Source organism: Vulpes lagopus, chromosome 2 (assembly GCF_018345385.1).
Source record: "Vulpes lagopus strain Blue_001 chromosome 2, ASM1834538v1, whole genome shotgun sequence".
NCBI lineage: Eukaryota > Metazoa > Chordata > Mammalia > Carnivora > Canidae > Vulpes > Vulpes lagopus.
The window spans coordinates 137,470,205-137,592,100 of record NC_054825.1 but is presented as its reverse complement, the minus strand read 5'-3'; the positions used below and the strand labels follow the sequence as shown (position 1 = coordinate 137,592,100).

The following is a 121,896-nucleotide window of genomic DNA, read 5'->3' as shown; positions in this document are numbered from 1 at the left end:
ATGTGAAAAGGTTCAGGGCATATTTCTTATCCCCAGAAAGGTTGCTACATAAATCAAAGCAAGGCTTCAATGTAGAATTTATTTCAATAGAGGGTTAGAACTGGCTTTTATAATGGAGAGAGAGGCAGTGTGTGAAAAGGGGGTTGTGATCTGGATCATTAGTAGAGCATCACTGTTTCTTGATTCTACATTCAAGACTCTATCCCCAGGGCACCCGGGTGGCTCATTCAGTTAAGTGTCTGCCTTTGGCTTAGGTCATGATCCCAGGGTGCTGGTTCAAGCCCCTCCCTCTCCCTCTGCTCCTCTTGCCAACTGAGTGTTCTCTCTGTCAAATAAATAAAATCTTAAAAATTTTTTTCAATTAAAAAAAAAGACTCTCTTAATCCTCACTTTACCTTTTGGCTCAGGACCTAGCTGAAAAGCAAAACAAAATAGACAAAAATCTCAAAATCCCCTCAAACCCTCTTCATTAATATAACCTCTGTTTTATCAGACATCATCAGCCCGTTGTGTTTTTAGTTGAAGTAAAAATTAATAATATGCTTTGTATTCCAGGGGATTTCTTATGTCCTGCTTTCTCCAGACAATTCTCATGTCCATCTTGGCCCTGGGCTTCTGGCAGATTGCCCTGGGTCTTCCTATAACACTCTTCCACTGCCATCCTCTGGAGCTGTAGATTGTCCCTGGTGACCAGAAATGCTCTATGCTCATCCCCAGTGCTATTAATCTTGCAGGTTTTAAGAGTAAAGAGAAGGCACGTTATGCTGCAGTAACAAACAGCCTCCAAATCACAATGGCTAACACAAAGATTTATTTCTCATTACACTTCATGTTTATGACAAACCAGTACAGCTTTGCTCATATTGCTTTTTACCCTGGAACACCGACTGATAGAACAGCCTCCATCCGGAACACTGCCAGTCTCATTGCTGAGAAAAAGGAGAAATGGCAAACCACACACTGGGTCTGAAAGTCTGGAAATGACCCATGCCACTTCTGCTGACACTTCATTGGCCAAAGGAAATCTCATGCACTGGCCTGACATCAGTGCTGTAGGGAAGTATGATTCTCCTCTAGGGGCATGTATTAAGAAAACTCATTCAGTTTACCATATACATTGTTGCTTTGAGGATTATGTGCCGATTAGGACCTACCTGCTACTCATCAGGATGTATGTACCATTGCAAAGGGACAATAAGCTTCTGGGTCATTGGCTAGGAACAGTTTCTAGCTGGCATATGGACCTGCCTCGTTTCTCCCTAAGCCAGGTTTCTTCTCCTCTTCCTCCTATTCATCGTGGGTTCCCAGCCATAGGGACCAGTCTTAGGTCAGGATTGATAAGCAAGGAAAAAAGCATGGGATGCCTCCTTTTCCTCTTTTATTAACAGCTGGGTCACAGGCCTTCCCTGAGCTTCCTTTTTGGCCTATATAGCTTCTTCCTGAAAGAATGTTTTTGTTTTATTTTGTTATTATTATATTTTTTTCACCCTGGCCAACCATTTCATAACACATGCCAGCAGGTTCAATTTTTCTTGTTTTTCTTTCTGAAGTCATTTTTTTTTCTTTAGCAGTTTTTAAAGCCCCAGTTCATTCTAGGTTTTGGCCTGCTTGGCACTATTGTCACAAGTTTCCGTCATTCTTTTTGATGTATTTCTCTGTAACTCAAATTTCTACTCAAAGCTATGAGTACAAATGAGATCACATTTACAGTAATAGCTCAAATTTTCCTGATTCATCTTGCCCCCTTGCTCATGTAAGACCTCCTGACCTCACCAAAGGTCTTTCCAGTCATTTCTGGGTGTGCCAGGAGTGAGGGCAGAGGTCAGGAGTCACATTCTTCTGTCTAGGCCCCCACCCTGAAGATATCCACTGTTGGTGCACCCAACTTGACACTTGGGTTATTTAGGACTCTGGTTGCAAGTCATAGAAACCAGCCTGAGCTAACCTAATCAGAATGGAGAGTCTACGATAAGAATACCAGGTCATCTCTCAGAATATATGGGATATAGCTGGATCTCAAGAAAGTTCTATTAGACTAGAAAAAGGAAGCCCTTAACAATTTTCCCCATCTCTTTCACCTGCTTGTTTCTGGGTGTCTGCTCTATCAGCTTGCCTTTGCAGGCTGGTCCTGTCTGCCCTGTGAGCCCATATTAGAGAGATCCTCAGGTTCTTCCCAAATCTCATATCCAGTCTCTGCTAAGAGAATGCCCATATATGGGAATTCCCTTGGGTTTGATCAGGAGTCCAGGTCTAGACTTTATAAAAATGAGAGTTGCTTAGCACCAAAACATTAGGGGAGGGGAGGAGTCTGAGGTTCACTCAATGATTTGACAAAGTCAGGTAGGAATGGGGTGGGGAGGGTGGTGAGGGGAGAAAGATTTTTCTTTAGTTTGCCAGATCTTCCATATCAAAGTACCAAAGACTGGGTGGCTTAAACAATAGAAATTTATTTTCTCATAGTTCTGCAGGCCAGAAGTCCAATAACGGGGGGTCAGCAAGTCTGGTTTCTTCTGAGGTCTTTCTCCTTGGCTTGCAAATGATCTCCTCCTTCTTGCTGTGTCCTCACATGGTCTTTCCTCCATGCCTGCATGTCCCTGATGTCTCTCTTTGTGTCCTAATATCCTCTTCTTTATAAGGACACGAATTGGATTATATTAGGGCTCATCTAATGATCTCATTTTAATTTAATTACCTCTAAAAGCCCCATCTCAAAATACAGTTCACATTCTGAGATACAAAGGCTTCAATATATAAATTTTAAGGGAACACAGCTCTGAACAAAGATCAACATCTTTTGTCTAACAACTGACCCCAAACTTCAATGGTGTAAAACAAAAAGAAAATGTTTTAAGTGAGCTCTATGCCCAGTGTAGGGCTTGAACTCACGACTCCAAGATCAAGAGTCACATGCTCTACTGACTGAGCCAGCCAGGAGCCCTGTAAAGCAAAATTTCTTACTAAATTCATAGATTATATAGATCAGAAATTCAGAAAAGGCATAGTAGGGATGGCTCTTCTCTGTTTCATGATGTCTGGGCCCTCAGCTAGGGGTAACACAAATGGCTGGGTGCTGATAAACAGTTGAGCAAGGGGATTCACTTCTGCTACAATGGCTGAAATATATACTCAGATGGTACTGTCAACTACAACCACTACATGTGGCCTCTCCATGTGACTTGGGCTTCCTGGTCAGACAGCAGCCTCAGGGATGATGGACTTCTTAAATGTCCACTCAGAGCTCCAAGAATGAGTGTTCCAGTGATAAAAGAACACAGTGTCACTTCTGCTGTACAATATTGATTGAAGCAGTCTATACAAGCACAGATAAAACAAGTGCCAAAGAATTTGTGGCCATGTTAATAAAACTGCCACAACAGGCATGTCCAAACTTTACTACATCACTGTCTTATGTATCCTCTCTGAAAGACTAACTTAATTTTCTCCCCAGACTGTTGATTTTTTATGTCCTCCAACGTTTGTTAAGCCTTTAAAATTTTTTTAAGTTTATGTGTTTTTTTTTGTTTTTAGTAATCTCTACACCCAATTGTGAGGCTCGAACTCATGGCCCTGAGATCAAGAGTCACATGCTCTTCCAACTGAGCCAGCCAGATGCTTTTTATCTGACTAATTCCTCTCTGCACTGATGTGTCAGTAGCCACACTTGAGTCATTTTCTCATCGTGAATCTTCAGTTTGCAATACTTCAAGTCTCTTTCAGCATCATCCTCTCTTACATTTTGCTTGTGGATACTTAAGTCTTTCACACTCTGGTGAGAAAGTCACACTTACAGTATCCTTTTCCCAAGCCAATTTGTTCAGTTGTCAAATTTTATTTTTATTGAGGTAAAATGGACATGTAACATTCTATTAGTTTCAGGTGTACAACATAATGAATATATATACCACATTTCTTTATCCATTCATCTGCAAATGGACACTTTCATTGCTCTCATGTCTTGGCTATTGTAAGTAATGCTGCAGTGAACATGGGGGTGCAGATACCTTCTCAGGTTAGTGTTTTTGTTTTCTTCAGATAAATACCCAAAGGTATTTATGGAGGTGCTGGGTCATATGGTAGTCTTATTTTTAATTTTTTGAAGCTCCTCCATAGTGGCTACACCAGTTAAATTTCTACCAATAGTGTATGAGGCTTCCCTCTTCTCCACATCATCCCCAATGTTTGTTATGTCTTGTGCTTTGATTTTAGCTATTCTGAGAGGCATGAGGTGACATCTCATTGTGGTTTTGATTTTCACTTCTCTGATGATTAGTGGTGCTGAGCACCTTTCATGTACCTTTTGTCCATCTGTATATCTTCTTTGGTAAAATGTTTATTCAGATCCTCTGACAATTTTTAAATCAGATTGATTTTTAAATTTATTTTAACTTATTTTGCTATTAAGTTGTATGAGTTCCTTATACATTTTGGATATCAACCCTTTTTCTGATATATGACTTGCAAAAATTTGCACCCATTTGATAAGCTGCCTTTATATTTTGTTGGTTTCCTCTGCTGTGCACAAGCTTTTTAGTTTGAGGTAGTCCCTACTTGTTTATTTTTGCTTTTGTTGCCTTTGTTTGTGGTACCAAATCTAAAAACTCATAAGCAGGACCAATGTTAAGGAGCTTATTACCTGTTTTATTCTAGGAGTTATATGGTTTTGAGGCTTATTTTCAAGTCTTTAATCCATTTTAAGTTAAATTTTTTTAAAGATTATTTATTTATTTATTCATAGAGACACAGACACAGAGAGAGAGGCAGAGACACAGGCAGAGGGAGAAGCAGGCTCCATGCAGAGAGCCTGACGTGGGACTCAATCCAGGGTCTCCAGGATCATGCCCTAGGCTGCAGACGGCGCTAAACCGTTGCGCCACCGGGGCTGCCCTATTTTGAGTTAATTTTTGTATATAACTTAATATAATGGTCCAGTTTTATTCTTTGACAGGTGGTTGTCCAGTTTTCCCAATACTACTTATTGAAGAGACAGTCCTTTCCATATTCTTGGCTCCTTGGTCATAAACTAATTGATCATACATGCATAGATATATTTCTGGGCTCTCTATTCTGTTCTATTGATCTGTGTGTCTGTTTTTATGGAAATACCACACTGTTTTCATTACTATGACTTTGTAACATAATTTGAAATCAGGAAAAATGATGTTTCCAGTTTATTCTTCTTTCTCAAGATTGCTTTGTCTATCTGGGGTTCTAAACAAATTTTAGGATTATTTCTTCTATTTCTGTGAAAAACTGCCATTGGAGTTCTTACAGGGAATGCATTGAATTTGTAGATTGTTCTGGGTAGTATGAACATTTTAACAATATTAATTCTTCCAATTCATTTGCATACAATATCTTCATATTTATTTATGTCTCCAATTACTTTTTTTTTAAAGATTTTATTTATTTATTCATGAGAGACATGACTCTGTAGAGAGAGGCAGAAACATAGGCAGAGGAAGAAGCAGGCTCCCTGCGGGGACCCTTGATCCCTGGACCCTGAGATCATGCCCTGAGCCAAAGGCAGATGCTCAACCACTGAGCCACCCAGGTGCCCCTGTCTCCAATTTCTTTCACCAATGTTTTATGGTTTTCAGTATACAGGTCTTTACCTCCTTGATTATATTTATTCCTAAGTATTTTATTTTTATTGATGCAGTTGTATATGGAATTGCTTTCTCAATTTCTCTTTCTGATAATTCACTATCAATGTATAGAAATGCAATAGATTTTTTAATACTTTGATTTTTGTATTCTAAAACCACTAAATTTGTTTATGAGTTCTAACAATTTTTGGTAAAGTCTTTAGGATTTTTATGTCATATGCAAACAGTGACAGTTTTATTTCATCCTTTCCAATTTGGATGACTTTTATTTCTTTTTCTGCCTAACTGCTCTGGTTAGGACTTCTAATACTATATTGACTAAAAGTGCCAAGAGTAGACATCACTGTCTTGTTCCTTAGTCATTTTTTATTGGATATTAGATCTTGGGAATTTCATAGTATTTGGGGATGAATATTGTATGCCTTAAAAAAAGTGTTAAATATTTTCTGAACAGTAGGTAACTTATTGGAAGGTTAGTTTGATCCTTTTAAGGTTATCGAAACGTCTTTTTAGGGTGAGTCTAGAGAAGCTTTTTTCTGGAGCTAATATAGTCCCATTTCTAAGGTATTGCCCTCATGGAGTCTCTACCAAACGTCCTTTGTATTCAGTGAAGTGTCTCTAGTTTGGATGGAAAAAAACTCTAATAATTAATGTGTGGGTATAGGGACATTTCATCTTACAGCTCCCCAGTAATTGTTCCTTCCTTGGAAGCTGCTCTTTTCCAGCTTCATGGGGTCTCATCCTATATATTTACATATTGGTATTTTGTCAAAACATGAGGGAGTTTCATGCAAATTTCTGAAGTTCTTTCTCCATGTAGCTTTATCCTCTCTGGTACTCTGTCCTATAAATTCTAATTGCCTGAATTCTAATCTCTGTCTCCTTAATCCCAGAAGATTGTCAGACTCTTTCTGTGTCATAGTCTAAGAATTATCCTAAGAGAGAAAACCTAGGCAATGGGGAGGGGGCTCATCTCTATTATTTTTCTTTTCTCAGGGATAAAGTCAACTGTTGCCTTATATCTAATATCTAAAAATAGGTGTTTCCCATATTTTGTCCAGTTTTTTAGTTGTTTATGGTGGAAGGGTAATTCTAGATTCTTTCTCCTGGCTGAAAAAAAAAAGGCAGCATATTTTAATAACTAATCAAAATGCTCAAGCTAAGGAGCTTAGCAACTTCAATTGTGTACTAATCTATGTCCAAGCTTCCTGGAATTCAGAGATTATAAGGGCAATAACTTCTGTGCTTGTTCTTTAAGAATCTAAATTCACGACTAGTTGTGTACATCACTAAGTACATTTAAGAACTTTCTTCTGTATCAGAAACATTCCCAATTGAAAGGAAATAATTTTATTTATAGAATCCCCTTCTCCCTGGCCATTTAATCATCTTCCTTTCTGTGTTTCCTTAAAAGTGTTTTCTTATAGTCTGGAGCATATTTATGATTATTTTGTAGCTTTCCCTTCCTCCATTCTGACACTCTCAATTCTGATGAAACTCAGAATTCTACCATTTCCACATAATTGTAATTTCTCCCTTGTTTTTATGATTTGGTCCAAGTTTACTTGGTCATTACTGCTTCCAACACCTACTTCTAAGGAAAGTGATTATAAGGGCACCAGTTACCAGTGCTCTGTTCTCAGAAGATTGAAACTTTGCACAGACATCTTTCTGTTCAGGAAAAGTTCCCATCCTTATTATATCTTGTCTCCAAGACAATCTTGTAATCTACACAAGGAAAGCATTTCTGAGGCATCTTGTCAAACATATTCTCTTATAACATTCACCTTATCTATTCTTCTCGTTGTTTAACTTCAGCCAAATTGGCCTCTGAATCCATTTTACTGATGGGGAGGATATATAGAATTGGTGTTAGTATAGAATATAGCTCTTTCTAGATAACAATGTCTCATAGTTAAATGATGATTATCTGTTATATTTCCCAGGTCTCTTACCCTCTATTATTTTGCATAGCAAAGGTAGGGCAGCAAGACACAGGCAACATTGTCAACAGCCATCAAACTCCCAAGTTAGGAAGAAGGAGTCTCCGGTTGAAGGGAAGATGGTTTAGTAACGTAAACAGAAAAGTGGAGGGCAGCCCCAGTGGCTCAGCGGTTTAGCGCTGCTTTCAGCCTGGGGTGTGATCCTAGAGACCCAGGATCGAGTCCTGCGTTGGGTTCCCTGCATGGAGCCTGCTTCTCCCTCTGCCTGTGTCTCTGCATCTGTCTGTCTGTCTCTCTGTGCCTCTCATGAATAAATAGATAAATTTTTTTTAAAAAGTGGAGGAGTGGAAGCAGCCACATCTATTTTGGGTTTTTTGGTGGTTTGGTAAATAGAAATAGGGCCTGTGACTTTTTTTTTACTGATTAGAATTTCATGATGTTTAATGATTTTTGAAAACTACAATATATTTTCCATGACCATAATTTACTATCATACACATATTGGCTCCTCTGGGATTTATAGAAATGGAATGTGTACACCCAAATTAAAAAAAAAAAAAAGCTGGCTCTGTGTGTCTTAAATATCAAATGTGAAAGGACCAGATACACAAAAAGCAGTCCAAACAAGAAACAAAAGTAATACAGAGGTTTTTTTTTTAAGATTTTATTTATTTATTCATGAGATACACACACACACACACGCAGAGAGAGAGAGAGAGAGAGAGAGGCAGAGACACAGGCAGAGGGAGAAGCAGGCTCCACACAGGGAGCATGGGATTCAATCCCGGAACTCCAGGATCATGCCCTAGGCCGAAGGCAGCCTAAACTGCTGAGCCACCTGGGCTGCCCAATACAGAGCTTTTTTTAAAGCACCTAAATCCAACAGCATTTATACCCCTCACCAGATATAACGGACAAGATAAAAGATCAATTTTTTCCTAATGCTAAATGAAGTTCATTTTCTCCTTCTTCAAAGATTATGAACATTATTTCCATAAAACCGTAAGATAAATGTGAAATGATTGATTCTGTCTACATTCAAATGTTTTAGTAGCATTTCTCAGAACCATCATGCATATATCATACACACAGAGATACACATATGCTTGGGTGGGGGAGACAGAGAGAGAGAGGCTAATTAGAGACAAGAAAATTGTATACTTGAAATAAGAGTGAATTATGTGACTATCATGCTAGTGTTAAAAAGTAGTGATATATTATCCTGGAAAAATGCTTTAAAAAATAATATATAAAAGACAGGGTACATGAGTGGGTGACTCAGTTGGTTGAGCATCTGACTTTTGAATTCAGCTCAGGTCATGACCTTAGGGTTATGAGATATAGCCTCGTATTGGGCTCTTTGCGGAGCATAGAGCCTACTTAAGATTCTCTCTCTCTATCCCTCGCTGCCCTCCCCTTCTCCTCTCTCTTTCTCTCTCTCCTTACAAAAATAAATAAATAAAGCAATACATAAAAGAATAGCATATTAAATTGTATTCTTCAATATGGCCAACTATGTAAACTAAAAGCATGTAGAATATTAGATGTGATTCTGTTTAAACATTATAGACTGAATGCACATATTTCTCTGTTGCCTCCTGAAACCACAGTTAAATGATGGCAAAATAATTGCTAAAAAGAACTAACAAAGAGAATACACCCAAAAGGTCAAAGAAAATGCCATTAGAGATACTAGTGGATAAGAGATATCATTTAAGTTTTAGATCCCTAATAGTAGATATACAAGCGTTAACTTACTGGAAAACCAGAGAAAGCTGAAGAAGTAAGGCATAAACAAAAAAGGAAGCTAATTCATGCCTCCATACCCCTGAAAGGCTCAGGAATTGGTGAAATTGATTATATTTGGAGGCAGAGATACAAAACTGCTTGAACATCTATTTTAAAAGCATTTAGATCATACAGGTCTTCTTGCTGTCCTCACACAATCAGATACAATCCCAGAAAAAATACTGAAGATTTATTGACCTGAGAATTAAACCAAGGAACTCAAGATTTTCAGATACATTGTTAGATGGGGAGTAGCAGAAAAAGAGGGATATTGGGGCAGCCCAGGTGGCTCAGCGGTTTAGCACCGTCTTCAGCCCAAACTGTGATCCTGGAGACCCGGGATCACGTTGGGCTCCATGCATAGGGCCTGCTTCTCCCTCTGCCTGTGTCTCTGCCTCATTCTCTGTGTCTCTCATGAGTTAAAAAAAAAAAGTCTTTGAAAAAGAGGGATATTAACTGAGTGAACCCATTTCTCCCACTCACCTCCAAGGATACAACCTATCAGAATTGTATACTTTGTATACTTTTTTATACTGAAGATTGGATTTCCCTCTGTTCTGGCTTTTAAAAAAAGACCCACATATATTGACAATCGGGTATTTCTTCACAAAATAGTCAGATTGTTTTCTAGGAAAGTCACTTGCACAAAGAGCTTCCAATCAGTTTTCAAGGCCTTCACTCAACATGTTTAGAAAAATCAAGGATCACCAGGCATTTAGAGACAACCTCTAAGCATAGAGACCAGAACAGATAGGAATAAGAGGAAACCCCAGGGAAAAATAGTAAATACCAAGATCAAAAGGATTAACATCTCAGAGATTTGGGAGAATTATTATATCCAAAAGAGGATCAGATTGCTGTTACATAAAAATCAATGGAGTAGTTGGATAATAAAGTGGAGATATCTTTTAGAAATTAGAACAAAGAGTCAGTGAGATGGAAAATTGGATAGAAAAGAGAAGAAAATGAGAGGATCAAACAGATGATTCTACATTGTACTAACAGACATTCTAGAAAGAGAGAACAGAGAAATTAAAGAAAAATTATTGAAGAAATATATGAGAAACATTTTCAGAAATAAAGAATGAAAATTTAGGGTAGAAGGGGATATTGAGTGTGAAGCTTAATGGTTAAAATATATGTTCCATACCAGTAAAGAACATCACAAAGTTTTAATCACATGGGATAGAGTTACAATTCTAAAAGCTTTCAGAGAGAGAAAAACAGGTCTACATAAAAAATGGTAATTAGAAAATAACAAAACATGCCTTTAAAATTCTTAAAATCCTTACCAAATTGGATGCCTTCTTTTTAAATATTTTATTTATTTATTTGAGAGAGAGATCATGTGCATGCGTGAACTGGCAGGAGAGGGAGAGAGAATCTGAGTGCAGAGTCCACTGCAGGGCTTGGTCCAGGAGATCATGACCTAAGCAGAAACCAAGAGTCAGCATCTTAACCCACTTAGTCACCCAGGCGCCCCAGGATGTCTTTTATTTCTTTCTGTTGTGTGACTGCTGTGGCTAAGACTTCCAGTATTATGTTGAATATAAACATTTTACACACACACACACACACACACACACACATATATATATATAGTATATAACATAAATATAATAAATATAAAGTATGCAATATATATCACTCTTTTTTGAACCACCAAAACAACATAAATATGAAAAGAAACTATTTATAATAAGCCAAACACACTCCTCTTGCACCTATCTTGATCTCTGCTAAAACTTTCAAAGACATTCTCATCTTTCAAAATACCATTAAAATTAAGTAAATGTAAGAGGAAAATAAATAACACCTAATTGCTTTGAAATCATCATATTTACCTCTACTATCTGTTATCAATGCAGAAACTCATGGTTTGCGTCATATTCTGTGTATACCTGTGTAATCCAGCCATTGTGTTCCCCTTCGAAGGAGCATTGCTTGGTATGGGATTGGTGCAAGGTGAAAGGGCTCAGGAGGGAAGGTTGGCAAAAATGGTCTGATTCCTTGAGATTTCCATTTCCTCATCTGTAAAATAAACCCAATAAGTCCTCCCTTAAAGGAGTGATCTTAAAAGAAATGATCTATTTAAATCATCTGCCAAACTGCCTGACTTACATACAGTAAGCAAGTAGCAGATATTTTTCCTTCCTCCATGACATTTTCATATTTTTAAAAGCACCTGCCACAGTGCTTTGTATGTGATAGATAGTGAGAAGCTATCTGTGGTATAAAAATGTCATACTTTCAAAGTAAGTTATTAACCTGATTGCTAGCTTTCTTTTCTTCAGGCTAAGAAATATTAGATTGTTATGAAGGTTTTTGTAAAGGACTTAATAATTTTGAATGTTCTTCTCTGGACTTCCTCTAAATCCTCCACTGTGGCAGATAATCCTGGGTGCCTCACCCACAGCCATGCACCCATAATGCCTCTTAGTGGAAAGAGACTCCTTCCTTTCCACTATAGGCTGAAGAAACCAGATATTTAGTTTCCTAGCATCCCTTGCTGCCAGAGAAGGGGTAAGTAAGTGAGCCAATTGGATCAATGGGACCTAACAGGAATGTGCTGAGAAAACTTCTGAAAAGATTTTCTTCTTTAACAAAACAGAAACACTCTCCTTCCTGCTTTTGTTACTGGAGAGCATGATGTTTGGAACTACACCAGCCATATTGTGACCATGAGAAGAGGTTAAAAGAATCACAAAGAAGCTGAACCTAGTGCTACCTACAAATTCTAGCTATAAGGTAAAATAAACCTCTACTATTTAAGCTCCTTTTAGTCAGATGTTCTATTTCTTGAAGCCTTAAGTGCCATTTAGATACATCTACAATAAGTTTAAGTTGTATAGCCTTGCCATGAACCCAGCATTTTAACAACCAATGCTGGTAAGTAGACACATTAATAGTTGATTTTCTGTTTTCTTTTTATTTACTGGCTAATTAAGAAATTTTCTCTTTAGCTAAGGTGAATCAGCATATCAACCACTCTCTGCATTGAGTTGGTGGTGGTTGCCTTCAAACGTGAGACAGCTTTATTTGCCTGGTTTTATTTATTTTTAGTTTTTAGTTTTAGTTTTTAAGATTTTATTTATTTTTTATGAGAGACACAAAGAGAGAGGCAGAGACATAGGCAAAGGGACAAGCAGGCTCCCTGTGGGGAGCCTGATACGGGACTCGATCCCAGGACCGCGGGATCACGACCTGAGCCAAAGGCAGATGCTCAACCACTGAGCCACCCAGGTGCCCCTATTTGCCTGGTTTTAAACCTAAAATTTATTACTGTTAAAAAATTAAAAAGTCATGCAATTCAGAAAGGTAGAAAAAAAAGTAAAAACCGCTCTTAGTTCCACATCTTAGAGAAAACCATAGTTGCCATTTTGCTGTTTACTTCTAGACTCTTTTTTTTATGTATCCACTTTACTTATTTTATAACTGAATCAGACTACTCCAGAGAGCAAATTGGTTATGACAGGTGGAAGTCAGAAACCTGAAGTCCTTCTAATGACACAGCCAGAGGAGCAGAGGCTTGTTAGCATACTTGGAAGCCCTAACCTGTGATCTGTCATGGCATTTATCCAACTTGCTTTGGAGAGGTAATCTGGCTTTTACTAGATGGACTGTTTTTTTTCTTTCCCACCTCTAACTAAATCTATTCTCAGCAGATGTTCACCAGGGGTGGAAGTTTCCACAGAACAAGACATTGATTCAGTGTATTAACAGTTTGGAGTCAGCTGGGAAAGCAAACCTACTTTCTGATACACACAGAGCCATACTGGTAAACCAGAGTGGCAAGTGAGAATGGCTGCATTAGGGGGAAATAGCCTCAAACTGTAGGGAAAGAACAGAGAGACTAAGGATGCCTGAGAGGCATCCTCAAGAGATGTTAAAGGGGCCATGGCCTAGGACAAATGGCCTTTAGCTACTTGGCCCAAATCTATAAGCTGCTTATCCATCATCTCAAGTGGTTGTATTTCCAAATGATATACTGATGACTGTGATATTTTTAAGACTCTTTTAATTAAATTTTGTTTGAAAACACACATATTAGTGTTTGTGGTATTGGGTAATGACAGTGGGGACAGGGAGGGAATAGGGAGGGAGTGAGGAAAAGTTAGAGGAAGCCCCCTACCACCACCACCGGCCTTCATATGGTCCAGGAAGGATTTGCTGTGGACGAAGGGGATTGAAGGAGCCTAGCAGGGCTGTCTTCTTCCCTATCCACCTGCATGGTCATCTCTTTGATGTTGGCTGCTAAGTACTTTGAGTCTAAATACTCCCAAACTAACTCAAGCCTTGGCTGGGAGTAACTGACAGCTCTCAGACTTGGACCTCCAGAATAGTGGCTTATTTATTTCCTAGTGCTGCTGTAACAAAGTACCAAAAACTGGTGGCTTACAGAGTGGCATGATATATTTAAAGTGCGGAAAGGGAAAAATCTGCAGCCAAGAATACTCTATCCACCAAAGCTGTCATTCAGAACAGAAGGGGAGACCAAGAGTTTCTCCAACAAACAAAAGCTAAAAGGGTTCAGTTTAGTTTACAACTAAACCAGTTCTACAAGAAATGTAAAAGAGGACTCTGAGTGGAAAGGAAAGACCATAAGTAAGAGTATAAAAAGTAGGAAACACAAAAGCAGTAAAAAGAAGTAGAACTATAAAAATCAGTCAAAGGATTCACAAAATAAAAGTATGTAAAATATCATACCATATACCATAAAGTGTATGGGGAAGAGGCATAAAGAATGAGTTCAAAATTAGGTGATCATTGACTTAGTATTGACTGCTGCATACCAAAGATGTTATATACAAACCTAATGGTAACCACAAATCAAAACCTAGTAATAGATATGTAATGAAAAAGAGAAAGAAATCCAAATATATCGTTAAGGAATGGCAGCAAACCATAAAAGAGAGCAAGAGAAGAAAGCATCAGAGAAACACTACAAAAAAAAAAAAAACAACACAAAACAAGTAACAAAATGGCAATAAATACATATTTATCAATAATTACTTCGAATGTAAATGGACTAAAAACTCCAGTCAAGAGATGCAGGGTGACGGAATGGATCAAAAAACAAGACCCATTTATATGCTGCCTACAAGACACTCATTTCAGACCTAAAGGCATCTGCAGAGTCAAAGCAAAGCGATAAGAAAACACTTATCATGCAAATGGGTGTCAAAAGAAAGCCAGGGTAGCAATACTGGTATCACACAAAATAGACTTTAAAACAAAGACTATAACAAGAGACAAAGAAGGACAATGTATAATGGTAAGGCAGATAACCTAACTAGAATATATAACAATTATGAATAACTATGCACCCAACAGGAGAGCATCCAAATACACAAAACCATTAATAACAAGCATAAAGTAACTAATTGATAGTAATACAATAATAGTTGGGGACATTAACCCTACCCCTTACATCACTAGATCATCCAAACAGAAAATCAACAAGGAAACGGGAGCTTTGAAGGGTACACTGGACTGGATGGATTTAACAGATATATTTAGAACATTTCATCTTAAAATGGCACAATACACAGAACATTCTCCAGAATAGATTACATATTAGGCCACAAAACAAGTCTCAACAAATTCGAAAGGATCAAAGTCATACTGTGCATCTTCTCTGACCATAATGCTATGAAATTAGAAATCAGCCACAAGTAAAAATCTGGAAAGAGCACAAATACATAGAGGTTATTTATTTATTTTAAAGATTTTATTTATTTATTCATAGACACAGAGAGAGAGGCAGAGACACAGGCAGAGGAAGAAGCAGGCTCCATGCAGGGAGCCCGATGTGAGACTCGATCCCAGGTCCCCAGGATCACACCCCAGGCTGCAGGCGGCACCTAACTGCTGCGCCACCGGAGCTGCCCTACATAGAGGTTAAATAAAATGTTACTAAACAATGAATGGGTCATCAAGAAATAAAAAATTGTATGGAGATGAATGAAAACGAAAACACAACAGTCCAAAATCTTTAGAATACAGCAAAAGCATCTACGTTCCGAGAGATATTTACAGAAATACAGGCCTATCTCAAAAAGCAACAAAAATCTCAAATAAATAATTTAATCATATGCCTAAAGGAGCTAGAAAAAGAAGAGCAAAAACTCAAAACTTAAAGCCAGCAGTAAGAGAGAAACAAAAAAATTAGAGCAGAAATAAATGATATAGAAACTTAAAAAAAAAAACCCACAATAAAACAGATCAACAAAACCAGGAGCTGTTTCTCTGGAAAAATCAACAAAATTGATAACCTCTAGCCAGATTCATTCAAAGAGGAGAGAGAGAGAGAGAGAGGAAGGACACAAACAAAATCACAAATGAAAGAGAAGTAACAACCAGTAACACAGAAATACAAACAATTGTAATAGAATATTAAGAAAAATTGTATGCCAAAAAATTGGACAACCTAGAGGAAGTGGATAAATTCCTAGAAACATATAACCTACCAAAACTGAAGCAAGAAGTAATTGAATGGACCAATTACTAGCAGTGATACTGAATTAGTAATCAAAAAATTCCCAACAAATAAACATCCAGTACCAGACAGCTTCATAAGCAAATTCTATCAAACATTTAAAGAAGACTTCATACTTACTCTTCTTTAACTATTCCAAAAAAAATAGAAGAAAAAGGAAATGTTCCAAGTTCATTCTGTGAGGCAAGCAGTACCCCGATACCAAAACAGATAGGCAATCACAAACAAAGAGAACTATAGGGCAATATCTCTCATGAATAAAGATGCAAGAATCCTCAACAAAATACCAATGAATCAAATCCAACAATATATTAAAAAATCATTCACCATGACCAAGTAGGACTTACTTCTAGGATGCAAGGGTGGGTCAATATTTGTAAATCAATCACTGTGAGATGTTACATCAACAAGAGAAAGGATAAAAAACATATGATCATTTCAACTCATGCAGAATAAGCATTTGACAAAGTACAACATCCATTCATGATAAAAGCCCTCAACAAAGTAGGTTTGGAAGATGTAATAAATACATTTATGAAAAACTTACACCTAACATCATACTCAATGAGGAAAAACAAAGAGCTTTATCCTAAGATCAGGAAAAAAACAGGGATGTCCACTCTCATCATTACATTCAACATAGCACTGGAAATCCTAGCCATGATCAGACAACAAAAAGAAATAAAAGCCATCAAAAATTGGTAAGGAAAAGTAAAACTCTCACTATTTGTAGATGACAAGATACTATATATAGAAAGCCTAAAAGACTCCATCAAAAAACTTCTAGAACTGATAGACGAATTCAGTAAAGATATAGGATACAAAATCAATGCACAGAAATCTATTTCCTTTCTATACATTAATAATGAAGCACCAGCAAGAGAAACTAAGAAAACCATCCCATTTACAATTGCACCAAAAACAGTAAAATGCCTAGGAATAAACTTTTTTTTTTTTTAAGATTTTATTTATTTATTTTTGAAAGACACAGAGAGGCAGAGACACAGGCAGAGGGAGAAGCAGGGAGCCTGATGCAGGACTGGATCCCAGGACTCCAGGATCACCACCTGAGCCAAAGGCAGACGATCAAACACTGAGCCACCCAGGCATCCCTCCTAGGAATAAACCTAATCAAAGAGGTGAAAGACCTGTAGTCTGAAAACTATAAAATACTGATGAACGAAATTGAAGATAACAGAAACAAATGAAAAGATAATCCTGCTCGTGGATTAGAACAAATACTGTTAAAATATCCACACTACCCAAAGCAATCTACAAATTTAATGCAATTCCTATCAAAACACCAACAGCATTTTTCACAGAACTAGAACAAACAGTCCTTAAATTTGCATGTAATTACAAAAGACCCTGGATAGCCAAAGCAATCTTGATAAAGCAAAACAGAAACTAGAGGTACCAAAATTCGAGACCTCAAGTTATATTACAAAGCTGTAGTAATTGAAACAGTATGGTACTGGCATAAAAATAGACACCTGGATCAATGGAACAGGATAGAAATCCCTGAAATAAACCCACAATTATTATTATTATTATTTTTAAGATTTTATTTATTTATTCATGAGACACAGAGAGAGAGAGGTAGAGACACAGGCAGAGGGAGAAGCAGGCTCCATGCAGGAAGCCCGATGTGGGACTCGATCCCAGGTCTCCAGGATCAGGCCCTGGGCTGAAGGCAGTGCTAAACTGCTGAGCCACCCAGGCTGCCCATAAACTCACAATTATAAGGTCAATTAATCTTCAAAGAGGCAGTAGGAAAAAGAGAGTCTCTGCAAGAAATGGTGCTGGGAAAACTGGACTGCTACATGCAAAAGAATGAAACTGGACCACTTTCTTACACCCTATACAAAAATAAACCCAAAATGGATTAAAGCCCTAAATCAACAACACAAGAGACAAGTGGAGAAAGAGGGACCCTCATACACTGTTGGTGGGAATGTAAACTGGTACAGCCACCGTGTAAGATAGTATGGAGATTCCTCAAAAAGTTAAAAATGGAACTACCCTATTACCCAGCAATTGCACTATTGAGCAATACCCAAGGAATACAAAAACACTAACCCAAAGGGATACATGCATCCTTATATTAATTATCATCATTATTTATAATAGCCAAGATATGGAGCCAGCCCAAGTGTCCATCAGTTGATGAATAAATAAAGAAGATGTGGTGTACATATACAATGTAATATTACTGAGCCATTAAAAGAATAAAACCTTGCTGTTTGCAACAACATGGATGCCAAGTGAAATAAGTCAGAAAAGGCAAATATCATCTGATTTTGCTCATATATGGAATTTTAGATGCAAGACAAAGGAAAAAGAGAGAGGAAGAGAGACAAACCAAGGAACAGACTCTCAACTATAGAAAACAAACTGTTGGGATCTCTGGGTGGCACAGCGGTTTGGCGCCTGCCTTTGGCCCAGGGCGCGATCCTGGAGACCCGGGATCGAATCCCACATCAGGCTCCTGGTGCATGGAGCCTGCTTCTCCCTCTGCCTGTGTCTTTGCCTCTCTCTCTCTCTCTCTGTGACTATCATAAATAAATAAAAATTAAAAAAAAAAAGAAAAAAAGAAAACAAACTGTTGGGTCACCAGAGGGGAGGTCGGTGGAGGGATGGGTGAAACAAGTCATGGGGATTAAGGAATGCACTTATCATGATGAGTACTGAGTAATGTATAGGGTTGCTGAAATACTATACTGTAGATCTGAAACTAGTAACACTATATGTTAAGTATACTGGAATTAAAATTAAAAACTTGATTTAAAAAAAACCTGGTGGTAGGGTGCTGGGATTACTCAGTAGGATAAGTATCTGCCTTTGGCTCAGGTCATGATCCTAGGATCTTGGCATTGAGCCCTGTGTCTGGCTCCCTGCTCAGTGGGGACTTTCCTTCTCCCTCTGCCCCTCCTCCTGCTTGTGCACGTACTCTCTCTCAAATAAATATGCAAAATCTTAAGAAAAAAAAAAAACCCCTGGTATCTTAAAACAACAGAAATAAACTTCACAGTTCTGAAGGCTAGAAATCTGAAATCAAGACATCAGCAGGAACATGTTATCTATTTCAAGGCTCTAGGGAAGAATCCTTCATTGCTTTTATAGCTCTTAGTGTTTGCCAGCATCCTTGGCATTCTTTGGCTTTTGGATGCATCACTCTGATCTTTGCTGCCATTGTTATATGGCTATTTTCTCCCTGCATGTCTTCACAGTCTTGGCTACCATCTTCTTTTAAGGTTTTTTTTTTTTTTTAATTTGAAAAAGAGAGAAAAAAGAGAGAGAGAGAGAGAGAGAGAGAGAGAGAGACCACAAGTAGAGGAGAGGGGCAGAGGGAGAGGGTGAAGCAGACTTCTCACTGAGCAGGGAGCCGGATGCAGGGCTTGATCCCAGGATTCTGGGATCATGACCTGGGCCGAAGGCAGGCACTTAACCCACTGAGCCATCCAGGCACCCCTCACTGCCATCTTCTTAAAAGGACACCAGTTGTATTGGACTAGGGTCCCACCCTATTCTGGAATGACTTCATCTTAACTAATTACATTTGCAAAACCCTGTTTCCAAATAGGATCACATTCTAAGGTACTGGAGAAGAAGACCTCAATATATCTTTTTTTTTTTTTTTTTTTTTTTTTTGCAGGGGGCGGGGAGCATCATCATGCAACCTATACAAATGGCAAGAAAGAGATGATATTTACACATTTTTGAGATCCTTGGTTTTTTTTATGAACTGTATGTTCTGCAAAATTTTCTTAATACACTTGTGATGGGTCCTAGAAATACTGCTATGTTGGGATTTGAATTCTGATTCTGGAAGATTTTCAAAACAGAGTCCTCTGTTATTAATACCAGCACAATGGTCAGCACAAGAGAAGTAGAATTAGAGAATGACAACAAGGAGGAAGAGGATCATCACACACAGAACTGCGGAAGAAACATGGAGCAAGGAAAGAAGTACAGCCAGGAACTGAACTCTAGAGCAGGAGTCACCAGACATAGAAACAGCTACTTTGCCCCTTCTCCTCATTGGACATGAGATCATTCATTTCTGCTTCTCATTGCGCCTGATTTTCCTCTTCTCTTTCTCTACATTCCATTTATCTGTTCCATTTGCTCAAAGCTTCCCTTTCATCACATCACATTTACCTTGTTTCCCAACCTTATTTCCTGGGAAAGAGAATCTAATTAGATTGGAGTTAAACATATGGGACTGCTCCTTTTGTATGGCTTTGGTTGGCAGTGAGAATGAAGATGATGAATGTTCTAGAGAGATCTTGAAAGGTAATTACTATAGAACTTTGTAATATATTTGTGTAAGGGTAATGGAGAAGGAGAAGTCAAAGATAATATCCAGATATTGGCTTCTGCAAGTAGGTAGATAATGCATTAGAATAGGCTAGATTTGGGACGCCTGGGTGGCTCAGTGGTTGAGCATCTGCCTTCAGCTCAGGGCGTGATCCTGGAGTTCTGGGATGCAGGGAGCCTTCTTCTCCCTCTGCCTATGTCTTTGCCTCTTTCTTTGGGTCTCTCATGAATATATAAATAAATAAAATCTTAAAAAAAGAATAGGCTAGATTATGCCACTGTAACAAATGACCCCTGCTATGAATTGAATTGTGCCCTTCCAAAATTCCTATGTTGAAGCCCTAACACCCAGTGTGATGGTACTTAAAGAAATAATTAAGGTTAAATAAAGTCAAAAGGCTGGGGTCTTGATCCAACATGACTAATGTCCTTAAAAGAGGAGACACCAGAGAGCTCACTTGTTCTCTCTACCATGTGAGGTCATCTGCAGGCCAGGAAGAGATGACTCACCAGGAATCAAATTAACCAGCACCTTGATCATGGACTTCCCAGACTCCAGAAATGTGAGAAGTAAATTTTTCTTGTTTAAGCCACCCAGTCTTTTGTTATGCTTTTGTTACGGCAGCCTGAGCAGACTAAGACAGGTCCCCCAAGTCTCGGTGGGTTGCAACACTGAAGCTTGCAACAAGATGTGATATAGACTTGGGGATATGAGACACATGGAGTAATAATCCCCCAGATGTGGCACTATGAAGTTGGGTTAACAGTGTCTCCATTTTTTATCCCAAGGTTTTTGGACTAAAAGAGATTAAAAGGTAAAATAGCACTCAGGGAAAAGGCAGAGGATGTGGAGGTATTTGTTACATGAAATGCAGCTTGCTGGGTTCATAGTGTAAAGGTTGGGAAGGTGGAGCTCAGTGGGAAACAGGTCACATAGGATAAAGCATCAAGAAATATGGAGAAGTGTTATAGTAGCCTGTCTAAAGTTCACATTGTTCATAAACACATAAATGGCTCTGACAAGTCCTATAGTTAAGTTTTTTTAAAAAAAGATTTTATATACTTATTCATGAGAGACAGACAGAGGGAGAGAGAGGAGAGAGAGAGAGAGGCAGAGAGAGAAGCAGGCTCCATGCAGGGAGCCCGATGTGGGACTCGATCCCGGGTCTCCAGGATCACTCCCTGGGCCAAAGGCAGGTGCTTAACCACTGAGCCACCCAGGTGTACCACAGTGGAGAGGTTTTTAAAGTCTGTTATTTCAAACTAAATATTACATAGAACACTAGTATACAAAATGGAGAGAAGCTGGGCTGTTCTGGTTTTATCAGGCCCGAGAAGACTAGAACTCCACCTTTGTTAGCTTTCTGCGTAGCCTTTCCCATCTTTGTCCCTGAGAAAGCTTCATGGTAACTTAGGAACTGGAGAAAAATTGGCTAAGAAATTCATAATCTAATCCTTCATTTTCAGATAAGGAGGCCCAGCATACTTACACAGCTAGTGGTACAACTTGGTCTCTAGTAAAGGTCTCTAGCACCACTAGGCAGAGTGTATTTTCAACTGCATTAAGCTGCCTTATATCTTTGTCCCTTTACCACTTGTATATCTCCCTGTGATTACTCTGTTTTTCCTCTGATTCCTAATCTTACAGCATCAGTGAGCATAATGAACTCTATTCTTCTTAAGAATCTCCCTGGGAATAGGCATTACACTGAGAATCATTTAGCCTATTACTAGTGCACTAAATAATAGCATCCTAATGGCATGAACCAGTTAATGTTACCACTCAAGTGTCAAACATCTGATAGAAAGTGACTTGGCCACATGCCAGACTCTGTCTCTAAAATTAATAGCCTTTTTAAAAACTTCCTGAATAATGGTTTATCCCAAGCTCAGAACAAAATCAAAATGATTTTGTGAACAAAAATCTCAGCAGAATCAAGATGTTGAAGATCTGGATACAAATGTTCTTAAAGCTTTCAGGAACATTCACATAAGTATTAAAGAATCACTAAGAACTTTCAAGCTTGTACACATCTCTTTGCTAAGTCCTCATCTACTTATCACTGTGTCCTTGGGGAATGGTATTACTATAAAAGCTAAAACTTGCATATTAGATTTTATAAATAATGGAAAACAAATAAATGGGATGGCAGTGCCAACAGCAGAAAGAACATTGCTCACAGCCTCCTGAAAGCTCCCACGTTGTAATGCAGGAATTACCTTAATAAATGGACCCACTTAATATCTATAAATGTTTCCATTTTATGTGCACTTATAAGGGTTTGCTTGCTTACAAGAGGCAGGATTATTTGGTTTTTATAAAAATGAGATTACACTATGCTTATTATTCTAAGACAGGATTTTTTCATTTAAAAATATTAGAGACTTCAGGGCGCCTGGGTGGCTCAGTTGGTTAAGCATCCAAACTCTTGGTTTCAGCTCAGGTCATGCTCTCGGGGTCGTGGGATTGAGCCACCTTGTCGGGCTCTGTGCTGAACACAGAGTTTACCCGAGATTCTTTCTCTCCCCATCTTCTTCCTCCCCATCTCCTTCCACTCATGTATATTCTCTTTCTCTCTCTCTCTCTCTCTCAAATAAATAAATAAAATTTTTAAAGAATATATTAGAGACTTCTTTCTACATATGTAGAAAGTTACCTCACGCTCTTAAGAACTGCATAATATTTTATAGCACAAATCTACTCCAGTTTATTCAACAATTTCCCTTTTTATAGATAATAAGCCTTTCTTTTTCTGTGATACCATCAGATGTTTACAATCTTACAATCTTTATTGGTATTAGGAAAAATACCTGTTGTTCTAATTGTCATTTCTGTGATTAACAGCAAGGCTGAGCTGATTTTGTCTGGTCCTTGGTCAATTAGAATTTTCTCTTTTCTGAACTGGTTTGCAAATGTTTGTTCATATTTCTATTGCATAGTGTAGTTTTCTTAGTAATGAGTAGGAATAGTTTGTATATTAGAGTTTATTTATTTTTTTTTTATTTTTTTTTTTATTTTTTATTTATGATAGTCACAGAGAGAGAGAGAGAGAGAGAGAGGCAGAGACACAGGCAGAGGGAGAAGCAGGCTCCATGCACCGGGAACCCGACGTGGGACTCGATCCCGGGTCTCCAGGATCACGCCCCGGGCCAAAGGCAGGCGCCAAACCGCAGCGCCACCCAGGGATCCCTGTATATTAGAGTTTAACCAGGCCTATCTTGTCTTTCAAACGTTTATATTTTCCTTCACCATTAAGTAGTTTTAAAGTTTAGTGTTGTCAACTTTTTCAATCTTTTCTTTGATGATTTTTGCTTCTGTGTCCTATTGTTTTTATTTGAATTTCTAATTGGCTTTATTCAGTGATTCATATAACGAGAGTATCCTATCTAGCAATTAGAAAGGAATAGCTATACAAAATCCTGAAATCCCTTTTGATCTGGAGGTTATGAGGTTTTGTCCCTAAAAGTTTTTGTTTTATCACATTTATGTCTTTTATCCATCTCACATTTATATTTGTGGATGGTATGAGGAAGGGATCTGGTATCATTTCTTTCCATGTGCAAAGCCAATTTTCCTATAGACAATCCCTAAGGGATTGTCTTCAAATGCATATTCAAAGCTCAGTTGTTGCAGGTCCATATTACAGCTAACAGGAAGGGAAAAAGGAATAATCAGGGCAAGAGATTTTTCTTTTAACTAAATGAAGCTGATACTACATACACCACTTCTACTCATTCCAAAAGCCAGAACTTAGCCATGAGCCCATATAGCAATAAGGAAAGCTAGTAAACCAGCTTTTAGCTAGATGGCAATGTGCTAAGAAACAAAGTGAGACTGGATTTGGGTCAACAGCCAGCAATTTCCATCAATATACATTTCTCATATCTTCCTGAATAGAAGCAAGTATTTTTAAGGAGAAAAATAGTTTCAACAAAAATAAAAACTCAGAGTTTCTGGCTGGCTCAGTTGGAAGAGCATGTGACTCTTGATCTTGGGGTCATGAGTTTGAGCTCCACATGGGGTGTAGAGATTGCTTAAGTAAATAAAAGTTAAAAAAAAAAATAAACCTCTCGGTTGCTTCCTATGGTCATGTGACTATATGTAGAAATTGATGTGTAAGATTTGTGGGACAGACCCTTCAAATAAGAACAGCTGGCTTGGGATAACTTTTTATGACATCTTTTCTTCTTATTACCTAGAATATAGACTTTATTGCTGACTTTCAAGGAAGCACCTTGGAATATGAGGAATGCTGAGATTGAAAATCAAGCATTTGGGATAGCAAACACAAAGTCAGAGGATATCTTGGTGGTTGATGACTTCACAGAACCACCATATTAGCCCTGGATGACCCATCTCTAAATTACTTTTATGAGAGAGAAAAATAACCTCCTATCTGGTTTAAATGCAGCCAAACCTCTTATTAATTTACTTTCAGTTCTTATTCTTCTTATTCTATTTATCCTACTGCAAGGCACTTTTTGTGTAATGATAACAGAGTGATAAAATTTGATATCCTGTCTTATGCCTCATTTTAAACAGGACTCATCTAAATTTTCCCTATTAAAACTGATGTTTGGAGGCGCCTAGCTGGCTCATTCAGTAGACCATATGACTCTTGATATCGAGGTTGTAAGTTCAAGCTCCACACTGGATGTAAAGATTACTTAAAAATACAATCTTTAAAAAGAAAGAGACTAATGTTTGCTGTGCTATTTTGGCACATACTTTTTGTCCATTAAATGTAAGGAAATCCCCTTCTCTTCTTAATTTGCAAAGATCCCCTTCTCTTCTTAATTTGCAAAGAGTTTTTAACCATGAATTGGTATTGGATTTCAATGAATTTTTTCTTTATATCTTATAAAGATGGTCAAATGGTTCTTCTTTTTTTAATCTGTTAATATGTTGTTTGCCTTAGAAAGATTTTTCTAAAATTTTCTTCAACATGCTAAATGCTGTAATGCCTGTCCCAACCTCTTCCCTGATGTCCAGACTTATTTATCCAACTATATCTTTGAGATTCCTCTTGAATATTTAATAGGTATCTCAGTACTAAAATGCTTGATCCTAATTCTTTTTTTAAGATTGATTGATTGATTTTAGAGAGAGAGCGTGAGAGTGAGGGTAGGGACAGAGGGAGAGAACCTTCAAGCAGACTCCCCGCTGAGTGCAGATCCTGACTCAGTTCTGTATCGTGACTCATGAGGTCATGACATGAGCCAAAACCAAGAGTCAGATGCTCAACCAACTGAGCCACCCAGGCACCCTAAAATGTGCAATACCTAATTCTTAAGTAGAATCCATACATTCTTCTCTCCCCAGTTATTCTCCTACTTGATAAATGGCACCTCCATTTACTTAATTTCTCAGTGTCATATTTGGAATCAACTTTATCCATTCCCCTTCCCTCACATCCTACATCAAATCCATCAGGGCAGGATGCCTGGATGGCTCAGCAGTTAAGCTCTGCTTTCTGCTCAGGACGTGATCCTAGAGTTCAGGGATCAAGTCCCACATGGGGTTCCCTGAGGGGAGCCTGTTTCTCCCTCTGCCTGTTTCTCTGCTGCTCTCTGTCTCTCATGAATAAAAAAAAATCTTTAAACAAACAAACAACAACAACAACAACAAACCCCAAATCCATCAGGGAATCATACTAGCACTGCTTTAAATATATAACTAATTTTTTTCACTCTTCAACCACCTCTATTTCTTCTATACTGGCCCCTGTGGGTGGGTGGCTTAAGTTAAGTTACTTGGGAATTGATTCTGAGATGGAAATTTGCATGCAGAAAATTTACTAGGGAACTCTTTGGGGATAAAAAGAGCAAAGGATAAAAAGAAGTAGAATTTGCAGAGGGACAAGAAGGAGTTGCAACAAAGACCTTGGGCGTTCTGGAACTGGGATGGTCCTTGCCTTGAGCCTGGAGGCAAGAAGTCTAGACTTTAGAACTCAGCATTGATTGTCGTGATTTCATTGGAAGCAAGCTGCCCTTGGGGAGTGGTATTACACTGAACACAGCGGGCATTCTTTGACACATGGCAATTTCTAGAGAGGACCCAACTGAGACTCATCATGTACCAGCATTTTCAGCATCTGGGGGAATAAGTTTCTCAGTCCTAAAGGGGGTGTCTTGGTGGCACACCACAGCATTCACTATGCTGTCTCCCCATCAACTCTTTCAGTCCTACTGCAATAGTTTTTTAATGATCTTCTGATAACCTGGCTCCACCAGATATCAAGATTTATTATAGAATTATAGTAATCTAAAAGAGATTGTGGCACACAAATAGAAGCAAATAAAGCAGAACAGAAAGTCACGAAACAGACTCACAAAAGTATGGTCATATGATTTACGACAAAGAGTAGACTTTTCAAAAAACAGTGAAGAGTCAAAATATATGTGAAAAAAAATCTTGGTCATTATATCATATCATGTAAAAAATTAATTCTAAGTGGGTTGAAGATCTATACATCAAAAGTAAAACTACAGTATTTCTAAAAGAAAATAGAGCTTCATGAGCTTAAGGTTGGGTAAAAATTAGTTTATAAATGAATACACTGATTATTAGACCATACTAAAATTAAGAATGTTCATCCAAGGATACCATTAAAGGGTAAAAATGTAAGATATTTCCTCTACTTACTTTAAGGATTTTCAATTTATCACTAGTCCTCAGCAATTTGACTATCATGTGCCTTGATGTAGTTTACTTCATGCTTATCTTGTATGGGATTCATCAAACTTTTTGGATAGATAGGTTTATTCTGTCACTAAACTTGAAAAATCATTCAACCATTATTTCTTCAAAGTTTTTTTCTGCATGCTCTTTCCTTTGGGACTCTACTTACACGTATCTTAGATTCTTGATATTTTCTCACAGGTCACTGAGACTCTGTTGATTTACTTTTCAGCTTTTTTTCTCTCTGTATGCTTTATTTTGGATAGTGTATATTGCCAAGTCTTCCATTTCACTGATATTTTCATTTGCAGTATCCAATATGCCAGTCAATTAGTAATTTTTTCATTTCTTATTGTTTTTCAGTTCTAGAACTTCTGGGTTTTGGTGGTTTTTTTTTTCTTTTTTAGACCTTCCAGTTTTTAAAAGCAATTTGTTTTCATTCCTCCTGATATTCTGTATTTATCCCCTCATTCTGTTTTCCTTTAAAATCTTCACTGGGTTCTCCAAAGAAGATACACAGATTGCCAACAGACACATGAGAAGATGTTCATCATCACTCACCATCAGGGAAGTGCAATTCATAACTACATTGAGATATCACCATACACTTGTCAGAATGGCTTAAACCAACAATGTAAGAAACAACAGGTATCGGTGAGGATGTGAAGGAAAAGGAACACTGTCGGTGGGTATGCAAACTAGTGCAGCCACTCTGGAAAACAATATGGAAGTTCCTCAAAAAGTTAAAAATAGAACTACCTTACCCAAAGAATACAAAAGCACTAATTCAAAGGGATACATGAACCCCTACATTTATAGCAGCTTTACTTACAATAGCCAAGATATGGAAACAGCCCAAGAGTCCATCAATTGATAAATAGATAAAGAAGATGTCACACACACCACACGCGCGCGCATGCACACACACACACACAACGGAATATTACTCAGCCATAAAAAATGAAATTTTGCCATTTGTAACAACATGGATAAAGCAAGAGAGTATAAGGCAAAGCAAAATATGTCAGTCAGAGAAAAACAAATACCATGTGATTCATTCATATGTGGAATTTAAAAAACAAAAGAAATGAGCAAACAGATCCTTAACCATAGAGATGGTTACCAGAGGGGAGATGGTCAGGAGAATGGGTGAAATCAATGATGGGGATTAAGGTGCACTTCCTGGGATGAGCACTGGGTGTTGAATGGAAGTGTGAATCACTGTATTATAGACCTTAAATTAAAATTACACATATGTTAACTAACTGGAATTTTTAAAAGCCATTTTTAAAAAAGATTTTATTTATTTATTCATGAAAGACACAGAGAGAGGGGCAGAGACACAGGGAGAGAGAGCAGAACCAGGCTCCATGCAAGGAGCCTGATGTGGGACTCAATCCCAGGAATCTAGAATCATGTCCTGAGCCAAAGGCTCAACCTGCTGACCCACTCAGGCATCCCATCTAATGGGAATTTAAATAAAACAAAACAAAAAATCCTTGACCTTGTTTTAAATCTTTGCTGCTCATTCCATCATCTCTATGATTTCTAGATATTTTTCATTGGTTGATATTTGTCCTCATTTTGAGTAAAAATTTTCTTGCCTCCTCACATGTCTAGAGGCTTTTTATGCTAGATATATGCTAATTTCTTTGTATCTGGATTCTGTTGTCTCTTTAATAGAACACTGAGCTTTGTTCTGGAAGGCAGGTAATTTACTTGATGATTAGCTTAATTTCTCCCAGTCTTCCTTAACAAGATTTGTTTGGGAAAGCTAAAGTGGCTTTTTCTCCCCCTAGTGTCAGAGTAGCCATATTTCTAAATTATGGCCTTTCTCAAGTCTCTACTGCATGTTCTGGGTATTCAATAAATTCTTTCTCCTCAGGGTAGCCAGTATTCAAATGTCTCCCACCTCTTCTACCTGAAGATGTTTATCTCACAGCACTCCGGCTGTTCTTTCCTTGGTAGTGGTTCTTTACGGACCTTCTAAAGTCTAATGCAGCTCATGAACAGCTTAGTATCTGGTCAATATTTAAGAGGTCTGCTATGCAGATTTCTGGATCTCTTTCTGCACATAGTTGCCTTCTCCACATTAGCCTTCCAGAAAAATTCCAGCTACCATAAGGTCCCTGGATTCTGATCTCTGTCTCTTCACCTCACAGCAGAGACTGCTGTGCTCTATTTAAGCTGCATGATCATGCAGAAGATGTGTCTATGTAGAAATCCAGTGTTTTTATGGGTTTCACTTGTTTCCATTCTCTTGGGGATCAGTCTGAGATGCCTATTGGACATTCTCTAAAAAGTCATTTATATATGTAATAACGTATATATATATAAAATATAAATATATAAAAATATGCATATTTTATATATATATATAAAATCACAGGAGTAAATGACTTAGATTTGACTGGTTAATCAAGAAATCTCCATCCAATACTTGAATAAAATGAGGGTTCTAATAAGAGTTTTGAAAGAAGGCCAGTGGTTTGTGTACTCAGAAAGATATTTGTTGAGAAAGAGGCCACTATATTTTCTATAGATAATTCCATTTTATTCTCCAAACAAGGTTTTTCCCCTTTTGTTTTCCCTTTCACTATAATGTGTCCTTTAAGGAATTACTTTTGTTTATCCAGCTCAAGATTCGTTGTTTTTCTCTCATCTGAGAATTGATATGTTTCAATTATTGAAAATTAAGCATCATTAAATAAGTAAATACTGCCATTCACCCATCATTCTCTTTAGTCTTTACCTTTGGAAAACTTAGATGTGAGTTAGACATCTCATTCTATCTTTCAGTCTATTACTCTCTTTCATATCTTTATGCTGCATTTTGCAAGATTTCTCAGATCTATCCTCTATTTTACTGTCACAGAGTTGAGTCTTATTTGCTGTTTAACCCATTCAATAAGTTTGTAATGTCCATACAGAAAATTATTTGGCTCTGTTCAAACATACTTGTTCTTGTTCTTTTTTTTTTATAGTATCCTCTTTTTCCCAGTATAATTTATTAGTTGCTTTGATCTGAGCTATAAATAACAAGAGACTAAGGGCGAATCATTTAAACCATGAGAAGCTTATCCCACAACATAGAAAATTCAGAGATAAGGAAGCTCCAGAGCAGTCAAATTCAATGGATCAGGAATATCAAGGACCTAGGGTCTTTCCAACTTTCTTCTCTTTATCTTACGTATTTGGCTTTTGTCCTCAACCTTTTCCTCTTATGATTACAAGATTGCTGCAGCATCTCCAAGGAGCTCATCCTCATATATGCTGTCCTGTGGCAGAAAGGAGGATATCACTTCAAACATACCTTTGGATGATCAAAGAAGACTTTGCCAAAGGCCTAAAGCAATTTTTTCCTCATGTATTATTGACCAGAACTTTGCCACATTGTTTCTACTTTAGAAGGTGTTAGAATTACCATAACTGACTTATACCAATCATGATTTGCCTCCTATGTCTGGGAAGGAACCCATTCTTCTCTGAAATACATGGCAGTTCACAATCTAAACAAAAGTAGCATCCTATTACAAGCAAGAAATTGGATGAAAAAGCTATTTGGCACACCATCGAGAATATGTATCCCTAGGGGCAGCCCCGGTGGCTCAGTGGTTTAGTGCCACCTTCAGCCCAGGGCCTGATTCTGGAGACCCGGGATCGAGTCCCATGTTGGGCTCCCTGCATGGAGCCTGCTTCTCCCTCTGCCTGTGTCTCTTACCCCCCTCTCCCTCCCTGTGTCTCTCATGAACAAATAAAATCTTAAAAAAAAAAAAAAAGAATATGTATCCCTGTTATTTATTCCTTTAGAAAAATCTAACTATGTAAATATTAATAAATAAATATTTACTTTAAAGGATTGTTCAGATTGTTTTACCACTTACATTTTTAGGGTCATAATACTCTTGATTATCTGCTAGCTGTCTCAGAGTTGATCACTTTCTCATATGACTTATAACTATCTTATAATGAGCAAACCTCCATTAGGAATTTTTTCCCTGATGAGAATTTTATAAATACAGTGTTGTAAAATTGGTCTTTAGTTTTATTACTAGTTTGTTTAAATGTTTGCTTCATCTGAGATTCCCAAGAGTTTTGACTAATCTAAGACATGTTTTTAAATTAATATTTCTGTGTGGGGAATGCCACACTAAATGTGTAATATAAATTTTATTCCACCTATGCATAGTCCACATGTGGGACTTTGATGTCTTATGGAAGCCATGTTCAATTTCTATTTTGAGATTCATGCAGTCAAGATCTTTCCCAGCTTCCCAAGGCCAATGAGCCTACTTTTTTTTTTTTCAGTTTTCCTTTTCCAGAAGTGGCAGCTCTTCTAGAGACCTGGTTTTATCCAGAACTTATCCTTCTCAAGGAGAATGTTTTGTTGCACATCTCCACCATTCACAGTACCATTCACATGAGAACTGTCTTTATGGCTGTCATTCACATTGTACTTTGCTCCTCTTAGCTGGTGGGGGCTCACTTTCAAGAGTGTAGCCCTGAGAGAATACGTTTCATCTGAGCAATCCCCTCTGGGGAATGTCCTTTTTTGCTTTGAGCTCTGTTAAGGACTGAATATTTTTTACCCATATTTTGTCCAGCATTTCAATGTGTTTTTGGTTGAGAGTGAAGGATTTGCCAAGTTAGCAAAACATTTCATTTATAAACATTTATTATCTACTTAATGTTTTATTTTTTTCAGATAGTATTTGGGAGAGTGGATGTTTAGAAAAGCTACTAAGTTCTGTCTGCTGATTTTGTATTCTGCAAATCTTGTAGAACAAATATTAGGGCTTTATTTTGCTGTTGTTGATTTTCTTATGTTTTCTCCGTATGCCGTCATACTGCCTGCAAATAGTTTTGTCTCTTACTTTCCAATATATACACCTCTTACCAGTTTTTTTTCCTGTGTTATTGTATTGTCCATAATTTGCTGTGACCAATAGCAGCAGTATTAGCAATCATCTTGTCTAATTTTACTAGAGACAACTCTATTGTCTATTGTCACTTTTTTTTTTTAATCAGGTTGTGGTGGGTGTGGAGATAAACACCCAGATCCACTTTCAAGGGGGTACTTAGTACCACAGCTCTTAGTTCCTTAGCTACAGAGAGCTGCCTCAGCCAGTGATTCATCAAGGCAGGAGTATAAAAGCCCAGCCCTAAAGATCTAAAGCAGGACTCCACTGATGGGTTTTTCTCTCTGCCCAATCCTGCTGTCTCCTCATTTGCACATGGATGGATCCCTATCCTGTACGTTGAACTATGTTATTCTGTCTGTGTCTTTGGCCACATCCTGTTCATAGTTTATGTATTTTTCATAATCACTCATTTCCAATTATTTTGTAATTTTAGCCTTTAAAAATCTCTAACCCAAGATTCACTTGGAAAATTTTAATTCCAGTTTTATGTGTGACTTACACACTACACACACACATGCTACCTCTTAATATTAATTTTTAGATTTTTTTATTATGGTCAAAGAATGTAAACTAATATATTTCCCTAGGATTTATTGATATTTCATTTGTGGTCTAATGTTTAGTCCAATGCTATATTTTTCATAGCTATTAGAAAAAAACATGATTCTCTGTTCATTGAGAACACTGTTAACAATATAGCTGTTAAATCATTCTTATTAATTAGATATCCAGATTTGCAAAGTCTTATATTACTTAAATTTTGACCATTTGATATATCAATTCTGATAGAATTCTGTTACAATGTGACATTATCATCATGCATTTTTCATTTTCTCAGCATTTCTAGAAGGATTTCCTTTATGTATGTCCTATGTCACTTGGGGGCATAAAGATTTATAATTCTTTTATCTCCTTGGAGGATTCCACCTTTTCTCGAAGACTTTTTAAATTCTGGGATGCCTGGGTGGCTCAGCGGTTGAGTGTCTGCCTTTGGCTCAGGGCATGATCCTGGAGTTCCCGGATCTAGTCCCACACTGGGCTCCCTGCATGAGGCCTGCTTCTTCCTCTACTTATGTCTCTCTTTCTGTGTCTCTCATGAATAAATAAAATCTTTTAAAAAAACCTTTTTAAATTCTGATATATTTAACTAAATATTGTCATATGCTTTATTTTTGTAAGCCTTCATGTAATATAATTGCCCTTCCTTTTATTTTAACCCTTCTGTTTTGTTTCATTTTCAAGGGTTTTTTTTAAAGATTTTATTTATTTATTTGAGAGAGAGAGAGAGAGAGAGAGAGCAAGTGAGAGAGAGAGAGAAAGTGCACAAGCAGGGGAAGAGGGAGAGAGAGAGAAGCAGACTCCCCACTGAGCAGGGAGCCTGATGCAGTGCTCAATCCCAGGACCATCCTGAGCTGAAGGCAGACCCTTAACTGACTGAACCACCCAGGTGCTCTAAGAGGTATTTTTAAACTTTCTTGAAAAGCAGTGTCTTTAATAGGATATTTTACTCCTCTTGTGGGTGAAGTGCCTTTTTTTTTTTTTTTAAGATTTTGTTTGTTTATTCATAGAGACACACACAGAGAGAGGCAGAGACAAAGGCAGAGACACAGGCAGAGGGAGAAGCTGGCCCCCTACAGGAAGCCCGACGTGGGACTTGATCCGGAATCTCCAGGATCACACCCCAGGCTGCAGGCGGCACTAAACCGCCGCCACCGGGGCTGCCCGAAATGCTTTTTAGATCTATATAACTTGGCCCGGAAAAGCAAGGAAATTAGAAAAAGATAAGATAGGAATAATTGGCATAATAAGAGTTTGTTTTCTCACAAGAAAGTAGAAAAGTTTTGAGTGGCTCAATTGTTTGTATTTCAAAAGGTTTGAAAGTCAATGTCAATGTGTAGTTTGGACAACTGGCCAGAGACAAAGACATTCTGAAATGAGACCTTGTCTAAGAGTTTTCAGAGAGCAGTCCTCAGAAGGTGTGTACTTCTGGCTGAGGAAGGCAGCCTGAATAGCCTTGAAAATTCTCTCCCTTCTGTTTCAGGCCAGAAACTAGAATGAAAATCAGTGGGTTAAAAAAATGTATGTATGTAGAATGTGGTCAGAACCTGAAGTTAGATAGTAAAATAGTAAATTTTTACTATTTTCTAGTAAAAATAGAAAGGACAAGAAAAGAAGAGGTTTAAATAAAAACAACCCCCAAAATTATTTTAAGGTAACTGCAATAATCTTAGTACATTTTAGGGCTCTGCCCAGGTTACAAAAGCCATACTGCTACTGTTGAATGTGCTCATAAAAAATATTAAAGTTAGCCAGTTTGTTAGAAATGCTTACTCTCCCCTATACTGTTTATATTTGCTGCTCCATGTTCCCTAGGCTCAGATTGACCAAAGGCTGCTAGAGTAACTCATAAAGACGAAGGCCTTGGCCTATTTTGTTTTGTTTTGCTTTTACACTGACAAAAAAAAGGGGGGGGCTGCTGAGTACAGATTCAAATACCTCTGTACGGGTGAGTGCTTTTTTATGTTCATGGGTGCCTGAAGCCTGTTTATTTTGGGAAGCATATTGGTATTCATTTCCACTAGAACACAGCAGAAGGAAGCCAGATCTTTTCATTCCCACAAAAGGGGAGCAATAAATATTTTTTAAAAATATTTAGGAAAGAAGATCAGTGATAAGCAAGGAACATGTCAAAGAATATAGCATATTCTGTTTTAGGAACTTTCGAAGTGCTCAGTGCCTGAGAAACCAGAGAAGCTGCTTTTGTTGTAAGGAAATGGCAATTTGAAAGTAATCTATTTCTAAATCTCAGAGGGTAGCATTGTAAGCCTATCCAAGGGTCTGAGGTCTAAGTACAGAGGAAAGAGGAAATGAAAAGTAGGGAACAAGAAGAACTCAATTAGAAAAGAGATAGCCTATTCCACTGAAGAAACCCTGGACATGGATCCTGTACTAGGCCACATTTTCACGCAGAGTTGTTTGAAATACCAATAGATTCCCAGGTGGAAGATCAGTTGAGTTGAGTCACATAGTAAAATAGATTTGAAAAAATAAGGTATCCCCAATTTGGGGGATATTATAGAGGATTGGCCCATTATTGTATTATTTCTTCCTGTGCTTTTCATTTTATATAGCCATTATTCTAAGGAGAAGAAATTGATGGCTCTAGTATTACTTCATTACTAAGCATTTCTTCAACACTTACCTGCATGGCTATTAAAATAAACTTACCTAGGAAAGACAAAGTTTTCAGCCACAAGGAGCTAGAACTTCAGACAAAAAAAAGCCAATTGAACCTCTAACCAAAAGTAGGACAGACATATGATTCATGGAAGCTCATATGATTTCCAGCTATAAACAATGGCTACCCAGTCTCTGGGACAGAGGAATTATAGTAGTTAATCTCTAAACAGCCTGGGATTGTAGTAGTGAATCTCTGAGACCCAGATACATAGAGAATGATAAACTCCATCCTATACCAGGTGCCAATCTATTTAATTAAACTGACACAGCAATCCCTTTTTGAGTAATCTGTTCTATGAATATAAAAGTACTAAGATTTATGCCCCAAAATGCTATTGTAGCAATGTTTATAGTGGTAACAATACTGGAAACAACCAATGGCCATCATTAAGAATGCTCAAATGAATTTTGGTACTTCCATTCTATGGAATATTATATAGCTATTTAAAAATGAAATTTTAATCTGTAATATACAAGTTGTAAAACCTTGGGCAATGCATGCATAAATTCTCTAAACCTCAGGTCCCTTACCTGTTAAGGGCTGATAAAAATAACTATTTTCTGTCCAGGGTGAGGGTCCTGGGCATCTATCACTGCATTAAAAACCTTCCAAAAATTGAACAAGAGGGTATAACAATTATAAATATCTATGCACCCAACACTGGAGCACCAAAATTCATAAAGCAAATATTGACAGGCACAGAGGGAGAAATTGACAATTGATCGAGTCCCACATCAGGCTCCCTGCATGGGGCCTGCTTCTCCCTCTGCCTGTGTCTCTGCTTCTCTCTGTCTCTCTCTCTCATGAATAAATAAATAAATTCTTTTTTTAAAAAAAGGAAACAGTGTCTTTGAATGATACATTAACTAGATGGGCTTACCAGATAAATATAGGACATTCCATTCAAAAACAATACACATTTTTTTCAAGTTCACATGGACCATCATGCAGGAGAGATGACGTGTGAGGCCACAAAACAAGTCTCAATAAGTTTAAGAAGATTAAAATCATATCATGCATCTTTTCTAGCTACAACAGTACGTAACTAAAAATCACGGACAAGAATAAAACTGAAAAAAAAAACACAAACACACGGAGGCTAAACGACATGCTACTAAATAGTCAATGGGTAAACAAAGAAATCAAACAGGAAATAAAAAAATACATGGAGACCAAAAAACATATGGAGACAAATGAAAACAGAAAGGTCCAAAATCTTTGGGATACAGTAAAAGCAATTTTCAGAGAGCAATTTATAGTGATACAGGACTACCTCAAGAAGCAATAAAAATCTTGAATAAACAATCTATACCTTATACCCAAAGCAACTAGAAAAAGAAGAACAAAGGTCAATGTTGGTAGAAGGAAGTATCTAATAAAGATCAGAGCAGAAATAAATGAAATAGAGACCAAAAAACTCTCCACATAATAGAAAAGATCAATGAAACCAAGAGGTGGTTTTTTTTTGTTTGTTTGTTTGTTTCAAGAGGTGGTTTTTTGAAGAGATAAACAAAACTAACAAATCTTTAGCCAGACTTATCAAGAAAAAAGAGAGGACTCAAATAAATAAAATCAGAAATAAAAGAAGGAAGTAACAACCAACACCAAAGAAATACAAAGAAGTACAAGAGACTACTACAAAAATTGTATGCCACCAAACTGGACAACAAAGAAGAAATGGATAAATTCCTAGAAACATATAGTCTTCCAGAGCTGAATCAAGATGAAATAGAAAATCTGAATAGGGCAGCCCAGGTGGCTCAGCGGTTTAGCGCCACCTTCAGCCCAGGGCGTGATCCTGGAGACCAGGGATTGAATCCCACATCAGGCTCCCTGCATGGAGCCTGCTTCTCCCTCTGCTTGTGTCTCTGCCTCTCTTTCTGTCTCTGTGTCTCTCGTGAATAAAGAAATAAAATCTTAAAAATAAATAAATAAAAAAGAAAATCTGAACAGACCAATTACTGGTAACAAAATTGAATCAGTAATCAAAAAATTCCCAAAAAACAAAAATCCAGGACCAGACAGATTCACAGATGAATTCTACCAAACATTTAAAGAAGAGTTAACATCAATTTTCCTCAAATGATTCGAAAAAACAAAAAAGAAAGGAAAGCTTACAAATACATTCTTTGAGGTCAACATTACTTTCATACCAAAAATCAAAGACATTAAAAAAACAGAACAGAACAAAACAAAGCAAAGCCCTATAAGTTAATATCCCTCATGAACATAGATGCAGAAGTCCTCAACAAAATATTCACAACTCAAATTCAAAAGTACATTAAAAGGATCATTTCAGCACAATCAAATGGGATTTATTACAAGAATGCAAGAATGGCTCAATGCTTGCAAATCAATCAGCGTTGTACACTGAAATTATGAAAGATACATTAACAAAATATTAGCATTAAAAATGAAGCATAAAAATAATATAATAATCTCAATAGATGCAAAAAAAGCATTTGACAGGATTTAACATCCATTCATGATAAAAACTCTCAACAAAGTAGGTTTAAAGGGAACATACCTCAATGTAATAAAGATCTGAAAAATAAAGCTATGAAAAACCCATAGCTAACATCACACTCAAAACTGAAAAACTGAGAGCTTTTCTTCTAAGATCAAGAAGAAGCCAAGGATGTCCACACTCAATACTTTTATTCAATATAGTTATGGAAGTTCTAACCACAGCAATCAGGCAACAAAAAGAAATAAAAGGCACCCAATTGGAAGGAAAGAAGTAAAACTGTCACTATTTGCACCATGTATTTCTATACATAGAATACCCTAAAGATTCCACCAAAATCTATTAGAAATAATAAATTCAGTAAAGTTGCAAGATACAAAACTAACACAGAGAAGTTGGTTACATTTCTATATACTAAAAGTGAAGTAGCAGAAAGAGAAATTATGGGGAAAAAATCCATTTACAATTGCACTGAAAAAAAATGCCCAGAAATAAACTTAACCAAAGAGGTGAAAGACCTGTACCCTGAAAATAATAAAATATTAATGAAAGACATTGAAGACAGTACAAACAAATGGAAAGATATTCTATGCTCATGAATTAGAAAAATTCATACTCTTAAAATGCCATATTACCCAATCTACAAAACCTACAAAATCAGTGCAATCCCTGCCAAAATATCAATAGCATTTTTCACAGAACTAGAACAAATAACGCTAAAATTTATATGGTGCCACAAAAGACCCTAGATAACCACAGTATTCTTGAGAAAGAACAAAGCTGGATGTATTACAATCCCAGGTTTCAAGATCTACTACAAAGCTGTAGTAATCAAAACAGGATGGCACTGGACCCAAAATAGACAACATAGATCAGTGGAACAGAATACAGAACCCTGGAAACGTATACTTAGATGGTCAATTAATCTACAAAAAAAAAAAAAAAGGAGGCAAAAACATATGGTGAGAACACAGTCTTTCTTTTTTTTTCCTTCTTTTTTTAAATTTAAATTCGATTAGCCAACATATAGGACATCATTAGTTTCAGATGTAGAGTTCAATAATTTATCAGTTGCATATAACACCCAGTGTTCATCATATCATGTGCCCTCCTTAATGTCCATCACCCAATCACCCCATCATCTCACCCACCTCCCCTCCAGCAAACCTCAGTTTCTTTCCTATAGTTGAGTCTCTCATGATTTGTATTTCTCTCTGATTTCTTTCCATTTCATTTTTCCTCCCTTCCACTATGATCCTCTTAGCTGTTTCTTATATTCCACATATGACTTATTTTGCTCAGTATAATACCCTCCAGTTCCATTCATGTCAATGTAGATGGTAAATATTCATCCTTTCTGATGGCTGAGTAATATTCCATTATATGTATGTGCATATACGTATGACACACATATATACAAATATGAGTATATGTATATATGTGTGTCATATATATATCACGTCTCCTTTATTCATCTATCAATGGACTTCTCAGCTCTTTTCCCTAGTTTAGCTATTGTGGACATTACTTCTATAAACACTGGGGTGCAGGTGCCTCTCTGAATCACTATGTTTGTATCTTTGGGATAAATACCTAACAGGGCAGTTGCTGGTTTGTAGGGTAGCTTAATTTTTAACTTATTGAGGAACCTCTCTACTGTTTTCCAGAGTGGCTACACCAGCTTGTATTCCCACCAAAAGTGTAAGAGGGGTCCCCTTTCTCTGCATTTTCACCAACATTTGTTGTGCTTGACTTATTAATTTTAGCCACTCTGATTGGTGTGAGGTGGTATCTCAATGTAGTTTTGATTTGTATTTCCCTGAGCCTGAGTAACATTGAGCATTTTTTCATGAGAGCACAGTCTTTCAATAAATGGTGTTGGGAAAACTGGGTAGCTAGCTACATGCCAAAGAATGGAACTGGACCACTTTCTTACACCATACACAAAAATAAACTCAAAATAGATGAAAGCCCTAAATGTGAGATCTGAAACCATTAAATTCCTAGAAGAAAACATAGGGAGTAATCTCTTAGCAACATTTTTCTAGCTATGTCTCTGCAGGGAAGGAAAACAAAAACAAACTATTGGAACTATACCCAGATAAAATGCTTTTGCACAGGAAAGAAAACCATGAACATAATAAAAAGGAAACTTATTGAATGGGAAATGATATTTGCAGATGTTATGTCTGACCAGAGATTTTTTTTTAAAGATTTTATTTATTTATTCATGAGAGACACACACAGAGAGAGAAGCAGAGACATAGGCAGAGAGAGAGAAGCAGGCCCAGAGAGAGATGCAGGGATCCTGATGTGGGACTCGATCTCAGGACTCCAGGAACACACCCTGGGCCGAAGGCAGGCTGTCAATCACTGAGCCACCCAGGCGTCCCTGATAAGGGATTAATATCCAAAATATATAAAGAAATTATACAACTTAACAACAAAAAAACAAATAATCCAATTAAAAATGGGCAAAAGACATGAATAGACATTTTTCTAAAGATAACATGCAGATGGTCAACTGACACATGAAAAGAGGCTCAACATCACTCATCATCAAATAAATGCAAACCAAAACCACCATGTGCTATAACCTCATATCTGTCAGAATGACTAGAATAAAAAAGAAACAAATAACAAGTTTAACAAAGATGTAGAGAGAAAGGAACCCTCATGCAACTGTTGGGAATGTAAACTGGCAAAGTCACTATAGAAACAGTATGGAGGGTCCTCAAAAAAACTTTAAAAAGAAACACCAGGGGCACCTGGGTGGCTCAGTCAGTTAAGCATCTGACTTATACCTGTCACAGCCTATTGGTCAAAGCAGTCACAGAGCCCTCCCAGGTTCAGGGAAGGATTGTGTCAGGATACTTTGGGGGTTCCAGTCTATACAACTCATGGCCAGAGAAACTCCCGAGGCATAGAAATGCAGCTTCTGGCAGTAGGAAGTTGGATGATGTGAACTGAAGAGATAAGGTTGAGGGGCCATGGCGAGGATACCAACAGGGTAATACTCCTACCTAATCTACTCAAGGTTATAAACTCCTTGATTTACAGGAATGTTTGACTGTGGAAACAAATATGTACTCAACGAATGATTATAGAATGAATGAATGAATGAATGAATGAATGAATATAATTAAATTGGCCCTAAATATAAACAGGATGAAAAAACTAGAGCCTGGCATAACAGAGCAGGGATCTGAAAACCATAACCAGTAAGCCAAATTCAGTCTACCATCTGTTTTTTAAAAATAAAGTTTCATTGGAACACAATTGCACCTGTTTGCTTAGGTATTGTCTATGGCTCCCGTCTCACTATAATGGCAGAGTTGAATCACTGTGACAAAATCTTTGGCCCACAAAGCCAAAATATTTACTGTCTGTTTCTTTATAGAAAACATTTGCAGGCCTCTGTCACAGAGAACTGAAATCTAAACAGTCCAAATCCATACTACTTATCAATTCTCCCTTATTTCCTATTCCTTTCTTTTAATATTATTCATCTATCACTACATACCCAAGGCTTAGTTATAACTTAAGGGGAAAGTTGGGATTTAATCCTAAAATCCAGAAAAAAAAATAGCTTGACTTGCACAATTCCTATTTTAACAGATGCAGCTATTTGAATGGAGGCAGGAGGGAAGAGGCAAGATTAGACAAGAGAATCCAAAAAGTAAAATATGCTTGTTATTAAACAATTCGTGGAACTGCCCTTCTTCTGAGATAGGGTCTGACTATGTGATATTTATTCCACATTTGGCTTCCATCTTGCCAAGGAGGCTCCCCTGGGTACCATTGAGGGCGCTCAGTAGCAAACAACAGCAACCAGAAATTCTGGGTAATTTGCTCAGAAGAGACTGAATTAAATTATATGAGCAGCACACTGCATATGCAGGAAGGCTAAAGAACCAGGACTAGAGGCAATATAGCAAGAAATAATCCCGAAAATCTATGAAACTGCTCCCATGAAGGTCACACTGCCTCCGCTGCTAGACAAGAAAATTTTCTCGTGTTATTCCACCACCCCTTCTGGACCTTGGACAGGTTACATAAAGTATCATTACTGCCTCTGGAAACTGTAGAGTGCTACCCAGGATGCCACCATCCTCATAACTGATGATGAACAGTCCCTTATTCATTTTGTTACTAGTTTCTAAGTCTAAGTCTGACACAGGGGCACCTGGCTAGTGGGTTGTAAGTCATAGGCTTGTGTTTCAGCATCAGAGCAGTCAGAGAAAGGGAGAATCTGGCTTTCATAGTTAGAAGTAATTTGTCCACAACCCTAAGGATCCTCAACATTGAAGTTTTCTTGACTTTCTTTAATGTTCCTGTGTCCAAATTTCTGCAGGAGCTTTGAAAGGTGATAGATTTTTTTTTTTACATTCATCTGTAATAATATTTACTTTGGGTGGGCTGCACAAAAGCAATAATCCATGCTTTGATTATGGGCACATGACCTCATTTGGGTGTTAGTGTTGACTTACCTCCCTTGTCAATGGAACACTCACTGGCTGTGTTAAATCTACCATTCCTCAACTCTCAAAGAAACTTCACTATAAAATACAGAACAGGATGTGGGAGAAAGGGAAAACGTTTTTTTCTTTTTAATCATTTTTCATGTATCCGTTAAACTATAGGAGAAAGTATGGACATGTTTTGTCATTGATGGGAAAGAGTCTGGATAGAGGAAGATATACAAGGGATGACAAGGGGTGGAGGAGAGAGGCAGAGTCTTCATGATATTATAACGCTATCACAGCCCAGAAACAAGGAATGTCCAAATCATGACTTGACATTCACTATTCTTCCCTCTAGAATTCCCAACGGAGGGAACCAAAAGTGAAGAATAACGGGCGAAAAGGAAATACATGATTACTTTCTAAATCGTTAGATAAAATAAGCAATGCAAGTTGTTTCATTAAGTCTATGTTTAAACACTGGGCTAAAACCTGCAGATGGAAGTAAGGCATCCTGCTCCCTCACATGTCAGCAACACATTCATTTGTACTTGCAGGGAAAAGGATGGCCTGTGTCCTGGTCCACTTACATATACAACTGCCTGAAATAAGAAGGTAAGCATGGTGTTTTACAATCTGGGCATTACTGAAATTTCAGACGAGATAATCCTTTGTGCATAAAGGGAGTGCTAATCTGTGCACCACTTGTTGTTTAGCAGCATCCCCTGACCTCTATCACTGCCAATAGCACATACACTTCCAGTTATGACAACCAAAAATGTCTCCAGACATTGACAAATGTTCCTGGGAGGCAAGATTCCCCTGGGGTTGGGAATCACTGGAGAAGAGAATGCCTGGCCTGTCTCTGGGAAGCAGATACCGCTTTTTTCAAAGAGAGAAGCAAGAACATGAGCCCTACATGGGTACAGACATTTCAAATGCAGTAGCCCCACCCAGAAGAAAAAAACAAATAAACAAACAAAATATCCAACGAATGTCCAGGGCTCTTACTATGCTGATGAACAACTTTATCCTCCTCAGGGAAACAGTACAGGTGGGCAGAGACAAGAGACGTTCTCACTTTCGTTTTCATATTTGATTTCCTCATCCCCTTGGGATTGCAAACAGAGATTAAGGTCCACTGATGATGGGTCTATCCTCCAGTCATATGGGGTGTAATGGTTAGTTCTGTGTGTCAACTTGACTGGGCTAAGGGTTGTCCAGATAGCTAGTAAAACATTCTTTGAGGGTCATTCTGTGAAGGTGTTTCTGGAAGAAATAAGCATTTGAGTAGACTGAGTGAAAAAGATTGCCCTTACCAATGTGGGTAGGCAACAATTACAATTACAGAGGGCCTGAACAGAACAAAAAGGTGGAGGAAGAGCAAATCTGCTCCCTTGCTTAAGCTGAGACCTCCATCTTCTCCTACCCTGGGACACAGGCTCTTCTGGTTCTCAGGTTTTCAGACCTGGACTGAGATGTGAACCACAGGCTCCCCTGGTTCTCGGGACCTGGGACTGGAATTACACCAACAGCTTTCCTGGGTCTTCAGCTTGGAGAGGACAGACTCTTGTGGGAGGCCTCCATAATTGTTGAACCAATCTTACATATTAAGAGCCTCTCTCTCTCTCTCTCTCTCTCTGTCTCTCTCCATCCATTCATCTATCCTATTGGTTCTGTTTCTTTGGAGAACCCTGACTAATATACAGAAATAGGGGAGGCTTCCTAGGACACTAAACCTAAGAAAGTCCCAGGAAATTCAGGATAAGTTGGTCACTCTATCAGAGCCCAAAAGTATTTTAAAGTAAAGTATTCCAAGTAGACTTGGAAAAGTTCCCCCAATATCAATCACTTCATCATTTTTCCTTAGAACCCTCTTAGAATCTGTTTAGTTCAGCTACTGTCCCCAAAAGCCTCTGAAATGAGTCACAACAGTAAATTAATTTAAACATCACAGATTACTTAAGGCCAGAAATTCACCTTCTATTCTATTTTCCATCCCCTATGTGCGATCATGATGTTCAGACTGACTCACCGGAATTTATACTACAATCCTCAATAAGACAAAGAATAACTTGAATTTGAAAAACATGAATTTTCTCCGATGTAATTTACTAGAGTGAAATGGAAGTCGTAGAACAAAATCCCCCTCCTTCTGGTGAAATTAAAATCTTGCCGTCCTCATTTCTTATTTCGTTTACTTCCAATTGGAGTTTTTTCACTCATACAGAGTAGCAATTCCTTTGTTCACAGCTGTGGCCTGGAACATCTTCCACTGAGATGTGTAAAGTTCTCTCAAGCCCCTTTAAAACTGGGTTAATACAAACTAACTTGTCTCACTGCTCTGGTTTTCTCAAGTTCATAATGATCAGCAGAACATGTAGGAACATCAATAGACCTTATATACACAAAATACAAACTAATACCAAGTAGTGACTGGAGCTTCTCTCCAAGCAAAGTTATTTCTCTAGATCCCAGCATATGGTATAATTCAGACCACATTCCTTTTGGCAGTCAAAGAACATAGCAAAGACTTAATGTTTTCTTAGGAAAGGTGGGTAGACGAAAAATACAGCAAAGAGAAAATCAAAGATGTGTTTCATATTCTTCCTTTTCTGACTATAAGACCAACACCTGGGATGCCTGAGTAGCTCAGTGATTGATTGCCTTTGGCCCAGGACATGATCCTGGGTCCTGGGATCAAGTCCCACATCAGGATCCTGCGGAAAGCCTGCTTCTCCCTCTGTCTGTGTCTCTGCCTCTTTCTCTCTCTGTCTCTCATGAATAAATAAATAAAATCTTAAAAAAATATAGACCAACACTTAATTCATGAGATGATCACATTCCTTTTCGAGTTTTGATGCAAACCTGAGTCCTAAAGGTACAGTGTTTGGGCACAAGTTTTTAAATTTCCTTTTAAGTCCTTAGATTTTAATAATATCATTGAATTTTTTTTCTTTGTTCTATACATCAACCTGACTAGTAACAATTTCCATTTCTTTAAACAGTTGCTTAAAACAAAAATCATCCTCCATGCCAACCCCTACCATGACTGCACCAAAGTTGAACTCACAAGCTTAATTCACATCTATGATTTTAGCTTATGAAATGGACAAGTTGGAATCAGCATGAAGGCATGTGCTGGTAGAGACCATGATTGTAAGGGACCGGGATAATGAATTCCAGGACCTGAGGACAAGCCACATGAATCCAAAGCTGAATTCCACAGTTATTTTCTTTTCATTGCATCCTCTTCAAAATAAAGAGACATTAGATTTGGAACTACCATTCTAGTGCCACCTACCCATGTCAAGCATAAGAAATTAAATCCTAAATTAAATCCTAAATCCCACAATAGTGTTCCCTAGTCCCCAAGATTTAAATGGATTTTGTACTTTAAACTACTGGCCCACAGTCATGGCTAAACAATACAATGAAGGGAAAAACAAGCTCTGGTGACAAAAAATAAAAATAAAAATGAATAAAAAATTACTGTACCTACCAGTACCTAAAACATCTGTATATGAAGCACTGCCTATCTTGAAATGACCATCTTCTGATGCCCCGAAAGTACCTCTTTTCCTAACAATCTAACATTAACTTGACAGTTTCCATTATCATAAGTGCACAGAGACACAGTCTCCCTAAATTGTACTTTGGCCCAAATACTAGTTCTTATATAGATATCCACATGAGTCTGCACTGGATGTCAATATGTACCTGTTTGGTGAAAAAGGTTATATGCTATTTTGATAAAAACCATCCTCCCCCAATTGTTTATCACTCACTATTCCTCCTTTTGAGATTTCACACCAAATATGGTGCAAGAAACAATAACTAAATGGGAAACAAAACAGTTCCTTGTTAATGGCAAAAACCATACACAACCATAAACCTACACCTGTGTATGGCAAGCCTTAAGGTATGCCACCATAGTTCAAAATACTTTGGGATTTCTAGAAAATAAAAAACTGACGGCAAAACCCAACAGAGCTGAACAATTCTCAGTTTCATATGAGAAAAATGAGAATATTGCAAAGAAAACTCTGAAATATACCCAGCTCAGAAGTTGTTTGAGTTAAAAGAAATACTTACTTACAGAAAAATTAAACTCAACAAGCAGAACTAGTCCTCAGAGAAGTAGAGTCAATATAGGAAACAGAAGAATATAGTTGGTAACCTGATAGAGATTTGATAGGATATTGTACCAAAGGCAGGAGGAAGGATGCTGTGAAAAATAAGCATTAAGGAATTTGGGAAATTAAAAACACAACTCCTGGGACACCTGGGTGGCTCAGCAGTTGAGCGTCTGCCTCTGGCTCAGGGCATGATCCCGGGTTCCAGGGATCGAGTCCCACATCAGGCTTCCTGCATGGAGCCTGATTCTCTCTCTGCCTGTGTCTCTGCCTCTCTCTCTCTGTGTCTCTCATGAATAAATAAATAAAATCTTAAAAAAATAAAAATAAAAACACAATTCCTTTTTTTTTTTATTTTTTATTTATTTATGATAGTCACACACACACACAGAGAGGCAGAGACACAGGCAGAGGGAGAAGCAGGCCCCATGTACCGGGAGCCCGATGTGGGATCCAATCCAGGGTCTCCAGGATTGCGCCCTGGGCCAAAGGCAGGCGCTAAACTGCTGCACCACCCAGGGATCCCAAAAACACAATTCCTAAACAGAAAACTAAACTCATTGGAAGGCTAAATAGTAGGATGAACCCTACCAAGGCAGACTTAGTGAGCCGGAATATCAATCACCTTATTCTTGCAGAGAACATATAAAAGAAAAAAAGAAAAGAGTCACAGGGCCTCTAAGGTCTCTGCTGTAGGACAATGAAATGAAGAAAATTGAAGAACAGAAACATCTCCTTGTGTTGAAAAAAAAGCTCGAGCATCCATTTTAGAAGAATCTGGCTAACCAAATAGAAAGCAAGAAAAACAATTGTTAAAAAATGCACAGAAGTCCTAGTAAAATTTCAAGTATAAGATGGATATACTAAATTACCAACTCTAATAAAAAAAAATAAGCAGGAAAGTGTTCTCTACAAGAAATCCCATACATTGGCCTTGTTATCATGGTCAATTCTCACACTTGATGCCAACAGCAGAGAGGATACCTGGGAAGAATCCTTTCAGGTCCCAGATCTGAGAGAAGATGAAGGGAATAGAGAAGTAAAGAAGTATTTAACTACAAAACACTATATACTAATCTATCCCTGTACCCCTTGTCTCTAGGTGTTTCATCAAAGGTGTTGAATATGAAAAGGGCTGACCTTGTATCACTACAGGACAAACGGTAAGGAATTACCTAAGACACTACAAAAGCATATGATAAAAATACAATTGTCTTCATTACATAGGGAGATGTTAAAATGCACATAAACAAATGCATTTCATTACTTGTTTTGAACATGGACTTTCACTGGTACTAACATAAGTTTCCCAGGATCCCCAAGTTTCCTTAACTGTTATGGTAAAACAAGGCTCTGAGGTGCCAATCTGGTTTGTGTCCTGAGAAAAAGAGTTCAGGAATAGCATTACAGCACATTCTCCCATAAAAATAGCGCTGAGAATGTTTATGAATTAGGCCTCCTGGAATAGATAATTTCCATTTCTATTCTTAATGTTTATTCCTGAAATATCAAGGGTAGGGGGCATGCTGGTACATAAACCATGTCTGGGCTTATGCTATTGATTTTGGAACTTTGAATATGAAATGGTTTTGAGAGTCACATTTCCACCTGTGATCCGAAGACATGGAGGATAAGCTAATAAGTACTGTACCTGAATTACAATTCCCAGTATGGTGAAAAGGAGGGGCAACATCAAGGGGATAGAGCACAGAAAGGAAAGCAGTCTCGTGGGAGTGATTCTGAGACTCTTTAATGTACCTTATCATTGATTCCACAATAGAACCAGCAGGAGTCATCCTAGCCTCCCAATGGGAAGCAAATAATTATTCACTGGGCAAGGTAATTCAAATGTAGCTCTTATAGAAAGCAAATTAGCATATGTAAATCATACTATCAGATTTTTTAAAATACCCTGGGAACAAAGGAAATAAAGTGTAGAATAAAAGAATGTAAGCTATAGCAAGGTAAATGTCTTTATTTCCCTCTACTAGTTTTCAGTTCCTGATTCCTAAATTACTTCTAAATCAAAAAACGGAAGTGACAGGCATCATGAATCAAAATAATACAAATTGAAGCCCTGTTCATGTTTGCAACTACATAAGATACATTGTATTACAAAGAGTACCAATAATACTGAAATAAAATTGTCAAAATACTAATATGTTTGGTAATTAATGTGCTACTTTATTAATAAATAACAATATCCAGCAGCTGGTCTGCTAACTACCATAATTTTTTAGTAAATTATATTACAAGATATCTGCAACAACTGTAATAGGATGTGCACAGAAGATTCACCATCCCATCAAAACAAACATGAGATATCACCTTTAGAGTAACTGTTATCAAAAAAGAAAAGAAATAAGAAGTGTTGGCAAGAATGTGAAGAAAAGGAAATCCTTGTGCACTGTTGGTAGTAATGCAAAATGGTGCAGACACTATGGAAAACAGTATGGAGGTTCCTTAAAAAAATCAAAGTAGAACTACCATACAGTCCAGCAATGCCACTTCTAGATACCTATCCAAAGAAAAAACATTAATTTGAAAAGATATATACGCCCCCATATTCACTGCAGCATTATCTACAATAGCCAAAATATGGAAAAAATCTAAGTGTCCACTGATAGATGAATGGATAAAAAAGATATGGAAGATATCTATCTATCTATCTATCTATCTATCTATCTATCTATCTATCTTATATTATATATAATCTATATTATAATAACCTATATTATATATAATCTATCTCCCATAGATTCATATACCTATATCTATAGATATATGAATGGATAAAGAAATGGGATATATATATATACATATATACTAATACCCTTATACCAACAGTCCATTTAACTTATATGTGGAATCTAAAAAACAAGACAAATAAGTAAAACAGAACAGAAAGAGACTCATAGATACAGAGAAAAGTCTGGTGGTTGCCAGAGGGGAGGGGAATGGGGAGTTGGATGAAATAGGAGAAGGGCATTAAAAGGTACAAACTTCCAGTTATAAAATAAATAAATAAAGGGCTCCTGGGCAGCTCAATCAGAAGAGTGCAAGACTCTTGAACTCAAGGTCATGGGTTCAAGCTCCATGACAGGTGTAGAGATTACTAAAAATAAATAAACAAAAATTTTTTTTAACTAAAAAAAGTAAAATAAGATGTATGGATGCAATGTACAGCACAGAGAATATAGTTAATAATATTGTAACAACTTTGGCAACAGAGGATAGCCAGATACACAGGGAATCCTGTGTCCTGCTTCCACAGCTTACTAACTGGAAAAGAATGCTATTTTCCAGGTTCGTTTCCACGGTGATTACATCATAGTCTATATAAACGTTGAATCACTATGTTGTACACCTGAAATAAATATAATATTATATACCAAATACACTTCAATAATAAAAAAAAAAAATCCCCATCCTGAGTCCCCTGACCACATTTCTTCTTCCACCTTCAATATAAAGACTGGCTTTGTCTGCTTCTGATGTGTGAGAAGCACTGAGAAGGCCCCTGACCTTATTAGGCCTTCCATTCAGGGTGTCTAAGGACGGGGACAAGTTGTTGCGATATGGAGCTGTTGAGGGGTACAACCTTGAGACCTCTCATAAAGTAAATCTCAAGACTCTCAATCTTTTTCCCACAGTTCAATGCCAACCTATAGGCTGCCACTGAATGTGAACACCCTTGCAACTTGGGCTAGTGAACACTAGGGGGCTGGTGCCTGGACTTGCACAGTGATTTCACTTGTCACCTTTCTCACCACCCAGAAACCAAACTGGAGTCTCCTATGAAGGCTTGGGAAGGTGTGGAGCCAGTACCCCAGTGTGAAATATTTGCTTGTTGGAGACAGAATTTCGAGTCACCAGGGTATGCCTGTACCACTTCCAGGGCCTTGGGTCTGCCTGTGCCTGGAATCCTTTTCTTTTCTTTTCTTTTCTTTTCTTTTCTTTTCTTTTCTTTTCTTTTCTTTTCTTTTCTTTTCTTTTCTTTAAGATTTATTTATTTATTTGAGAGAGAGAAGAAGGGAGGGACAGAGGAAGAGGGAGATAGAATCCCAAAATGACTCCATGCTGAGCATGGAGCCCAATGTGGGGCTTGATCTCACAACTCCGAGAACATAAACTGAGCCGAAACCAAGAGTCAGAGGCTTAACCAAAGGAGCCACCCAGATACTATTCTAATAATAGAATCTTAATTCTATTATTAGGTCTTCCTCTTGGAGCATTTCTGTCATGTCTCCTTTTCTTCCTCAGGCCTGATTAGCTCTCACTAATCACAGGAATTTAGGCAACGGCAGGAGTTTGTGATGAAATCTAATAATTCCAACATATAATTTTCTCCTATTCAGATTTAATCTTATTTCTTCAAGCTGAGCTCCTCTATTCTTCATCATGAATGGCCAGTTGTAGACATCCCTCCAGCAGGAGCTAGTAATTAGATTTTTCCCTTTCATGCTGATGAACAGTTGTGATAACAACTGATTCCTGGTGGGTTCTACGACCTATTATGCAAAGCCAAACAATTGAGAATATAGAGAGAACACAGAGAGCAAATCCACGGCAGGTGGTTGGAGCCATGGCTCTCAAATTCTGCTGCATGTTGCAATCACCTAAGAATCCTTTGAAAACTGCTGAGTCCAGGACACACCCCATATCAAGTAAATCAGGATATCCTATATATCTTGAGTGTGGTAGTACTTACCACATATATCTTGAGTGTGGTAGTACTTACGTGATGTAGATGTTTGCAAATATATATATATATATATATATATAGAACTGTATACCTAAAAAGTGTGAATTTTATCATATGTCAATTATACTTCAATAAACCTGACTTAAAAAAATCCATGGTTCATCTGAAATTCACATTTAACTAGCCATCATGCATTTTTATTTTCTAAATCTGGCAACCCTATCTGGTATCAGAGTGAAATCAACCACTTTTTTTTTTTTTTATTAAAAAAAGGAACCTTCAGTCATTCATAGGCACACCATCCACAGACATTTCTTGATCAAAATGCTAGAGCTCTTCTGCGAACTAAATACTATACCACCAGTCACTGGACAAGTGAGATTATATCACTTGTATACTAGGGTGTTGGATAGCTCTGGTCCCTGCCTACAGATTTTTACAGTTACTGGAAACAATCATGTGCTTTATACCACTGACTGCCCGATTTTGCAATGTACAGTGGATAGGAGGAAGAAATTTTTGTTTTGATGATTCCAGCCTGGAAATTTCTGACAGTGTTAGTGCCTCTTTGTGAGTTAAAACCAGGAAACCTGGTTGAAAAGTTACTAACGAAGAGGTATTAATGCAATGTTTTCCTTTCTGTTCCAGAAAGGGACCTGCAGACTCTAACCACTCTTTTGGTAAGGGAACATTGCCACCTAGCAACAGAATCAAGGCTCCAGACAAAGAACTGACGCCGGCTACACATTTTCAAGTGCATAGATCTGCAAGTTTGAGTTTTGATTACTTTCCACTTATCATTCAAGGTCTGTAAGCCTCCCACGGAATGCAGGGACAAAAAGTCATTTACCAGTAGAGTCCAGGTTTGTGAAAAGTGGAAAGGATTTCTAAAAAAGGGCAGTAATATAAGAATGGATTCCCTTTCGTATGCACTGGTAAGTATGAGAATAAAACAAACAAAATTAAATAGGCTTTGTTGAAAGAAACTTCTTTCTGCCAAAAGCTATGTGGATAGAATTCATATTTATTTTGCAATTCATAAAATGTCCAGGTTCCTGACTTAAACAAAAGGCTAAATAAAAATTACCAAAATAGAATCTCACATATAAAAACAGCATGTGTTGGAAGCATTAAGCTTGGCTCCCACTTGAGATTCCAGGGCCAATTAAATGCTCCCCCCAAATCTACCTAATCCTGTAGTCTTCAAACTCATCCCACCAAAAATTCAGTCTCATGCCATGAGTGTTTCTAATAGGATAAATCTTGCCATCAGAAAAGAGAAACCAATTAGAATTTCCCAAGCATTTGATGTAGGTTTTTCTCTTTTTTGTAAGGGGGCTGCAGCTAGTGGGAAAAAGAAAACTCTTTTCAACTTGTCAATTTTATAGTTACTCTTGGTTTAGTGCCACCAATTTTAATAAATCTGTTCTTGTGAGTTGTAGCAACACAGACTATATTGCTGTAATAAGTATTTACTGTCCTTTATTTGATCCTGAAGAATTGTGACTTCAAAGTAGTATAGTCTTACAGTTAGGTACAAATTATGGATATGTTCTACAAATTTGTACGACCTCCATCAACAAGATTATTTTACATAGAAAAATTTTTTAAACATTTTAACTTTCAATCAAAACAGTCACCTTTTTCTTATTGAATACTTACAATGGGCCAGACTTTGAGCTACAAGCTTACAATAAAGGAGGTAGGTATCATTATGCCCATTTTGTGGACGTGGACACTAAAGCTTGAAGAGTTTAAGTAATTTGGCTCAGATCACACAACTAGTAAGCATCAGAGCTACACTTAAATGACAATTGTTGGAACTCCAAAGGGTGGGAGAGATGCCTCACAAAGTCAGTAATAAAACCTTTAAATACATGGCTACATTTTACTTAAGACACTCTGAAACAGATTCTATCTATCTATCTATCTATCTATCTATCTATCTATCTATCTATCATCTATCGTCAGCCTGCTTCACCTGTGTCAAGAGAAGGATGATAAACCCAAAACAAACTCACAGCCAGATCCCAAGGCCACATTTTCATTAAAGAGGCTTATTCCAGCACAGAAGATTCAGATGTCTCAAGTAGGGCAGAGGACATTTGGTGGTATTCCAGTAATTTAACACTGTGACAAACTACCCTAACACTTAATGATTAACAAACAAACAAAACAACAACAATAACAACAACAAAAATTTAATGGATTAAAAGACCAACTACATTTATTTTGCTTAGGGATCTGCAATTTTGACTGGGGTCAGTAGAGACAGTTCATCTCAGTATCAGGTAGCACAGTACAAAGGCTGAAATTAGAACCATCTGAAGGCCTTTTCATTTACATAACTGGTGGTTCTGTGATTGGAATTTTAGCTGGGGCTAGCAGCCAGAACACTCAAATGTGGCCTCTTCTTGTGTCTGGGGCTTCCTCACAAAATGGTGGCTGGGTTCCAAAGGTGAATAACCTTAGAGCAAAAGATCCAGACAGAAGTTGGATTGCCTCTTATCACTTATACTTAGAAATCACTTAACCTCACTCTTGTGGGTTGAACTGCGTCTCCTCAAAAGACATGTTCAAGTTGTAACCCCCAGTTCCAGTTAATGTGACATTATTCAAAAACTGGGTCTTGGGCACTTAAGTGGCTCAGTAGGCTAAGCATCTGACTCTGGATCTCAGCTCAGGTCTTGATCTCAGGATCATGAGTTCAAGCTCCACACTGGGCTCCATGTTGGGTGTGGAGCCTACTTTAAAAAAAAAAAAAAGGGTCTTGATGGGGTCATATGACTGCTGTCCTTAAAAGAAGAGGAAATTTTGGAGAGGGACACATGCAAAGAAGATTGCCATGTGACAATGGAAGCAGAAATTGGAATGATGCATCTGCAAGCCAAGGATGGCAAGGTTTTCTGGGAATCACCAGAAGCTAGGAAAAATACTTGGAACAGACTTTCCCTTAGAGTTCTCCAAAAGGAGTCAATCTTGATGATGCCTTGATTTCAGAATTCTATGCTTAGGAAATGTAAGAGAATACATTTCTGTTGTTTAATTCACCCAGATATTTTGGTATGGCAACCCTAAAAAAGGAACACACTAGTGTCTGCTGCATTCCATTCATTGAAACAGCCAGGAAGTCCCATCCAACTTTAAGGGAAAGATAAATAGACTTCCACCTTTGGTAGAGGCTAGCAAAGCTCTGGAAGGGAACATGGAACTTGCCCCAGGCTTCCCAGCGACAGCCAGAGCAACACTTGACCTAAGTGCTGCACGCTTACCTGATCAGGCATTTGTGCCTGTGGCCTGCGTCAGGCTGGGGGTGGGTGGAGAAGAGGGTAGATGAGAGCCAGGGTTGAGTAGGGACGGGACATTCCAATTCCATCCAGTCTGCTTCTTCAGTCTTCTATCTTTTCATTCTTTCCAACTCAAACATCCATCAAGCCTCCCTTCATTCTCTGTTTCATTTTCCCCCAAGTTCCTTCAAGTGTGGCTGTACCAGGAACACTCCCATCACAGATGGACAAGTGATGCCTTTGTCCTACATGAATCACCAAGCCAGGCATCATGGAAAGACTCTGTGCAGAGGGTCTCCTCTCTGAGAAGATACCCAGCAGCAGGGGATCTAGGATTGAGTGCAGGTGGGTTCTCAGACAGCTTACCACTCCGGACACAAGAGGTCCAACTCCTAGGCCTTGCCCCAAGCTTCCCAGCCGCAGCCAGGGCAACACTCACACTACAACACACACCATCCCCCAAAGCTCACCAGATCTGTAGTCACTGGACAGTAGCTACCTTTGCTAGAATGCAGAACAGTGACAAGTTTTCAACGAAATGTTCTTGTCCCTGAGACCCTTCAGTGCTCATGGTTATCACTGTATGGTTATCAAGGGCAGCCAGTCAGGTGAGCTGGACCAGGTCAGGAGGCAATATTCATCATGTTCGCAGCTTGAATCCAGTTCTCATTGGGAGGAGTAAAGTGGCCTGAGTGCTACTTGTAGACAAATATTTCCTGCTCAACTCTGGAATGTCCTTCTTCTTGCAGTTCTGGTGATACTTTCCCTTCTCCTCATCCTCTGGCATCCTCCTGTTGGGGTCCACAAGAGGGGAGATAGGAGACTACCCCTTCACCTCATCTGGGCTACAGTACCCAACTAGAGATAGCTGAGGTTACTGCACACATTTATCCTACCTGTGTCATCACTAGATGCTCAAGACTCACTGAGGTTGAGATAGAGAGAAAACAGATCATTGATAAGCACCTTTTCACAGGGAGAGAGTGGGTATTAGGCAGGAAGTGAACAAAGCCTGGAGATGCATCCCTGACAGCTCTGCACCTAGTGGCTTCTTCTCATTCCCCAGGGGCTGTGATGCCTCTAATTTCCTCCAGATTTTACACTGCTGAAATCTAGCACCATATCGTTACTTTGCTTTGATTTCCTCAGTTCTCCTGCTAATTTTCATGGATCAGCCACAATTAGGATACCCAAACCTTTCCCTTCCACATAGGTCGAAGGCTCTTTGCCTGTTTTCTCCCACAAAATCAGCCATCCTCCAAAGAACTTACCCTTCAAGACACACCTTCTCTCCTCTCCCTTCAGTGTAAGATGATTCTTAGCAAATTTCCACACACATGCTAACATCTCTGGCTTTGGCACTAATGGCCTGATTGTGGCTGTAACAAACCCAAAAGTTCCAGTTCCCCAGATTTCAAGTGTCCTTCAGAGATTAAACATAGCTTAGCTCCAGAAGGAAAATTTCCACATGAGAAGAAATGGCTATAGGAATGGTCCATCACCTGTATTTCCCAAAGATGTCAATGCCCTGAAAGACAAGGGAAGGCTGGGGGTTTTAAATCTGGGGAAGCCACAGAGACATGATATTTAAATAACTGTGCGATCTTTGCTAGATCCAGGACCTGAGGAAAAACAATGCTATAAAGGAATTCTGGGATGCACCTGGGTGGCTCGGTCAGTTAGGCATCCGACTCTTGATTTTGGCTCAGGTCATGAACTCAGGGTTATGGGATCAACATCAGGCTCCACACTGCGCATGGAGACTGCTTATGATTCCCTCTCTCCCTTTGCCCCTCTCTCGTCCCCCCACTCCCTCATGCATGTGTGCTCAATCTCTCTCTCTCTAAAAAGAAAAAAAAAAGGACATTACTGGATAAATTGACAGAATGGTAGTAGATTAAATAAAATTTATATTAATGTTAGATTTCCTAAAGCAGGTAAGTTTAATGTGGGTATGTAAAGAAGTCTATTTTGAAAACACATTCTGAAGGACTCCGGGAAAGGGACCATGATATACACAACTTATTGTCAAATACTCAAGAAAGAGATTAATATAGAGACAGAGTAAAGGGATAATAGAGGAATTCATGAAACTTTTGTAAAGTTTGCGATTATTTCCAAATACAATGTTTCAAAATATTACCCACAAAGTACCAGGTGACTTATAAGAGATGCCAAAAGAAATAAGGAAGAATGAGGGAGCCTAAAAACAAGGGATTGGTTATAGATCTGGGTAGTTAGATCCCCTCCCCTTCCTTAGTTTCTATCCATCACTAAACAACCAAATTAGTTTCCTTCTGCCTCTTCCCCATCCTTGCACTCTGCCTCAAGGAAAGTGGAGCGTTGGTGATCAATCACTGGAGAAGTGGAACTGAACAGCCTTTGAGCTCAGGGATCCAAATAAAGCAGAGTGTGGGGTGAGGTATAGGGACTGCCTGAAAGTGCTTTCAGAATGGAAGCCCCCCTCTTACCACACACCTTAAACACCCCCACAGCTTCAAAACCTTCAGCAGTCAGTTTCAGAAATCAGGGCACGAGATCAGTGCATCTTACCCATGAAAAAATTTAAATTCCAGAGAAAAGCCCTCCAGATACAGATATCTGAGTGTCCAATCCCAAAAAGAAGCTCTCCACACAACTTCTCTGGGGTAAAATATACTTGTGCACAGAGTCTCCATATATTTAAGGTCTTATTTCTAAAGATGGGCAGAAATTCTAAGTTCACCATACACTTAAGAGAAATCTAAAACATTGCAGTGAAACGGCAGGACACCTGCACGACAAATACCCACCATTTGCTTCGATGTGGATGGAACTGGAGGGTATTATGCTGAGTGAAGTAAGTCAATCAGAGAAGGACAAACATTATACGGTCTCATTCATTTGGGGAATATAAAAAATAGTGAAAGAGAACAAAGGGGAAAGGAGAGAAAATGAGTGGGAAATATCAGTGAGGGTGACAGATCATGAGAGACTCCTAACTCTGGGAAACAAACAAGGGGTGGTGGAAAGGGAGGTGGGCGGGGGGATGGGGTGACTGGGTGTCAGGCACTGAGGGGGGCACTTGATGGGATGAGCACCGGGTGTTATGCAATATATTGGCAAATCAAACTCCAATAAAAATATACAAAAAAGAAACCTAAAACATGAAAAATAGAGACTTAAAAAAACAAATAATAGAACTTAGAAGAAAAGGAGATAATAAAGGAAGCTGAAAAAAACTATAAAATGAAACTATACTATTAATACCCTTGGAAGTAACAAAAAATACTGCATATTTGAAACACGACTATAATATCATAAAAATTGAATGCCATAGCACAAAAAAAAACGTATGCTTAGAAGTCAGAAATAAGTTCCAAAAGGAAAATCATTCATAGGTAAAACAGAAAACAATCTTTAAAGAAATGTCCCAAATAAGTGAATTAAAAGACAAAAGATATTGAAAAGATTAGAAACTAGAGGTTTGGCCCAAGAAGATGAATCCAACTGAGTGGTCCTCCAGAAGGGAGAAGAGAGAAAAATTATTTTATGAGCATATCCTATGGTGTAGTCAGAACTGAAGGACTAAGCTTCTCAATATAAAGAGACCACTGAGTATCATGAACAAAAAATGAAAAGATCCACAGTCAGGCAGATTCAGAGGAAATTTCAGAGAACCAGGGATAAAAAGAAAACTACTGGGGTGCCTGCAGGCTCAGATAGTTAACCAATCTGCCTTAGGCTCAGGTCATGATCCCAGGGTCCTGAGATGGAGCCCTGTGTCAGGTGTTTCTCTCTCTCTCTCTCTCAAATAAACAAATAAAATATAGAATAATTTAAAAAAGAAACATCCAATAAAAACAAGTACTCATCAGGGGTTTGTGAAATCTGAAATAGACTTGGATGGTTGTGAAATCTGTAAGTAGACAAAAAATGTACTCTGATGTCCATTTCTATGAATTTAACAAGAAGTTCCCTCCCATCACAAAATACCAAATGCTGGATAAACTGGAGCAAATATATGTTTGAATCTCCTACTCAGCTCAAAAGAAAATAAAGATTGTCTTAAATAAAAAATTTTAAGGTGCTGAAACAAGAATGCTGTGCCAACACAGTAGCCCTAGCTGCCCTGAAGTCTGCCAAACCAGCAACCAAGAGATGTGTGGGGTTTTTGCCCACAGGACTGAGCAAGACCTAGGCCTTACTTACCTCTGTGCTCCAGCCAGGGCTCCCTTCATGAGCAGTCACCCAGGGTCCCATACTTAGAAGAGCCCCTATTTTGGTTTAATATTCTACCTTCATCTGTCTTAAAATTGATTGTATCGTTCTGCTCATGTTCTCTAAGTGAAGTCTATGGGACAATGGAGTATGCATGTAAGAAGAGTAGCCCAAGCAGTGGCATGTCCACTGTCCCTGTTGCCCCATTCATACACAGTCAGGATGTTCCATGTACACAGCATGTAGGTGGACCTGCAGTGGGGGCAGTCCAGCAAGACTTGAAACAGATTACTTGGACATCTGAGTAAGCAGGAGGCTGTGCTTTACATTCTCATCAAGGTCCTTTGGACACAGGGATGGCGATGGAGTTCTGAGAAACATCAACGACCAAGGAACCTATCATAGCCTTCCTTATTCATTTACTTCCCTGTATGAGCGAATCACTTACCCCAGAAATGATGACACAGAAGGAAAGATGGGGCAACCCACAGTTCTTTTTCTTTTCAGTACTTATTCACACAACATGGAGCTGAACGTAAGAATCAGGGGAGAAAGTGTACATGTTGAAAAGTTAAATTAAAACTGCTGAGTTCATTTTGTGCAGCGTTTCCATAGCATAGGTAAGAAAAATACATATGTGTATACAATCTATAAAGGATAAATTGTGTAATTTGGCTATTCTGCACTGAAGTGAAAGCTCTTATTTTGAGCTTAAAACTCACATTGCACAAGATAAAGGTGAATGAAAAAAATTCATGCTAATCATGCAAAATTTTAATTTTTCTTTACTTAGAACAACAGTCAACAGCAAATAAAAAATACCCTGACAAGTTGAGACTTTGGGAAAAAGGAAAAACTTTTATATTTCAGTACTGCTAACACTACTTTTTTCCTGCGTTTCAAACAAAGGACCTCACATTCTCACTTTGCCCTGGGCCCTGTCAGTTATGGAGCTGTGCCTGGACACATTTTATGATTAATTTAAAGCTATAGAGAGTGACAAGTTTGAGGTGAGGAGGTCATCTGCCTCATCCTCTAATAGGCACTACTTGTTTTTATGGTTTCTAATTACACAAGTGACTTAGTTTGAGTCCCTAGAAGCAGACTTGGAGAGGGGGAACTGTTCTAGGACAATCCAAGAGAGCTAGACCTGGAAGGAGGCCAGAAAGTACAATTTCAAGTGAAGTCCCCTGAAGCCAGGGAAGTCATTTAGGGTGAATCACAGGGGAGCTGCACAGAATCAAAATGCATGCCTTCGAGTTGTCCAATCAGGGGCTAGGCTGTGGGATCCAGACTCCTTATGACAGTTGTTTGTTAAAAGCTGGGTGGGGAGAGGAACACGAATGAGCAGCCATGTCTGGCTCCCCACACCACAAGCAAAGCTGTTTTTTGTAGCCTGAAGTCACTATAGCAAGCAACAAAGAGACACAGGTGCTGACTGCTGGAGGGCCAAGCACCTTAGGTGCTGGAAAGCATAAAACATAAATACATTCTAATATAACTATTTGAAATATCAGAAATGTGGCGAACAAAAAGTGCTCCTCCAGAGAGGGGTAACCCTGATAGCAAGGCGACCTGTGTTCTTCAGGTCATTTTCTGTGCTCTAACATTCAGTCCACAAGTATTTACGCTGTGTGTCCACTAGATGCTGCAGATACATAAAACGGACTTGGTCTCTGCTCTCGCATACCTTACATTCTAGTGGGCATGGTACTTGTCTGACTGTCCTGTTTTTCGCCTGTTTCACTGTAGGATGTATCATGGATACCTTGCTACATCAACATACACAAATTTGCTAGATATTTTATTGGCCCCATAAACTTCCATAAAATAGATATGGGTGCAATTCCTTCAACTACTTCCCTGTTGATTAAGCAGTAATTCCTAAAGGAAAAAAAACCTGAGGAGAAAATAAAGCAAATATCTTCTTTGGATCTGTGTGTGGGTATATTCTCTAAGGCTGACCGAGAGAGGATCACTGCTGTAGGATGAAGATGTGTGGGGATAAGTAGAGCAATCTACCTGAAGTTAAACCTAAGAGAATGTTTCAGAAATATTCTTCCTGGGTGAGGAGGAGCAGAGGTCTGGAAGTCAGGCCAACCTGACCACAAAGGCCATAGTAATGTGAGGAAATTGTACAGATGTTGCAATTAGAAACCATTATGAAGGGAGCCTCAGTGGCTCAGTCAGTTAAGCTCTGGTCATGGTCTCAGGGTCGAGGGACTGAGTCCCATGATGGGTTCTGAGCTCAGCAAGGAGTCTGCTTGAGATTCTCTACCTCTGCCCCTAATCATCCACAAGGTCTCTCATCCCCTCTCAAATAAATAAGTAGATACATAAAATCTTTTTTAAGAAGCCATTATGAGTCTTTGGAGGAACTTAAGTCATTTTACAATAGATGTATATTGTATGATTTCCAGTTATTAGGGCTTTTTTTTTAAGATTTTATTTATTTATTCATGAGAGACACAGAGAGACAGAGACATAGGCAGAGGGAGAAGCAGGCTCCCTGCAGGGAGCCCTATGCAGGATTCAATCCCTGGACCCCAGGGATCACACTCTAAACCAAAGGCAAATGCTCAACCACTGAGCCACCCAGGTCCCCTCCAGTTATTAGTCTGCTATGCAATCCTCCGATGCACACTACAAATACAGATGAGGAAAATAAAGACCAAGGTTGCACAACCAGAGTGGTGAAACCTGGATTTAAAATTTAATCTTGACCCAACCCATATTTTTTCCAAACACAATGCTGCCTGCACTTTTGCTAAATTGTTAGCTTCAGGGATCCCTGGGTGGCGCAGCGGTTTGGCGCCTGCCTTTGGCCCAGGGTGCGATCCTGGAGATCCGGGATCGAATCCCACATCGGGCTCTCGGTGCATGGAGCCTGCTTCTCCCTCTGCCTGTGTCTCTGCCTCTCTCTCTATCTCTCTGTGACTATCATAAATAAATAAAAATTTAAAAAAAAATAAAAAAAAATAAATTGTTAGCTTCTAAGTGGCAGAGTATAAATTGGGTTTGCATTTTACTGCCTGGCCCAGGAGAAGGGGAGAGACATGATTAGGGACAATGAAATTGTTTATAAGCAGGATGAGCCTGTAGGTGAGAAAATTAACTCTTTATTTTTAAGTAAATATTAAAGTAGAAATGTAACAGGCAGTCAGAAGAAGGGCACAAATCAGAACACCTGTGTAGGAACACAGCGCCTCAATTCTGATTCCTATCATCATGGAGTTATTTCACCTGTTTCAGAACTTCAAAAATGGTGGTAAGCAACTTCAAAATGAGTTCCAATGATCTCTATATCCTGGTATTGATGTCTTTGTGTAATCTCCTCCCCTTGAGTTTGGGCTGGCACTAGTGACTTACTTTTAACAACAGAATATTGCAAAATGAGGGATGGCACTCCCAATATGAGGGTACAAATGTTCTGCCTTGTTCTCCCTCTTGATCCCTCTAATAGAAGACAGCTGCCATGTCATGAACTGCACTATCAGAGACTCTACAGCAAGGAGTCACAGCCCCCAGCCAGGGAACAGCTGAGGCCCTCAGTCCAGTCATGGACTGGAAGAAGCAATCCTGTCCAGACCCAATAAGCACAGTTGGAAGTGGATCCTCCCTTAGTTCACTTTTCAAACAAGATGACAGCTCCAGCTGACAGCCTAAATTACAGCATTGAGGCAGGGGCACTGGCTAAGCCACACCTGGGTTCCTGAGCCACAGAAACGGAGATAAATTAAATGTATGTTTTAAGCTGTTAAATGCTGTGGTAATTTGTTATGGAGCAACAGATAACTAATATATGGTATGTATTCATTTATGTCTGGCTTCTTTCACTCAACATTAAATTTGTGATTTGACCATATTTTTGCTCAAAGAGTTCATTCACTTTCATTGTATTCTAGTGCATGAAGTTACCGTTTATTCTGCTCTTGATAGGCATTTGGGTTATTTCTAGTTTGGGGCTATATAAATAGTGCTTCCTTGAACATACTTCTGCATGCCTCTTGGAACATATAGATATAAACATATATATACACACACACACGTGCTGAGTGTATGCTTGGTGTACAATTGCTAGGTCCTTAGGCTACACATACCTACACTTTCCATGCTACAGCCAGAACTTTCTAAAGTGCAGATATTGATTTCTCTCCCACCAGCAGTGCATAGGAGTTACAGCCACTCTACATCCTCATCAGCTTAGCGGTATCCCATTGTGGTTTTAATTTTGTTTTCATTTCCCTGGTTAATTAATTTGTTTCAAATTTTTAACTAAGTTACTCTTCTTTTCCCTCATTAGGATGAGTACCTTGTTATGGATTTTTTTTTTTTAGTGATTTTGGATATTTTATTCTGTGAAGTACCTGTTCAAGCTTTGCCTATTTTTCTGTTGGGTTGTCTGTATTTTTCTGGATTCAAGTATTTTTTTGGAACCAAGTTCTCGTCACAGGTAAATATTGAAAAGACCTTCTCTCATTCTTTGCTTTGCCTTTTCACTCTTCAGTGATCATTTTGTTGATCATTTAGATCAATAATCCAACTGGAATTGACTTTTGTATATGGAGTGATATAAGGATCAATATCAATTTCTTTCCATAAATGACACATAAGCATTTACTGAAAAAAATCCTTTGTCCATTGTATTGCCACCTTTGTCATAAATGAAGTGACCTTATCTACCTGGGTAGGGACCAAACCTGCTGTTCTCTTCCATTGCTCTATGTCTATTCTTGTGTCAATACCACATTGTTTTAATTATCATAACTTTAATGAGTCATGTTGTCTGACATATAGTCCTCCAACTTTGTTCTTTTTCATATCTTACTATGAGTGGCCTTAGAATCTTCATATAAATTTTCGATTCAGCTTGTCAATTTACAGACACACATACACACACACAGAAGAGATATTAATTCCTACTGCACTGAATCTGTAGAAAGTTTGGAGATTACTTGAATCATGCAAACAATGACCAATGATTTATCTATTTATTTAAATCTGATTTAATTTATCTCACTAAAGCTTTTTAGTTTTCTGTGTAGAGTTTTCCTCAACTTTTTGTTATATTTATTCCTAGGTGTTTGATTTTTTAAAAACATTTTTGTTATAAAATGTCACAGTCAAGAAACCACAAAAAGCAAATAAATAACCGAATGATATTATAAGACAAATACCCTTGTAATCACTACCGAATTAAAGAAATAGAACTTTGCCTGAAGCCCCTCCTTGGGTTCTGATTCAATTATAATTTCTTTCTTCCAAAAAGTAATCATTTTCCTCATTTTATAATTGACTTATCCTCAAATTTCTTTATAAATTCATCATCCAAGTTTGTATCCCTAGAAAGCATGGTTTAGTTTTGCTGTTTTAAATAACGACTTTTTCTCTTTTACTCTGTAAGTCACCTTTCCATCCTTCTACTGCCCTTCAATTTATCTGCTGAGGAATGCAGGCGTTTCCAAATTGAATTCTGCTAGAGTCCAGCATAAACTCATCGGAGATTGAAAAATTATATTCTAACTTGATCACTTCTTTTCCACTTATTGGCAGAAATAGTTTTATGACGTTCTATCGCCCGATCTACAATTTGGGGGCACACTGATACAGTTCACAATGGAAAGGCAGGATAAAAACTTGGTTATTCTCTCACCCCACCCAATTCTACCTCTACCATTAAAAAAATCAGTTTTTATTATAATGCATTTTTTCCCAATTATCCTCAAAGTTGACTTTTTTTGGTATCCATAGAAACCCATGGATTTAAATGTAGTTGATGGCTTTCAATTCATCGTAATTATTATCCTACTGAAGTTCAAGCTGTTCCATTATCCACAGAAAGCCTCTTAACATTTGGCCCCGGAGTCCTTCTGAAGTGGCCAGTACTTTTTGAAAACTTCCTTGTTATTTGGTATCGCAAAAATTTCCAAGTTCATTTCACACAAATGCACCACAGACTTTAAACTATTTCAAGACCATAATCTGGGCCCTATGGATGTTTTTTGCTACTAGGTTGGTCATCAGTTCTAGGCCTATTCAATAGAGATAGGATACGTGTGTGTGTGTGTGTGTTTGACACATATATATATAACACATTTTTCATATATAATTATATACATAGATAGTATATAGTACATATAAATGTATAGATATAGACACAGCCTTAAATACATAGGTCTGTATAAATATAGTTAAAATGGTGTGCCTAGGTGGTTCAGCTGGTTAAGTGTCTGCCTTCAGCTTAGATCATGATCTCAGGGTCCAGAGATCAACCCCTAAGCCAGGATCCCTGCTCAGTGGAGAGTCCTTCTCTCTCTGCCCCGCCCCCTCTTGTGTACTATGCTGTCTCTCAAATCAATAAAATCTTTAAAAATATATATAGTTAAAATGCCTTATTAATTACAGATAATTCTAATTGAGCACTGCAGTTTTTACTAACCTCCTCTATATTATCTCTGTATTCTACTTCCTCCATCCTGAGAACCCTAGTTCCCTAACTCACAGCAGATGTTATAACTAGAATACTCCAGGGTTGCCTGGGTGGCTCAGTTGGTTAAGTGTCTGACTCTTGATTTAAGGTCATGATCTCAGGGTCCTGAGAGCGAGGCCCACGTTGGGTTCCCATTGAGTGTGGAGTCTGCTTGTCCCTCTCCCTCTGCTCTTCTCCCTACTCACTCTCTCTAGAATAAATAAAATCTTAAAAAAAAAATAATCCTATTTTTTTCGATGATTTCTCATTTGTTCCATTCCATATTACTCACAGAACAGACTTAGAATTGCATTTTCTATATTATTTTTAATATAAACAATGCTTGAAAACAGTTTTAACTTCATTTGGTGTTTGTTCAGTCTTTCTGTCATTTATAGGATTGATACCTATATTGCCAGAGCAAACAACCATTGCATACAGTATTCTTTCCTGTTTAACCCTCATTTACTTCTCATTCTATAAGCAGTAACTACACTTAATGCTCACTAGCAGTACTTACATTGATGGTCTCCAGTCATTTTGGCTGTTGATACTCTTTCTTTAATAGTTTCCTTCAGAAGGGTTCATGGAATCAAGATACCCTGAGTTCTTGCATATAGGTCAACAGTCTGTGCCCTTTATAGTTAAGTTAGTTCTGTTAGGATTAAAATTCCAATTTCCCATTTTAGGTCTAAAATTTCTCTAGAAAACATCTTGTTGAATACCTGTGTGGTTCAGTGGTTGAGCATCTGCCTTCGGCTCTGATCATGATCCCGGGGTCCTGGGATCAAGTCCCACATCAGGCTCCCCACAGGGAGTTTGCTTCTCCCTCTGCCTATGTCTCTGCCTCTCTCTCTGTGTCTCATGAATAAATACACATTGGTGTTGATCTTTCTGACTTACTATTCTCAGGTATGTAATGTACTTGTTCAATATACAGTTTATTTTAGTATTTTTACTATTAATATTATTTCAGAAAAGTTCTTAAATTATACTGTTAGTATTTGTTCTATTTCCTTGCTTTGGTTTTATTCTTTAGGTACATCTCTCATTTGTATATTTAATTTTTTTCCTATGTTCAGTATTTGTCACCTTCTCTTGAATCTTTTTCACCTGCTTTTTATATTTTAAAATTTTAGAATATTCCATTATTTATGGAATATTTTTCATCTATTTTTCATAAGGCATTATCTGTTGTGTTTATTCACTCTTGTATGTCTCCTGATTGGCTTTTTTTTTATTGAGTTCTTTTTTAAATGAATTCTTTCCATTTCAATTTATTCCTGAGATCTGTTTTATGTTTGAATACTAAGCTGACCTTGCATTACCAGAATAAAACCAATTCAGTTGGGATGTATTTTAGTTTTACATACCATGGATACAGTTTGTGCTTTTGTTTACAATCTTTGCAAGCATGTTCAGAAGAGAAATTGGCTTGTGATTCCATTCTTGTAATGTTCTTTTCAGCTTTGGTCTGAGGCTTATGCTGGCCTCATTTTTTTAAAAAAGGATTTGAATAGTGTATTCTTTTATTTCTGTTTCCTGGAAGATTTTTAACTAAAATTGCTGCTATTTCTTCTGTAAGTATTTTAAAGAATTTACCAAGAAAGCCACTTATGCCTGGAAATTTTTTTCTGTTAAGGTATCTAATTAGTTATTAGATATTATTTTCTTTCTTGGGTTATTGTTAATATTTCATTTTTGCATTTTAAAAGAAAATTATTGCATTTTTAAAGAAATTGTAATTTTGGATGAATTTTCAAATTTCTAAAAATAAAATTTATATTTATATTTTAACTTATAAAATGTTAAAATTATAATTATGTTAAAATTTATAATTTTAACAGCTTTGAGATATAATTTATAATACATAATTTACCATCATTTCACCCATTTAATGTAAGCAATTCAATGCTATTAAGAGTTGTGCAACCATCACCAAAATCCAATTTTAGAAGATTTTTATCCCCCCACCAAAAAACTCAAGACACCTCAGTAGCCTTTTGCCATTCTCCTCAACCCTCTCAACCGTAGGCAACCACTCATCACTTTCTGTCTCTACAGTTTTGCCTATTGGGCTTTTCATAATAAACGGAGTTACACAATATGTGGTCTTTTTTGAGTGGCTTCTTTCCTTTTGCATAATACTTTCATGGTTCATCCATGCTGTAACAAGTACCAATAATTCATTCCTTTTTATAGCTGAAAAATATTTCATCGTATGAATATTCCACATTTTGTTTATTCATTGATCAATAATGTGACATTTGGGTTATTTCCACCTTTTGATATTATCAATATGCTTTTATGAACATTCACCTAAAAGTTTTTGGGTGGACCTAAGTCTTTACTTCTGCTGAGTATCTATCTGGTAGTGGAAGTGCGGGGTCACAAAGTAACTCTGATGTTCAACATTTTGAGAAATTGTCAAACTGTTTTGTAAAATGACAGCACTATTTTACATTCCCATTTGCAGTGTGTATGGTTTTCAATCTCTTGTCTTTGGCCTAGAACATGATTTACCATGGAGTGTTTCATATCACTTGAGAAGGTAAATTTAAGTCTTGTTGGGTTGAGTGTTAACACGCTTTGTTAGGTCTAGTAATTTATGGTGTGGTTCTAGTGTTCTGTCTACTTGTTGATCTTCTGCCAACTTGATCTATCCATTGTTGATGCCGGGGTAATGAAGTCGTCAACTAATATTGTTGAATTCTCTATTTCTCTAATTCTTCATGTATCTTGGTATCATCTTCTTGCTTTTTGAAGTTCTCTTATGATTTGTATGTGTTCATAATTTTTATGTCTTCTTGATAGATTGACCCTTTTCCCACCATAAAATCTCCCTCTTTATAGCATTTTTTTTGTTGTTGTTTTGCTTTAAGGTCTGTTTTGTCTAGTATTTGTATAACCACTACAGCATTATTACAGTTACTATCTACATGATGTACATTTTTTCTTTTATTTTGAACATATTTATATCTTTAAATCTAAGGAGTATCTCCTGTAGACAATATCTTTTTTGTTTATAATTCAGTTTGTTAATCCTGCCTTTTGATTGATTGTTTCATTCATTCACATCTAATTTTATTATTGATATGGTAGGATACATAGGAAACATAGATGTCTGTCACTTTACCTTTTGTTTTCTGTATGTTTCATGTTTTTTGGGTTTGTTGTTGTTCCTCTATTCTTCTTTTATTGCCTCTTTATATATCAAATGGACATTTTTTAGTGCAACATTTAATTCCATTTATTATCAATTTTTTTTCAGTTATGGCTGTTCTGGAGCTTACAATCTACATCTTATCAGAAGCTACTTCCAATATAAATTTCATTTCAAGAGTGCCTGGGTGGCTCAGCCAGTTAAGTGTCTGGTTTCGGCTCAGGTTATGGTCCTAGGGTCTTGGGATCGAGTCCTACATGTTATTGGTCTCTCTGTTCGGTGAGGAATCTGCTTCTCCTTCTCCCTCTGCCCCTCTCTGCCACTTGTGTATGCTCCCTCTCTCAAATAAATAAATAAAAAATCTTAAAAAAAAAAGTAAACTAACTTCATTCTAGTCAGATATAGAAACTATAACTTTATATTCCTCTCATCCCTCATCGTTTTTTGTTTTCATTACATTTATATGTTACATATTCAGCAATACAGTGTTATAAGAATGACCATAAAAAATTTTATGTCTTTCAAAGGAGCTGAGAGAAGAAATAAGAACAAATTAATATTAATAGAGTTTGTTAGGTTAATCTGTTTATTGACCATTTCTGGTTCTCCTCGTTTCTTCCTATGGATTCAGGTTATGATTTAGCATCATTTTTATTCTAACACAGCTTTGTTCTCACTGCCTCCTTTGTCCATGTTGTCAGATATACAACATTTCTATCTGTTGTATGCACAATAATCGAAATATAAACATACCATATATGTTAGGTATAAGGAATAGAGAAATGTGAATTTATGTTGTTTTTTTATAATTACCTACATCATTACTTTGATTGGAATTCTTTGTCTTGTTTTGTCTTTATGGATTTGAGTCTGATATCAACTGATGTGCTTCCAGTAATATTTCTTGTCAAGCAGGTAAGCTAGCAATGAGTTCTTTCAGTTTCTGTTTCTGTTTATCTATTAGGTACCCCATTGATGATACGTTGTGGAGTGGTGGGGAAAACTAAAGCGAGGTGGACTGTATTATGTATGTTTTACTTAAGCAGCTTTGGCAAACTGTCATGTGACTGAAATCATATAAAGCTACTATCACAGTTCCCCAGGAATGTTCCATAGACGGATGTTAGTAAGGAAGATGTGAATCTCAAATCTTTAATCTGTACTGACCTTAATATCATCAATTCTTCTCCCAGCAATGCAATAACAATAGTTGAGTTCTAAAGTATACCTTCCTCTGTTCCCATAGAAATTGTTACACAAATTCAGAAAGTTCTCAAAGGTGAAAAAGTGTCTGCAATGTTTATCAAGTATACAAATGTTGATGAAAGTGCCAAGGTAACATTGTCCAAGATGCAATATTCTGTGAGATCTACAAACTTGAGGCATATGTACCTATTCTACACACAATTTAGATCTGGGACAAGTTTTGGTCAGTGCTGTGTGAGCAGATATTATATGCCAGCAGAGGTCTTAAGTGGGCTTAAGTGGGCTCACCTCTTGTGTTTCAACAGCCAAAGTGAGAAGAGTGTGCCCTGGAAGTAGGTGCCCCACATTCAGGCCCTAGAATCAGATGTGTGGGACAGACCTCAAATGGATCCAACCATGGAGAAAAACCAGCTATCTGGAGGTCTAAAACAGAGTCACTACAGCTAATCCAGAATAAAAAAAAAACAAAACCAAAATTCTTACTGATGTTGTCAAGTTTTAGGATGATTTGTTCCACATTATTACAGCATAAGACACAATATCTTCCAAGTTACTTTTTTTTAAAGATTTTATTTATTTATTCATGAGAGACACACAGAGAGAGGCAGAGACACGGACAGAGGGAGAAGCAAGCTCCCTGGGGGGAGCTCGATGTGGGACTCAATCCTAGGACCTGGGATCACGCCTTGAACCAAAGGCAGACGCTCAGGCAGTGAGCCACCGGCATCCCTATCTTCCATGTCATTGATAGATGCCTGTCACTACACCTATATATATGAGGCAACTGTGTACTCAGAAATTTTGAGAATTCTTGAATTCTTGGCACCTCTCCAACACATTTCACATGGCTAAAGTTTCCCCAAACAAGTTTGGTAATGTGCCATAAAGACATCTCCCTAAACTTTTATCAAATTCAAAGCAGAGTTCTTTCTATTTATTTTCTGCTTGTGTGTAGTTAAAATGCATTTTATGAATATAAAAGGATGAAAAATTGTACAGAAACATCTTTGGATAGCTGCTATTCATAGGGGAAAATTACAATCAAAATGGGCATTTCGTTGAATGTAGGATGCCTCTAGTGTCTCTAAATGCCAAGCAAACAAAGGCACTTAATAAGTACAGAATCTTGCTCTCTTCCTTTGAGAGGAAGAACAAGCTGTTCTAAAGTGGCAGAGGGATGCTCTTAGCAGCTATTTGCAACACTCTGTGAGCTTGATTATTATGTTGCTATGAAGCAGCCTATTATCCAAATGTAACTAACTACAGAACCTTGAAAAGCAGAAAGAAAAAAAAAAAGAGAGTCAGAGAACTCATTTCATTCATTGGTTCATTCACCAAATATTCACTGACCAGGTTGACCCATGTGTATAATACCATGCTGAGAACTGCACAGAACGCAGAGATGTATCCTCACTCTCAGAGAGCTTCAATACCAGCAGGGATGATAAGATGTAGATGCCTTATGGCAGTTCCAGATGTGTCCTATTAAGCTGTTTGCAAGTTCAGAGGAGAGAAGGGATCCATATCTTGCTTGGATTCTCAGTGAAGCTTTCTCAGAGAAGGAGACATAAGGGCAGTGACTAGAAGAATTTTTGACATTATAATATGCACTGGAAGGGAGCAAAGATGTAGAGATAATTAGATCCATAGATTAAAAACCAGTCTGGAAAGTGAAATTAAAGCCAAATTATGCAAAGTTTTAAATGTCATTCTTAAATGTTTGGGCTTTATTGTGTTGGCAATAGGTGTTATGGAAGGTTTGGAATAGGGCAATGGCATGATCCTTGAACCTTGGGACGTGTAATAAATGAAGGAGAGCCTGAATGTAGGAAGACATACTATTCTCTGAAGCAATCATCATAATCCACATGTAAAACAATAAATGGTAGAGTAATGGAACACAAATAGAAGTACGAGAGAGAAGTACGAGAGAGACTCCATAAAGGAAAAACTGCCAAGGCTTGATCATTGATTGGATACATTCATTGGTTCATTTAACAAGTATTATAACTAGTGCTACAGTTAAGCATGTAGTAACTGTGGTTGTTGCTGGAGATGCAAGAGTAAGCAAAACAGATGTGATTTCTTCCTCATGGACCATATGGCAAGTATCTATCTTAAAATGACTATGAAATGTATGAAGGCTACGAATGACAGGTACATGGTGTTATGAGAGCTTAGGGTAGGAGGATTTGATGAGTTGAGTAGGTAAGGGAATACTTCCTTGGCAATGTGACAGGTGAACTGAGAAGGATGAGACCTTAACCAGGTGCAGAGTAAAGGGGATATTCCATGTAGAGGAGAAACTATGGACAGTGAACCACTGAAATATGTAGGTCTGAAAGAAGTCCACTGTGGGCTGGACTCCTGAAAAATGAAAGGGAGAAGGGTGCAAGACAAGTGTTCAGAGATTACGCCCCCATCATGCCCAGGAGATGCACTATCCTACAGACCAGGTAACTCAAAGTGCCAGCAGACAGTGAGATAAGGAGCTTGTTCTAGGATGTAACTCAACACACTGCTACTTTTATCAAGAAAATCTTGCCTGCTGAACTAAACAGGATGTTTTATGCATTTACACTCTGCAGCAAGTTCCTTATCTTATAGAACAGTAACAGTTCTCAACCAGCAGCCAGTTCGTGACTCCACAATGAGTAGCAATATTTTAAACCATTGTGAGGAGGACTGCCTTTATCCTAAGAGATTTGGGAAGTCTTGAAAGGATTTGAAGAAAAAGTGGTGGTGGCTGCACTAATGTTGAAGCACGGATTGAAAAGCAGCCAGAGTTCGTGGAAAGAAGATGAAGAAGTCTGCATCTAAAAACTTATTTTCCTAGTGAAATACAAGGTATCCTCTTCAGGTCAGAGACCTGGGACACAGTGTCTAGTGGTGACATGAAGAGAGTAGAGGAAGCTTGGAAGAGCCATTGTGAATAGCTGTAAATAAGAAGTGGAAAAAAGAAACGGGAACTACAAGGCACTTAAAATAAGACAGGCTATGTTGTTGACCAGGTTGACATTGGTCTGTGACTGGATCCAACAAACTCGTTGTTCTGAAAGCAGGTCCAGAGAGGATCAGTGTTAGAGATGAGCAGATGGCAGTGGCATTAGGCTCTGTGGGAAGGTAAGTTGGGTTGGAAGTCTGGGTATAATTGTTGTCAGGATGGATTAGGAGTGAAGTATAGTGAGTAAAAGGTAAAACGATCCCACTTAACCAGTGGATAGTGTCAAAAACCAAACTCCACATACAGAATAAAACAAAGCAGAGTTTATTGCAAGGCTTTTGACCTCCAACCTGGGAAACTCAAAGTTCTGGGAGCAACCGATTCTGAATTGCTCACAGGCTAAGGGATATATATATATTTTTTTTTTTGATTGCTTGCCTAGTGGTCTTCTATCTTATGTGGATCAGGGTAGCTGAGTCAAGGAACAAGTCCAAGGAAGGTATGATCAGAGGTGGCATTTGAGGATTGCCTGGTGTCCTCTGCTTATTTTTGAGCAGAGCTGTACATTCCTGTAACTTAGGTTTCCTTTACGTGTGGCAATTGACCATCTTCATTTTGTCCCTGACATAAGCGACTCTATTTTAGTTGGGTTCTACAGTGGAAGAGGAAGGCTGTACACATGACACCTACGACCTGATCAAAGGACAATCACTGTTTTAGAAACTGGATACAAATAAAGGTTCTGAGGCCAAAGATCTGGCTTCTACTTACTTTGTGGCTATACAATCGTATATTCCCTGTGGAGTTAGGAAAATTAAATTATTTCATACTTTTATTATTATTTTTAAAGATTTTATTTATTTATTCATGAGAGACACAGGCAGAGGGAGAAGCAGGCTCCATGCAGGGAGCCCACGTGGGGCTCGATCCCGGGTCTCCAGGATCCGGCCCTGGGCTGACCGCGGCGCTATACCGCTGAGCCACCCCGGGCTGCCCTATTTCGTACTTTTAAAGATCTTATGTATTTATTTGAAAGAGAGAGTGAAAGACCAGGGAGAGAGGCAGAGAGAGAGTGACAAACAGACTCCCTGCTGCGCAGGGAGCCCGACCACCCGGCTCCATGTGGGGCTGGATCCCAGGACCCTGAGATCATGACCTGGGCCCGAGTCATACATTCAACTTGACTGAGCCCCCCAAATTATTTTAAACATTCATTAAAATAATGCTTAATAGGGGTGCTTGGGTGGCTCAGTCGTTTAGGCGTGTCTGTTCAGCTCAGGTCGTGATCACGCGGTCTTGGGATCGAGACCTGCCTGGGGCTCCCTGCTCAGCGTCTCGTCTGCCCCTCCCCCCACTCGTCTGTCCGTCTGTCTCTCGCTCTAACAAAAATCTTTAAAAAATAATAATAACACCTAGGAGACAGAAAGTACTAGTTACGAGAGAGTTACCCATCACTGTGAAGACACAACAGAGCGGTTACTAGCAATCAACAATTCCGTCCTGAATTCACGGAACTCTTTACAACACGCCCACAACCGGGTGAGGGAGGCAGAACCAACAGAAGCGAAGGGTGAGCTGTAGAAATTACCATTCAAGGACGGCGGCGGACACCCACTCTAGGCGTTCGCACATCCCACATCCGACGTCCTCTCCCGGGCGGTGCAAGCGCAGACCCCCGTCAGAAGCGCAGACCACCTTCCAAACGCGCTGCTACGTTCACTCCTCTCTGTGATTCCACCAGCAAACCCTCCCTCTCCGCAACCCGCCAGTTCTGAGAGCCGCCGACCTTCCGCACCTCCCTCGCCTCCAAGGTCCCGCCTCTCGTCCTCCCGCCCCTTCCTCGCGAGAGGCGGGGCCTGCGTGCTGACGCACGGCGGGCGCGCTGACGCCCCGGCGCACCGCCCCCGCAGGCCCCGCCCCCCGCCCCCCTCCCCCGTCGCCCCCGGCGTGAACCGCAGCCCCGCGCCGCGGAAGGCGGTGAGGCGGGCGCCAACGGCCGGCGCCGGGCGGCGGGGGGCGGCGCGGGAGGCCTAGCCGGGGCCGGAGCCGGGGCCGGGACCCTGCGTCTGCGGGCCGAGCCGCCGCTCCTGCGCAGCCGCCGGGCCGTAGGCGACCGAGCGCTCCCGGCGCCAGCGGGCATTGTGTGCGCCGCCGAGGCCGCCCGCTGGCCATGATCGACTCGGCGAAGCTGCGCCGCGACGGCGCGGCCGACTTCTTCTCGCACTACGAGTACCTGTGCGCGCTGCAGGACTCGGTGCCCCTGCCGTCGGTGCGCGCCTGCCTGCGGGAGGGCGTGCTGGACCTCAACGCCGACCGCCTGCGCGGCGTGGACTGGGCGCCGCTGCTGAGCACGCTCAGGGTCAACAAGGATCTGCCCCTCGTCTCCATCACGAGCTGCTTCCAGCCGTGGCTTGGCGACACAGGTTTGTGGTTCCCGCTCCCCGCCGCCCTCGAGGGGGTGTGGCGCGGCCCGGGCCGGTGCGCCGTCCGCGTGCAGCCCAGCGGCGTGCGGCCTGGATGGGAACCCGCCAGCTCGGGGCCCGGAGCTAACGGGACGCGCTGTGGCCGCGGATGGCCAGCATGCACCCACTCCGCACTCGCAGAGGGCACTCGGAACAGCTGGGGACATCATTGAGCACTGGACACATATTGCCTGGCTTTCCGAATAACGACTTAGGCTGACGGAGCGGATACACCCAGCCTTTTGCTTCATTTCGTTTTGAGTCATATACAGCGCTGTTTTATTTTTTTAGTGACATCATACAGTGTGGATAGAGCACAGACGTGAAGGGAGCCCAGGGTTTGAATTCCAGGACTTCTACCCTGTGTGGCCTGAGCAGGTCACTTTTGCACTACGATCCCCACACTTGTAAAGTGGCATTAAAAACCACTCTTTCCATGGGTTCGTAGAATTAAGTGGGCAGTTTAATAAGAGTGCGCTTGCTGTGCTGAGCCCTGAGTACATGTGTAGAATTTTTTTGTTTGTTTGTTTTTTTATGATAGTCACAGAGGGAGAGAGAGGCAGAGACACAGGCAGAGGGAGAAGCAGGCTCCATGCACCGGGAGCCCGACGTGGGATTCGATCCCGGGTCTCCAGGATCGCGCCCTGGGCCAAAGGCAGGCGCCAAACCGCTGCGCCACCCAGGGATCCCCATGTGTAGAATTCTTGAATCACTATATGGTACACCTGAAACTACTATAATACAACATTGTATTCTAGCTGCACTGGAATTTTAATATAATAAGCGTGTAATTTTTACACACACAGCCAAAAAAGAATTAAGCAGATTGTTTGTATGTAAAGTTTCCAGGCACTCAGATGAGCTCAGCCAGCACCAAGCACTGCTGGAGACAAGGCTTCTGCCCTAGAGGATCTCCACCTCTACTGGGGGAGGCAGCAAGTAAACACAGGCACAGTAGTCAGTGTTCTGGAAGTGACCTCTGGTGCTGCAAAACCCGGAACAGTAGAAGGGAGTGTTCAGGGAAGGCTTCTTGGAGGAGGTGCCTCCTTTCTGAGGAGGATGTGTGGAAGCTTCTCCAATGGCAGGAGGAAATTGCTTGTGCAAAAGTTGGAGAAATACAAGAAAATATGGCAAAACAAAACCACAGGTCTAGAACTTAAGAGTTTGAAGAAGGGAGGGCTGAGACTGGAAACCTGGTGGGGACCACCCGGGGAGGGGTCGTGGTTGTCCTATCATGGTTGGTTGGATGTTTATCCCAAAGGCTGTGGGAGACACTCCAGGACTGAGAGATGGACTTTGGTTTAGAAGCTTGCTCTGCCCTCCTTATGGAAGGCAGTTGATGGGGAGGAGGGTGAATTGTAATCTGAGAACCCCAAATAAGTATAGAAAAGGAGGACTGGGGATCCCTGGGTGGCGCAGCGGTTTGGCACCTGCCTTTGGCCCAGGGCGTGATCCTGGAGACCCAGGATTGAATCCCACATCGGGCTCCCAGTGCATGGAGCCTGCTTCTCCCTCTGCCTATGTCTCTGCCTCTCTCTCTCTCTGTGACTATCATAAATAAATTTAAAAATTTTTTTAAAATATTAGAAAAAAAGAAAAGAAAAGGAGGACTGGATTTCAGAGATGAAAGGGATGGGATGGATGGGGCCTAGTGACCCATTAGAAGAGGAGGGCAGCAAGCTTGGGTTACAATTTATAGCAGCACCTTACTGTGAGACAGAGCACAGTAAAAGGGGATTGGGGTTGGGGAGAGGATCTCACTTCATCCTTAATGCTTTAAGAGGGCCCTGAGGGGCATACAGTGTATCTGCTAGACATCTCTAGGCTGCAGGTGCAGATCTGGGCCTTATGGGGGAGGCTTTGAAGGTAGAGGAGAAACTGAGGGAACCTACAAAGTTCTAGAAAATCCTAAGCCTGAAAGATATTTTTTAAGATAGACTCACTTGAGTGTGTTTATAAGCTGAGACAAAGTTACAGCACACCAGGAAGATCCAGGAGAGGAAATGGCTACTGATTTGTTTTTTAAAAACCTGAACACTTTATGTGCCTGGCCCTTTCCTAGGTTCTGGGTTTCACGTCATCTCTTCTCTCTTCTGTGGAGACATTTCAATGTATCCCCTGGTGAAGAGACGTCAGATTATTCTCTACATCTCATTTAGGTGTAGGAATTGTTCCATGCCTCTGTAGGGACTTGCTTAACCAAAGTAATAACATAGAAATCAGAAGCAATTACAGTTGAAAGGGACCTCAAAGTCAGGATCACTGTACTTAATCTTGCCTAATATTGCACATTAAATGTAAGAAAAACGTATCACAGAGACCATTCTTTTCAGAATCCCTTCACTGAACCTCTGTTTTCTCTTGCACCTAGTGGGCCCAGGTTATACATTTCAGCCTCCTAGGTTTGCTTCTTTATCCTCACCAGCTTCTTTCCCTACCCGCCTTTTTAAAAAATTTTTATTTATGTGTTTTAGAGGGAGCTAGAGAGCACGAGTGGTGGGGTGGGGCAGACGATTAGAAAGAATCAAGCAGACTCCTGAGCCGGGAGCCCGTTGTGGGGTTTGATCTCACAACCCCAAGATCATGACCTAGGCTGAAATCAAGAGTCGGGTGCTTAACTGACTGCACCCCCATAGGCGTCCCACCTCACCCGCTTCTAGCTGGTGTTGCTGCCTCTGAGCTCAGTTCATCTGCCTACTGGGCTTCAGTGATCTTCTAAAATGAAAATATATGCCTAAAATAATGCTTGTAATGGATTGTGATGGCACGAGATCCGTGTATGTTGGCTGCACAGCTTGTGTTGTGCAGAGGATGAAATCTGAGCTGTGCTCAGCCAAGGGCCAAGGGGCTAGTTGGTCCTGAGGAAGGGGAGCTTTTTCTAATTCATCTGATTTAGGTACCTTTTTCTAACCCGCAGAAGCACCCTTACTGTGCCAGTGGTAGCCCTGGTCCTCATCATGTATGAGGTAAAAGCCATGGGCTTGCAGTCCCAGGCTGGCTTTGACCAACCCTGGCCTTTAGTCGTCCCCACCTGCAGTTTTTCCTGTGGCCAGCAGGTGTCAGGCTTGGATGTTTTTGCACTTGGGGGCTCTCTGCTGTTCATGCACCTCCCACCCAGACTATCTGGTCATTCTCTTTCTAGACTCAACTTCAAGGTATCTTGAAGCCATCACTTAGATATAACTTTTTGCTTTCATAGGAACATGCACACATATAGTTTATATTTCTGTATCTCATGTGACTGATATTTTGAGTTTACACGTGTCCCTCCTTAAAGAGGGCTTTAAGGACAGACATCATTTCTGTACCTTACCACAGAGCAGATGCTCTCTAATGATGATACTATGTATTTTATAATAATTTTGCTTTAGGCTCTGACCGAAGTAAAGTTTGCAGAAGTCGCGTTCCTGCAATAAGAAACAAAGATGTGACCTTCCAGTTATGTAAAGCTCTCAAGTGTTGTTTAAGTGCATCAAGTGCTCTAAAGAACCTGGAGCTAAATGGACTAATGCTAAGAGAGAGAGATTTAACTGTTTTGACAAAGGTAAGCCTTCTCCAATGTGTCTTGCAAACATTGGATATTTGCTTTGAGGGGAAACTAAAGCAATAAACAATTTAACTCTTTTTCTCCCCATTAAAGGGATTGAATAAATCGACTTCTTTGGTACACCTGTCCCTTGCAAATTGCCCAATTGGAGATGGAGGTTTAGAAAGTAAGTTTCGATCTTGTTTAAGTCTCTTCCCATCAGAATGATCTCACATTTCCCTTCATGCATGTTAGTTACTGTCTGTCCCTTTTCTTTCTGGATTATCCCCTATGCTTCTTCAAACTTTGGTCTCCTCTGGCTTGTACACTGAAAGTTTGTTATGCTGGATACGCTCCAAACTAGTTTTACTTAAGATCATGTTAAGCCACAAGCCACACAAATATATATTATTTTATATTTTCTGTTTTTTGTGTTTATCTTTTTCAAGAAATAATTATGAAGAAGGGAAATAGCAAAATGTAAAGACAAAAAAGTTATCTTTAAATTGTTAAAACATCTGTATACAATCATATTTATATTGTGCACTGCATTATGTACTAAAATTGGAAATGTATGCAAAATGTTTGTGGGAGCATATAAAAGGCCAGCAAATTCAGTTGTGCTTGTGGGGGCATATCATAGAAGTAATCACAGAGAAAAATGATTGTTCATTGGGGTCCTGAAGAGTTAGTGTGTTCACTGTGTCCAATAGTGGTCTGAGCGTGGTAAGGAAAGCTGCATGTTAATTTGAGGGAATTAAGTTTGATGTCTTCTGTCTTATATTGCTCTAGCATATTGCATAGTACCTAATAAAACTGGGTTTATAACTAGCATTTAAATGGAAAAACTGAGTTTGAGCTATATCATTGGAAATGAAAATAGGAGGAGTCAAGTTTTTTTTAGGTTTTCCTTATGTCTCAAAAGATACATAGTACTTTACTGGCTAGTTGGGAATAAAGTTTGCCAGGTTCAAGGTATTCAGTTTTAGCATCTAAATAGAATTAAACTCTTGCTGTAAAATGCAATAGCCCTTTATTGCTGACATATTTTAGAATGCACCAATCCATCAGTTGCCTGGGAACATTGTAGGTAGTGATTTTAAGAACACAGCTATAAACCTCCAGTAGACTCAAGAAAAGCAAATAAGTCAGGATTGACCAGACTGTATAGGCTCTTCATCTTATTGTATCTGTGGTTTTTTTTTTTTTCCTTTTAGTTATTTGTCAAGGTATAAAGAACTCTATCACTCTTAAGACAGTAAACTTCACGGGGTGTAATCTGACATGGCAGGGAGCAGATCACATGGCCAAGATCTTAAAGGTGATTTTATGTTTAAACTTTCATGAAAACATTATGTGATTGAAGCACATGAATATTCTGATACGAGATGGCAGATTTTTTTTTTTTTTGTCTTTTGATACATGTGATTGTAGTTTTAGTTTTGTTGAAAGAATATGACCAGTTTTTAGTTTGGGGTTCTACCACTTAGGAAAGGTAGTCCATTTAATCCTAGGAATAAGAGACTTAATGTATAATACATTATAAATAGTACTTTCATGTATTTTTAGTTCTTGAAAACAGCCCATCACCTGATGTTTATAAATAATTTCTTTAAAACATAGCCATGCCCATTTGCTTACATAGTGGCTGTGGCTGTGTTCCTCCTAGACCAATGGAGTTATATGGTTGCAACAGAAACCTTCCAGTCCACAAAGCTGGAAAATTTACCTTTGAGCCTGTAAAGAACAAGCCCATTGACCCCAGATATAGAAAGTCAAGAGCATGGATTCTGAAGCCAAATAGCCTAGTATCAAATTCCAGCTCTCAGATTTCCTAGCTTGTGACTGTAGACACATGACTTAGCCTATGTGCTTTATTATAAGGATTCAATGAACTAGTTTGTATAAAATAATGCCTGGCACATAATAAGCACCGTGTAAGCCTTTTGCTGTGATTTCCACTTGTTGCTTTTATAAGTTATTGTTAATAGAAAAATGGCATCAATGCTTTTCCATTTCCATCCAGGTTTTCCCCAAAGCTTTTCCAAAGCTTTTTCCAGCTTTTGGCATAGAAGCTTTGAGTCTTTTGTTGTTTGAGCATGTAATAAGATTTCTTTCTTTTAAAGTCAGTGTTCCCTGTTAAAATATAGAGAACTGGGTATGTCTTTATGACTCTGTCTATGGTTAAAAATCAAACCATCAGTTTCTTGAGGCATGTCAAACTGGCTTTGTCTATTGCCAGCCTCTAAAGTTGGTGGCATACTCTAAAGTAGTGAGATCCATTAAGTTAGAGGAAGAAAATATTAGAACTTCTATATTTATTTTTGCATTGTTTAAAAAGTACTTGTGTAGTTTATACTGTATGTGAAGTATATGTACAGAACTATATATATATAATTTACCAGTAAATAAGATACATGTTACAGAAAGTTCACTTGCAGGATATCCCATCAAGTGTTTGGAAACCACTGGAGGACAGAATGATAGAACTTAGAGCCTCAGCAATAACAGAATTTAGAACCACTTCCCTGACATGGCAGATAAGGAAAATGAAGTTTCTAGAATGTAATTGGTTATCAGAGTTTATGTAACTGATCAGCCACAGGTCTCCCAGTGACTAGAATCTAATCACTGGCATACTAGAACTCAGGTCACTGGACTCCTGAACTAGAATTGACTGTTAAATCTCTCAGGTTATATACTTGGTGTGTGTCTGTAAATCTCCGGCGTAAGCCATCCTCAGTGGTCATACCCTGCTTCCTTATCTGAACGTCTTAATTTCATCCTGTTAAATCATTGAAGTATCAGACCATGAGAAGGCACGAAGAAATCTGGGCTGAGAGTCTTCGTTACAGGAGACCTGATCTGGACTGTATGGCTGGTTTGAGGCGCATTACCTTGAATTGCAACACACTCATCGGTGACCTTGGTGCAAGTGCTTTTGCAGAATCTCTCAGTGAGGATTTATGGCTTAGAGGTAAATTCTAAAATGGAAAATAATGAATTTTTAAATGTCCAGTATGTGTAGCTTTTGCCTTGATACCATTGTCATAGGATTTTTTTTAAAAGCCTTATTTTGTCTAAGACCATTTATTGTGCTTTTAAGCTTTTCTGGGAGTTGCACATATTCTTTCTAGAAAATACAGAGTAACAAGAAAATAAAATTACCCATAATCTTAATACCCAGACGTAATCACTGTTCATTTTGCTGTACTTCTATTTGTTTTTCTATTAATATGTTCGTACACTTCAGAGACTAAGTGGACTCACAGTACATTTAAAATTTCATGTTCTTTTCTTACTTAATCATGTATCCTGTGGTTCTCCATTATATTGATGTGCAGCAGTTTAATCCTTCTTTGCAATTAGGTTTACACAGTTTGTATTTTTCCTATTGGGAACAATTATGTAGTGAACACATTATACATGTATCTGTGACCATTTGTACTAGTTCTATAGATTAAGTTACTAAAAGTGGAAGGACTTTATAATGTGATGTATTTTTAAGACTTTTGTTGCATGTTGCCAAATTACCATTCAGGAATCCTGTGCCAATTTATGATCCACCTTAACAGTCTATGAGGCCTCTCCCCTCACAAAGGCTGGCTTGTGTCACTTTTAAAAACTGTAAAACTACAAAAGTGAGTAGCCCTCCTTTTTTTTTTTTAATTTATTTATTCATGAGAGAGAGAGAGAGAGAGAGATTGGCAGAGACACAGGCAGAGGGAGAAGCAGGCTCTAATGCAGGGAGCCTGACGTGGGACTCGATCCCGGGACCCCAGAACCACGCCCTGGGCCAAAGGCAGGTGCTAAACCCAGGGATCCCCAGCCCTCCTTTTTTTAATGCAAGTGGGATTACTCCAAATTTTATAGCTTTTTTCATTTAATAGAGTATGAGCTTCTTATTTTAATAATAGGAGCGTCTTGATAAGTCAGTGCATTTACATCTGCCACATCATTTTTAGTGACTGCCCCATTATATAAATATGCCATAGGACACTCAGCTTATTCATTCTTGCTAGATATATGAGCTATTTGCAGTTTTTCATTGCTAAAAACAGTACTCTGATAACACATTCTTGCCTACGTCTCTTTATTTTCTTGGGTTAAATTCTTAGAGAGTTGCTGGGAACAATCTCATGAGTGGTAAGAGTTTGTAAGGATCGCATCACATTGTTTCCATATATCTGGCTTATTTCTCTGTGTCATGGGGTTTTAAAAGACCTCAGTAACTTTAATATAATGGTTTACACAACACTTTTTTAAAAGGGCTTATATGAGTCAAAACTTATATAATATTTTTTATACCTGTACTTTTATGATAATCCCTTTGGTTTAAATGAATAGGTGCTTCGACCTCAGAACTACTAGTGTTGATGATCATTCCTTCTGTTCTTAAACCTTTTAAGGAGAGTGTTCTTAACTATCTTTCTTTCATGAAAAATTCTTAGCGTATGTTCCCTATTCACACATTCTTTGGATTTGTTATTATATACATCCTCTTAGACTTCTTTATCTTTTTTCTTCTAAAACTAGCAATTATTGCATATCTGCTATTTTGCTTTTTTTTTAACTTTATTTTGCTAGTTTTAAGAGTGATTTGGAACTCAAGATCATATCAAAAGAATGCAGCATGGTTTCTGAGCTCCACCTAGGTTTTGCATATAAGCTTTACACTGCCACTAGTATCCTTGCTGATGATGAACTGAGCTTCGTTTTGTGATTTTTTTTTTCACTCATAAACCATATAGTTACTCTTCAACACATTGTAAAATATGCTGGGTGACTTATGAGTACTAATAACAGGATAATCATGGCACATCCAAGAATTTCTTATTGGATTTTGTATTATGGATGTATGTATACTTTTCTGTTTTTATTTTTTCAATACCCAAGATTAAAAACCTACCATGACTTCTTGTACAGAAACCTCACACGCATGAATACGTGAAAATTGTCTGTATGTTAAATCTGTGTAGAGGTGGCAAGTGACCTTTTGTCTTTCATTGAAAGCACTTGACCTGCAGCAGTGTGGCCTCACCAATGAAGGAGCAAAGGCTTTACTAAGGACCCTTGAAACCAATAGAACTCTGGTCATTCTGGATATAAGAAAAAACCCACTCGTTGGTATGTCACACCTTTTTTAAATTGATTAACAAATAGCAAAACAAAGAATTTGTTCATGTGTTGATGGTTTCTAAAATCTAATGTGTTTGCTTTCCTAATATTATACTTTCCTAATCTTGTACTTCCCTTGTGTTTTTAGCAGATAATTTACTAATGAAAATGAGTTATATTTGTAAATTGCTCTTGGTTGCCACTCTGACTGGACAAGGTGAACCTAGATAATGAGCTAGCTTCCCCCAAGAGAATAATTTCCTTCCCTGGAACCTCGGCATTCCTGGAAAGAGCATTTCATTCATTTCTCAGTTTAGCAAGTAATTTTTGAATCCTTTCTGTGTTCCAGACACAGGCTTTAGGCACTGGGAATGTAGCAGTGAATCGGATAGACAAAAAGCCTTACCTTGGTGGTGCTTGCATTCTAGTGGAGGAGTTCAGGTAGAAATGAGGGAGCAGATAAATGGTGTAATTTTAGAAAGCAGAAAGTATGGAAACACCCTAAAATAAAGACCCTGAGGGGGCCAGTAGGGCTCTGTTAGATTATGTCAGGGGACCGCTTCACCGGAGAAATGACTTTTGAGGGGAAAGCTGAATGAAGAGAGTGGCAGGCCATGGGAGACCTGGAGGAAGCACTTTCTGGGATCAGGAGGCCATGCGTACACAGGCACATAGGTGACAGGGTGGATGGAGTGTTTAAGGAAAAGCATGGAGGCCACCATGGCCAGAGCACTGAGAGGGGGAGAGCATGACATGAAGTGAGGTCATGGAAGGTTGGAACTGGTGAAGTGGTTGAATTCAGGTTGCGTTTTGAGGGTGTAGCTAATAAGCCTTGTAGATAGATCAGGTGTGGGGTATGAAGGAAATAGTAATAAAGAAGTAAGTCCTGGATGAGAAGGCATACAGTGGGTTGGTACCACTCACTGTGAAAAGGGAGTCTAAGAAGAGGAGCGGCTTTGAGAGAATGTCGGGACTTTGGTTTGATGGTTAGGTGCCCCTTAGGTATTTAAGCATCTGGACAGTGCCCAGACTCTCTGTTTTCTATCCAAAGATACCCAAAGCCACATTAGACCCAAAGTATTTAGATTTGATCTTTGCTGCTGCCAAAAGAGTAGTCATTTTGGGCAATATGGGAGGGGGCATGGTTTCATCTTAGGTTTTTGAGCAAGAAATTAGAATACTCAAAAGAGGGAAATAGATATATAATTACATAATGTGAGGTTTATATTTAATTTTATGTGAAAAGCATCAATTAGTTGGTGTTTGTTTTTAAATGGGAGTAGCCAATTGTTGGGAAGCAATTACTATAATTTCAATTTACTTTACTTTAGATCATTCTGTGATGAAAGCAGTTATCAAAAAAGTTCTCCAGAATGGAAGGAGTGCCAAGTCAGAGGTAACATGTTGTAGTTCTCTAGGAAGAATTTTTCTTTAATTGGGTGTTTTTCTTTTTTTTTTTTTTCCCCTAATAAAATAAAACTATCAAGGCTCTTTTCTGTCATCTTAAATCAATTCAACACAAATGGCTTTTCTCAAAATTCTGTAATTTCCAATTGAGATCAAATCCTTATAAACTACCTGTAACTGAAATGATTATTTATTATTTCTCTTCCAGTACCAGTGGATAACCTCTCCATCAGTAAAGGAACCATTCAAAAATGCTAGACAGAAAAAGAGAACTATAATTTTGGGAAGTGGTCGGAAAGGGAAGGCTACTATTCGAATTGGTAACTCTTTCTCTCCTGGCTTTTTAACACCACTAGAATTTATGCCCCATATGTACTCCAATGTGCTAAAATCGGAAACTCTTCCCATTATATGATACTGATGGTGACAACCAATATTAATCACATGCATATCGGAAGGACTGTAAATGTTCTGATACAGATTTTGAGAATTTGTAGAATGTAGAAACAATTTTAAAAAGAGATGCTAATATTTCCTTTTTTTTTTTTTTTAATTAACCAACTCTGTTTTCATAAAAAAGTTCGTTATTTTGAATGTATTTCTTGGTTAAGATTTTCATTTTTTCTTCCTGCATCTATTAACATAGACAGCATAGGTACACAGGTGACAGGATGGAATGTTGACATAATTCAACATAGCTGGAATATAATTTGCCATTTTTCTTCTTTTACTTCATTTTAAATTAAAATTCTATATGATTCATACTTTTTAATGTATTCACAAGGTTTTATTGAGCTGATCAGTCCATTTTTTAAATTGGTAAGAAATTTGGGGCACCTGGCTGGCTCAGTTGGTAGAACATGTAATTCTCAATCTCAGGGTGATGAGTTCAAACTCACCTTGGGTGTGGGGCCTACGATAGATAGATAGATAGATAGATAGATAGATAGATAGATAGATAGATAGAGAAAAATTCAAAATAACCTAAATATTCTGTAATTTTTTTAATGGTATTGTAGACATTTTCATAAATACAATTTCTTATTTTACTATTAAAAGATAATGTTTTTGATTCTCCATTAACTTGTTTGGTCAACAAATATTAAATATAAGTTGAGAGTATTTATTAAATCAAAAGCTTAACAATTTTTTCTACCAATTTTTATTTTAGAACTGATATTTTAGTAGTCAAATAGTATATACAAAGAGGTTGAGATTTGTTGATGTCACACTAATTATATATTATTATTAAAAGTTTACACCATGTGTGAAATGTTCCTAGAACTCAGTTGGTATTTTGATAAAATATTAGGAATAGAAATATATATATGTAGGTAAAATGCACATTTATTATATTATGTTTTCTGTAATTTTAGTACCTGGTAGTATATAATAAGACTTCATGGAATGAAAATAAAGAAAATATTCTTCTTAGTATGATTAAACAAAGTGGAAATGTGACTGAAGTTAATATAAGCTCACTGAGCTATTTTAAGAGTAATTTTATTTCTTGGGCTTTTTTTTGTATTTGCCTCAGTTATATGGAGACATAGAGGTAAGCCAAATCAGAGTCTGGCTATATAGGTAGATCCAGGTGAGTATAGGGGTTAAATAATTGTGTGAGTTGTGTCACATTCATATGGTAATCATGTGGGCAGAAAGAAGACCGGAACTTTAATGGGAATTTTATCTCCTAATAAGTGTGAACTCTTTTGGATTTAATTACAAATGGCATTAGCATTATTTTCTTGAAAGTAAAGGGAAAGGTATACACATATAAACACATGTGTAAGAACATTTTTTCCTTGAGATTATATTAAAAAACAAAATATAGCACAAGATGAATGAAGCTTCGATGTATTTTAAGAGGCGTACAAATTTATCCAGAGAAACACACAGGGTCATGTGGTGATCATCAATAAGCTACACTATATGAAGTATTGGCCCTCTATGACCCCATATGTGCTTTATATCTCATGCTATCCTAGTGCTGCTAAGGTAGTGTCATAAAATAGATTAGAAGAATAAATATAACAAACCTGTATTACTTCTTTTCAGTAAGAGAAAAAAAATTTAAATGTCAGTTTCAATATTTTGACATTTTTAAATGTCAATATATGGTTTGTTTTAAGTCAAGTATATTAGCATGTAAGTCTAGTTATTGCTACTAAATATTTCATATAAGGATACTTGACACTTTAGTATTGAAATGTAGGCTAAAGGGATCCCTGGGTGGCGCAGTGGTTTGGCGCCTGCCTTTGGCCCAGGGCGCGATCCTGGAGACCCGGGATCGAATCCCACATCAGGCTCCCGGTGCATGGAGCCTGCTTCTCCCTCCGCCTGTGTCTCTGCCTCTCTCTCTCTCTCTGTGACTATCATAAATAAATAAAAATTAAAAAAAAAAAAAGAAATGTAGGCTAAGTCTCCATATCTTGCTTTTTTATCCAATGGGTTTTGTTTTTTTGTTTTCTAAATGAAATCAAATAAGCAATGAAAGTTGATTTATAGAGGGTAACCTGCCATTTAGCAACTTTCAGTCCTGTTACTTTATTTTTATACAGAGAAATTAATTTTAAATGGAACTTCTGGTCTTGAAAATTCAGATTCTCTTTGGCGGAAATCATGGATGTTATCAGTGTTTCTCTTTGAAATCCAGAAATACCAAAGATATTCTGAGATTCAATCAACTGAGTGTTCATTCTCTGGGATATAGTTTTTATTTACTTTTGCATGTTTTGCACATCTCATATACTTATATTTTAGTTAAAATGGTAATCTATGACTATATGAAAACTTTTATTTTTAAGCATTGCTAGCCTATGTAAAAGCATTTTTACAAAATGATTCTTTTATTAATGGCCTTGCATCACTGACAGGTGCCTGTTTTATTCTTTTAAAAATGTGAACATGTGAGGATTGCTCTGTCACCATTTAGTGCATCTTGATTTTTTCCTTTAATGCTTTCGCAAACATAGGAGTGACCACAAAGAAACCTGTAAGTAATGGAAGAATACACTCCCTTGGTAAAGAATATTATGCTCCTGAACCTCTCCCTCCTGGCGTGTCTGGTTACCTGCCTTGGCGCACAGCGGAACGTGCAAACAGGAGCAGGTGGAGTATATTTATTCCCTGTCTTTTGTCATTCCGACATTTTCATATTGGAGCTTCCATTTTGTGGGAGGTCTCTAGTAGTTTCTATAGCGGAAAAACAATAACTCACACGTAGCTTCTGCCTAATGAGTCCTCGAAGGAGGAAAAACAAAAAAAATAATTATAATTGGGAGTTATTTCCTTAAGTGTCACAACAAATGTAACCTTGTGGGTGTCCGGAGAAGATAAAATTACCTCCACTTACACAGGTGAGAAAGGTGTCATTAGAGGTGGGTGTAATTGAGCCAGGCCCTACATGCAAGAGGAGGAACTTGGATATATAAGAAAAAGGGAAGACATTTTAGGCATGGGGAATAGTTTAGTGCACAATGGATGGGGAGTATGGATTATACTTAGTCTAACTCAGTCAACTGGCTTAATTCATTTTAGTGAATCAGATTTAGGAAATCAAGTGAGATTTAAGAACCTTTAGCTGATTACTTACCCAGGGGGTTAGCTGTGCATAGCAATTTTTATCCTAGAAGTATAAAAGTCTCTTTAAATGGTCGAACTATAATTTTAGGCCTGCTGAGTGAATTTGTTTGCTATAGGTTATTTTCAAGTAACTTACTTGGTAGTATTCAAGAAATTGGGGTTAATAATTGCTTAAGAAAACAAAGAATTGATTTTAAAGAAGACTTGAGGCAGGTACTATGTAAAATAACTGTCCGGTCACTCACATTGAATTGATGAATATACTCTCCATTGCAGATGATGATGTGAATTATTATTGCATAAACTCTAGTTCCCAGGCCCCAGTCTTTGCATTTTAGGTTTATGACTTTGTGATTCCATATCTTCTTTTTATGACACTTACTAATCAAGACCATTCTGATCACAAAGAGTTGTCAATTGGAGAGTGATTATCGGTCAAAGAAGTTAGATTGGATTCGAAACCATCTTAAACATAGAAAGTGAGAGCGCCCCTCAGCAGTTCAGAGTTATGACAAACTAGTCTGCTAACTCCTGTTCAATTTTCTCCATAGCATAGCCTCCCAGATCCATATTTTGAACTTACTTATATTTATACGCAATTTATATTTTTTTTTTTTTTAAGATTTTATTTATTGATTGATGGGAGACATAGGCAGAGGGAGAAGCAGGCTCCCTGTGGGGAGACCACTGCGGGACTCAATCCCAGGACCCCGGGATCATGACCTGAGCCAAAGGCAGATGCTCAACCACTGAGCCACCCAGGTGTCCCCATATGTATTATTAATAGTATTGCTGTACATAATGCTAGCAAATTTTGTTAAAACTGGTGTTAATTGGTGATGTTCACATCAAAGTATAACTTAATTTGTTGGTATTTCTTTAGGGGTTTTCCATTAATCAAAACTCGTGATGTATATAATCATATGCAGGTACGTAGTTCTTATATTTACAATATATAGGTTAAATGGAAAAGACGGGAGGGTATTGTCTTTGTTTTTCAAACTATGCAGAGCCTTACAGGAAACATTTCCCTCTCTGAAATCAATTTATAATTTGTCTGGTTGCTATCCCAATGACACTGTGGGTGTGTGGGTATGACACATGCTGGGGACCTTGTGGTTTCATCTGTAAACAGGGAAGTCATTTCTCAGAGTCCATATATCCTCTGTTACCCAGTGAAATGAATTTGACTTCCATTATGGACCCAACACATGGAGCTGTCATTCTCAGGCATGTCCTTATGTTTTCAAGAAAGGTTATTTGAGTTATCATTCTCAGGCATGTCCTTATGTTTTCAAGAAAGGTATAAGTTCCAGATCCCAAAGGCAAAATAAAGAAGCCAGTCCCAGAGTATACATACTCCTGTCCTACTGCCTCATGGTCTTTGAACCATCCAGTCCCATCAGAATGTCAGGTTCTCCTTCCACATTGTCCTGGGAGACTGCATAGTTGCTCTGAGTAAGGAAACATTGCTGGATTGAGAGAACAGCATCCCAGATGTGAGCCATGCCCCCTGCATGCCCAGAAGAAGGGCCGTGCACCTCATTCTACCATTGGGATTTTCCTGTACTGTGGGATTTATTGCCCGTGGTTGAAATGATGTCTTAGTGACTTGTCTTCTGTGCAGTTGTATAATCCTAGCATTCCCCTTTTTGACCTATAGACTTTGTATGGGTTTGTGATCAGGTCAGTTTTCAAGTGTTTGGAAACAACAAACAACATACTGAACTACATACATTCCAGTGACAGCGAAACTTGACAGAATTGTATGACCATTACAGTAGTTTGGGTTTAAGGTAGCCTAAGGATGATATAATGAGGTTTTTTGTTTTTTGTTTTTTGTTTTTTTAAAGATTTTATTTATTTATTCATGATAGTCACACAGAGAGAGAGAGAGAGAGGCAGAGACAGGCAGAGGGAGAAGCAGGCTCCATGCACCGGGAGCCCGATGTGGGATTCGATCCCGGGTCTCCAGGATCGCGCCCCGGCCAAAGGCAGGCGCCAAACCGCTGTGCCACCCAGGGATCCCTATAATGAGGTTTTTGATGGGTTGGTTTTAGCTGTGTATTGTGTCTTATTTTTTTTAATTTTCATGTTTTTTTTTCTGTTAGATATGTTGGCTTCTAATTATTCTTCTAATTCTTATCAGTCCCCTCCTGATGAATTTTCCTCCAAAAACTAAATTTACTTCCAGACTTTTTGTGCCTGACAGTGGAAAATAAATTTCTCATCTGCAGTATAAAGTTGATCTGAGAAAAGTGTTTTCCCTGGCTCCTCACTTGGTTTATGTGAAGGAAAGTTAATAAAATAATATGGATGATTCCTAATAATAATCTTAGCGAGAGAATTCTATACAGTGACAGCAAAAATAAGTCACTGTCATTTTACTTTGTCATTGCTTGTTTTAAACTAAGCAGTGGAGGACATTTATAAATAATGACTTGATACCCCAGATCACATTTGTTAAATGTCTTGTAATATTTGGTATCTTTTCTACAACTTTGTCTTCTTTTTCTAAGCAATCGGATTTTCCTGTTACTGTGACAGTGGAGAGTCCTTCCTCCTCAGAAATTGAAGAGGTCGACGATTCTTCTGAAAGTGTTCAAGAAGAACCTGAGAAAACCAGTTTAAAACAAGAAGCACTACAGGTACTAAGTTACCATTTTAAAGATCCAGAAATTATCTTTCAATGGTGGTAGTTATTGGGCAGAAATCTGATTATGGCACTGGATGAGCTTGCACATGGGTTCTGTCTTCCCCTCAATAATTCTTTGGCTGTCTAAGTCAAGAGTAGACATTTGAATTCTGAGAAATAAAAATCAAAACATGTCAACAGTAATATATTTTCTTTTCCTTAAGATGATAGACTATTAGACGTAGGGAGAACCTATTAAGGTTGATCATTAGATATGATCATTAGATAAACTCAAGGAAACGGAGTTCTGAATGAACGTAGTCAGTTGATTCAGTGCACTTACTGTATGTAAAGACCAGGAAATTGGCAATCCTAGCTGAATTATCTTTTTGTTAAAAGGAAAATACAATTTCATTTTTTATAAGCATAAAGTTGAAAATAAGGTTTTGGTGTTGACATTCTCCCTTCCCAAAATAAGAAAACTCAAGAACCTATGTTAGATTAATAGCCTAATCTAGGGTGTTATATTGCCTAATAAACCTGATCTCTAGACAAGGGTATTTGGGGGCTCCCTTTTATAATTGACTGCCTGCCTCTTTACACATAAGAGAAGCCAATCAGTCATGAGCTTCCAGGAAGCTTTCTGCTCTCCTTCCTAGGTAGAAAACAACCATGATTTGCCTGAGAGTTGAGTAGAGCATACAACCTGACAGGGGAGAAAAAAAAGTAAAACAGATACCTGGTAGGACCACGGACTATTTGATGTTAGTGTCTCTCAACCGAAAACAACAAAATGTAAATATCAGTTTTGACAACATAAAAGCTGATTGTGAAAGGTAAACGAGAGGTAGAAAGAAGGGAAAAAGACATGAATGTCTTCATTTCCCAAAATGGGGTGTTGAGAGAGTTTATGGTTGATAAACAATACAGACTTTTAAGAATACCACTGCAAGTGGAAGAGGTCATGACCAGTGGAAAAACTACTGGTGGTGTGACTTCACTGAGAGTAGTGGTCATAGGAAAAAGTGTAGTTAAACTAATATTTATTGAAGTAGGAAATTAATGTCTAAAATTTCATCATGACATGAACACATAAGTTTGGAAATGGAGAAGAATTAAAAATAAGAATGGCTAAAGCCTCATTAAGAAAGGAAATCCAGGAGCACCTGGGTGGCTTAGAGGTTGAGTGTCTGCCTTCAGCTCAGAATGTGATCCCAGGGTCCCAGGATCGAGTCCCACATCTGGCTTCCCATAGGAGCCTGCTTCTCCCTCTGCCTAGGTCTCTACCTCTCTGTCTCTCTCATGAATAAATAAGTAAAATCTTAAAAAAAAAAAAAAAAGAAAAGAAAAAAGAAATCCATACAGCTAATAAACATAGAAAGGTGTCCAATCTCATTTACTCTAATTAGAGAAAAATGAACTAAAGCCAATATGAAATCCCTATATTCCAATCACATTAACAAAAAGAAGTCTGATAACAGGAATCCTAGACCTGGAAAATAATAGGAATCTCACACCCTCTGCTTATACGGGCATATAAATTGACAGAACTACTTTGGAAAGCCTTCAGCATTGTTTATCAGCTGAAAGTGTATAAATACCCTGTGACCGGATGAGTTTTCCTCTCCCCTGCCCACCCAGTATATGTACTAGAATAGTACCAGTACTAGAATAGAATAGATTCTATTACACTATTATGGAATAGTATAATAGAATACTACTGGAATACTACTAGCTGGTACAACAGGACACGTGTGTTACTTGCATTAGCACCAGCTAAAAACAGCCCAAATGTCCATTAAGTATTAAAAATTAAATTACAGGGATGCCTATAGCTAAGTTGGTTAAGCATCTGCCTTCGGCTTAGGTCATGATCTCAGGGTCCTGGGATCGAGCACCGCATCAGGCTCCTTGCTCAGCAAGAAGTCTGCTTCTCCCTTTCCTTCTGCCCCTCCCCCAGCTCTTGTGTGCATGTGCACTCTCAAGAAAATAAAATCTTTTTTAAAATTATGTGTATTCAGGGATCCCTGGGTGGCGCAGCGGTTTGGCGCCTGCCTTTGGCCCAGGGCGCGATCCTGGAGACCCGGGATCGAATCCCACGTCAGGCATGGAGCCTGCTTCTCCGGTGCATGGAGCCTGCTTCTCCCTCTGCCTGTATCTCTGCCTCTCTCTCTCTCTGTGTGACTATCATAAATAAATAAAAATTAAAAAAAAATTATGTGTATTCATACAGTGCAAAAACTATAAAGCAATAAAATTTAATGACCTAGAGCTACTGGCAACAATGTAGATGAGTTTTTAAAAACAATATTGAGGGATTCCTGGGTGGCTCAGCAATTAAGCATCTGCCTTTGGCTCAGGGTGTGATCCTGGAGTCCCGGGATCAAGTCCCACATCGGGCTCCCTGCATGGAGCCTGCTTCTCCTTCTTGCCTGTGTCTCTGCCTTTCGTTGTGTGTGTCTCATGAATAAATTAATAAAATCTTTATAAAAAAATAATAAATAAAATCTTTTAAAAAAAACAATTTTGACTGGAAGACTGCATATACTGTGATTCTCCTTACATGAAGTTAGGAGTTGACAAAACCAAAGGGAATATTTAGGGATGCATGCATGTAAAGATGTACTTTTAGTACACATATCATATTTTACAATTAGAACCAGCTTATGGGGGCACCTGGCTCAGTTGGCAGAGCATGCAACTCTTAATCCCAGGGTTGTGAATTTGAGCCTTATGTTGGGTGTAGAGATGACTTAAGAAAAAAAAAAATCAAACCTGCCTGAAGAAACGTTGCGTCTAGGAGGCTGGATGTGTGAGTTGAGATTATTTCATTTTGAGTCCTTCACTGCTATTTGCATTCACATATATTCATTAGCACTAATTTTTTTAAAAGATTTTTATGTATTTATTCAGGAGAGACAGAGAGAGAGAGGCAGAGACAGAGGCAGAGAGAGAAGCAGGCTCCTTGCAGGGAGCTGGACGTGGGACTTGATCCTGGGACTCCAGGATCACACCCTGGGCCAAAGCCAGACAGACGCTCCACTGCTGAGCCAGCCAGGCATCCCTCATTAGCACTAATTGAACATACTCTACATACCAAGCACTCAGTTCTGAGTTTTAGGTGTGCATTAATTCATGTAATCCTCAAAAAAGCTGTGTGATGTGGGAACCTATCTTCTTGTTAGAGATGAAGAAATTGAGGCTGAGAGTTACTGAACTTGTCCAAGGCTATATAGCTAAGGGGTAGTGCCAGAGATTTTGAATTTTTAAAATACACTCTGAAAAAAAAATATAACTATTAATTATACACATAGATCTTGTTTTGACACAGGTTTTCCTTATTCAGCGATTACTTACCAATGTGCTTTGTGCTAGAGACGTGCTGGGATAAAATACGCCCTGTCCCCTAGATTTCTTGTATTTTAAAATGAGGAAGCAAGCCAACAGTCATAGTAGAAGTTATATACCAAGTGATACAGTGCTGAAAGCAGTCTAAAATCTTAGAAATTGGGGGATCCTTGGGTGGTGCAGTGGTTTAGCGCCTGCCTTTGGCCCAGGGCGCGATCCTGGAGACCCGGGATCAAATCCCACGTCGGGCTCCTGGTGCTTGATCATTAGTCTAATTTACGTAACAGAATGTCAAGCAATTTTACTTTCTAATGTTCTGGTCCCATATTTTTTTAAGGAGCACAAATTACTTTGTAGGAGGAGAGTATACTTTTATCAGAATCCAACATGATAAAAAATAAAAAATTAAAAAATAATTTTAAAAAAGAATCCAACATGATATTCTCACTCCCTCCACTAGAGGGAGAAGCTATTTCATGTAATTGCTCATTGTACTATTTGTACGTTAGAGCTAGTCAAGAATGGAGCATTTCAGTCTGTACTTTGTCTGATTGTGGTGAGAGTTTCTTGTATGTATACTTATTCTAAAATTATGCTTAGAATTTCTGTGAAATAAGTTTTAAATATTAAAACCATTATATAAATAAGTAGAGGAGTTTTACAATTTTTTTTTCTTTTGTCCCCATTAAAATTTTGGCTGGCTTCAACTAGTGATTAAACATTAAAGAATTTGAAATTATTAGACTAGTTTTTAATTTTTGAGTATATATTCTGAGCATAAAAAGTTTGTTCATTGATCAAATGTTTTAAAACAATGAAAAACTTATTAAAGAAAATAAAAACAAAAAATAAAATAAAAACCACCTCTCTCTATACACACACCTAATCTACCCTTTTGTCTTAAAAAGGTATCAAAAATAGTTTATTGTGTCACTAAATACTCGTCTACATCAGAGACTCTTAGATGAAGCTTATGGACTAACTATCTCCCAAGAAAAACACACAGATACATTTTGAATATCAAACTCCTGAAACCCATTCATTAACTCTGATAAAGACCTCTTGTCAGTGTTTTTTAGTGGCTTTGTAGAGCATTCCTTCGTATGAGAATGCTGTTTTTATTTAAAGCAACTGAATTTGGAAGCTCTTAGCTTCTAGGGTTTAGTTATAAACAGTTCTGTATGACATGTTGATAGATAAATCTTTGCCCACATGTTTGGGAATTTCCTTGGTAAATTCCTGGGTGTAGGATTGTTGATATGTACTAAAAATCACTGTCCAGAAACTGTTCCTACTTTCCTCTTTCAATGACAGCATATAATAGAGTTCTCCCCCTCAACCCACACATACCAGGGGTAAACTAAACTTTAAGTTGAAATTCTTTGTTTAAGTGATTGTTCAAAAGCCTTTAAAATGTATAAATATACCTTGTTGTCTTAATAAATATAGGTATTTATTTATTGCTGCCTAACCACCCCCAAACAGTGGCTTAAAACAATAAAAATCATTTATTTTGTTCATGAACCTGGGGGTTGCATAGTATATTAATTTTCTATTGCTGTGAACTTAGTGGCTTGAAACAATGCCTGTCGTGACCTGGATGGCTCAGTGTCCTGGGATTGAGCCCCACATTGGGGTCTCTGCTCAGAGGGGGAGCTGCTGCTCCCTCTCCCTTTGCTGCCCCCTCTGCTTGTACTCACTGTCTTTCTATGTGTAAATAAATGAGATCTTAAAAAAAAAAAAAAAAAAAAACACCTGTTGATGTGCTCACAGTTTTGGAGGTCAGAAGTCCAGGTATGGCATGACGAGGCTCTCTGCTTAGTCTTATAAAGCTGACATCAGGATGTCAATCAGGCTGTGTTCTTTCTTATCATAAGGCTCTGGGAAAGAATCGGCTTCTGATACAGCTCATTGGCCTAATTCAGTTCCTGGAGTTGTAGGACAGAGAACCTCCTTTTCTTGCTGGCTGTCAGTCGGGGGACTGCCAGCCACAGGTAATGTTCCCCACTGTAAGGACTTGCTTGTTCTTGGCAATCAAAGGAGGGTTACTAACGTGCCTTCTATTTTATTGATATCAGTGAATGGGAAGATTACCACTTCTTTGAACAGGAATGGCACCCAACTTCCTGAGTTCAAAATGTGGCTCTACCACTTAATGATCTTAGGTGACATGATCTTAGGTGTCCTACTCTCTGTCTCTGTTTTCTCACGTATAAAATGACATGGGGTTGATAATTGTTCTTTCCTTGTAGGGTTTTGATGATTTAATACTCAGGAAATTCCTACTAGGATAGGGCTTGGCACATAGTAAAGTGATTTATAAATGTTTGCTTTTTAAAAAATACATTTGAATCTATAGTTACATAATTTGGGTGGGTCAACTATATTAATTAAGGTTTTTTATTACAAAGGGACCCATAAATAAAAGTAGAACTTTCCTTTCATAGCCTTAGTTTTTTATTTCTGACTTAGTATATTTTACACATAGGCCTTTTATGGTGAGATGCCACATATTTATTTTGGAAAGCATAGGATTCAAATAAATTTTTAATATGTTAATTTTGTATTTTGGGTAATTAATTTCACTAGCATGGTATGATATCATAATAAACTATAATCCTGAAGTCTGAGTTTACTTCTGGCTCTGCTCCTGAATCCTTGGTGAGATCTGTAACTGGAAAGTCTTTTGGATATTATACTCAGAATTGTTTGTAATACATACTGTATTTCTTCACACTAGGAAAAACTGGAGGAGTGCCTAAAACAGTTAAAGGAAGAAAGAGTAATAAGGCTTAAAGCTGATAAACGAGTCAGTGAGGTAAACAAGTTTTTTCTTATTTTTTTGAGTGTTTTGATCTTATTTTTATTTGATCTTAAGCCATGCACATGCAGGTTATAAACTTTAAAACTAACATATTGTAAATTGGTTGTACCATTCATATGAACCTTTGTATTTACCGTTATTTAGTGGTTTTGTGATCTCTATTCCAGAAAACGTTTTTAAAATGTAAAACTCTTAGGGACACCTGAGTGGCTTGGTCGGTTCAGGGTTAGGTATCTGCCCCATGATCTCAGCTCAGTTCCTGGATCTCAGAGTTCAAGCCCCATGTTGGGCTCCACACTGGGCATGGAGCATACTTAAAAAAAAAAAAAAGTAAAAATCTTAGGGGATTTTTTGGTGCGTATGTATTCTTATATGACATTAACTTATTTTCTGTTCATGATGTTTCAATTCAAGAAAGCACTTAGGCTTATACTGCATATATAGTAACATGAGAGATGTGAAACTCTTTACTGGCACTGAATAATTTAAATAGGTATAGAGTATTAGAAAACTGCTAAGAATGCAGTGAAAGATAAAAAAATACTATGAGAATTACATTAATGAGCAGGACATAGCTCAAAGTTGTATATAAATATAATTTATTATTATAAGGTAAGTTTAGGGAGGAATTTCTGCAGGTGCATGTATTAGATTGAAGGATGCTTACCTCATTCAGTAAAGGTTGAGCACCTGTTAAGGTAAAAGGTTCACCATGAACAAAAGGGCCTTTCTGAGAAATTACTAGAGTCTGGCTTATCTGTAGTTTTAGATGAATAGGTGGTAAGGGGGAGGGGCCATGCAAGGGAGGAAACATTTTCAAGAAGCCAAGGAGAATATTGGTCATCGTAGAGTTAATAAGTTGGGGATGATTTAGGACTTTTAAACTTAGACATTTAATATTTTGCTCAGTGAAGTTAATCCTTAAACATCCAGCCAAGTTAGAATATGCTTTGCTCAAATCAGACTGTATTTCTAATTTAAAGGGAAATGTAAGCAAATAATTTTCTAATGTAAGTGAGGGTCTGTTTTGAGTATAACCAACTAGAAAAAAGTGATCTTTTGAAAGATCCTTAATAAAACAGTAACTTTGGTTTATTGATATACCACCTGAGTGTTAGATAGGAAACTTTGTTGGGTGTCTCTGGATTGTGATTATTATGTGATATGGTCTCTGTCTTTACTAGCAGAAAGTTAATTTAATTACAAATTAGTCACATTTGAAATGTCTTATTTAAGTTTTGTTGCTTAAAAACTATTTTCTTTTGATGACAGTGAAAGATAATCATGTCAGACGTTTTCAACCTTCTTTTATAGCTGGAACATGAGAACGCCCAGTTAAGAAATATAAACTTCTCTTTGTCTGAAGCCCTGCATGCACAGTCATTGACAAACATGATCCTGGATGATGAAGGTGTTCTGGGCAGCATTGAGAATTCTTTTCAGAAGTTCCATGCTTTCTTGGACCTTCTTAAAGATGCTGGGTTAGTTAATTTCACTTGATGGCATTATTCTCTTTATCCATAATGATGGTTTGCTAAGGAACGTGAGCAATTTTCATAGTTTCCATAGTCTTATTTAGCATGTAGTTTAGGGTTTTATTAAGATGAAGAATTAGAAGAAATGCAAAATGGTAAAGCTGCTTGTTAGGGGAAAACACGTTTTTGGAAACAGGAGGAAAGGTGGTAAAAAAGAGGTAAGGTGAAAAGTAGGTGATGCATTGGGTGTGTACTAGAAGCTGACACATTTACGTTATTGGGGAAGGAAAGGGGGTGCTTCAACGATCGCACAGGCTGATATCCCAGAGCATGAATCTGAAAGGGCTGAGGATTGGGAGAGAATGGAGGCTTATGTCTGGTGTAGGGTCTTGGCTTTTAAGATTTTAGAGGTATTTCATGATTGTAGGTATGGGGAAATCTAAGTTGCGCATATGCAATTATAATAACCTTTGCTTTTTCCCTCTTTCTTCCTCTTGTCCAGGCTTGGGCAGCTTGCCACAATGGCTGGTATAGATCAGTCAGATTTTCATTTACTGGGTCGTCCCCAGATGAATTCTACTATTAGTAGTCTGCCTAAGGATGAAAAAAAGGCACTTGAAGAAGAAAAACCAGAATCAAAGCAGAACCCCTTAGGACAGATGCAAAATATCCAGGTAAGTGGACAGGACAGAACATAATGACCCTGAGAGTTATTAACCAAAAGGGAATTACCAAGTCAGAAAATAATGATGCTCCGTCTCTTTTTTTTTTTTTTTTTTTTTGATGCTCCGTCTCTAATAACTCGCATGCTTGGGAGCCTCTTGGGGTCCTTTCCAAATCTGAAATCAGTACGTTTATACCCACTTCATGATATTGTATAGTTACAAATAAAAAAGTTGGAAGGTGTTATGAACATTTATGATTTAAAGCAAGCTATCCTCAATAAAGAAGGAAATGAAACATTAGAGAAAACATTCCAAATTTTAAATTGTGTAAATTGTCTATTCTATTCATATTTCATCTAGGTTTCTATTTGTATGCAGTCAGCTTACAATGAAGGAACACTAATGAAGGTACAAGTACGGATACAGATAATTCTTTAAAATAAGTAATCCCAACAGAAGCAATCATATGTTATAGTTAACCTCCCAGTTATGGGAGCAAGAGGGAACAACCCATCTGCTTTTCTCCTGGCCTTCCTTGGAGACTTTCTTCCTCTCCGATCTTGGCTAGCTTCAGTCTCCTCACAAATTGGATACTGCTTACATGTTCCTGGAGGATAGAAAAGAAATGAATTTTCTTAGGGAATAGGGCTTTATTTTTTTTTTTAAGATTTTATTTACTTATTCGAGAGAGAAAGAGAGAGAGAGAGAGGCATACATAGGCAGAGGAAGAAGCAGACTCCCGCAGGAGCCTGATGCAGGACTTGATCCCAGGACCCCGGGATCACGCCTTGAGCCAAAGGGAGATGTTCAACTGCTAAGCCACCCAGGTGCCCCGGGCTTTATTATTTTTAATGAAAGAACAGGAAATGGGCAAAAATCATCCCAAACACAAACTCTAAAAATGTACTAGACGTTGCTGTGGATAAAGCTAAAGTTAGGTTGGGAATCAACTGGCAAAATATAGTTAGAAAAACACTGGATCTAAACTCTTTTGATTAATCAATTGATTATCTTAATAATAAGATCACAGAGTAGCATTGAAGTCATTGACTATTTTTTTAATGATTGGCTTTGTTCATCACTGAATTTTTGTTTTTCCCTCCAGTTTCAGAAAATTACAGGTGATGCCAGAATTCCTTTGCCTCTCGACTCTTTCCGTGTCCCTGTTTCCACTCAGGAGCCCTTAGAAACTTCTAGAGACAACATGGGAGTCCCAGTCAGTGAGCAGCGGCAGGACTCTATCAAAGAATTCATTGCAAGAACATGTTCTCCTTCAGCAGATGTGATGTCTGGAACTGGAAGCCAAAAAAAAGAAGATGAATTGTCTAGAAATAGCAGATCTTCTTCAGAGAAAATGACCAAAACAGGTGAATATACCAAAAAATGCTATGCTAAAAAACAGCCCAGAAAGGACCTGCGTTCCTGCTCTGACTCACTTGTAAATTGGAGAAGTAAAGGAATGGAGCAAAATGATTCCTTTGTTAATGAACCAGTTAAAAGTGAGTCTTTGAAAAAACACGTTTCTGTCCAGAAAGAAAGTAGAATAGTGACTGTTTCATCCAAGACAACTAAAAGTAAACTGAATCTACTAGAACATTCTGAAAGTGATACTCTTGGATCCGATTTTGAATTTCAAGAAAGCATCCATACTGTATCACACCTGACATAGGTCTAAATATTTTGAAATTATGTTCTTGCCTTCAAATTTTAATAAATTTCTTACATTTTCATTCTGGCACATGGTGTTTTAAAATATAATATTGGGAGCCACTAGAGAAAGATTATTCATTCTTTTTATTGTAATGAAACTATTGAGATTTCTTTTTGCTACTCTCCACTGTCCTCCAACAAGTATTTCCGAGGGCCTAATATCTACAATACTATTCTGGGTGCTACTGCTTTCAGCACTGAACAAAACAAAACTTTTACCTTCATGGAACTAATATTCTCTGGAGGGAGAGAAAAATAAACAGAGCAGGATAAGGCACTAGAAAGAAATGGATGATAAATGGGAGCATTTTAACATTTGGTTAAATGTGGAAATATTATAAATCACTTGATCAGAAGCCATCGGCATATCCTAATTCATGATAACTGGAGCAGCAAATATTTACTGAGGTACTTAGCCATATTTATGGATTACAGCAACCATATAAGGTAGGGAGCCATTACTGGGCCCATTTTATATATATAGATGAGTCCAAGGAGACATGTGAGTTGCCCAAAATTACAGATCTTTAAATAAATGGTAAAGCTGGGCTTTGAACCAGAATCTATGGTCTTAATCCCTTTGTTGTCCTATTACCTTGCTAAGAGAAGAGCCTGAGGAAGCCATGGAGAGAAAAGCCAGTGAGCATTGCAAGTGCACAGTGGGGCTATCAGAAAGTGTGCCTCCCGCCCCCACCCCGGGTCAGATATTTAAGAGCATATGAATGTGCATCTCCAGACTATATTATGCCTCCCTGGTAAAACATGCATAGATAAGTCCTGAGTTCAACCAGACTGTGACTTGAGAGGTAAAATCAGAGAAAAGCTGAGGGGTCAGATTTATTCTAGAAGACCCTGCCTGATTGTTTTTTTTTTTTTTTTTTTTTTTAAACTTTTTTTTTTTTTAAATTTTTATTTATTTATGATAGTCACAGAGAGAGAGAGAGAGGCAGAGACACAGGCAGAGGGAGAAGCAGGCTCCATGCACCGGGAGCCCGATGTGGGATTCGATCCCGGGTCTCCAGGATCGCGCTCTGGGCCAAAGGCAGGCGCCAAACCGCTGCGCCATCCAGGGATCCCCCTGCCTGATTGTTATGCAAAGGACCACTGCAGTACCACTTGAGTTCATAAATTATGGCTTGAGTGCTATGGGAATAAAACAGTAAAGAAAGAGCCCTTAACTAATAGTAGAATGAGAGTAGAGGACATACAAGCAGAGATTTTAATACTGGATTTTGCATTCTGTGACAGGACTGCTTAGGGAATGTAGCCTGTGTTTGGGGAAGAAGAGAGAACCGGGGTCAAAAGTCCTTTAAAGAGCTAACACCTAAGCTAAGTCTTGAGGGACTAGTTGGAAACTGGTGAATAAGGTGAGGAAGATAAAGGGTCTCCTCAAAGTGGAGGGAACTGCATAAGCAGAAGTAGAGCCCGGGGTGTGAGAGAGAGATGCTTGGGGAATGCCAGAATCAGATTCAGATTGGTGGAATGTCATCAGGCAATGGCAGCAAGAAGACTGCAAGCAGGTCCTAAAAGCCATGTTGCATGGAGCTGGTTCTTTTTTCCTCAGGGAATAGCTAATAAAAGGTTGAAGAATGGAAACATGTTGACGGTTGCATGTTAGATCATGAATGTTCAATATGGAACAGCAGTTTGAAGAAGCATGGGAATTAAAGATGATGCCGCACTCTTCTGAGGAGCATTGTTTTTTATTTTTAAATAAAAAATAAAAACTTCCTCCACTTTCCTTACTGAAATAGTTCTGAGACAAAAGTAAGGGAAACCCTGGCTTAAATAAAGTTAAGCAGGTTTCTTTATATGATTTCTCGGGGCTACTGCAAGCTACCAGTCATTCTGAATTTCCAAGACAAGCACATGGGGTATGCAGCCCTTCTCAAATATATTTGCCTTGATTATAGAAGACTTTTTTGTTTTTGTATTTTTTTTAATTGAGAGAAAGTGCATGTGTGTGTACCAGGTTGGGGGCGGGGTGAGGGGCAGAGGGAAAAGGAGAGAGAATCTTAAGTAGACACCACACTGAGCACCAAGCCTGACTTGGGGCTCAATCTCAAAACCCTAAGATCATGACCTGGGCTGAGATCAAGAGTCAGATGCTTAACTGACTGAGCCACTCAGGCGCCCCTAAAGTCCTTTTTCAAAAGAAACGTCTAACAGCTTGTTCCACCAAACACCAGTTTGGTAACTTAGGTAATTAGGCAATAGCAAGAGGAAAAAGGGTCTAAAATAAATCTCTGAAGATAGGAAATAAGTGTGAATTTTATTTAGGAAATGAAGTAAGACCTGGTTGTGGGAAGTAAGGGGGAAGTAGGAGGCAGGGGCTGGATTCCCATTTGTGTGACTGAGGTTGGGTGGTGATATCATTGAGGTTGGCAATTGGGGACAAAGAACCGTATCGGGGAGAAGAATTGAGGTTTGGATGTGTTGAATTTTAAAGCACCTGCAGAATCCAGGAGATGATGGGTAGATAACTGAATGTGCATGTGAAAACACGGAAAGATAAAAATTTGAATGGCATTAGCACGAGTATGCAGTGGTTAAAATTGTGAAAATGGTTGAGGTCACAAAGACCTGTGAGGACTTTAAGTCAGAAGCAGAGAAAAGACTTTGCAGGGAAAAGTAATAGCGTTTCAAGGAGGAGGAAAGGCATAACAGTGTCATGCTGCAGACAATGTAAGTGTTTGGATTTGGCTCTTAGGTCCCTGGTGATCTTAGCGGGAGTGATTCAGTGAAGTGGTAGACGGAGCCAGATTGAGACAAGTTGAGGGGATAGGGCTGCCCTGAGGACAGTGAAGCGTGGGTATGGGCTGCGCTTTGAAGGAGTTTAGATGAAAAGAGGAAGCAGTGAGTTAAAGAATTTTTTTAGAATGAGAGCAACTTAAGTGTTTATAGGTTGAAAGGAAGGAACCGATTAAAGGAGATTGTGAAGATGCTGAGGAGTGAGAGGCTCGCCCTTACAGCAGGATCCAGGGAGGCCAAAGCATGAGATGAGTTAGTGCTCTTAAGACTGGAAGAAAGAGATGTGAACAGGTGCGAACGTGGGTTTCTTGATTGCTCGGTGAATTTGAGGTGGCTCGCCCACATACATGCAGTGCAAAATGATAAGTAATTTAGAGAATTGGGAAAACATGGAAATATGGTAAGGAAAAAACAGATACAGTTCATATTGCCAACTATATAAGAATGACTTGTGTTCTTAATGTGGGATGAATTCTGGCAAGTTTTAGGGGGGAAGTGGCATTGGGAAGAGGTAGAAATTAAATCATTTGTACTGATAACCTGTTTTCTTTTACTACAGATTTTTAAAAAACCTACATTACAGAAATTACGGTTTTAAAATTGTTGCATAGTTTATGTGGTTTTTAATCATTTGAAACAATGATTTCACTAAGAATCATTGGGGCGCCTGGGTGACTCAGTTGGTTAGTGTCTGCCTTCAGCTCAGGTATGATCTCAGGGTCCTGGGATCGAGCCCTGCATCAGGCTTCCTGCTCAGTGGGGAGTTTGCTTCTCCCTCTCCCTTTGCCCCCCACCCCTGCTTGTGCATACGCACACTCTCTTTCTCTAATAAATAAATCTTAAAAAAAAAAAAAAAGAATTATCGGGCAGCCCGGGTGGCTCAGTGGTTTAGCGCCACCGCCTTCAGCCTAGTGCCTGATCCTGGAGCCCCAGGATCGAGTCTTATATCAGGCTCCCAACATGGAGCCTGCTTCTTCCTCTACCTGTGTCTCTGCCACTCACACACACACTCTCTCTCTCTCTCTCTGTGTGTCTCCTGAATAAATAAATAAAATCTTTTAAAAAAAAATCATCAATATGGATATTTTGTCACTTAACATGAGGATTTTAGAAATTTGATGTTAAACTGCAATACTGCACCTGAAGAAATGTCACTTCACTGAAATACAGTATTTTCATCTGGGTTAGAAAAAGTTACAAGTGTTTATCTTTACTGAGAAATTGCTATGGACCTTTGCCAAGTTATTAAGCATATGCAGTCTATGCAAAGAGTTTTTGAGGTTTTTACAATTTTTTTTTTTTTTTAAATTTTTATTTATTTACGATAGTCACAGAGAGAGAGAGAGAGAGGCAGAGACACAGGCAGAGGGAGAAGCAGGCTCCATGCACTGGGAGCCCGATGTGGGATTCGATCCCGGGTCTCCAGGATCGCGCCCTGGGCCAAAGGCAGGCGCCAAACCGCTGCGCCACCCAGGGATCCCGTTTTTGAGGTTTTTAAAACAGTGTCAGATGTGATATTGTAGCAAAGAGTTCCTAGTCCTTCCTGCCTTAAAGCCAGGTCTTAATTACAATTGGTCTTAATTACTATTGCAATAATTACTTTTCCATGCCTATTCAGTACTGTGTCCAGCAATCAGTCTAATTTCAAATGGATATTTACAGAATCATCCCTGATCTCAAGATTTTCAGAGGATTGTCAAGATAGGCGACGATGATTAATTTTTTTTTAAAGATTCTGATTATAAACTACATTCTGGAGCTGACTGCTTAACAGAGATGACTGAACACATTCTTTTACTCTTCCAGAATCTCATTGAAATGACTGGAGAAAATTAAAAGTAGATTAATAGAGCTGGAAAACCAGAAAATGAACAGTGTGGATTTCCTAGAAGATAAAAAGCAGATTATTGAAGGATCAGTTAATTAAAGAGTGAAACAGCCAAGCCATTCTGCGCACCTTTGAAGCACCTGATTCTGGAGTTTACCACCAAGCTAAGGCTAAGAAAGCAGCTCTTTGAGGTAGGAATTCTGATGCAGGACACAGTCCCCGTGGATTGGAGAAAAAGAGTGTTATCCAGATGACTACAAGGAAGAAATGATAATCAGCTGCTCACCCACTCACTCTGGTTGTGGTGACCAGCCACTCCCTTTCTAATCACCAGAGGCACCTAGGATCAGAGTTTGTGTTCACTGAAAGTGAAACGATTATTTGGCTGAGAAAAAGCACTTCAGACTGTAACCTTAGGTCAGCATCTATAAATGTACCAAGAAGCATCAGATTTGAAGAAAACCAGTAACATAAAAGGAAACACCAAATTAAAACAAATTAACCTGCCTAAGAAAGTAGTTAGTAGAAGAAACAAGAAATTTAAAAATTAACATGATTAAGGTCTTCAGAGAGGCATAAGGATACTGTATCCATCAAGAATAAGATGCTAGGAAAAAACTATTTAGTTCCTAGAAATTAAAAATAGGATTATGAAAAAACACTCAGAAGATGGGTTGAGCTGAGCTTAAATCCATGAAAGGAAGATTTAAGAGATGCCCCTAACATGCCCTACAAAGGGAGGATAGGTAAATATTCTGAAAGAAAAGTGTGAGTCTTCCACCAACTCAGGCATATAGTAATTGCACAAATAGTAAGTAATTGATTGGCATATAGTAGGTACACAAATACTTGTGGAATTGATGAGACAACACAGATTTCAGTATCAGACTTCTTGTTGAACAACTAAAATTTTTCTCTAAGAATTACTAAGCAAACTGAACAGTGAATCCATGATAAGATTTTAAATCAACCCATGATGCCATGGGACATGCCATTCCCCTTTATAATCATGAAATACCTATATCAGATAAAGACTATGTGACTATTAATGCATATGGGGAAATAAAGTGGGCTCCATATCACCCTCAGCAAGGAAGCCAGCTGACAAAGCATCACTATTTAGAATACTTCTGCTTGCAAGACCCCAGGAAAAAGAGTGAGGCAATGTTCACTGACTAAAAGCTTCAGCACATGTATCACTTATCACATGTCATTAACCAAAGTGTTACATGCCATGCTTGAGTTCAACATAGTGTGGACTTCTTATGTGCCAAGACAAGGAAAGAGAAGTAAGTATATGTTAACAAATTTTAATAGCTACCAATTACCAGGAACAGGGGGTGGAATTTAAAAATCCAAGGGAAGTCAGGAAAGAAACAGTTTGGCAGTGTCTCTAAACATTAAACATACCATTTGACTGAGCCATCACTCCTGGGTGATTACCCTAAACAGATGAAAGCTCGAGTTCACATAAAAACCTGTACTTGAATGTTTATAGCAGCTCCATTCATAATCCCCAAAATGTCTTCCAACAGGCACGTGAATAAGCAAATGATAGTGTATCCACACATGTAATAAAAAGGAATGAATTACATTCATAACAACTCGATGAATCTCAAAGTCGTATGCTAAGGGAAAGAAGCCCAGAAGTTACATACTCTCTGATTTCACCTATTGACATTCTTGAAAAGGCAAAACTATAGTGATAGAGGCTAGATCTGTGGTTGTCAGGTGTTGGGAGGGGGAGGGTTTGATTACAAAGGGGCTGTGCAAGGGTCTGTGTTTTGGTGATGGACATCTGTATTATAGTTGTGGTTATGGGACGCCTTGGTGACTCAGCGGTTGAGTGTCTGCCTTCGGTTCAGGGCGTGGTCCTAGGGTCCTGGGATCTAGTGTCCCATCGGGTTTCCCACAGGGAGCCTGCTTCTCCCTCTGCCTATGTCTCTGCCTCTCTCTATCTGTGTGTCTCTTGTGAATAAATAAATAAAAATCTTTTTTTAAAAATCGTGATTATGATTGCGGTGGTGGTAATATGAACCCATACATATGTCAAAAATCATGGAACTGCACCCCCTCCGAGTCATTACTGTATGATAATGTTAAAGCAAGACACTCAGGTCCCACCCCCTCCCACTGATTAGTTATCTCATAAATATGTTGTATCCACCATGAATACAAAACATATTCTTGTGCAAGACCTGTGGAACATCTATAAAAATGATTGATAGGAGGGGAAAAAAACTTGCAAAATGCAAAGATCCTAGAGATTGTGTTCGCTTTGCAAAATGTAATAAAGCTAGTAACAAAGGCCTGTCCACTTGCAAATTTTCTTCACTTGGAAATTTTTGAATTACCTTTTATTAACTCATTGATGGGGGAAATCAAACAAATTCCAAACAATTTAGAATAAATAAAACCTGGGACATTCTGCCAAATAAGATGTTAGAAGGAATTTTATAGATTTTGATTTATTTTTCAAGAGATAAGAAAACCAAAAATAAGGGCACCTAGCTGGCTCAGTCAGTGGATCATATGACTCTTTTTTCTTTTTCTTAAAGATTTTATTTATTCACAAGAGACTTAGGGAGAAGCAGGTACCTTGCGGGGAGCCTGATGTGGTACTTGATCCAAGGACCCCGGAATCACAACCTGAGCTGAAGGCAGACACTCAACTGCTGAGCCACCCAGGTGTCCTAGAACATGTAACTCTTGATCTCTGGGTTGTGAGTTCAAGCCCCACACTGGATGTGGAGATTGCATAGAAGTAAGCTCTTTAAAAAAAAAAAAAAGGGGGGGGGGTTGCCTGGGTGGCTCAGTGGTTTAATGCCTGCCTTCGGCCCAGGGTGTGATCCTGGAGTCCCAGGATCGAGTCCCACGTTGGGATCCCTGCATGGAGTCTGCTTCTCCCTCTGCCTGTGTCTCTGCCTCTCTCTATCTCTGTGTCTCTCATGAATAAATAAATCTTGAAAAAAAAAAAGTTGAAAATAGGTGAAATAAAGCTTAACTTCAGAAACAAAAAAAAGCTGAAAGCAAGGGATTTAAAAAATTAAAAGAAATTAATGAATTGTAAAGCAAACATATTTTGATCAATGAAAGGTTCTAAAGTAAAAATCAATAGGGGCATCTGGGTGGCTCAGCCCATTAAGCATCTGCCTGAGATCAATCAAGCCCTGTGTTGAGCTCCTTGCCCAGTGAGGAGTCTACTACTCCCTCTGACTCTATCTGCCTATGCTGTCTCTTGCTGGCTCTTTCAAATAAATACAAATCTTAAAAAAAAATGAAAACCCATAAAAGGCAAACTTTTGGAAAATATAAAAAGAACAAGAAGTAATTAACAAAAGTATATAACCAGAATTAATTTTTAGGTAGCTTACATATAGAGACTTTTTTTTAATTAGAAGGGAGTACTATTTACAATTTACTTCTAATATGATTATATAGCTTCATTCCAATAAATTTGGAAGACTGGATGAAGTGTGATGACTTAAAAAAGATTCTAGAACAGATACGTAGAAAATGTAAATAGACCAAGTAACTTAGGAGAAACTAAAAAGGTATGAGAACTTCTTTTAAAAAGGTTTCTACTACAAACCATGAGAGACTACTAACTGGGAAACAAAGGGTTGCAGAAGGGGAGGTGGCTGGGGGGATGGGGTAACTGGGTGAAGGGCACTGAGGAGGACACTTGATGGGATAAGCACTGGGTGTTGTTATATGTTGCCAAATTGAATTTAAATTTAAAAATAAAAATAAAAAGACAAATACTGAGGGGCCTGGGTGGCTGTGTCAGTTAAATGTCCAACTCTTGCTTTTCATCTCAGGTCATGATCTCAGGGTTGTGATATCAGGCTCTGCTGGGCATGAGGCTGCTTGAGATTCTCTCCCTACCCCCCCCCTCTGCCGCTCCCCTCACTCGTGCTTGCTCTCAATCCTCTCTCTCTCATAAATAAATACACACACACACACACACACACACACACACAAATGCAAATACTATCAGATAAACCTTCAAGGTATATGTATTTTAAACCATTCTAAATGATAGGAAAGAAAAAGTAGAGCTTCCTAATTCATTCCATTTGGAAAGCATAATCCTAATACCAAAACTGCACAAATAAAACACAAGGAAAACTGTAAACCAATCTCACTTACCAGAGATGCAAAACCACTATAGTTCACTGAATGAACAGATTAAAGAATGAAATACCATCTTCACTGCTAAAAGAAGCATTTAATAAATCAAAAATCTTCTGGTACTTTTTTTTTTTAAGATTTTAATTATTTTAGAGAGTAAGTGAGAGTACGAGCAGAGGGAGAGGCAGAAACAGATTCCCCACTGAAAGGAAGCCTGACACGGGACTCAATCCCAGGACCCCAAAATCATGACCTGAGCCAAAGGCAGACTTGTAACCAAGTGAGCTACCCAGGCACCCCATCCTCTGGGACTCTTAACAATATAGAAATAGAAGGGAACTTTACCTTCTGTAGCTTGACTAAATGTACCTATCAGAAATCTACAGCAAACAAACTTGGTGAAAAAACAGAGGATACAAAAATAGTAGTAAAAAGTATAGAAAATGCAAAATAAGACAGTTGTCATTGTAAATAAATGTTTTGGGATGAAAAGGAAACTAATGATTTTTTACTGACATGGTATTACAACTAATTAAGAAACAGTAAGGAGGCAGGGCATAGCACCGACACCAATATCAAAAACTTTTTTATACACCAGCAATAATCAAATAGGAAATGTGGAGGAAAAGATCTCATTCATGTAGAAATAAAGTTAATAGAGAAATGTTAAGGCCCATATGAATAAAAAAATCTATGTTGAAGGATATAAAAAAAAAATCCCCGAATGGAGAAGCATGCCACGTTTCTGTCTAAGGGAAAGTCCTGATGCAATAAATATGTCCATTCTACCAAAAGAGCTTACAAATTCAAAGCAATTTCATATAATTAAAGCAATTTTTAAAATGGTTTTATTTATTCATGAGAGACACAGAGAGAGGCAGAGACACCGGCAGAGAGAGAAAGAAGCAGGCTCCCTGCAGGGAGCCCAAGGTGGGACTCAATCCCAGGACCCGTGATTCCTGGGATCATGACCTGAGCCGAAGGCAGACGCTCAACCACGGAGCCACCCATGTGCCCCTCAAAGCAAGGTTCTTAAAATGGATAGAACAACCTGATTACAAAGGTCATCTGGAAGACCATGCACAAAACAGTTCTGAAATCAAAGCAGCCCATAGAGCCAAAGCAAATGAAATATCAGGAATAATCAAATTGGTTAAAGGCCCAGAACATCTGAGAAACCAGGAACAGAGCCATGTACACATAGGAATTTAATATGTGAAAAATGGCCTTACAAATAGGTAAAGAAGGGTTGAAGTATTCAGTAAATGATGGTGGGATTATTGATTACTTGGAAAACATTTTCTTCTTTCACACTATGGAAAAGAAATAAAATGCAGATGAATTAAACATTGAAATATAAAAATAACTAGAAGTATTGGAAAACAATTTTTAGTAAGTATGGGATGAAGAAGGGCCTCTTAAGGAAGACACAAAATCCAGTATCCACAAAAGGGAGGGAAATTGATAGATTTGACCACGTTAAAAAAATATCAAAATTCTGGGGCACCTGGGTGGTGCTGTTGGTTAAGTTCTGACTCTTGGTTTCTGCTCAGGTCCTGATCTCAATTTCTTGAGATCGAGTCCTGCATCAGGCTCCAAGCTCAGCATAAGCCTACTTCTGATTCTCTCTCCCTCTCCCTCTGTTTCTCCTGCTTGTGTGTGCTTGCCCACACATTCACTCTCTGTCTCTCAAATAAATCTTTAAAAAATAATGTCAAACCTCTGTACACAAATTAAATAGGAAACAGGAGGTTGGGAAATAGGTAAAACATAAAAGAGGTTAAATATAGCTAATAAAAGCACCTACAAATCATTAAAAAATGCACAAAAGATATCAAAATCTTTTTATAAAGAAAAATATAAACATTCAATTTCATAAGAAATAAAAAATTGAAAGGAGATACCATTTTTCAGTCCCTGAAGTGGCAGATATGTAATGACTGGTAACAGCTAGTGCTGGAGAGAATGTGAATAAAGAGCACGCTCCTTGTTGAGAAGTGTAAGTCAATACAGTTTTTTGGGTGGACAATTTGGCAGCGCATGTCAATATTTAAAATGTGTCTAGCCTCTGATTTAATAACCATGATTGTAAGGATCCAGACTAAAGAAATATTCACACAAAGAGAGTCCATAATAAGAGTCAGTAATAAGAATGTGTACTGAAGCATTTTTGAAATAATAAAAAATTAGAAACAACATAATTATACATAAATGTGGAAATTATTGAATTAATGCCTACCAATTCCCACCACGCAATACTCTGCAGCAGGTAAAACAGCAGCTCTGTAGTATGGACACAGAAGTATTTTTAAGGCATACTGACATAGGGTGTCTGGCTGGCTCCATTGGTAGAGCACGCAACTTTTTATCCCGGTGTTGTGATTTTGAGCCCCACGTTGTGTGTAGAGATTACTTTAAAAAAATAAAATTTTAGGGCACCTGGGTGGCTCAGTGGTTGAGCATCTGCCTTGCTCAGGGCATGATCCCGGGGCCCTGGAATTGAGTCCCACATCGGGCTCCCGACAGGGAGCCTGCTTCTCCCTCTGCCTGTGTCTCTGCCTCTACCTCTGTCTCTCATGAATAAATAAAATCTTTTAAAGAATAAATTTAAAAAATCTTTAAAAATAGACGTACTGATGTGAAAAACAAGTTCTGCCATGATACTTGTTCCATACTGTTTACATTTATATGGGTAAACACCTGTTTACACATATATGGTGTGCATCTGTGTCTGTGCTTAGAGAATGCTCGGTAAGAATACATACATGTTGATGGTGACTCTGCAGAAGGCTGTAGAACTGTGAGGAGGGACAAAAGGGGCTTTTTGTATTTTACTCTATTTACTTTAGGTTTTGTTTTTTTGTTTTGTTTTGTTTTGTTTTAGCGTAGGCTTCATGCCCAGCATGGAACCCAATGCAGAACTTGAACTCACACCTGATGTCAAGATCTGAGCTCATATCAAGCATCAGACCCCCCTGGTTTTGTTTTTTAGGAAGCCTCTTTTTATGGTTGACAAGTAATTTTCTAAATTCTCTTCATCACAGAGAAATTGGAAAATACCGATAGATGATCTGTCATCCTGTACTCCCTGTGTCCATTTATTTTTCAAAATCTGCCTGTCCTGTGATCTATGTGGAAAATGAGCTTTCCCGTGTAATGTCTCCATTTTGTATCCTGATGGCTTCCTACGTAGTATATTCAAACTGCTTTTTTTTTTTAGACCACAACCCACAGTAAAAATTATATTTTATGCAAAGTAAAAGGTTAATTGTCCTGGCCCACAGCTGCCTTGGGTGCACACGTAGTGAATGGAACATTTAATCAAACAGCTCTTAACTGCCCTTCTAGTGACACTCTAGTATGTTCTGTTCTGATTCCTTTAAAGGAAATTCTCTTTGCCACCTACTAAATAGGTTTCACAATCCACTATTGGGTCATGACCTATGGTATGAAGACACTGGGGAGAATGCTTCAGATATTTGTCCTGTCTACTCCCAAACCAAACTGCTGTGGGGGTGAACACGAGGCTTTCCCACCTTCTCTTCATTTGTGGGTCATTATGGGTCAAAGTCCTTCGCCATTTGTGTATTACTTCCAAAGCCCAGCTTTCTTGAGCTCTTTCCCTCTCAATAGACCTAAAATAATTTCTGTGAGATTGTCTTTTTAAAAAAATCCTTTTGTTACACTGAAGGCCTGAGTTTTCAAATTGATGCATCTATGCAGAATCCTAAAAAATATAATTGCGTCTAAGAGTTTTTTAAAAAAGACAAATATTGTGTGATTTAAAGCAATTGCTTGGTGTAGGCGATTGTTCACAAGGCACGAAATGTACTTACTGTAAGGGTTGAAAGGACTCAATCCCCATGTCCTCTTAGTATAGTTTGTAAATTTTAAACCAGTGTGAACTTAAAAACAACAAACACAAAAACAACCAAGCAGTTTAGAATTAGGTAAGGATACCTCCTATATATCAGATTCATTAACTTTGGAAAAGTGACCAGTGAGATTCAATTGGTTTGTTTTTTTAAATATTTTGTTTATTTATTTAACAGAGCAAGAGAGCACAAGCAGAGGAGCAGCAGAAGGAGGGGGAAAAGAAGGCAGATCGACTCCCAAGACCCTGGTATCATGACCTGAGCTGCAAACAGATGCTTAACTAACTGAGCCACCCAAACACCCCAAGGATTACTTGGTTTATTTTAAGGTTTTCAAAAGATAGTCCTAAAAGTTCTTTGACATGTGGAGGAGACTTCGATCTCTAAACCAGAAAAACCAAAACCAAAACTTTACAAAATCTTAAAAACTAGGTAATCCCAGGTCTTTTTGTCTTAAATGATAAAATTTGATGGTGGTGTGAAAACACTGAAATTGGATGAGGGGATAGGAGAAGTGCTGTATAAGGCTACAGATTTGCAACAAGTACTAAGTAAATCTGACAGATGTCATGCACAGTGTAGTAAATATAGACAATACTGTACTATAATCATCAAACTCGCTAAGAGACTAGATCTTATTCCAACCACTAAAAAGAAATAATTGCATAATGTGGTAGATGCACTAATTACTGTCACAATGACAATCATACAAATGGATCAAATCAATGTGTTGTACACCTTAAATTAACAAAATGTTATATGTCAAAAATATTTCAATAAAAAAACCCTGAAAATTAATTTACTAAATCATTCTAATTTCTTTATACCAAAGTCAAACTAAATCTTTCTTAAGAAACTAGTGCCTTGGAGGCACCTGGGTGGCTCAGTCTGTTGAACACCTGACCCTTGATTTCAGCTCAGGTCATGATCTCAGAGTTGTAGGGTCAGGCCCCACCTTGGGCTCCATGCTCAGCGAGGAGTCTGCTTGAGATTTTCTCTATCCTCTCCCTCTGCCTTCACCCATGTGTGCTCGCTGTCTCAAATAAATAAAAAAATCTTAAATAGGAAGGAAGGAAGGAAGGAAGGAAGGAAGGAAGGAAGGAAGGAAGGAAGGAAAAGGGAAGGGAAGGGAAGGGAAGGGAAGGGAAAGGAAGGGAAGGGAAGGGAAAGGAAGGGAAGGGAAAGGAAGGGAAGGGAAGGGAAGGGAAGGGAAGGGAAGGGAAGGGAAGGGAAAGGAGGAAGAAAGAAAGAAAGAAAGAAAGAAAGAAAGAAAGAAAGAAAGAAAGAAAGAAAGAAAGAAAGAAGAAAGAAAGAAAAGAAGGAAGGAAGGAAGGAAGGAAGGAAAGAAAGAAAGAAAGAAAGAAAGAAAGAAAGAAAGAAAGAAAGAAAGAAAGAAGAATCTAATGCCTTATTGTACACCAGATAGGAGACACTTTCACATACTATCCCAAGACTTGAAAACCTGTAAAGGGTCAAAGGTGTTACCTTTATTCCCTTTACACCAGTCACACCCTGGTTCGAGCTACTGCTTACTATCAGGTGAGCCACTGGCAGTTTTTGTGACAAGTGGCAAGAATGACAAATGTGAAGCTATGGAACGTGGTTTTCTTGGCTTCCTGTTCTTTATGGATGCTTAGGCTTATATCATTTTCTGTAGCTGCTATCTTCTCCAACATAGTTAATATAACAACGTTATAACTGTATAATAATAAGTCTAAATTGGCTAATGCCTCAAAATTTTTGGTATAGATTTCCAATCAATTTTGACTTTAAAAAAATTAGTATTAGGGGATCCCTGGGTGGCTCAGCGGTTTAGTGCCTGCCTTCGGCCCAGGGTGTGATCCTGGAGTCCCAGGATTGAGTCCCAGGATCGAGTGCTAGGATCAAGTCCCACATTGGGTTCCCTGCATGGAGCCTGCTTCTCCCTCTGCCTGTGTCTCTGCCTCTCTCTCCCTGTCTCTCATGAATAAATAAATAAAATCTTAAAAATAAAATAAAATAATTAGTATTAGAGGTTTTAAAATTACATAACTTTTTGCATGGGCACATGCAAAATGGGCACATGAGTTGGTGGCTCAGTAAGTTAGGTGTCTAATTCTTAGTTTCGCCTCAGGTCATGACCTCAGGGTCATGGGTTGGAGCTGTGCATTGGGCTCCATGCTAGGAGTGAAGCCTACCTAAAATATAACTTTTTGCAGAAATCATTCATCTTAAACAGAGTGAAGTCCATAGTCTTCAAGGCCTAGATTTTGAATACAGTTGATAAGATAAAGTTTGGTGTTTTCTTTTACTGATAGGAGCAGATTTACCCTGAACATTTTACTGGGAGTTAAGATCTTACACCTGTAGGTTAAAATAAAGCTTTAGGCCTACAACCCTCCGTTGCCCATGATTTGGCCATATCTTTTTTTTTTTTTTTTAAGATTTTATTTATTTATTCATGAGAGACACAGAGAGAGAGGCAGAGACATAGGCAGAGGGAGAAGCAGATTCCCTGTGCGGAGCCCGATGCAGAGCTCAATCCCAGGACCCCAGGATCCCAAACTGAGCCAATGGCAGACACTCAATCACTTAGCCACCCAGGCATCCTGATCATATCTTTAAAGTACTTCCTGGGGATTCCTGGGTGGCTCAGCAGTTTGGCGCCTGCCTTTGGCCCAGGGCATGATCCTGGAGTCCTGGGAATCAAGTCCCACGTCGGGCTCCCAGAATGGAGCCTGCTTCTCCTTCTGCCTGTGTGTCTCTGCCTCTCTCTCTCTCTCTATGTCTATCATGAATAAATAAATAAAATCTTTAAAAAAATAAAGTATTTCCTTTTTCATGTCCCAATTTTAATAGATGTGCTGCCAAAATAAGCATTCAAGTATTTCCTTTTATAAACAGGACTAGGATTGAACTTTCCACTAATCTGAGTTAACTCTGGTCCACAATTTACAGAGAGATTGTAATCATTCAGAGTATCTCCCTGTTTGGTCAACTTGAAACTCATAACTCTTCTCTACAACAAAACGATGCCTCTCCACCTGACTACTCCTCCATCTCCCCCATTCTCCCTTGAAGGAGAGTCAATGCTTTGGGCCTTGGGTTAGGAATGGACCTTGCAGGTCCTTGGCCTTCTGAGTGACATTTATGTTGTTGCCTCAGTAAGTTCAGTACTACAGGCCATTCTTCAGGAGAGGCTCTGAGAAAAGCACCTGGGTGGCTCAGTGGTTGAGTATCTGCCTTCAGCTCAGGGCATGATCCTGGGGTTCTGGGATTGAGTCTCACATGGTGCTCCCCACAGGGAGCCTGCTTCTCTCTCTGCCTATGTTTCTGCCTCTCTGTGTGTGTATCTCATGAGTAAATAAAATACCCCGACCCCCCCAAAAAAGGACAGACTCTGAGAAATTAGAAACAGCTTCATTTCTTCAGGGACTTTGAAGTTCCATGTGGAAAAGGCAGGGTGCCTGCTAGAATGAGGAAAGTCTTACCTCCAAACAGGCAGAGACGCTTCTTTGAGGTGCATTTCCTAAGGGTTTTGAGGAGAAGCCGCTTCTGAGGGGAGCTACTGCCGCAGCACACGGGCTCCCGCCAGCCTGGGACTTCTGCTAGCCCTGGGAGGGCTCCGTGGCAGCAGGAGCAACCCTGGGAAAGTCGGTTTCTCCCAGTTCAGTTTCAGTCCACAAGTCATGGACTCCAGACAACCAGCCTGGGAAGTGATATCCTGGAGAACCCAAAGCCAAGATTGTTCTGCAGGAGAGGCAGCTGTGGAAAGAGCCAGGCTCTACCACCATCACTGAACGAGCCCCCTCTGACCGACCCTGAACCGAAGGGAAACTGGGCAGAAAATAATCGTGGATTTTTAATTTCTTTAGAGCTCAACCTTCAAGAGAAAGGATATTAATTTTTTTAGACTTTAATTCCTCCCTGAGAATTTAATAATGTGAGGCATTTCATACAGTTCAAATCAGGGCATTTTAATATTGCCGGCATTTATTATTTGGAATAGATTTATGCCTTCATTTGAATTCATTGCATAATCTCCAGTGAGCTCTATTGAATGCCCTACCTGGAAAAATCTAAGATGGAAAACAGATTGGGGAGTGAATATTGAGACGAGAGCGTTGGATAGCCTTGAGGGAATTTAATCAATGCTCCATTGAGACCCACTTCAGAGTCTTTGAGGTCCCATAGCTGACCTCAGGAGGACTCACAAGGGGATGGAGGATGAGGCCAGGGAGCACTCAGCATTTTCCTAGGAAGAACAGCTGCACTTATGCAGTGCTGAGGCCCGTGTTTCTAACCCAAATGTTAGAAATGCTGGGGACATAGGGAGAGATGTTGTCCCCTTCATCCATGTGTCAGCCAAAGTCTGTAAAGGTGACTGTCTGCTTTCTTGGAGCCTTTGGGCACTCAGCATTCATTCTCTTTGTCAGACCCCCTTCCTTCTCCCACCATGACTGAGTGGCTAATTTTGGTTTTCGAGGTCAGCAGTGGAGGTGTTCCTTACACAGGCTCAGCCTCCTCTTCCTGGTTATCCTCTGGATCCTGCCTGTGCCCATTAACTACCACTGCCTTGAAAGTCAATTTCATTTGGTGAGAGAGGAGGATAGAAAGATTAGCCTGGACCTGGCTTCCAGTCATAGCTTGCAGTCTATCCTAGAAAGTACTAACATGGCTACTTCAATCCCCATTAGAGCCTATTGGGCTTCTGTGAATAGGTTTCAGTTGAGTCCAGAACTTTGAATGGAAGAAACGTAGGATTAATTTGCATCCTAGAAGCAACACAAACTGTGTTCCTTCATGTGTCAAGAAAATATGACTATCTCTGGAGTCCCACCACCACGGCTTCTGTCCTCAGAGAGAATGACTATCTTCCTCGGTTCACCAGAAATCCTGGTGAAACCGCCTCCTCACACCCATTAGGATAGCTACTCTAACAACCAAACAAACCCTGGAAAATAACAAGTGTCAGTGTGGATGTGGAGAAGTTGGAAGCCTTGTGCATTGTTGGTGGGAAGGTGAAATTGTGCCACCACTAGGGGAAAACAGTTGGGAGGTTCCCCCTAAAATTAAAAATAGAACTACCAAAGGATCCACCAACTCCACTTCTGAGTATATAAGAGCTGAAAGTTGGTCTTAAATATATATTTGTACACCCATGTTCATAGCAGCATTATTCACAGTAGCCAAAGGTGGAAGCAATCCAAGCATCCATTGGTGGATGAATGGATAAACAGAATGTGGTATATACATATGTGAGGTAGTAAAAAATAGATATATTGGTCTCTACAATAGAGAGTACATATATATGTATGTGCATGCTCCTGATTCCTGGCATGGGGTTCCTAAAACCCATGAAAATCCCTAAGTGATAAGAGCACTAAGAGCATCTCTTGTTCTGATGAGGTGACTCTAGGTGGCTTCTGGATGTCTCCTGGAAGAAGGCCGGTCACCAGAAGGACCAAGACATAATTAGAAGTTTGGAGTTTTCAGCCCAGCTCCCCCTTCTCTAGAGAGAGGAGAGGGCCTGAAAATGGAGTTAATAATTGATCGTGCCTATGTGAGAAAGCCTCGAAGAAATTCCAGTAGTATAGGGTTCTGAGAGCTTCCAGGTTGGTGAACACATCCATGTATGAGGGGGGCAGCACATGCCACACATGTCCCCGCCACAGGGAACAGAATCTCCTGTGCTCAGAACCCTCCCAGACCTCACCCAATGTATTTTTTCTATCTGACTTCTCATCCATATCCTTTATTATAGCCTTTAATAAACTGGTAAATATAAGTTAAGTGTCCCAGAGTTCTGTGAGCTATTCTAGCAAATAATCAAATCCAAGGTGGGAGGAGGCCATGGGAATCCCTGGTTTGTAGCCTGAAAGTCAAAAAGAAGATGTGGTAACCTAGGGACCTCCTCCTTGTTACTGGCATCGAAGTGGGGCAAAATCTCGAGGGACTGGGCCCTTGCCCTGTGGGATCTGATGCTAATTCCAGGCAGAGAGTGTTGGAAGTGAGTTAAATTGCAGGACACTTGGCTGGTGTTACAGAATTGCTTGGTGGGGTGAAACAGCCACACCTCCAGTGTCAGAAATGTCGGGAACATGGTAGTCATGTGAGAGCACTGGAGACACACAGGGGCAAGACTGGGTTTTTTTCTAATACAACATAACATACAATAGGGTAGTCATATTTACAGAGACAGAAACTAGAATGATAGTAGCCAGGGCCAGGAGGAAGGGAAGAGGCAAATGAAGAATTGTTTAATGGGTAAAGAGTTTCAGTTTTGCAAGCTGGAAGCATTCTGGTGGCTGGTTGCACTACAATGTGAATGTATTCCTGAACTGTACATATAAAGATGATTAAGATGCTAGATCTTTTGTTATTTGCATTTTACCACAATTTTTTTAATCTTGGGAAAGATTTGTGATGAATGCCTCTTGGCTCACTCTTGAAGCCATTAATTGTGGCCAATGGGCAGGGTCAGCTCCAAACATCTGAGCCTCCACTTTATGGAGAGAGGAGCACTGAGGGTCTGCTTCTGCTGGCCTTCATATAATTTGAAACCAGTGAGCCATTGGAAAGCTCTGGATATCCTGTGGCTGAAAAATATCTGTGGCAAAGAAAATCATAAATGGAACTGAAGGGTCATTGGAATTTCTGCAGAAGAAACAATTCTGTATTTTTTTTAACCAGTAAAAGGAAGGGGTGAAGTATTACTTCTTTCTGAGTTGTCCACACATAGGAGAATAAGAGTAATAAATCTCAGTTTAGTCTGAGATGCCAGGACAGGAAGGGTAGGAGAAACAGATTTTTTTTTTTTTAATTTCCGAAGCCCTAGGATAAAGTGTTCTTGCATCATCACTATTTCCCAATGATGCATGATCTTCTGAGTTCAGGCTTAAGGTCGTGTGCAATTTGCAGCAATAAGAGTTTAGTGATTTAAAAATAAAAATGTCTTTCTTTTGTCACATCACCTAGCACTTTGGTTCAGGATAAAACGTTAATCATTGATTTTTCTGGTTGAAACTTGGTTTTTTGCTGGGCCAGTACCTCATACTGAGTAGTCTACTCGCATGGGTGATGAACTGGAATGTCTGAGAGACAGTGTACATCAGCAAAACCAGCTCAGAATTCTGATTATTGACAGAATGTGAGATGAGGTCATTAGGGCGAGCTGTGCAAAGGAGGGGAAGGAGAGGGGATCTGTAGTGTTTGCCTTCCCAGGCCTCAGCCTTTCTTCTGTGAAGACCATCCCCCCATGGGATTGAACTCAGCCCACCTCACTTCAGTATTGGGGTGCTGCCAATCCTACTCCTCTGCACCCCTGAGTGCAGGACCAGGTGTGTGACCCAAAGGCCCTGGAGTTATTTCAAGGTGATTTTTGAATCCGAAACCAGGGAAGAGAGTCTCTTCTTCGCTCATGGCAAAAGATGGGACATGGTCCCTGGCCATGGTTTCAGGCCTGAGGAGACAGCCAGTTTGAGAAAACAACATGAAGTGAAGAGAGAAGCCAAAAGGGGGACAAAGACATATGCAAATACATAGCTTGTGGAACATGGGGGTCTTGTCCAGGTTGTCCCTGAAGCGAAGCCTCACCCTCGTCCACCGCCTTGAGGTTCAGTTCCAGGTTCCATAGTGGACTCATTTCCCCTCTGCCAAAGCTGGTCAGAGTTGAATTTCTGTCATTTCCAATCGGAAGAGTCCAGGGATGGCACCCAGCACAACAGCGCAGACCACCCAGCACTCACAGAATGAAGAGGTGTCCCTCGAAGATAAACTAGAGCAGGATCAGGCCACTGCCTTTCCTTCCTGAGAAAACAAGGAGTAGCAGCAAGTAGGCTCGGACACTGGATTCAGGAGAGCGATGACGAGAGCATTGTGCCTTCTGCTCCCACCCCCAACTGCGCCATCTTGGCTGAGTGATCTTTCAGAACTCAGCAAAACGAGGGGTCTAGACAACACCATCTGAAGGGCATTTCAGCTTATATTCTTTCGAATATGGTACTGTCGGTTTGATTTATGCCACTGAGTCTACTCTTAGTTTTGACCCCAACTCTGCCTCAGTGTTTTGCTTGAGTCTTGTTCACTTTAACAGGGTTTAAACGTTAGTCCTTCCTGTGTTGGCTAGAGAGGGTAAGACCCGGAAAAACAGTGCACCCTCCATCTCCCCAGTGGAGCAGTCGGATATTTAATATAGAGACGATACCTGTTCTTGGCAGCATAGGGCATAAAGATGACAGAGGAAAGAAGAATCACAAACTGGCCTTGGTGTTCGCCGCTCCTGAGGCTGAAAGCTGCCATGGGCTGATGTTTTGCTGCAGGACAGAAGTGTCTGGAAACGCAGGGGATATGCAGACAGAGTTGAGGTCTGCTGTTTGGGCAGCGGTTGGAGTTGCCACTCTGGAAGACCCAGAGAAACTCCCCATGTAGGTGTGAGTCTCCCTGACATAATCACGTAAGATCATTTCATCAGCCTGGGATTGTTGCTCTTAAAATACATTGGGGTTTCTCTATTCTTTTCAGGAAATACCTT

General features: G+C 38.8%; 1 protein-coding gene and 1 long non-coding RNA gene across 6 annotated transcripts; one reads left to right on the top strand and one right to left on the bottom strand.

The window, feature by feature from the left end:
* Positions 1-9,728: 9,728 nt before the first annotated feature.
* Positions 9,729-73,828, bottom strand: LOC121479668. Its single transcript, XR_005984795.1, has 3 exons — positions 73,630-73,828; positions 11,239-11,368; positions 9,729-10,766 (listed from the first exon to the last, which is right to left on the bottom strand). It is a non-coding gene; the product is annotated as an uncharacterized LOC121479668 (long non-coding RNA).
* A 141-nt stretch (positions 73,829-73,969) lies between these two features.
* On the top strand, positions 73,970-107,686 carry CEP78 (centrosomal protein 78). Of its 5 annotated transcripts, XM_041744542.1 has the most exons (18): positions 73,970-74,464; positions 77,875-78,047; positions 78,144-78,216; positions 79,247-79,350; positions 80,832-81,006; positions 83,043-83,156; positions 84,479-84,543; positions 84,763-84,874; positions 86,092-86,109; positions 87,530-87,665; positions 89,023-89,068; positions 90,659-90,787; positions 96,863-96,940; positions 98,261-98,427; positions 98,924-99,095; positions 99,447-99,494; positions 100,192-100,453; positions 105,354-107,686. In XM_041744542.1, the coding sequence occupies exons 1-18, from the start codon at positions 74,212-74,214 to the stop codon at positions 105,362-105,364; spliced, it is 2,136 nt and encodes a 711-aa protein (XP_041600476.1). In that variant the 5' UTR covers positions 73,970-74,211; the 3' UTR covers positions 105,365-107,686. The 5 variants fall into 5 exon arrangements, with proteins under 5 accessions (XP_041600476.1, XP_041600472.1, XP_041600474.1 ...); XM_041744538.1 differs by lacking the exons at positions 86,092-86,109; positions 105,354-107,686 and having other exon boundaries at positions 100,192-100,829; XM_041744540.1 differs by lacking the exons at positions 99,447-99,494; positions 105,354-107,686 and having other exon boundaries at positions 100,192-100,829.
* Positions 107,687-121,896: the final 14,210 nt, after the last annotated feature.

Bases quoted from the DNA above. Each gene is read 5' to 3' on its own strand.
- CEP78 (XM_041744538.1), top strand. From the start codon at position 74,212: ATGATCGACTCGGCGAAGCTGCGCCGCGACGGCGCGGCCGACTTCTTC. The intron at 79,351-80,831 runs GTGATTTTATGT...AAATCATTGAAG, and splicing joins ACATGGCCAAGATCTTAAAG to TATCAGACCATGAGAAGGCA. The intron at 89,069-90,658 runs GTACGTAGTTCT...TCTTTTTCTAAG, and splicing joins ATGTATATAATCATATGCAG to CAATCGGATTTTCCTGTTAC.